General features: G+C 32.4%; 11 protein-coding genes and 1 pseudogene across 31 annotated transcripts; 3 read left to right on the top strand and 9 right to left on the bottom strand.

Moving 5' to 3' along the window:
* The first annotated feature begins 8,491 nt into the window (after positions 1-8,491).
* Positions 8,492-15,768, top strand: LOC111285953 (putative axial regulator YABBY 2). 3 transcript variants are annotated; one of them, XM_089761976.1, is made up of 6 exons: positions 8,492-11,104; positions 11,247-11,366; positions 11,876-11,999; positions 13,033-13,081; positions 13,183-13,258; positions 15,311-15,768. In XM_089761976.1, the coding sequence occupies exons 2-6, from the start codon at positions 11,325-11,327 to the stop codon at positions 15,422-15,424; spliced, it is 405 nt and encodes a 134-aa protein (XP_089618102.1). In that variant the 5' UTR covers positions 8,492-11,104; positions 11,247-11,324; the 3' UTR covers positions 15,425-15,768. The 3 variants fall into 3 exon arrangements, with proteins under 3 accessions (XP_089618102.1, XP_022731414.1, XP_022731413.2); XM_022875679.2 differs by having other exon boundaries at positions 8,986-9,186; XM_022875678.2 differs by having other exon boundaries at positions 9,977-10,099.
* A 6,743-nt stretch (positions 15,769-22,511) lies between these two features.
* LOC111286124 (ubiquitin carboxyl-terminal hydrolase 8-like) lies at positions 22,512-33,342 on the bottom strand. Of its 2 annotated transcripts, XM_089761977.1 has the most exons (14): positions 33,038-33,246; positions 32,383-32,634; positions 31,122-31,263; positions 30,403-30,462; positions 30,231-30,326; positions 29,077-29,147; positions 28,797-28,962; positions 28,533-28,673; positions 28,245-28,415; positions 27,394-27,651; positions 27,139-27,287; positions 25,451-26,005; positions 24,492-24,765; positions 22,512-23,077 (listed from the first exon to the last, which is right to left on the bottom strand). In XM_089761977.1, the coding sequence occupies exons 1-14, from the start codon at positions 33,130-33,132 to the stop codon at positions 22,964-22,966; spliced, it is 2,544 nt and encodes an 847-aa protein (XP_089618103.1). In that variant the 5' UTR covers positions 33,133-33,246; the 3' UTR covers positions 22,512-22,963. The 2 variants fall into 2 exon arrangements, with proteins under 2 accessions (XP_089618103.1, XP_022731661.1); XM_022875926.2 differs by having other exon boundaries at positions 28,797-29,147; positions 33,038-33,342.
* A 3,054-nt stretch (positions 33,343-36,396) lies between these two features.
* LOC111285447 (uncharacterized) lies at positions 36,397-39,109 on the bottom strand. Its single transcript, XM_022874916.2, has 3 exons — positions 38,872-39,109; positions 37,277-37,521; positions 36,397-36,951 (listed from the first exon to the last, which is right to left on the bottom strand). The coding sequence occupies exons 1-3, from the start codon at positions 39,107-39,109 to the stop codon at positions 36,577-36,579; spliced, it is 858 nt and encodes a 285-aa protein (XP_022730651.1). The 3' UTR covers positions 36,397-36,576.
* LOC111285446 (ubiquitin C-terminal hydrolase 13-like) lies at positions 39,005-54,529 on the bottom strand. Of its 2 annotated transcripts, none has more exons than XM_022874915.2 (32): positions 54,323-54,529; positions 54,140-54,206; positions 53,842-53,992; positions 53,572-53,729; positions 52,502-52,767; positions 52,202-52,420; positions 52,007-52,115; positions 51,809-51,924; positions 51,290-51,388; positions 50,614-50,723; positions 49,214-49,288; positions 48,618-48,696; positions 48,350-48,496; positions 47,840-47,920; positions 47,640-47,759; positions 47,210-47,332; positions 46,788-46,865; positions 46,257-46,345; positions 46,062-46,170; positions 45,568-45,636; positions 45,377-45,487; positions 43,563-43,618; positions 43,220-43,397; positions 43,023-43,124; positions 42,865-42,936; positions 42,690-42,755; positions 42,251-42,316; positions 41,893-41,979; positions 41,655-41,771; positions 41,280-41,354; positions 41,105-41,191; positions 39,005-39,143 (listed from the first exon to the last, which is right to left on the bottom strand). In XM_022874915.2, the coding sequence occupies exons 1-32, from the start codon at positions 54,350-54,352 to the stop codon at positions 39,132-39,134; spliced, it is 3,324 nt and encodes a 1,107-aa protein (XP_022730650.2). In that variant the 5' UTR covers positions 54,353-54,529; the 3' UTR covers positions 39,005-39,131. The 2 variants fall into 2 exon arrangements, with proteins under 2 accessions (XP_022730650.2, XP_022730647.2); XM_022874912.2 differs by lacking the exon at positions 39,005-39,143 and adding an exon at positions 40,364-40,922.
* A 734-nt stretch (positions 54,530-55,263) lies between these two features.
* Positions 55,264-61,053, bottom strand: LOC111285723 (general transcription and DNA repair factor IIH subunit TFB1-1-like). 6 transcript variants are annotated; one of them, XR_016342750.1, is made up of 16 exons: positions 60,976-61,053; positions 60,790-60,885; positions 60,567-60,611; positions 60,331-60,387; positions 60,017-60,172; positions 59,817-59,882; positions 59,418-59,541; positions 59,178-59,234; positions 58,973-59,100; positions 58,705-58,896; positions 58,499-58,612; positions 58,195-58,272; positions 57,825-57,892; positions 57,689-57,736; positions 56,135-56,203; positions 55,482-55,710 (listed from the first exon to the last, which is right to left on the bottom strand). XR_016342750.1 is itself a non-coding variant. In XM_022875299.2 (15 exons), the coding sequence occupies exons 2-15, from the start codon at positions 60,823-60,825 to the stop codon at positions 55,444-55,446; spliced, it is 1,437 nt and encodes a 478-aa protein (XP_022731034.2). In that variant the 5' UTR covers positions 60,826-60,885; positions 60,976-61,053; the 3' UTR covers positions 55,264-55,443. The 6 variants fall into 6 exon arrangements, 5 of the variants coding, with proteins under 5 accessions (XP_022731034.2, XP_089618104.1, XP_089618105.1 ...); XM_022875299.2 differs by lacking the exon at positions 57,825-57,892 and having other exon boundaries at positions 55,264-55,710; XM_089761978.1 differs by lacking the exon at positions 57,825-57,892 and having other exon boundaries at positions 55,264-55,710; positions 60,795-60,885; positions 60,976-61,024.
* Positions 61,054-61,115: 62 nt separating this feature from the next.
* On the bottom strand, positions 61,116-63,975 carry LOC149518384 (general transcription and DNA repair factor IIH subunit TFB1-1-like). 2 transcript variants are annotated; one of them, XM_089761982.1, is made up of 5 exons: positions 63,702-63,975; positions 63,184-63,262; positions 63,022-63,083; positions 62,793-62,856; positions 61,116-61,180 (listed from the first exon to the last, which is right to left on the bottom strand). In XM_089761982.1, exons 1-5 carry the CDS (start codon positions 63,780-63,782, stop codon positions 61,140-61,142), a joined length of 327 nt encoding a protein of 108 aa, XP_089618108.1. In that variant the 5' UTR covers positions 63,783-63,975; the 3' UTR covers positions 61,116-61,139. The 2 variants fall into 2 exon arrangements, with proteins under 2 accessions (XP_089618108.1, XP_089618109.1); XM_089761983.1 differs by lacking the exon at positions 61,116-61,180 and adding an exon at positions 62,181-62,295 and having other exon boundaries at positions 62,719-62,856.
* A 3,512-nt stretch (positions 63,976-67,487) lies between these two features.
* Positions 67,488-81,210, top strand: LOC111284636 (serine/threonine-protein kinase TOUSLED-like). Of its 5 annotated transcripts, XM_022873419.2 has the most exons (17): positions 67,494-68,085; positions 68,629-68,718; positions 68,932-69,138; positions 69,824-69,874; positions 70,105-70,212; positions 70,314-70,358; positions 70,907-71,019; positions 71,963-72,029; positions 72,214-72,280; positions 72,697-72,794; positions 72,910-73,089; positions 73,254-73,464; positions 73,634-73,898; positions 74,601-74,655; positions 74,914-75,075; positions 80,677-80,888; positions 80,986-81,210. In XM_022873419.2, the coding sequence occupies exons 1-17, from the start codon at positions 67,810-67,812 to the stop codon at positions 81,086-81,088; spliced, it is 2,310 nt and encodes a 769-aa protein (XP_022729154.2). In that variant the 5' UTR covers positions 67,494-67,809; the 3' UTR covers positions 81,089-81,210. The 5 variants fall into 5 exon arrangements, with proteins under 5 accessions (XP_022729158.2, XP_022729154.2, XP_022729156.2 ...); XM_022873423.2 differs by lacking the exons at positions 80,677-80,888; positions 80,986-81,210 and adding an exon at positions 80,122-80,489 and having other exon boundaries at positions 67,488-68,085; XM_022873421.2 differs by lacking the exon at positions 69,824-69,874.
* A 481-nt stretch (positions 81,211-81,691) lies between these two features.
* LOC149518385 (structural maintenance of chromosomes protein 3-like) lies at positions 81,692-107,476 on the top strand. Of its 6 annotated transcripts, none has more exons than XR_016342751.1 (6): positions 81,692-82,175; positions 82,273-82,348; positions 82,995-83,033; positions 84,221-84,414; positions 84,531-84,653; positions 85,350-85,484. XR_016342751.1 is itself a non-coding variant. In XM_089761985.1 (4 exons), exons 1-4 carry the CDS (start codon positions 82,161-82,163, stop codon positions 106,250-106,252), a joined length of 231 nt encoding a protein of 76 aa, XP_089618111.1. In that variant the 5' UTR covers positions 81,692-82,160; the 3' UTR covers positions 106,253-106,435. The 6 variants fall into 6 exon arrangements, 1 of the variants encoding a protein (XP_089618111.1); XR_016342752.1 differs by having other exon boundaries at positions 84,539-84,653; XR_016342753.1 differs by lacking the exons at positions 84,221-84,414; positions 84,531-84,653; positions 85,350-85,484 and adding exons at positions 106,152-106,346; positions 106,464-106,586; positions 107,336-107,476 and having other exon boundaries at positions 81,703-82,175; positions 82,273-82,377.
* On the bottom strand, positions 85,330-88,178 carry LOC111285011 (uncharacterized). Its single transcript, XM_022874220.2, has 8 exons — positions 87,552-88,178; positions 87,365-87,455; positions 87,100-87,245; positions 86,738-86,981; positions 86,539-86,643; positions 86,213-86,395; positions 85,922-86,126; positions 85,330-85,820 (listed from the first exon to the last, which is right to left on the bottom strand). Exons 1-8 carry the CDS (start codon positions 87,980-87,982, stop codon positions 85,330-85,332), a joined length of 1,896 nt encoding a protein of 631 aa, XP_022729955.2. The 5' UTR covers positions 87,983-88,178.
* Positions 89,098-96,042, bottom strand: LOC111285850 (uncharacterized; annotated as a pseudogene). Its single transcript, XR_016342602.1, has 10 exons — positions 95,970-96,042; positions 95,821-95,879; positions 95,502-95,740; positions 92,660-92,750; positions 92,409-92,554; positions 91,488-91,731; positions 91,292-91,396; positions 90,544-90,726; positions 90,223-90,427; positions 89,098-89,732 (listed from the first exon to the last, which is right to left on the bottom strand). The product of XR_016342602.1 is annotated as an uncharacterized LOC111285850 (transcript).
* LOC111284954 (uncharacterized) lies at positions 106,576-110,171 on the bottom strand. The gene is made up of 8 exons (XM_089761986.1): positions 109,538-110,171; positions 109,351-109,441; positions 109,086-109,231; positions 108,724-108,967; positions 108,525-108,629; positions 108,199-108,381; positions 107,908-108,112; positions 106,576-107,806 (listed from the first exon to the last, which is right to left on the bottom strand). Exons 1-8 carry the CDS (start codon positions 109,966-109,968, stop codon positions 107,316-107,318), a joined length of 1,896 nt encoding a protein of 631 aa, XP_089618112.1. The 5' UTR covers positions 109,969-110,171; the 3' UTR covers positions 106,576-107,315.
* A 719-nt stretch (positions 110,172-110,890) lies between these two features.
* LOC111285895 (uncharacterized) lies at positions 110,891-116,583 on the bottom strand. Its single transcript, XM_022875545.2, has 10 exons — positions 116,467-116,583; positions 115,842-116,089; positions 115,233-115,437; positions 114,627-114,717; positions 114,376-114,521; positions 113,455-113,698; positions 113,259-113,363; positions 112,511-112,693; positions 112,190-112,394; positions 110,891-111,699 (listed from the first exon to the last, which is right to left on the bottom strand). The coding sequence occupies exons 2-10, from the start codon at positions 116,059-116,061 to the stop codon at positions 111,212-111,214; spliced, it is 1,887 nt and encodes a 628-aa protein (XP_022731280.2). The 5' UTR covers positions 116,062-116,089; positions 116,467-116,583; the 3' UTR covers positions 110,891-111,211.
* Positions 116,584-142,898: the final 26,315 nt, after the last annotated feature.

Here is a 142,898-nt window from a genome sequence, read left to right on the forward strand (position 1 = left end):
AAAAATTTTTTAATATATAGTGAGCTGTTTTAAACATGAAATCTTAAAAATAAAACGTTTTACATTTACACCCAAAAATTTGGAACGATTGGTTTATTATGTGGTTAAAATATAGGGCATATTTTCAAGCATCAAACCTATCATGTGAACACCAAATAATATTGATATTTAAAAATGCTCATTTCATTTTTTTTAAAGAAGTATTCTTTGCAATCTGTGGATTAGTTTCATATAATTTCAAGGCATATGATAAATGGTGTTCATGAATTGATTGTTTTTAGTACTTGGATTGAGTATGGACAGTTGACCCAGACATTGCGTCTGGATTCTAGCTATGTTAGAGAAGGAACTTCTTCCATGCACGACAACTGAGATATGTGAAAGGTTGCACAAAGAAAAGATAAAATTTGCAAAACGTTTTTTTTTAAACAAAATTTGGTGCAATGAAAAACATATGGTGTTTATCAAAAGATAATATTAGTTCATGTCAAAATGTTTAGGTGTTTTAGATATTCTAAAATTAAATTTACAATTTATAATTAATTATTATTTACTTTATTAATAAAATATTAGACTTTTAATTTCAACCATGATCATAATTTAATCCTTGATCTTGATGATTTCAAATATTAAAAAAATAATGTCTGCATTCCTTCGCCAGCAGAGGGGATCAATGAAAGTATTTCCCCTAATCTTGCAATGTACTTTCTAATGATGTTTTGGCCAAATTCAATAACTATTAATGCTATTTCTTTTTCTTAATAGGTGAAGGAGGATTCAAATCTATATAATTTTTTTTTTAAATTATAAATACAATAGTCGAATATTACATTCATATATAAGAAATTATTGAATGATAAAATATATATAATTAAACAAATTCAGTATAAAATCGAATCAAACCCACATACAATAAAATTTAAACTTAAAATCTTAGACTTTTAATGTCTTCTTGTCAAATATATATTACTCTTTAAATAGAAGGATATGTGTAGTTTAGTACCATTAAATCAAATATTCATATGCATATAAATACAAAATTTAGCTAAAAAACTTAGTTTATTCAAATTTGAAAATTAAATGGCTTTCAATCTTCAAGTTGTAATTATTATTGCAACATGCGAGTCCCTAAACCTGACCACAGGACGTAAAATTTTGTAAATAAAAAAAAATAAAGTTGTCATCAATTTTTTTGGTTAGATGTAATTGATTATCTAAAAATTTATTTTTATAATAAAACCAAATTTGAATTTAAGATTTATCAAAAAGACATTTTGATCTTTAAAAATAGAGCTGAATTTGAGAATACAGTTATACGTAGATAAAGATTAGCATCCCTACAATACTTATTAAAAAATAATATTAATTAATCATGTGCTATATTGGTGTTGGATAAAAATGATTTTAATTTAAAATTTAATAATAATTCCCTTCACTTTTTAAAAAAATCAATTTTATTAAAAAATTTTATTTAAAAATATTATAGAAACTTTAAGTTAAAGATTATCTTAAAATTTTTAACATTTAGGTAGGATTTAAAGATGACTTTTTCTGTCTAAGATTCACTACAACATTCCTTAAAAATGAAAATAATAAACTTTGCATATGATAATTGTTAGTGACTTTTCATCATCTAGGTAAAGTATAAAAAATTATTTTCCTTGAAATGTTATTTTAATTTTATTTTCAAATCCATATTTTTTTAATAACATTTTCCATGAAAAAATATTTTTATACAAAAAATAATGATGTTATAATTAACCAAGAAACAATAGTAATAATTAAAAAACATAAACAAGTGAAATAAATGCAAACAATAATCTAAAGATAAATATGTGTAAATGAATTTTATGCATGATGATGAGATATGATTTTTAAAATCGAGTCCTTAAATATAAAGAAACAACCTAAACTCCTCAACTTTTAGGCAGAGTTTAAATAAGAATATTTATATTTAAGATCTTGTTTTTATTTCTTTTTTTGTTTAATCTTATTATTATTTTTGTCAAGAAATCATATGAAAAAATTTAATGAAATGAAATTTCCTAAGTACCTTTTCATTTAAATTGCATTCGGGAATATCTTACTTAATATGAGGTTTTTAAACAATTTTTTTTATTTTTAAGGTAGCTTTGGGTATTGACAGGGGTTCAATTTTTTCAAATTTGACTAGTTTTAAGGTCCAGATAATTAATTTAAGACTTGGGGTTAGATTTATAGTTTGGATCATATTCAAGGTTAAGGGATAAATTTTGGGTTTAGGGTTTAAGGTAAGGTTGGGGTTTGGTTTAGGATAGATTTAGGGTTTAAGGTAAGTTTAGGGTTTCAATTAGGGTTAAGAGGTTGACTTTGGGTTTTAAGGTTTGACTTTTGAGTTTAGGGTTTGTCTTTAAGGTTTAGGATTTAACATTGGGGTTTAGGGTTTGAATTTTGGGGTTTAAGGTTTGACTTTGGGGGTTTAGGAGTTGACTTTAGATTTTAGTGTTTGACTTTGGGTTTAGGGTTAAGTTTTGAGGTTTAGGGTTAGAGGGGGATGTTTTAGTTTGACCAAGTTTAGGGTTTATGTTAGGGTTTGGTTTTAGGGTTTAATTTTTTACTTTAGGTTTTACAATGATTTTTGTGAATTTTCATAAAAATCTTCAACATCTAAGCGAAATTTCGAAACAAGCAAAAAAATTATGGTTATGCAAATTCTACATGAATAATACATATGACAATTAATGAAAATGCTAATGATGTATGAAACTAGATTACTATGCCATTATATGACCAATACAATTTCACAAACACTTGAAAAACATGGTAAAAAATCACATTTCTATTTCATCAAACTCTTAGGAAGCATATTCAAAAAAACTATTTTTATATCAAGAACATTTATCAAACATATATCAAACTACTGAAATAACTAATGGAAGAAAATTATTTTTTAAAATCACAAAACATGTAGCTAAAAAATCACAAGGCAAGGAAACAAATAATATCATAAGATTGCATTATCAAAAACTCATTAAAACACATAATGGCATAAAACAAACCATTAAATAAATGAAAAAATTACATGGATAAAGATGTGAATGGTATGAAAAATAAAAGAAAATGTGAGAAAATGGCTACCTTACAAAGTTTTTTGAAATTTTTTTTTTTTGGTTTTTTTCCCCCACTTCTAGCTATCTCCTTTTTTTTTCCAACCCTAGATGACAAGTTTAAAGATCAAGACCTTTTTCCTTAATCTTTGGATCAATTTCATCTAAGGGTTGTAATTATTTTGTTATTTTCCCTAAACTTGGTGAATGTAAATCTTTTAAAATCAATGGCTCTAAAAAAATACAGCATCCATCTTGGCCTATAGTGCAACTATCATACTAAGAAAAAATCATTTTGCCCTTATTAGTGTTTTTTAGCTTTTTTCATGATTTTCTTAAAATCCTATGGTCTAATATTTATTTTCATGATTTTGATTGATCAAAATTCATAAAATAATATTTAATTATTATATGAAACTTTTCATGAAAAATCGACTTTGAAAAGATCAAATTACAAAAATACCCTTAAAAAGTATTTTAGTAATTTCACCCTTTTTGAGGTGCAATCATGGTTTTTAATGTATTAAAATTCATGGAGTAATATTAAAACATGATTTGGAGTTTTTTGCGAAAAACTGATATCAAGAAGGTCAAATTATAAAAATACCCTTAAGGCTATTTTGATAATTTCAATCTTTCTAAGTTGCAATCGAGGTTTTCAATGCATAAGAATTGATGGAATAATATTAAGACATGATATGGAGCCTTTCACAAAAAATTGACTTTGAGAAAATTAAATTACGAAAATGCCCCTAAAACACATTTCGGTAATGTCAAAATTTTTAAGGTGCAATCAAGGTTTTCAATACATCAAAATTCATGGAATAATATTAAAATATGATCTATTGTTTTTCACAAAAAATAAATCTCAAAAAGGTAAAATTATGAAAATACCTTCTAAAAGATATTTTAATAATTTCACCTTTATGAAGTGCTATCAAGATTTGTAAGAATCCAAATAATAGTTTTATTAATCTCAAGTCTTAATAGTCCTATTCAATTGTGAATTTCAAAAGTTGACCTAAGTTCGACCAAGTTTAACTATTTGTTTACCATGTTTGACCACATTTGACCATATTTGACCATGGGATATTTTGGTCATTTAACTTAAAAATTCAATCTTAAAGAAATATTTATATGAATTAGACTCGACTTTAAAAGCACCACAACTAGCTAAAATATGTTTGAATAAAATTAAATGTTTACAATTACCATACACCACTTACTTTCTTCTATGTCAGTCTTTCACACTTTTCATTAAAAATGTCTTAATAGGAAAATTTTAGGAAAAATTTTGGAGATTTTTATTGATTAAGATGATTTTTAGTCTTCATTGGATTTAAGTTTTCATTTTAATTTTAATTGAAAAAAGTTCTCTTTTTTAATTTTTTAATACTGAAATGATACAATACTATGCACATATAAAAAAAAAGTCATTTTAGCATCATTTTAATAGGAAAGCCAAAAAAAAAATCATATAAACAAAATCAACATCGTATCATTTAAGTCAACAATAAAGTCATCATATTTAATAGAATCAAGTTAACAGAGTTATCAATTAGATTGAAATTATTAAATCGAGACAATAAGAAAACTCAATTTGCATGAATTATATATATTAAAGGACTAAATCTCAAATATTGGATGAACATATGATTAATTGCATAATTTTACCTTTTAAGAATATGAGCAGTGGCGTAGTCACGTTTAAAAACAGGGGTCAATTGACCCAACTGTATTCTAAAAAACTTAATTTAGCTTAGCTATTTTAGTAAGTTTTTGTGTATTTTATTTATATTGACTCACTAAAATTAATAAAAATTTAAAAAAAGAGTAGAAATTTTTCTTAAAAAATCTTATATAGATATATTATATGATTATAAATTTTTTATACGATATAATTTAATTATTAATAAAAATATTTGATTAAAATATGAAATATAATATATTTTCAATATATTATCACATAGTTTAATCTTTGAATTTTACTTATTTGAAAATATTATTTACTTACTAATGAAATCTTGTTTTAATTAATAAAGATGTCAAATTTACTCATATTTCGTACCCCAATTTTTTAATGGAAATAGATATTAAATTTTAGGATAAGCATGGATATAATTTTAAATTTTTTATCGTATACAAGGACGAAGATTGATAATATAGCACTCATCTCATACCCATATCCATGCCCTATATATATATTTAGTAAATCGATTTTTCATTAAACAATATAAAATTTTATTTTAGATTAATTAGAATTAATATATTTTTATTTAAAAATATATATTAATATATTTATAAAAGATTACATAAATGTGTAAAATAAAAATTAAAAAAAACTAATTTTTTATTTTATTTTTTAAAAAAGCTAGGATACGAGAATTATCCATACCCATTAAATATCTAAAAAGATGTGAATGAAAATAAATTTGAAATACATATTGGATATGGGAAGGAAATTAATATAATATAAAAATCTGAAAGATATGGAATACTTTACTTGCCACATACTATATCTATTTACATCTCTACAAATTAGTAAGGAAACCTTCAAACCTTTAAGTTTTTAGGTTCAAGTTCGAGTTATCTCGAAAATTACATTACACATTGATTGGTTATTAATTTGGTTTTTTAATTAGTTTCTCCTCTTGATATATATTAAAAATTATTTAATTTTGATTATTATTATTTGCAATACATATAATTTCATTAAAAAAATGTTTATCTTTATATCTAAACACATAATTTGTTTTATTTTAGAAGAAAAAAATAAATAATAAAAACACATAATTTGTCTTCTTTTAGAAGAAAAAGATAAAATAATAATACTAAGAATGAAATGAAACCCAACTTAACTTATAAATTTCATGGATGATCAAATCATATACCTAAAATAATATCTCAGTTTTAATAAAGTAACGAGATAATATATTTTATAGTTTTAAAAGCTTAAAACTTTCATATTTAATATAGATTTTTTTTCAATAATATAATATATATTAGATCATGTTTACATAGTGAAAGTAAAAATATGACCCTCTAAAAGTTTTTCTGGCTACGCCCCTAAATATGAGCATACCAATGTCAAGTTGTTGGGGAAGCTATATGGTATCTAAATCTTAATGGAGTGATATATAAGTGACCCACCAGGCACTAGTATGCAAACATAGAATTAAGATCTCCTTATTTGTGTCTTAAGCAAAATTTATTATGCTGCTCAAATGAAAGATTTGCAAACAATCTTTCCTTATGAACTTAGCTGGTACAAACATTTTTTTAGCTAGAGGGAAAGAAAAGGAGGTCATTCATTGAGCCATTCACTCTTAAGGTTAATTTTCTAGGTGTAGGTCGATCACTAATTGAATCTTTGGACCACTAGATCCAAGCAGAGGCGTATCTAGATGTAAAGTTAGGACATCCAATAAATTAAAAAAACAAAAGAATTTGAAAGAAAATTCTTTCATGAATATTCTTAAAAAATTTCCTTAAACACCATATCATCGATAAAATTAATAAATTTATCAATAATTTTTTTATATATTATAATTGAATATCTCTTAAAAAAATTCTAGATCCGCCATTGGGTTGAAGGGGTTCAATATAAAGTCAATATTGAATCACCAAATGGATCTCCACATTTTGGTTGAATAATTGCACACAATGTTAGGTTGGGTTTATATATATCAGCTAGGGATTATTTTAACTCTAATTCTTAATTAGGAATTAGGATTTAGCTAGCTAGGGAGAGGTTTCAATTAGATAAATTATAATGAAAATCCCATAATGCATAATTAATTATTGTCCTTTAACACAATCTACGTCTAATTGTCTATTATTTAGAAGTTTCCCATATAAATGTCAAATAATGTAATAGCGACTGAATCTATTATAGGCAATAATAAAGGTATCAAAATCTCTTATTTATTTATATCTATATTAATATTATAAAATTCTTAACTTTAACTCAATTGAAGAATTCAAGTAAAAACCAAATATTTTAATAATTACAAAAGGAAAATTAAAGATATATATATTTTTTATTATAATTTTTTATACAAACACATTCATTAAAACATCCATTTCTTTTAAAAAACTACTTTTTAAACTATTTTTTTACTTAAATTTTGATTGGCTTATGTAAAATCGATTTATAATTGTTCTTATGTAAGTTTAATAAAATAAAATCTAAAAAATCGAGTGTTTTTAGAAGATTCTTTTCAACTTTTTTGTTAGAACATGAATTTAGTTTAACACTGACTCTAAGATGAACTTTCATTTAAGTATAAAAAGGCTCTTCAATAAAAATTAAATAATTATCCAAATCTCTATTATTTTATTATAATCAATTTAATTTTTAAATATTTATTTTCATCCAATTAAGCTGTTAAATATTTATTTTATCCAAATTGAATTCTTAAACATATATTTTCACCTAATTGAATCCATATATATTTATTTTTATCCTAATTGAGCCATCGATTGGATGAAAATGGGTATCGTCGAATGACGACTAACCAATTTTCATCGAATGAAAGTTTAATCGATGAAAATAAATGTTTAAAAATTTAATTAATTATAATAAAACGATAAGGGCTTGAATAATTATTTAATTTTAGTTTAGAAATTCTTTTATATTTATGTCATCAATTTTAGAGTTTGAATCAAACCTAAAATAAAAAAGATGAATGTAAAATTTATCATTATATTATGATTTAATATTAAATTTTTGTCATAGCATCAACAAAATATTAGATTTTGTCATAATATTTTCAATTTTATTTATTTTTAGACAAATATGTCTGGACTAGAATATTTCACCAAATACTCAATTAATGAAAATAACAATTTTTATCAAATTTTTTATTTTCATCTAAAAATTAATAAAATTAAAATATAGTAACAAAATTTAATAAAATTGAAACACAAAGATAAAATTCAATATTTATTAAATCAAAGAAATTTCATTGATTCAACATCTCTCGAGGGATCGATAAATAAAAAACCTAAACCAAGTATGTCAAATTTGGCCTTCAGACCAGACAATAAATTTTGATTGCAATTCACAAACTAAATAACTAATGAAGTAATAATTAAATGATAAAATTAAGGGAGTGCATACTTAAAACCTCAATGTGACTTTAGAGTGTTAAGATGTTCTAATTAATTAGCAAAGAGTTTAAGATTATTATTCAATTATATAATGATACTTTATTAATGTGTAAAACAAAAAATAATAACGAATGAGATTATTATACAACTTATTAATATTTATTTTTAAAGATTTGATTATTTTTTATGATGCAACTTAAAAAGTTGAGACCCAGTGAAAAATGATAAAGCTAATTAGCTTAACTAGAGAAGACATCAACAAGTTTAATTGCCACTTTAAACCTTACACTTTTGAGTCTTTTCATATCTCAAAACAAACCCCTGTTTCCCTTTCTTTCCTTGTTTATCTCACATCCCTAAAACATTCCAAAGCAGTAACATGTCGCCCCCTTCGTCCGCTACAGAAAGGCAGGAGGGTTAGGAGATAGGTGACTCCCACACCAGTCATTCCCTCAATCATAACACCTCCCTCCCCCACCCCCCAACCCCTTTCTCCCTTTCCTTTCCTTTCCTTTCTCTCATAAATCCAATACCCACATTTTACAAAAGAAAAAAAAATACCAATAATAATAATAAAAAAAAAAACCCCACTTCCCTTCCCACTCTCTCCTCCACCCCACTTCACTTCTCTCTTTATCTCTCTCCCGACCAGACTAGTCCAATCAAATTTTTGTACACTTCTCAAATCTGTCTCTTTTTAAATTAATTCGCATAAAATTGAAAAAAAAAAACGAAATAATTTTCTTGTAAATTGTCGTCCTAGCTAGATCTCTTTGTTAGTATTATTACTACTGCTTCTCTTCATCAATTCTTCTACCTTGAGCCACACTATTTGTATTTCCTTTCCTTTCCTTTGTTCTAGGCAAATATAGTTACAAAACTATTTAAAAGAGAGAGAAAAAAAGTTGGAAAAAAAAAAATGTCACTGGACTTGGCATCTGAACGTGTTTGTTATGTTCACTGCAACTTCTGTAACACCATTTTAGCGGTACAGCACTGAATTCCATTATTTTTTTTCTCTATTTATGTAGCTTCTTCTTTTTTTTTTTTTTTTCATGTCCTTTGAAAAAAAGAGCTGAATTAGCCATGACTGGCTTGTTTTCAGTGCTACCCTTTTGTTAGCTGAAATCCTTTGGTTCTTTTTTTTGAAGAACAAAGCCGGAATTCACCTGAGAAGAGTTAGCACATATGGTCTTCTAACCCAACTTACAAAATATCCTTTTTCTGGAAAAAAAATTTTACTTTACCTATCATGGTTCATGGATCATGAGATTTGCTTCATTTAAGCTAAAAGTTCTGTTTCTTATGTCATATTTTATGAGAAATTTTAGCCTGTTTTTGTCTCAAAGTCTCCAAGATGACCCAGAATTCCCATCTAAAACAAGCACAAGTATTTTATATGTATTTGGAGGACAGGACACTGTGAAAACATTTTGGAAAGCCAAGGGGATTTCATAACTGGGAATTTGATGATTTGGAAACCCTTCAAAAGATTGATCTCTCACAAACGATCAAATGAAGCTTGGCCAAGTGACTTTCAACAGTTCAAAAGAGAAGCAAATACCCCAAAGGCTTCTTCTGATGATAAAGCCTTTCAAGATAGCTATGACTAGGGCAACAAGTAGGCATTATTTAGGGTTCTTCCAGGTCATGGTGCAAGTAAAAAATGAAGGAGCTTTCTCCTTTCATACCTTTCAAGGTCATATTCATGGTTATTTCATGTCTGATGATAAAGCCTACCCCTTGCTTTAGTTTTCCACTTGGAATCCTCATAGTTACCAGTAACTTGGTCTTCTTCATTTTATCAGCTACATTTGTCTACTACAGCTGCTGCATCTGATGAAAATAGAAATCATTTTTTTAAGGTCTTTTCTGTTCAGGAGGTGGAGGTAGAGGTGGAGGTAGGTGCTTCTCCAAGCCAGTACTGAAAGAGGGCATATCATCTTTTTTTGTGATCAACATAAATTTGATACAATATCAAGTTCTTTTATTTTTACTGTTATTATTATTATGATTTGTTGCATAGTTTCAGTTTTGTTTGGCCTTTAAGTACAAACAAGAGTGTTTCTCTTTCTTTGTACAAAGAAATTATGGAGAGAGAGCTGGCAAAGAGAAATCATGGCTATAGCAAGCCATAAACCCAAGTGCTTTTCCTCTCTTTTTTCAGTCTCCTTTCATCATAACATGCCTCTGTTAAGCAACCCCTTTTGAAACCAATCTCTCTCTATATATCTTCTCTCCTACCCTAACCTATCTCTTCCATTTTTTTTTCTTTTCCTCTCCTCTCTCAAACAAACAAAGCCACATTTAAAATACAAGATCCTAGACACTGTACAAAGATCAGTAAATCAATCACCATTCATGATTTTATCTTTTCTTTGTTCAACGACCATTGATAGCTGTGGTTATTGGTCATGGCCTTTACGGTTTCCGTTCCAGTCACGTCCTTTTCATCTCTCTCTTTGTCTCTCACTCTGGGTCTGGCCTTTTTTTTTCTATCTTTTTTTTTTTGTTAGGCAGAAAAGTCAGGCGCACCGAAAGGAGAACAAGGGTTGGGAGAGACGAAGAGACAAGTCCTTTGTAGTTATAGTTATTGCTCATGTGAGCTGTACGGGTTAACCGAGGTCACAAGTCTTAACATAACTTGGCACCTGCTCGTTTCTATCTCTTCCTTGATTCTCCTCTTCGCCATATAAAAAGGACCCTCAAAGAAAATTGAAAGCGATATATACATAGTTTTGCAGCTTATTCTTCTCCTTCTCCTTCTTCTTTGAAAATTGTTTTTGGTACTGGCAAGTGTGTTGGATATTCTGAATATGGCAGATCTGGGGACTATAAAAGGAAAATGTCAGGATCTCAAAGGATATTAGGCTTGGGACTTTAATTTCCTCTTACTGTTTGATATTGTATGAAGCAAACCATTCTTCAATTTTTTTTCTGATTATCAAATCTCAGCAGCTTCAACTCTTTCTATGACCAGTAGAGAAAGATGGTGGCTGCACATAAAAATTAATCTCAAAATCTTGAGAATTTTGGTAACATTTGCAGGTTAGTGTTCCATACAACAGTTTGTTCAACATTGTGACTGTTAGATGTGGGCATTGCGCGAATCTGCTGTCTGTAAATATGGGAACTTCATTTCAAACATTTCCCATTCAAGATGCTCAGGTATGTTTTCGGGTTCACTTTGGCTCCCCTTTTTTCTGGGACATTCTTATGACTTCTTGAATATTAAATTCAATACTACAATAATATATATATATATATATATAGTTTAGTAAAAAATGGCAAGTAATTAAGACAAGGAATACCTTTTTTTCAGTGACCAAAGATTCCAAAGAATATATACTATATTATTTTATGGGTTCCTAAGCCTTTTAGCTGATGATAAGACACTCTGGTGTTTTCAAAATACAATATGAAACAATTATTGTTGTTTCAGTTGATTTGACCTCTTTCCTCCTCCTATTTCTCCAACTTTTTGTTTCTTTTATAGGGCCTTTTTGCTAAATATATGCACCTTGGTCTTGGGATGGATGTGCTATTTAAATCAAGGACAAATTTAGATTCAATGCTCTTCTACTTTAAAAAAAAAATGCTATTAAAAGCTTTGTGGGGAAAAGAAAAGGATTGTTTGGATGATTTACTTGTTTGTTTTGTTTTGAGAGGAGTTGCAGAAACAGCAGATAAACACTGATCAGGATCATTCAAATAAGGAATGTGGGTCGTCTTCCAAATGCAACAAGTTTCCTGCATTTGATTGTGCAGAGTATGAAGCACCTAGAATGCCTCCTATTCCCCGTTAGTCTCTCCCTCTCCCTCTCCTTCTCTCTCAGAGAAATATATATATATATATATATATTACGTACAAATGCATTATATAAGCTATGTACCCTTCAGTAAATATTATACATGTATAGCTGATACCAAAGGGTTAAATGCAGAACCAACTACCTAGGCATTTTTATGATGGATATGGAAAAATCTGAATAAAAAAGTGTCTCCCTTACAGCTGGCAAAAGTAAATAATCAAGTAGAATTGATCACCACATTGTCAATAGTACCACTTAAGAGCCTTCGCTTTTCAGAAACACCTTAAGCAACTCATCTGATCTCTCCTCTCCAGTCAAGGCACCTCCAAGACGGTGACCTTACACAACAAGTTTAACTCATTAATTATTAACAGTTCCCTATACCATCCTAAACCATAAGAAAGTTGCCCCTAGAGGATATGTTAAATGATCATATTGCAGTTTGATATTTACTATTTTCTTTATCAGAAAGAATTCAAAGTAATATTATTTGCCATTTTGGTTGCTTGCATGAAAATGGACCACTATTGAGCACCCAGGCTGCAAGCCTATACTTGCCTATGCTGATTGCCTATGAAGATAGAAAGTTTTCTAACCATTTTGGATTGAGAAACAGTCTCTAGAGTTTGAAGAACAGGAAACTGCTACACCTTTTCAATTGTATGGTTTAGCATCTATTTGCACATGTCTATGATTACACAAAAATATGATTATATTTAGATCAGAAAGTTTTAACCCTAAGAACAGTGGGACCACTGTTTATATTGAAATCTGGAATGTTACAGCCTTACTTGTTTGGATTTTATGGGTGATTTACGTGACCAGTCCCGGCCGGTATCACCTAGAGATTCAAATCAAGCTGCTATTATTTTTAGTGCCAATACATATTCTGAACAGAATAAAAAAGCATTGCAGAGAGATATTAAGCCTTGATCAATAGACTGATGAGAATAGATGATCTAAATCTAGTGTTTTGTTTAATTAAGCTTGCTTATTAATGAACTATATGATCAATAATGCAGCCCCTGAGAAGAGACAACGTGTTCCTTCTGCATATAATAGGTTCATTAAGTAAGTTTAACCAAAATTTCATGGCTACTTGATTATTTAAGGATTATAACCCCTCTCTCTTTCTCTCTAACTTTCCATTTCTGGGCTCTTACTATTTTTAGGGAGGAAATTCAAAGGATCAAGGCTAGTAATCCAGATATCAGTCACAGGGAAGCTTTCAGCACAGCAGCAAAAAATGTAAGTTTTTTTCGGTTCTGCAAATGTATAGATAGAATATACTCACTGCTTATCTAATTCAATTAAGCATAACTCCATTATAAGAAATTAACCATTATTCCATTTAATATGGGTAGGCCATAAATCCCACCCCCCCTCCCCATTCAATTTAGTTCTTTTTTTTTTTTTTGTTTTGAAAGTTGAAGAGATTTTATTAAGACAAAAGCATACATGCACTTACAACCAGACTACTAAGTCAGAGTTTCGAAAGACACCCGACTTAGGTAGAGAGAGGCAGTAGTAAAATATTGACAAACAGTAGTATTCTAACACATATAGGAAAAATGGGAAATATGGTCAGAGAGTGATTTCAATACATTAGACTACCTATCATTAACTGTATCACTTGATCTCTTTTAGGTGAGAGAAACCCATGGGCTGCAGTAAAACATTTTTGCCAAAATGATCATAAGTTTGTGTCAGAACTCTTTTGCACGATTTGATATTTCATGGTAGAAAAGGCTGTCAAACTCTTAAAATTTCAATATTTTAAAGATATGATTGGGTCTAGTAATTGGAAGATAAAGCCTCCAATCATGAATATTTTCAAATGGATGAATGATTTCCCTAAAGAACTCAATATTACTGTCCATTATATGCATACTCCTCCAAGGGTAAAACACTAAAGCGTGTATGGTGCATATTCATTTTTTGAGGAAAAAAGTCTCAATAAATGGTTGGTAATTAATGTTAATAGTGCATTACAGATATTTTCATATTTTGCCAGATAAAGAATCTTAACAGGAAATTTTTAACCCAGGGTTTCAGGATTTGGTTTCTATTCATGACATAAACTCTTTTTCTATCAATAAAATCCATATTTGCTTTTCAAAAAATAAATAAATAAACTATTTCTAAGGTGATAGCTCTTGAAATTGTTGGTAAGTACAGTACCCATCTGCAAGAGTTGTTCATGAATGATATATAGCTAACTTACCAAACCTATGAAAGGGAGAACTGAATGATTAAAACAAACCTTTGACAATTAGCTCATGAATGCTTCTAGACTGTAGAGTCGTTGGCCCTTGGTCGTTTATCACAGTCAGATGACTGAAAAGGAAAAGCTTCTTATTCAACACCACAGGTTTAAGAATGTACATAATTATTGAATTTAATCTCAGAAGTATGATGAGACCTTTATATATGGAGATTATACTGTTTTAGAGAAACGTTATGTGGTGTGCTTCCTTCTTTCCTTCCTTGTGCTTTTAAGGAAATGAATTGTCAAGATCATTAATAACCTGCATGCCTCCATCAAATTACCTCCCTAATTCCATTCAGTCTCACCTGCTTCAAGTGTGTGAGTTAGAAATCATTAACTGGGTTAGAAGGTCTAAGAGTGTTTTCGTTCACATTTTACCTTTATATTAAATACTATTAACTGTATATATATGCTTTTTTCAATTTTTTGGATGTATTAAAACCCAATTCTTTGAACAAAAGAAACATGGGCTTGTCTATCAAGAGCTAAAATTATAATGCACTCAAGGTGCTGTGTTCTATGCCTTATTGAAGATTCGTACTTAAATTTTCCTAATTGATCAATGATTCTCTCCATTACTCCTAAATTGATATTTAGGGTGTTTATCATAGCTACATATCCATTTTTCATATCCTTCAAATGTTTTTGTTTTCTCTTGGGAACAATGTCTTTCAGAAATTCATATGCTCATGATACTTTTTTTTCCTCTAGCCAAAAGAGAAAAATCATAGGAATGTAGAGGCTATTGCTTGCTTCCTGTTTAATTATGTACAACACTGTATCGCCAATAAGACGGCACGCATATTTATTACTACGATGCTATTACACTTGGCACCAAAAAAGAAAAAACAAGTGAGGATTTTGTCTATGCCTTAAAAACGTATCTTCAACTTCTTTCCTTTTTCAATATTGGCATATAGTTAAGACCACGAGGCTAATTTAATCAACCAACTTATGGATATCCTTGTACTAATCCTTTCCCAAGTCATTATATATAATGTAATTAACAACATTAATATTGTTTTTTGCAGTGGGCACATTTTCCTCACATTCACTTTGGGCTAAAGCTAGATGGAAACAAGCAAGCAAAACTGGACCAGGCATTTGCAGATCAGGGTGCTCAAAAGTCTAATGGGTACTACTGAAACACATTGGCAAACTGTGAGTAGAAGCCAGTCATCATCATCATCATCATATATCTATATATATTATTATATGTTTAATTACTAAAGGAATTGAGGTTTTGATGAAGTCCCCTAAACTAGATTGCTAGGAAGGCCCTCCTGAAAAACCTTTCCAGCTTCCTATTATGTGTGTTGCCGTTTTCACCTCTTCTCCATCAGAATTAATTTCTTTCTATTCTAGTGATTGCTTTTATGTTGAATTCAGATCTTATTTTCAAGTAAACAAATATTCCCAGGGAATAATGTGTTGCAATTTCTTTTGGTAACAACCATGGCAGATTCTTTAATTAATCTCTCTCTTTGCTCTTGTTTTCTCTCGTTATCTCTCTCTTTCTCTTTCTCAATTCTTCAGAGTGGGCAGCCACCTCTGTCCACTGAATCTAGCTTGCTAGAGAGGACCACTTAACCAATATGTGACATTTCATTGACTTACTGCTCTGCACAAGGACCATGAGCTCATCCCATTTGAAGCTGTGGTTTTATTATAATGCCTGCTTTAGGCTTCTGTTTGAGCCTAACTCACTAGTCATTAGCATCTTGGAGAGAAAGAGAGATGAGAAAATTCATAAGAAATAAAGATGTTAGGTTTAGCCAATAGCAATAGTAATAGCATGGACAGATGACAGAACGATACAGTTCTTTCGCATGTGTTCACCTGTCATGTTCAGTGCTCAAATCAAATCGTTAAAAATTTGATCAGATGACCAAAAATAATTGTATTTTATAGTACTTGTTGTTGTTGTTGTTGTTTTACTTTTCACCGAATTTGATGGCACAAAAGTCATGCAGAAAGATTTACAATACACGACAGACAAACACACACCACCTTGGGATACACAAACAAACTTTTATAATGCTTTTTGGATTGGCCAACCAAACCATACAAATATTCTTCAAAGGACTACTGACTACATACTCTTCCTTCGATTGCATCTTAAATTTTCCTTTTTCTTTCCCTGAACAACCTCAGTAACCTTTAAATGAAAACCCTACATTTTTACTTGATTTTGTCACCCTTTTTCTTCTGGGGTTAAGCTTCAAATTGCGTACAAAACTTTCATTTTTTAATGTATGAGAAATATTTTTACATATATAATAACAATTATTACATACACCAACTCTCTTTGACTTTATTAGTTTTTCTGTCATTTTTATCAATTATGAATAATTATTTCGAATTGTAGTCTTATATATTGATAATCATTTGTTGCCATTAATCTTAAATGCGAGATCCTTTTAGGGTACTTATAATTTATCTTATATATATATATATATATATATATATATAAAAGAAGGTCAAAATGTAAAAGAAATTTACTAGTGTTGTAGATAAAACTCTTAACTTTACAAGAATTTCTTTTTTAAATGAGATGGATGAACCATTTAGATTAAGTTCCTCAAGTTCATATTTTGTTTTTACTTGGAGAGGAATTTATTTTTAGATTAATGGTTGTCTCTTATTTATTTTTTGGGTTAAACTAATTAAACTTTGATCATTATTTTTAATAAAATTATAAAACTAAAAAAAATTTAAAATAAGATTTGCAAATTTTGAGTTTCAAAATTCTAAAAACATATATTTTTTAAAATTTTAATTAAATATAATATTGTAAAAAAAGAAATGTCAAAATTAAATTCGTTACACTAAAAAAAAATCAAACAAGAACAAATAAAATAAAATAGTGATAGTAATAAAGAACTATTGACTAAATACACTCGTATCTGTTTAAATTTTATGACAAGCAAACTCTTCAAAACAAGCTCCAAATTAGTCTACAGCTTGTGTCACACTAGCCCTTTTGCAAGGGCATAAAAAAACCCTAGATGTCTTGTCACCAAGGCTATTAGTGAGGGACACTGGCCGTTATGAATGGTGCAGATTACTTGAAACGTCAGTCACTAAAACAATCAAAGTTAATTATAATCTTTTCACTTTCATAGTCCCTACTTCAATCGTCGTCTTTCTCTATCTCTATCTGTCTCTCCATCTCAAGTTTCTCAGGCAAAATTTTTTGCACTGTTCCTATTTTATTTTATAGCCCAAATCAAGCAGTAAAAACCTTAGATATATGCTTCTGTCACGCTGAAGTCATGAAAACCCTAGCATCAACAAGCTGTGATATAGTAAACGAAGCATGACCATTGTACATTGTTGATTCCCTTGAAGAAAAAATAATCTAAAAAGAAGGTTGAAAAGTGGGGGTCCCTTTGCCTGGTGCGATCCCCACTAGAGCACAGTGACTTGATGCCCATCTCCATCCCTCAAATGGCCAAATCGAGCCATGACAAAGTGGGGCTGTGACTTCACCACCAAACGTGCATGGCATTGGCATGTGTTGATATATATAATAGCATAGCATCACTTCTCTACACTACAATTGTACTAATGGAATTTGTAGTTTGCCAAAAGCAAAAGAAAAAGGCCCAGAGAAAAGATCAAGATTAAGAAGCGGTAAGGTGATGGTGTGTAAATGAAACTGGGGTTCGTTTGTCTGTTGGGATAGGAGCTAATAGTACAGAATCTGTAATGTCAAATCATGTAGTTGGTATCTTGGAAGTGTATATTATTTATTTTTTGATAAACTAGTATTTTAATACTATAGTATATAAAAGAAAATGTGTGGGTATTGGGCTGTCAATGTCATGTCACATACAATGAGTGCTAAGCTTACTGTTTCTATCTCTCTCTTGGGATTGGATGGATTAGAAACAGGAAACGGAGGGAATGGAAAGGGCTGCTGCTGCTGCTGCTGCCGCCTTCTGTGCAAGCAGGCAGGAGCAGCAGCAAAAAGCGAGAGGTGAGTGAGTCAGTTGTGACATAACCTTTTTTTTCTCGTTGCCAACATCAATACTGGGAAGATACTTTTGAGATTTCCCACTTTCATGTCTTGTCTGGAATTCTGATATGATATGATAAATAAACCCCTTTTCTTTTAATTTACCCCACACGTCCTCAACTCTCTTCTGCTCTTCTTTATTTCCTCACATTATTTTAGCACCATCATCACTTCACCATGTATCTCATTCCCTCTCTCTCTCTCTCTCTCTCTCTCTCTCTCTCTCTCTCATTCTTTTCTTGGTCAAAATCTCAATAATTAGCTATTCATCTTTGCAATTTGAAACTAAATTTTTAATAATTAAAAAAGGCTAAAGGCTAAATGCGTAATATATCTTTTCAACCTGAACTTGTCTATATTTGCTCTCTGAATACCACCCCAATCAGAAAATTTTCATAGGATTGCTTTCAAAAATAATAATTTAACTGGTTTTGAAAACTTGGAGTTGAAATTCCAAGAACGAAGAGGTAAGAGAGATTTTGTAAAAATTTCATTCAAAAATGAAAAAAAAAAGTGTAAAATATATTTGATAGTTGTGTAGAAGTGGAGCTTTCAGTTGGTAGTGTTGAGTTGTATCTTATCTGTTTTTGAGGTTTTCACTTATCTGGTGTTGACGGTTTTGAAACCTCTTATCTTTGGACCACTTGGAAGCTCAATGTGTTGCACCTGTTTGACAGATATTCATGTCCATTTGAACACATCATATTGACTAATTAATATTCTTAAATACAAGAATATCTTAAATACAAGTATGTTGTATATAAGTTCTTGAATTAAGGCTCTCCCTTTATAATGCTTAATTTTGCTTTAACAAGACACTATTTTTTTTAAGAATTTATATTTGATACACTGTTAGTGTATAAATTTTTTATATTATTAATAAATCAGATGATGCCATATTATCAATGAATAAATATTAACTTTCAAAATAAATTTTTAAAATAAATATACAAAAATTTATTTATTAATGAGGTGACATCATTTGATTCACTAACAATATATCAAATATAAATAATTTTTTAAATAATATATATATTTGCTATCTGATTTTCTTTGAAAAGCTTTTGCATTTGATATGAAAAGTAAAATGGTAAAATACACTTACCCCATTTAATTTGAAAAATGCCCTCTTACCTCTCTTAGGCTTGGTGAAAAATACACTAACCCTCTTATTGTTTATTAAGTTTTAAAAAAAAGTACCCGTTCTTAATTATTAATTATTAATTTCTTTATTTTTTTTTATTTTCATTCTTTCTTTCACCCATTATTTTTTTAAACTAAAAAAAAAGAGAATTTAATTAGTTTTAAAATTAACTTTAATTACTATCAAATTAAATTCTAATTAAATTATATTATAATTCAAGTACATGCTAAAAATTTTAAATTTACATTAATTCAATGTATTATTATTAAAAATAAATTAATTACCATTATTTAAAAAAAAGTATAGTGATAAATAAATTGATTAAAACAAAAAAAAATAATAAAATGATAAAAAAAAAAAGGGAAACAATGAACAAAACTAGGGTTTTTTTAATATTTAAAGTAAAATTTGAACAAATATTAGTTTGATTAATGAAATCCTAATTAACATTAGTTACTATGTGTGCATGAAAGAGATGTTACAATAGTCTAGTCTTTGTAATGCTTTCGTCAATTACATATCGATAGAAATTGTTTTTCCCATTCAAGAAAAATAAAATTAAATTCGTATGGTGGCTGTTTGTTCATCTTATTATTGCGAAAGCGATGCCAAAACTCAAAACCAAATTTCACCAACTTAATTAAATGATGACTCATCACATTTGTTTTTATCTAATTCTCCCACATGACAATGTTACAAAATTGGACCACTCCATTGTTAGCTGCTATTTCTGTAGCGTAAACTTGTCTGGACATTAAGACAAATAAATATATGAATTAATTGGCTTACGAAAATTCATGACATATAGGTCGAGAAATTGATTTAAGAAACGGGTTTTTCACTTCAATATATTCATGACTTATAAGTCAAGAACCAATTTTATAAATGATAATTTTACTTCAATATATGTGTTTTTTATTTAAATCATATTACACGCATAAATTTTTTCGAACTCATAATCTCCAAATGCGAACTGATCTAAAGAACAATCGACTTCTTATATTTTTAAAAAGGAAAAAAATGAAATAAAAATGATCGTGGTCCTAGATATAGTCCCGAGTCAGTGTCCTCCAAAATAATAATGCTGGATGTACAAACTCACTTGTATAAATTCTCTACCGTATAAGCTGTCCTCTCGTTCGGACAATTTACTTTCACTTCTTTTGACCACCTTGCTTCTTACGTTAAACCCCTTCAATTTATGTGTAAAAGCGATAATGAAAGCTTAATTTTTCTTTATACGTAAGATTATCGAAATTCAACTTTTGTTTTTACAATTAAGAGTTCAGTGTCCTATCAATAAAGATTATGCGATTGTTGGCAAAAGCGTGATTGATTAAATATAGGATAAGATTTTTCAAAAAATTTTTGTTACTAATCGATAGCTTATTTTTAAGTTGGCTAATAAAAATGGGCTAGTCATCATTTATCATAATCTATTCGATTAACCAGTAACCTTAAAGAATTTATTTGATTGAGTTTGATGTTTAGCTCAAATTATTCATTCACTTTCATTGGAGTTGGATTCTAATAAAGTTGATGTTTGATCCTAACACTTGTAAATTCACTTACTCCAATTCCCCTTTGGGCTTTGGTCTCTTATGTATAAAAAAATTCTCTAAATATAAAAAATTTAAATTTACATATAAAATTTAATTGTTCTATAATATCAAAACTATAGATTATAATCAAATTTTAATTAACATTTTTTACAAAAGAGGCTAAAGCTTAAAGAGAATTAGGGGAAAAAAAATTTACAAGTGCTAAAAATCGAATTTCAACATTATAAGAATCCACCTCTTGAAGAAAGTGGACGTACCATTTGAATTAAACTCAGGGCTAAAAAATTTTAATTAACATAATATCAAAGACTTGATTTGCAAAGGAGAAAGATGTCATCTGACTATTTCGACTGGAGCTCGGCTTTAATATTAGAGAACCTGTTAATTTGTCTATACTTTTGTAAGAAAATAATTTTTCACGTACGTAGCAAGTTGAAGTTGAAGGACCTTTTGGATCTAATATGTGAATTGCCAGGTGATTTTGATTTTTTTTTGGGTACAAAATCGAAATGGGAAGCAATCTTTGTATTCCTTTTCTTTTGGATTTTCCCCTGCATGAATTATTTTTGGTAATTTGATAACCACTAATATCAGATCATGATTGTTCCATGCGTACAAATTTACCACCCTTAAGATATCCATAAAATGCGTTTGTTTTGTATTGAGATTTCTCAACAAATTGAAATTGAATTGTCAAGAAAGCGGATCAATCTCAGGGCACAAAAAAAAAAAAAAAGCAAATTAATCAAAGCAATAGAACCTTGAACCAGTCCAAGCACATGCAATTCTTTTATCCCAACTGTCATCTGTCAATTATTAAGATATATTCATGGGGTGATTCCAAAACATGCAACATGGTTTGCAAATTGAACCCAAATTCTCAACACTGACACTTTTATGAGGGAAACCATTCACATGATTAAGTTGAACATTTTTTTTTCTTTTTTGAGTTAAAAATTGAAATTTCTTTTTCACATTTCAAATACCATAAATTCAAGTACTTTCCCTTTTATACCCCCCACATGCAAGATCATACCATGGGCTGAAGTGAATGAGAAATGAGAACCACAGGGACCTGAGCAAAACGTGAACCATGGGATAGTGGTCCTGGGGTAAACTGGGCTCATGGACATGGTGTCGTGGTACTAAAATTATCAAGAGAGTCAGGTCACATCTTGCACTAAAAGGGAAAGAGAGGAGATGTGGTCCATCATTGAGATAAAATTCAGTGAGAAAAAGAGATGACATATATCTTCCATCTTATCCTACAAATGGATAAAAATAATCTTCTGTCCTTTCTCCCCGTTTTTTCCTGAGAATCTACTTGATTCTATCTCTTCAAATGACATCAAAATGCTAGGCATTCCCAAAGCAAATCTGAATTAAAGTATGCATGCAGGCATGAAGAAGTAATTTGGATTCCACCACAGTCACATTTTTAGAAAAATGATAAGTCCAAAAGTGCAGTGGCAACAAGTTATGAAATTACATTGGACATTGGCATGTTGAAACTGGTTAACTCATGAATTAGCTATCAATCAATTAATTCAGTGTTCAATCATCACTTGTACGACAACAGTAAACAAAAATTACACTTTCATGGGCCAAAGCAACAACCTTTGGTCAAACTTTCACAATGTGAAAAAAAAAATGCTGGACACTTCCTTTCGCAAATGGTTATAGGTATAAAAGTAAAAAAATCCCCTTCAGTCTCTCTCACCTGTCACTTCTTAAATTGCTACTATGTTACAGCCATCACTGACATCTACTCTAAGTTTATAATGTCCCTTCCTCTGTAATACCAGATACTATCAACTTAGACTAGACAATGCCAATGATGAAAGAATGCTATTCTTTTGAAATTGATAATTGTAAGGCAGCAAAAATTTTCATATATTCACCAACAAATAATACCTAGCTTGAAATGGTTTAATTGGTAAGTGATGACTCAGATGCTTTATTCCACAACTCTTCTGTAGAAGAGAAGATAAGCAGCAGATGTCTTTATCTTCTCCAGGGTGATGGGATAAACATGGCTATCATCAAACTCATACCAACGTCCACCCCCATGCTACATCAGAGAAACAAAAATTATTCTAGCTGTACCAACATGCAATCAAGTAAACGTGCAATCAATTTTCACAAATTATTAGAATGAAAAGGGGGAAATTTTTATACTTCGTGCTAAACAAATTAATAAGTATCACCATTATAATCTATAGTCTTTTACATATGTGCATCCTCTTCTGAAATAAGCCTGATCCTAAAATGATTTTGGACACCTTTTTTTTTTGGGGGGGGGGGTTAGGGGTAGGGAGGGTCCGGGGCTTGAGAAGTGTGGAAAAGCACATTCTGAAGGTTGAAAGTTGCTGTAATTGGGATTATTTTAGAAACAAAGTCCTCCATTAACATATGCAGAACTAGGGATGGCAAATCTACCTAAACTGACAGGTTCTGACCTGATCTTATAAGGTTTTTTTTTTTTTTTTGAAATAGGATTTTGGGTCCAGTCAGATTTTTTTCTAAAATAAGGATCCAATTTTTGGTAAACCCACCTCAACCTGATATAAAAAAAGGGACAGCCCGGTGCATAAAGCTCCCGCCATATGCTAGTTTGAGGAAGGGTCTATCGAAAGCAGTCTTTCCTTAAATTTTTGCAAAAGAGTGTTTTCACAACTCGAACCCATGACCATCAACTCACATGACAACAACCTTACCGAATGCATCAAGACTCAAACCATATATATACATATATATATATATATATTTAAGATATTAATTTAATAAAAATATTATATTTATATATAATTAAAATATAATTTATATTAAAAAATATTTTATAAATATTATAATAAATTAAAATTATTAAATTAATTTTGAATTGGGTTGGATTAATTGAGATTTTATACATATGCGATTCGGGTCGGGTATGAAAAATGATGTTGTGATATTGGGTCAAAATTGGATGTAAATTTTATGAAATCAGTTCAAAGTTGGGGCAGGCAGGTAACTAACAAGAATTAAATAAGCTAGCTAATAAATGCTAAAATTTGTTTAACCATCCAACTAAAAATTTGCAAATTATCAGATAAGGTAACACACTGAGAAGGCTCTGAGCCTGAGCTATAGAGCCGGATCCTTGCATTCTTTCAAAAGGTTCATGTACCCTAATCAATGTTCCAACAAGGGGACTGATCACCAAAGGTTTCAATTTACCAAGACAAGTTTGATGTATACAGCAACCCTAAGGGTGTATGAGTTAGTGTCTACGTGTTTTGTTCTTTCCACTTGAACAAACCTACAGCATATAATGCCACATGCTACACACACATAACGGTAATATGCTATCCTCTTATCTTTTTATCTCAATTATGACTAATATGAAATAAATTTCTTTTTAATTAAAAAAAAAAGAAAATAAAAAGCACTTTGCATTAATTTTCTCTATATAACCAAAATAAAACCATGGTTAGTTCTTCACTTACATGGACAAATGCAGTGTAATGACCACTTCCCATGCTTCCATAGTGGTTACTAACTGCATAAAGCATGTAACGGTTAGATGACTCGCCATTCCTATAGCCAATATGATTTGACAAATCAAGATTTTCAATGGGGAAGTCAACATATGTCTCCAGCTTGTTTTTCAAGAATCGATTATATGAGAATCTTTTTAAATGAATAACCAGAATCTCTGGCAGTCTCCAAAGATCCAACTTTTTACTGGCTTGACGGTGCTCTTTGCAACCTGGACAGTACCTAAAATTACATTAAAAAAGACGAGACATTAGAAAGACAATGACAAGAAGCAACATATCCACAAGAAAAGTTGGATAGCTGAAAAAAGGGCTATTGCTTGAGTTTATTAGCTATACATACATATATACATGCATATACAAATAACCTAATGTTTCAAGAACTCATATAAACAACTTATTTGAGGATGTTTGGAGGGATTAGTGGCGAATTTAGAAAACAAATAGACTTAAAAATGATAATTATCTCTCACACACATTAAAAACAAAATGGCAGATCTTTTTTCTTTTAATCTGCAAAAAATGCAGTGACATAGAGCCAAAGCGTCAGAAGGTTAGCAGGCCTGCAAAAAGTCTATGGCTCTGAAAAACTTATGCAGAACATAGAGTATGAGCAGATATACATTCAATGTAACATCAAGGGAACCTTTTAATATAAAGAATAATGATGAGCTATTAGTTCATAGAAAGGGCATTGCACCCTCCAATAGGAAACACCTGCATGCAAGGTTTCCTATCAGAAGGCAAAGCAAAAACAAGGAAACATTGCAAGGATCAAAATAATCAGCAAAATAAGATTTAACTCACTGATAAAAGTTAATCCTCCCAAATGAGCAAAACAAATTCTAATTATTTAAGAGGCAAAATATTTCTTAAGCAAAGTTATGAGCAAAAATGTAGACACTGACCACATGTCTTCTGGTCCAAGTGGCTCCTCCATCAAGAATGCTTGAAGACAATTATAAAGAGAAACAGATTCCTGAGGTCTCTTCACCAAGCAAGACTTAAAAATTTGCGGTAAAGAGCTAAGAAGCTGTATATCATACTGTTTAACATACTTTTCTGGCCAGGATGCAAGCACATGTAACCTCCCGGGCCCTCTAGCAGCTGGTATCGCTTCATCCATAATTATCTGGGATTCCTTGACTATTCCCTTTTCATCTGTTCCGTAAAATTGCAATTCAGCCTCTGAGGGTGAGACAACCCCATTTGCATCAGGGGGCTTTCCAACCCCATTTGAAACTGGAGATGACGCATGCTCTTTCTGAGAAATGTCTGCAACTGCAGTGGTCTCAGAGGTATCACGGTCATCTAAGACCTCTTCAGCCTGTGTCTGAAATGGATTTAGTAATTTCAGATACAGACCATGGATGTCAGATCCATTGACAACATTAGAAAGCCTTGCTACAAGAGGTATTCCGAATGTCTTCCAACTTGAAGTCAGTTTCCCATGGATGTACTTCCTGTACATATGAAATGTCAAATAGCATAGGTTATAAGAGATACCAACCAAAACTAACAGATATTCTCCAAATAAATTCAAAGTATTTGTTGTGCAGCTGTAGGTGGGTGGACAACAAAGATAATTTTTGAGTAATAATATATATGCAGCCAATCATAGGGGTTATCTACAAGTAGAGACAGGAAAAGGAAATGAGTGTTTTATGTCTTTGGAAGGTAAAACACCAAATAACATGCAGTTGCCTTTAAGGATCAACATATTAGACTTTTTTAACGACCAAGTGAATCTACCATCTTTCTTTCCCTGCTAATGTTGACAGGTAAATATGGGAAAACACTTATTTACAGCTGGTTGTAATCTTGTAATCTGTATATTTATATTTGTATCTCTAGAATTAACTATTTGCATCCCTAGAATTAAGGGCACAAAATTAGGACAAAAAATCCCTCAATTATTGGATCAGTTTTAGGAAGATTTAGTTTCTTAGTTTACCCGCTAGTTAGTTATATATAAACCTAAAGTGCTCGTATAAGCAGTTTTTCAATATACATTCAGTTTTACTCTTAGTTTTTCATACAGTTTTATTTCTTAGTTTTTCCACAGTAAACTAGAATTGACAAAAAAACTATCATCATTTTCTGCAATTAAGTTCAAGTATGGATCATCTTCAACCTTAGTTGTCTTACCTATAGGACCCATAAAGGAATCCCAAAGTGTGTGTCCTTATGAAGCAAGCAGCAATGTTTAGATTACATGAAATGAATCGTATTCTATCAAATGTACAACAAATGATTCGTAAACAACTTTAGACAGCTGTTGCACTTGATAATACCATAAGGAGATGCAATAATTCCAAGTGGCCATACAAAGATGCAACTATAAGATGACATACATATTTTGCCTCAAACATGTGTCTTCAGTAAGAAGCACTTGTAAATATAAATTATATACTAGGAATAGCAAAATTTGGCAGTCACATGTAACCCAAATTACTTATTTTCAATTTGCATGAACTTAAAGAATATTCTTTTAACAAGAGGTAAAATAAGACACGCAAACATATGAAAATCAAATCCAAATCATGAAGAGGAAGCGATGCTGAGTGCTGTCATGCTAGGAATTAAACAAACTTACTCCTCCATCTGCTGATGCATAAATACAACTAAAGGAGCTTTTTTGGTGTCTTTATTTAACCGATAAGCAACCAGTCTGTCATCATCTCTAATCAGGGATAAAGAATCAGCAGGTTCTTCAAGATAACGTATAATTCGGTTGTTGTATATCTGCAATATAAGTTAATGCTTACAGATTTATGAAACATTTATAAGCATAACAACAATATTAGTAACTACTCTAACAGATGCAGATGTTGTAAAGAATGCAATAAACCTCTGCCACCAGAAGGGTCTCATCAGCCCCTAAAGAACACGCAACACTAAGAGCCTGGATAAGGTCTTCAAATTTCCCACTCTTCGGGACAGTAATTGTAAATGGAGATGGTTGAGAAGTTCCATTAGTACTGATGACAGCTACAGTCATTGTTCGCAATGTTGTTGATGGTAGAGGTAGTGACAGGTACATGAATGGATCAAATGTTATAGAGACCTTTTTGCATTCTGGACAAACTAATGTTGATTTAAATTGACCCTGCAATGAAGATAATCAAGACCCATTAAGTGGAAAAATATACCTGTGAACAAATACAAGCAAACACCAACTACCTTTATACTGAAATACAAAATGTTATTAAAGACAGTAAACAAATTAGATCCAGCTTGCCTTAGGTATTTCACAACAGGAAATTCTGGAAGCATTCTAATATTTTATTCCATTAACTAAACAAAATCACCCATCCCATAAACCAATAATTGAATAATTGATTCAATCTATGAGCCACAATTCTATCATTCTACAAGAACACAGTAAAACACAAATGAATATTGAATCTTCCAAAATGTATGCTATCACCATCTCCACCACCGTACAAAAGAAAAGAAATTTGATGCTATCTACTACTTTATTTTTTGTACTAATGCTATGTACTACTTTTATATGTCAAATTGTAAACTTAAATCTCACAATTTTTTTCCTAGAATCAATATCTTTAAAAGTTTAAAAGAATGGAAGTTAACAAACCACCAATGGCATATGACTGTGATTGCCATGTGAACCATACAAGTCAACTAAAACTTTCAATTTGAGTCCTCAGAACCAAATCAAATTCGACGAAATAAATTTACCTGGCACACATCAACAATGATAGAATCATTGCGAGCAAGGTGATTTTGCCAATATTCATCGGCTACTTCTTCATCTTGTCGACCCTCGCCATCCTTCACTTCAACATATGGCTTACTTTTCACACGATTGAGATCCTCATGAAGTCCATCCAACAAAAAGGCAAGAAGTTCCTAAGATAAAAGACATTTCAAATTAATAACGAAAAACGAGAAATACGATCACATTACAATCACTCACTAAAGGAAAAACAAAACTCAATTATTGAGAGCAAGAAAAAGTTCACTGACTTGAGAATCATGCTGATTGAAGCCACTAAACTGAGGAGCAAAACGGGAAAGCTTTGACTTAAATGTTCTTGGTGCCACAGGGGTTGCTCCAGGGGCCCATAACTTCCTCAATAGATCCCCAAAGGCTGAAGCAATCTCACCCTGAATAAAAGTGCATGCTTTAAAGGATACATACAACTAAGAACAGTTCTAACTTCACACTATTCGGAAAACTATATTAAATAAAATCATGAAAGCAGAGGGACTAAAGCAAATATAGCGTACATTCATGCCCAAAGGATTGTCATGATTTATTTCTCTACTATAATCCCCAAGAAAATAGTCAACCATCTTTGGTGTATGAGCCAAGCACTGAATGGCACTGTTCATGAAACAAGTGTTTCCTAGATTTTGTAATCCAGTCAATCCCAAAGAACCAGCTTCTCCAGATCTTTCACAGAATGTTGAGGAATTAGTATAGATGAAATTGGAGTTTCCAGTGCCATTGCAACCATTTATCAAAGTTGAAGCACCAGAAGAGCAATTTGCAGGATTTTGAACTGACATTTCATCTTTTTTTCCTTCTCTACGTTTCATGGAATCTGACAACCCATAGACTTGCAACTCCAGGAGAATCTACAGATAAACAAAAGTAACAAAACATTACTGGCATACATCAAAATTACAACTATTGATTTGTAAGACCAAATAATTTATATGATATTTCAATTAAGCCCAACAAGAAAGCAGCAAGAGAGCAGTATATTAACATAGAGGGGAAAAATCAATTTGCCCCTTGCTTTAAGATTGGTTCACACTATGCCACACTGTCCTTCCTAATCACAGCTGGCATCATCTTAAGATTCATTCCCTTATCTTTCCATTAACACAAATCTGCTTTTAAGGGAAAAATTTTGAGTCACAGTAAAAGTGCCTCAGGTATATAAAATTCCCTTTCAAGGTTATATGTGATGATTTATAATGCCACAGAATTTTATCTTGGTTGGGGGCTCAAATTTGACAAGGCATAACTTCTAGAGATTTTAGCAAAATAATGCAATCAAATAAAAATAATAGTATATGGTCGGATTAGCTAATGCATGACAAGTGGCTTAAATTGTACCATAAAAATGAATCAATCAAATGGGAAAAGGGATGCAGAACAAATGGTGGAACTAGAACATCCCTTATAAGCGTAAAGAAACATGGAACTCTCCAAAAGGAAAATCAAATGTCAAGATCTTGTCTCAAAACTAAAATTAATCTTGTGCAATTTTAATCATCTAATAAAGGATTCTTACAATATTCTTTTTCGGATATGTCCCATATGATGGAAACCAGGTGGTTTAGCTGAACATTGGAGTATATAACATATGATGGAAAGCAATTTTTGTGAACTGGATCTATTTGTAACAATCATATGGAAAGTGAATTTCAGCAAAATATTATACTGAAGAATAAAACGTGAAGATAGTATATTTAGTCAAAGATTATATAAGCTTGAGTGGTTAGGCAAGCACAACCAATGTCTTGAATGTTGAACTTCTTTTTAAGAAGCAAGACATGCAGACAAACCCAATAGTTAAAAAAGTGTGTTTCAAAAACCTAAGAATGACATCTTAGAGGGAGATTGGACAGAATCAAAAAATGCATAGATGTAAACCAATATCTCATTTAAAAAGAAAAAAAAAAAAAAAAGAAAGAAAAGCTACCTCTTACCTCCCAATCTGATTGGCGTTGACAGTCTTTGAGAAATCTATTTCTCTCATTCACAAAATATAGAGTTGTCTGCCCAGAAAAGTCCCAAATGTGTAACTGTGAAATAAAGAAACTTAGATTGCTATCCCATTTCAGTAAATAAAAAATCCTCCCCAACGATATGGAAAATTACCTGCTCAGAGTCTACACTAAAGATTTTGCAGGCTCTTCTGAAAAGTTCCGCTGCATTGTCCTGTAAAAAGTGAAACATAATATAGGCACACAGAACCAAGGCAATCTCATATTATGAAGTAGGGTTAATGATTCAGATATGTACGAGCATGAGAAATTTAACCAAATAAAAAATTAATGCAAAATGCATCTCATGAGTACAGGAGAGAAAACTACAAACTATAGCATGACCTTAAAATGCTCTAATTGTAAGAAGATCTAAAATTCCAAGATGTAATCAAATCTCAAGAACTATGCATATATGGAGTCAATTCATAAAGTTTTATACTAAGTCGTTTTATTTCAACATAGGACTCAAATTAGAAATCGCATTTAGTCCAGTTAATGGATAGATGATAAAAATAGCACTGGTTCAAATGACTAATTATTTTTGAAACTATGGCTTTATAACAAAAATGGAACAAATATGCTTAGCTGCTTTCCAGAGTGAAAAATGAACACATACACCTTTAATATTATGCTATCATGCTCTATTTCCATTTTACAAATAACATATTGATTGTTGGAAACTCTAATATTAAAAATTAAAAACACATCAGAATGAGAGAATGTCTAGGCATTCTATTCTGGCTAGTTAGACATTATAAAATCTATGGCCATCCTAGTGTGATACATCCTCACAGACCAAAAGCGGAATAATGGTTAATTGAATGAACTTACCTTTTTGCTAATTTTTACTCCCAATGAATTTGTTTCCCGTGGAATAGATAGTCTTAGCTGCAACGGATATACATCTGCCATGTCATCTTCAGCAGCAGAAAAGCTTTTTCCACCTTTTGCTACAACTTTAGCATCACTATGCCTACATGGAACAGCACAAAGTAGAACTTGAGAGATATTAAAAAGATCTGTTTAGTTTCTAAGGCCACATTTTTGTAACTCAAACAAACTCAGATTTCATTGTAAAATTCATACAATCGAGGAAAATGCCAGGTGTATAAAAAGCAAAGTGGATATGGAAGAATAAGCCATGCAAATATCCCCAAACTAAAGGAACCGGAAAAAAAAAAAAGAAGGGGAAATTATGCATAAAGGCTGATTATAAATTTTCAATCTTTTCTGATCACTAAGAAAAATTTCAGTATAAAATTGACTGCACATTTATTGCAGATATATTAAACAGTTCACTCTTGCTAAAGGGGGGGCATGCTCTTCTAAAACTGAGACTGACAAGTTTAATTTTGATAAAAATGTAGAAGCAATCTTAGAATCTAAAAGATTGGGAATATGCACAGTTATAGTTTTCAACATGAATTGCAGACTTGTCAGAAATTTTTAAGTCCATATTAGCAGGCTCCCTAATTCATGTAGATTGTAGATGATGCAAAAGTTCAGAAAGCAGATCTTAAGCTAAATTCGTTTTAAAAGGTCCCACATAGTGCCACAAACGTTACTGAGAGCAGGAATTGTACTTAAATATATCAAGGTGTGGTGCAAAGATCCTTAAGTAGGATAATACCATGTCAAGAATTGTTGACCTAGTTTTTCATGAACTTATTCTGCTGTTGTTTCTAGGAGCAATGGAGACTCCTAACCATATCAAATTGGAACAAAATAGTTCACATAATGCGGGAAGTATACTTTGACAGAGAAATTAAGGTTCTTTTCAAAGCTAGACTTGGATCAAAAACTAGAATATGCTAAAATTATCACTTTATCTAATCCAGACGATTGGAGCAAAATCAAACTTCACGTAAATTCACTTGTCTCGTACAAATTTTATCACTTCTTCTTCCCTCCCATAAATTCTATTAACATCCATAGCATAAACTCTTAAATGCAATGCACCCTGGCACGAAATCTAAAGGCATTCAAAGAACAAGGGATAAGTAGAACTAACTAGTCAAAGTTCAAACTATTTAAAATCAAGGAAACCAGTGCCTGATCAGATCAAGTAAAAACCAATCATAAAAACACTTGCCATTTAAGAGCCTGCAACCAGATTTCCCCAGGAACCAATGCATAGTCCCGTCCTGAAACACCAACCTCACCATTTTTACCGTTGTGCAGAGAATCCTCCTCCTTCCTTAAATTAAAAACAAGATCCGAGTTGAATATGTTGTTGATTAACTTCATGGGACAACCATACGACGTTCCTGGTGTTGCGGTATACAAAATCCCCCTCTTCGCATCAGATTCGCCTAAAGTTGAATCCTGTGCATCTTTCCACCACCTTTAAAAGAAATGTATTAATAAATATGAATCAACTCTTCACCAATGTAGACATTATCAAATATAAAAAAATCAAATTTTTAAAAATAAACCACTGAAAATTTCAAAATTTTGATATCTCACTTCAGGACCTATTCTCTAAAAAAATCCAAGCAAATGCTTACAATTTTTTTTTTTAAATCCAATTGAAACATTGAAAATGTTATCTTTATGGTTACTTAGAAAGTTATCCGTTAAAGAACAGCATAAAAATTAAATGTTTATTAAGATTTCAAATCACATTACCGAGATCGACTACTCCATTAAACCCAACTCCAAAAAAAAAAAAAATTTTTTTCTTTTTTTGTGATTGGATAAATTTTAAGTTGGGTTATTTTAGATTTGGTGAAATATTTGAAATTGACCTGAAGGGGACAAAGTAAACTCGCTGGTCGTTGTTGTTGTCTGAGTCGACTCGGTGAGTGGAATCGGAGGAACCCTCGGAAGGGAGACCGACCATTTTCGGAAGAGAAAGAAAAAAATAATAAGAGAGAGAAAAAAGGGAGAGAGAGAGAGAGAGAGCTTAAAAACGAACAAAGAAAATGGTTGTCATCACTTTTTTCTTTTCTCTAAAAATTTTGAGAGAAGAGAGAGGAAAAAGCAATGCCAGATTTTGCTAAAAGAGAACGAACAAACAAACAAAACAAGTGGAGTTCACTTTTTTTCTGGCGAAGAGGATTCAAGGAGGGAAAATAATATATTAAATATTTTAATAAATTATTTATTTTTAAATACTACATGTTTTGGGGTTGATTTTGGAAATTAAAGTTTTGGGACAAAATAAGCGACAAATGTTCGTAAGTTACAAGGGGAGAAAATCGATGCTGGGAACTTTCCCGTTTTATTCGTTTGAATTTAAAAATTCGTTTAAAATTTTAAAAAATTTGAATAAAAATAAAGATTTGTTAAATGAATTTAGATTTGAATTATTCAAAAATAGATTAACTTTTAGACGTGATTTAGATCTGTTTCGAATGAACTTTTTGATTCGAACTTAAATTAAAAATTCGATTAAAAACAATACCTAGTTTGGTTTGATATTATATATAGTGTACATAGGGTAGGTATAGTTCATTGGCAAAGAAAGAAAGTCTTTGTTTGAAATCAAAATTTTTATGATCTTTTAAGAGCTATTCAGACACTAGATTAAAGAGTTGAGGACATATATTTTATATTTATAATTATGTTATATGAAAATAAGTAATTAATTAAATAATGTATGTATATACATTAGTATTTTATGCTTACATTATTCAATTTTATCCAAACATTAAATTAAATTAACAAATCCATTTTTTAGGTTTTGTTTTGTTAGTTACTTAGTGTGTCATAGTTAATATTTATTAGATAATGTTTTGTTTTTAGTTGAAAATTTTGAAATTTGTGTGAGTCTAAATATCTTATTTTTATTTACATCGTATTTGAATAGAGAGTAAGAAAAAAAATAAAAAAATATAATTTTTAAAGGGAAGAAAAATGATATGTGTATATTTTGTTTAGATAGTTAAAATTAATAATAATAAAAAAAGTAAACATTGTTTATTTAAAAGTGAAAAGGAAAATAAATTATTCATAATAATATTTTTTCAATTATACCCTTAAATATTTTATTTTTCATGTGAATAATTTAAAAATTATTTGTTCAAATTAAAAAAAAGAAAAAATTAAATAAAAGAGATTAATTTTTATTAATTTATAAAATAATGTATGGTTGAAATTAATTCTATAAAACTATTTTTTTTCAGAATTAATTTCAATGAAAAAATTCAGGAATTTAAATTTGTTTTAACAAAATAAAATTAATTATAAACTCGTATTAATATATTTTTTATAAATTTAACAACCTTCATTAATATATGAATAATTTTGCCAATTGTACGTATTTTTTAATGTATACATGTTTTTTTTATTTTTTCCAAATTTATGAATAATAATAAAAAATATAAAAAATTATTTAAGACCCAACATTAATTTCAAAATAATTTATATGATTATTTTTCTTTGTGGATATGATAAGTTATCTAAACCAAAATAAAGAAAATATGCTAAAAAAAAAAAAAAAACATACAAAAAAGTCTATAAAAATTTTGAAGACAATAATATAAAAAGTTGATGAAAATTACAAAAAAGCAAAATAAGTAAGGATATGGAGTTGGGTTTGATAAATATATATATATATATATATTAATATTTATTGTAAAGCTTGTAATATATTTTTTGAAAATTGAAGAAAATAATAAAGGATATATATGTTATTTCATATTTAACAAGTTTTTACTCTATTATTTTCTTTAGCTTTTTCCCCCAATTTAAAGGAAGTAAAAAATGAGACTTTTGAAAAGGATGGGTGTTCAGCCTCCTTTCCTTCTTTTTTATTTTATTTTTTATTTTAAAATGAAAACCAAATAAGAAAATGTTTTTTTGTTTCCCTTGCTTTCTCTAACCTCCTTTCAATCTAAACACAAGTTTAAGGTAGGATTTAAGCAGCAAACAAGATTTGTATTATCAAGTTGGGTCAGCTCGAACAAATATAAAAGTTATTAATATTTTATTTGCGTTTTATTCAATTCATGAACAAATTTAATCACAAAATTTAATTATTTTTTTAAAAATTTTTTATTTAAGTTATTCCTTTATAAGAGAAATAGTTTGCAAATTGCAAATTAAGCTTACTATTTGTGTAATCTTTACCACTTAACTAAATTTCATAAATAAGATTCAAATTTAAATAATTGTTTATTCGCTTTTTTCAAGCTTGTGAAAGAGTTGTTGACAAAAAAAAAAAGAAAAGATTTTTGAAGAATAATAATAAATCTTTAAAATTGATTCTCATTTTCCATTAGTATAAATAAATGTATGACAAAAAAAATTTGTTTAATTTTTATATAATAATTTGTACTTGATACTTGAATTTTTCTTAGTATCGGGGTCTTTGGGACTGCAGGTATAAGGTGAGGAAACCAAGGCATAATTTTTTTGTTATTAAGTATTTCAATAGTGAGATAGCTCCATGCACTAATTTGATAAACCTTAAAGTTGTGGATGTTACTCTTTTTTTAAAGCAAAATTGAATATGTTATGTTATTTTATAGAGAAATTTTGGAGTTTTTAGACTCCAAAAAAAAAAAATCAATAGGATGATACGTACTTTTTAAAATAAAATAAAATAAAATTAAAATTAAAATACTTGATAATTTTTTAATTTTGTTTATAAAATTAAAAATTTTCATTGTCAAAATTTATTTTAAAAAGAGCTTTGCATGATTTTTTTTATGTCAAATGATTGATAATGGCATTGATAGATTAGAGTGATTAATTGTTTGGTAGATAAAACGAAAATTAAGATTAGTAACATTAGTGAGGAAAGAGAGGAGAGACTGATGCAATATTTGAAACGGGCTAAGAAGGTAGAAACAGAGAAAAAAAATTGAAGAAAACAAAACAAAACAGAATAAGGATTCATCTGCAGTTTTTGTACAGTGAAGCGGCCAGAAACATAAAAAGAGGGGGTTTGTGTACTTTTAAAACATCCAGCATAGCCTTTTTCTACATTGATCCAAGCAAGTTTATTTACATCAAATTTATGGAATTCATAAAAAAAATTATCCTCTTACAACAAACAACAAAGAAAAAAACTCTTTTTAGCCGTTTTAAGAAAGAGAATGGGGATCCATAATTCTTAAAACTTTCAAAACTATAACCTTAATAATATTAATAACAGAAATGAGCTGAGAAAAATGAATATTGGCTTTTTCAAACATGAATCATAACAAGATACCAGCATGTTGCAGAGAACTGCATAAAATAAAACATAAACTTCGGGATAGCATGTCAGTATATATGTGGGCTAATCATCAGAACTATACCTGGAGGATGTGGCTAAGGAAAGTTAATCTAAGCAATTTCAGTAGTAACGTGAACCAGTATCATACACACGGCCCCCGGGGTATGAACCTCTAGGTTCAAAACCCTGATCTCTGTCACCCCCAAGAAATCGAGCCCTCTCTCTGTAGGAGTCAAAATTATTAGAGTTATAGCCTCGATGGCCATCTCCAACAGCAGCTGAACCTGCAACGCCACTGTAACTACGAGGATTACCAGTCAGCATCGTATCGGCTGGAGCCATGCTGCTATGAGGATAATGGTCCATTGTTGCCTGCTGGTATTGTTGTTGACGTACAAGAGATTCTTGTTGCAGGAACTCATCCCTACGATTAGCATGCCGAGCTCGAAGCGCTGCTAGCTGTTCCTGATACTGAGCATTGATTGCATTTATTTTCTGAAATTTAAAAACAAAAAATATTACCACTATGCAAGTCCATGCAACATTCTTGAACAGCAAGTGCAGACAATAAAGTCTCATATTCTCATATCTATAACGACCCAGGCAAAGAAGAAAGTAGTGACTCAAGACCATTGGGATGCAACAATATTCTGGGAAGAACTTTAGCTTTTAGAACTCTGCTTCTGTTTGCTTAGGAAAAAACCAGGTAAAATTTTATGGAAGAAGTCCCTTGTTGGGTAGAAACCGATCATGCAAATAACACAAAGATATAGAAACAGCTAATATTGAGAATATGAAGCAAAATGAACTATACACTAACCTCCCTATGTCTAATATTTTCTGCATCCTCAGCATCATTCTGTTCTTTGGCAAGCTTCATTATGTCATCAACGAATTTCTTCTCAAGACCTTCCAAAGTTTGTGATAAAAGATTTTGCTCATAGCCAACTTCCATATTTTCTTCACAGGGTTGAGATCTGAGATCAACATTTTGCTTTTCTAAAGATAGGTTGGGATCTGGCCTCTGGCCCTGGAAATAAGTTCTTGATCCATCAGTCCCTTGGCCTATGTCACATTAAACATCTCCACTAAGAACAGTGGTCCAATACAAATTTTATATGTAAATTAAAAAGCTATTTTCAAGCATGAAAAAGGAAAAAAAGAGACATCAAACATTTACAAATAAAGATGAAGCAATTCATAGTTAATTTTACCATTATAATTAAACCATCTCACAGAAGCCCTAGTATCTAATGAAGCAAAGGCATTCAGTCTCGTGTCTGTTTTACCACTTCTTTGAGAATATAAATAGAGAGATCTTGGAGAAGCATACTAAAATGACCCCAATCAATCACAGCACTTGTCCGGAAAGCTAGGACTAAAATGAAAGAGTTCCAAGAAGTTCAATTCTCTCCCAAACTGAACTAAAGAACTCCCTAGCTTTATTTATTAATTTCTGCTCTTCCTCTCACTCACTTAGAATGCTTATTAAAATAATAAACAAAGGGCTATGATTTAGGAGGAGAAACACACAGTATAGGAAACATAAACAAAGATTAGAATGACAACACACTACAAGTCAATGAGTCTGAAATAGCAAATACCTACACTCCAAAAGGTCACATAACCTGGTTACAGGCTCTAAAAGCACACATTAAACCTCAAGTTCCCCATTCTGAGACACTTGCAAAATTTGTCCAAGAACGTTGCAGGATGCTTCTTGAAAAGAAATGCACTAAACCAGAAAGCAAACTAGTGAAAGGAACAATACAAACATTTATCTATTAAACATGAATGCTTTAACTTCTTAAGGGATAAATTATCTTTCATTTTAATAAGTATGATCTAAACCTCTTTTTCTCAAGGAGAAGATGAAGCAACTACCATAACATTTAATTTTATCTATGGTTAGCAGGCCATTAGACTGGCCAGAGTTGCACTCAAATGTATATCTCTACTCACCAGAAGTACACCACACAATTCTAAACCTACGCAAAAACATCAAAACAAGAAGCAAAGAAACTGGAACCGCTTTCTAAATATAACAAGGCGTAACCTCTCAGTTTTGGAGTAAACACAAATAAAAAAGATATTCTTGATCTATTCTAATTACGATTTTAGAATGCATCCTTGACAAGATATTTAAGACAATATGCCAAAGTACAAATTGCAGAAGTGCACAAGCAATAACCCATATCCAATAGTGATACTACAACTAGAATGTCCTTTTTCATAATTTAAGCTCGATGATGGGTTCTTTATATCTTTTTTTTATTTTTTTTAATTTTATTTATTTTTATAAAATAGACAACAAACAGATAACAAGATTAACGAGCATGCACATTGATGTATGGTACCCCTAGTTAAGATAAACACATGCAGAGAGAGGGAGAATGTCCAAGAAAAAGATTTTGCCTTCATTGAACATTTTTGCTGCCATTGGATTTGACACTTTCGATCCATCTCTTTCCCATCTCCACTGTCCATCTGATTTTGGAGTTTCATAAGGCTGATCCCTCTCAGGAGTAAATGCTTCTAGTTGTCCTTGAAAAGGACCAGAGTTGTGTTCCATCCTCTGCGAGGGCATATGCTGCATTTGAGCAGAGACATATGTATTGCCACCAGAGTCGGTATATTGACCCTGCCGTCTCATCACTGTTACTTAGGAATCAGCTTCAATGTTGAACCTAACAAAGCATGACAGCAATCACAATCAAAATCTCGTGACTTATAAGTTCACAAGTAATTCTACCATAAAACAGTAATAAGTTGAAGTCAAATTAGTAGAAAGGGTTCCCTATCCACTTATCCAACTATCTGAAAGATCGAAACTTCATACTGAAATCTGTGAGCATCTATTACAAATTTTAAGTTTCCAGCAACGAAGCAATGCATAAGAGTCACATTCTAATACTATTAACTACAGAAACAATAGAAATAGAAAAGATTTAAAAAATTAAAAAAAAAAAACAGGTAAATAGTTAATGAGAAATCAACAATATAATAACCCAAATCCAAAAACACGACACTCCAAGATGAACTTGACCTAAATCCAAATCAATTACCGAACTAATGGTTTTTCAAAGGTTGAATTATTTCCTAATGAATCAAAACATCAGCTAAGAATGCCAAAAGAAGGGGGGACAACAGAAGAGAAAACTTTGTGCCATCCAGTTAAATTTTTTTCTAAGAAAAAAGGTTCAAGTGGCTGGAAAACCTAATTTTCAAACAAAGTAAATCAGCATAAGATTCCAATTGCTTAATCGCACAAAAATACAATCCGTTATTAATAAAGTTTTAAAATTAATAATCCCCAAGCTATATACTCTCTCTCGAAATACACACCAGAGATCTTACCGTTGATTTGATCTTTTTCTCTTTTTCTTTTTTCGTTTTACAAATTACAACCGGTAATTGAGGCGGAGAAGACCAGCGCCCTCCGAGGACCCTTTTCAAGACTCAAATCCAGGAACCTTTTCACGAACAATGGGCCGAGTTGGCCAGTAATACTATAAGCGCAGAAAAGGATGGGCCTGCTTTAGGCACAGATCCTCACGAACTCGAAACTTTCAATGATGATATTACTTTATTTTATATGTTTATTATTATTTTTTTACGATTATTTTATACTTCGTCTAATAATTTTAGTGTGTTGCAATTGGTGGGGGGGGGGGGGGGAGGGGGGAAGGAGAATAGATTATTAAAATTACATCATGCAAGTAGTGTTTTGCAGATGGTAAAAAAGCAACCTTGTAATTCATATTAATTTTTATTTTTCTCTGATTTTTTTGGTGGGTTGGGGGAGGGGTGGGGGGGTGAGCTTTGTGCTTAGCTGTTGAGATTAGAAGAATCCCAGTTTTGAGAGTTTTGAAAAGAAATGAAGGCAATATGCGGGGAGAAACAAAAATAGCAAAATAGCAAAAGTTTAGGATTGCAGAGTCTGGCAAATTTCGTATATGAGAATGTAGACATAAGGCCATAGGCATCAAAAGAATGGCAATCAACCATTACACAGCCCCCCATTTTGCTAAATGCATCATACAAAATCAGGAAACAAACAAGAGGGAGAAAATGACAACGTCCTCCCCAACTATACTCTCTATACTAATCCAAAATCTTGTTTATGTACTGTCAAATTACACAGGCAACTTACCCCATTACTCCAGACGGAGCCAACCTCCATTCAAAGACAGAAGTAGCAGAAGCTCAGTGGATCGATAATTGACACTTGATTAGATATCACACTAGCAAAAGAATCACGTATCCAACAAATCAACAAGCAAATGTCGCAGCAGATGCCATCTGAATGCTAACTTGTTGCCTCACATTTTCATTTGCTTTAAGTGTTCTCCCCACTCGTATAATCCATGTAGAGAGCCACCCTTTTGTGCAATGTTATCAAGGGAGGTAATTTAAAATGGTCCCTAATTGTAGATTTTAACTGGCTTCTCAAAAGTGTGCCGGTTCTGCAAAGAACCATGACGATATCAATGCAGAGTCAACTATCTTGGCTTCTTGAAGGCTATTCGTTTTCATGGATAAATCATAGCCTCAGAGAAAAAGCAAACTCAACCAAAGAATATCCTTATTCCTAATGCTACCCAGATGTCTCATTAACTGAAACGAATATTTTTAATAAAATGTTTACCTGATTAGCTGCATGAGCTCTTTTCGGAGCATTGTCAAAGTGCTCCAATCCAAGGTACTGCTCCCAAGCACCATAAACATCTCGTCTCTGAGTATAAGTAAGAGCAAAATTAGGGGTAAACTCCAAACAGAACTAAAAAAATTCCAAATATCTATACATAAACTAATGCACGCACCTGAAAACGACAAGATACAATATCAGAATCTAGAAGGTACTCTGGCCGGCCAAGTGAGAGGAATGCAAACTTCCACTGAAAAAAATAGGTTTCAAATAAATTTAACAAAAAAGAAAGAAAGTAAGGAAATAGAAAAACAAACTTGAAAAGGAAAATGGCTACTTAAAAATAGGTTTCAAATAAATTTAACAAAAAAGAAAGAAAGTAAGGAAATAGAAAAACAAACTTGAAAAGGAAAAATGGCTACTTAAAAATAACAGAGAATATGTAGCCACTGAAGTTCCTAGCATGCATCAATCCATAACTGATTTACCCAGCCAGAAAAAGAAGAGGAAAACACAGGAAGAATTAGTGTAAATCTGTGAGCAAACAAACCTTAGCAAACTCCTCATCTGGAACTTGCAGCTTCTTCTGTATTCGAACTTTTATTTCAGCCAATGTCTCACCTTCACGAATAACCAAGAAAAAGGGTTCTCCAAAATTCAGAATTTGCTGTCAAAACAAGAGGTAATTAAAGTGGTCAGGAAAACATAATAGTGATCAGAAAACAATCTCGGCATAGCAAAAAGGCAACAGAAAATAAGATAATGTGAAACTATATCGAGCTTGTTACCATTTGGTTCTGAGCTGTCTCCTTAGTAAAGTGGTAAACATGAATTAGGCGATCATTTGGACCAAGATTTTTCTCTTCTTCTGGGATCTGTAGCGTTGAAGAAAAAAAATATCAAAACCAGCAATCCATAACTTAAAAGAAAGCTAGTAGCTAAAAAATTATATTGGAAAAAGAAACCAACAAAATATAAGGAAAAAAATGATTCTTTAGATCACAGCAGGATGGAGACAGCACCAAGAGCATTTCTTACATTTCTATGGATGTGAGTGCATGCCCGGATGAGCAAGGCAGAGAGAGAAGAGGGAGGATAGGGAAAGGGGGAATGGGGAATGAGGGGGTGAGCGAAGGAGCAACTGACCTCTTCTGCCCGTAGTGTCCAGTATTGGTCATTTATATTTTCAATCTTCTCACTAAGTGGGAAAATCTGCAGACACATGATAGAAACATACGACATTATGAAACCAAAGGGAAGGAAAAACGAACAACAGGTGACAAAGGAAGCCCAAATTAGTAATCAAGGAAGTGTGAAAAATAAGACATATAAAGGGCATAAGCAATTCAATAAACTAAACAATGAAACTGTCTTTTCAACAAGCAATTTTTCAAGTTTTAAACTGATAAGAACCTGAAGCCATTAGAGGATTATGAAAGAACTATGATATTTGATAATACATCAACTAGGCATCCAGATCAAATCAAATCAAATAAACATGTAAAAAAGTTTATTTTGCACATTTCACATTTTCGGTAAACACTGAGATGAGCAAAAAGTAACCATGAAAAGATGGCGTTCACACCTTGTAGATCTTGTGATAGAAAACTTCAAGCAACCTCAGTTCTGCATCAGGATGAGACAACTCCACCTGTTTCAAAATAATGATTCACAAACTTTACTCTCTATTAAGAAATGATCCACCAAACCATACATGCCCTCAACATGATCATTAACCCATGAAATGAAAGAAAACCTACCCTTGTCTTAAGATCATTAATCACATCACCCACAGTGCTCTGTTTTGGAAGCCTAATAGTATGGATAACAACCTGTCATCAGATAGAACTGAATTTTATTGCATTTAAACAAAATATTAACATTCACTGAAACTCTTACATATGATCCACATACTCACTTCATCCTTAATAGCATGATGAAATGCTACCTTCAGGGTTTTCAAACATTGTAATTCTGGCAGAGGTATGTCTAATACTTCATAGTACAAAATATCAGAAGTCTGCCAAAGAAACAAAGTTCAACTGGTTGGTTAGCTTTTAGACCTTTCATCCTTTTGGCTTCTCAACGTGCATACTAAGGCCATTTAATTATTACCTGATTGTAGTGGACCAGCATGTCAGACAAATGATCCACTCCACGGTACTTAATAGGCTGAGGTTTGGGTTGCTGAGAGTAACAGTTGTGCGAAGTTAGCCTGATTTTTGATGGATCATCCAAACCAAGTTTCTGAGCTACTCTTTCAACAACATCATCATAAGCATAAAGCCTCGACCTAAACATACAAGAGAGAAAAGGGGGAAAAAGCTTTGATATTCAGATTCTTATAAAAAAATAGCACAAAATACAACACAATGAATTACTATTTACCAGCTAGTTAATAAAGATATGACAATAGCAAAAGTAAAGGAAGGCAACTTCAACTAAAATTTGAACTTACATCTCCAAACAAAAATCATCTTCCTTGGGTTTTTCCAAAGACCGAAAGTGCACAACCTACCATAAAGAAATAAAAAAAAAAATTTATTTAGCCTATGAAGCAAAAAAGCTTATTAGAGCAGACATGACTGAAGGCTTACATTCCAAAACCAATGTAATACTAAGACAACATTTTTCCAATCAAAACATCAGTGCAAAGGGAATTTGACCAGTTGACTGCTACCCTTAAAGAGATGATAAATCAAATGAAAGGAACACCACACATCCTAAAAGAATCCTTTTGGTTACATAATTCTTATGATTATTAAAAATGCTACATAGAAATATTGTAGAAGATTCCAGTCTAAGAATCACATGTTTCATCGAGGATTAAGAACACATACTAAATTCAATTAAGATGACTCCAATTTATTTACTAAAATCATAATTAAGCTCCTTTTTAATAGATAAATCAATAAAAAAATTTATTCAAACCAACAAAGTAAGAAGAATATGCATGTTTTCTCCTTTCATTTTTAAAACAAAATAGAAAATAGAAAAGATTGTTTCAGTGCTGTCAAGTAAAATTAAAATTAAAAAAAAAAACTTGTAATGAAAGCATTGATACCAGTATCAATCCACAGAACCAATTCATGATAGAGACTCAAATGCTGTAAAAAATCAGAAGCACTTAACCAAACAGGCAGAACCTAATTTAATGACAATGTGCTTTTAAAAACATGTCCTCATAGATAGGCAAACGGCCAAACATGCAAAGGCATGGATATCATTTAAAAGTGAGCTAAAATAGTTTAAAGACTAAAAGGGTAAAAGCTGTATCATTATTACTTGCAAAATAGAACCATATACCTTATTTATACTTAAAAAAGGGTACCATGTAGTTGGCAAGGATTATAATGATTTTTCAATTTTGGGTGGAGTGAAGATTAATAAAAGGGATAATAAAGACATACAAATGAAAAAGAGATACATTCATCATTCAACCAAACAGGTGAGATTTCTATTAGCAGTTTTTGTATAGTAGTACCGTGCACTTTTATGTTTAACATAAACATATCGAAATTAATTACATTTTTATAGATAATTTTTATAGTTTGCTTTAAATAGAAAATACAGATAACAAATGTGTTTTTACTATTTTCACTCACCAAATGTATTTTTCAAATAGTAGAAAGAATTGTTTCCAAATTAGGAAAATGAACATAGAAATAGATGGTGTTTTCTGGGACCAAACTCTCCTATTAATACTTTTAAATTTCATGATCTCATCAATCAAAATGCAAGGCATATTGAGACAACGCAACTTATGCCAACACCATTAAAAAGTTAATTCACTTTTGCTTTAATCTATCTGCAATGTTTATCATACTTTAGTATATTTAACCACTATCCTAAAATGGTAGATCAGAAACTGATCATGGAATTCATGAAATGTGCCTAAAGAAACATATCAATAATCTCCATCTTATCTAACTAATCATTGAAGGAGAAAAAGAAGTGCGCAATAAATTGCACTGTAGCCCCTGAATCTCATGAGCGAAAATCTACCCTTATTTTATGGGTCCAAACATTTCCAGAAACTCAGAACCCAGGCATCAGATTGGACCAAAAAGAAGCAAGAGCAATCTACCTACATCAAATCATTCATTGCAAGCAGAATATTAGGAAGGCAATCATATAAAAAGCAGCAATAAGACAGACAGGTCAACCTTCACACTTCTCATCCATCAAGACTTGAGATGAAAAAGCAATGAAAAAAATAGAATAAACTCACTGACAAGAAAACTATAGATATAATGGATGGAGAGAATGTACCTGACGATTATGCACATATTCCAAAAATGAAGGAACATCTGGATAGCGGTATTGTTCAGTACTTTCAACAGGGAGAGACTTTTGAAAGCAAACTATGTCACCATCCTCAAGCTGCAGTGAAAATGATAGATAAATAAAAGACTTAAAAGAAGACAAAAACAAGTAATTATTCCAAGAAATACAATGCATACCTGGCTAGCTCGGAATATGATTTTCTTGTCAATTGGTTCACACATAACACTGGGCTCAAACTTAATTTCCTGGACGTTAAAGCAGAATCAAGGTATTATACCTCATAGGAATGCCAACATAAATGTTTGGACAAATTAAACAGACGGCAAATAATAACCATTTCTTAGTCAAACCTACAAAAATACTGTTATACAGAGTACTATTAAACAAGTTAACTATCAACAGTTCAAGTAAAAACAGTTTAGAACTAGCCTGATTAACCCCAACTAAAACCATCGTAAAGGAAAAAAAAGTCACATCTAGACCATATAGTAGTTTCATCTACCAGCATAACTAGTACAATTATCTGAAACAACAAAAGGAGAAAGAGTAAAAAACCCTCTGCAGACAACTATCTCTCCTCAAATGCATGCAAAAGAAAGGGAAATTACTGGCAAGAGTTTACTGAGAACTGAAATCGCACTACTGTGAAAGGATATTACTGGAAGCAAACCTCATAAAGATCGATCTCTTCATCAGGAGCATACCCTGCCATTTTGTTTAATTTGGACAAAATTTCTATTGGCTTGCCTGCACTTTTCACAAACAGCCTTCCAACAAAGCTGATACAACAGAATGATAACCCCATATAAGATTTCAAATAATTTCTCAGAAAACAGGGGGAAACACACAACATGAGACAACTTACCGAAGCTCTTCTTTCTCAGGATCATAGTGCTTGAAGAACAGTAAAATATCTTCCTTTGTCTTATCTGGTGGAGCAATTGGGCGTAAATCCTGAACAATAATGTTTAAGATCGTGATGCAAATACAAGAAGACCCAAAACTCATCAAGGGGAAAAGGAACAAAGCTAGAACAAAAGCTCATATGGCTTTGGTAAGATTCATAACTAGGACTTGCCTAAGGAATTTAGTAAAATGCAGTCAGTTTCAAATCTTATTAACATGTATTGTCAAGGGTAATTCTACTTTCAAGTGTGAAGCTCAAAACCTCACAGTCTGATGCCTAACTTCTATTTCTTTCTATTCTCACAAGAGCCAACTTTTTGCACTCGAAAGTTTTGGGATCCCAAATTAGACCTATCTTTTTGCATCTATTAATTTTAGTTTTGGAGAGGTGAGAATGAAAATCCTGAATGAGATCAATACCATCACCAGACAGAAAGTTTTAAGCATCAAAGAAGAAAGATGCTGCTTGAGAAAAAGAAAACCAGATTACCAGCCCAAGCTCAACTTCCAGGAACAACTTTAGTTCTGCATTGTGAACCTTATTTGATACCTCCCTCAATGTTCCAACCTACAGTGAGGGAAGACACAATTAGCATTAGATCCTTATCAAACAAAAAGAAAAAAAAAAAAGATAACTTCAGCACATTTTCCTAGATTTTTTTGTATTTCTTTTAAACAAAACTTACTGATATATAAATATAAAAATATGTATATATTCATTCAACACAGAGGAAGAGAGAGAGGCATGCAAGTTGCAACAATATGCATGCAAAGGCTAGCAGGATGAATGAAGACAGCCAGTTAAAGCCAAAACTATGCTGAACAAGAACTGAAGCTAAAACTATACACAAATACTACTGAAACAAGACTTTTGAACCATGGTCTATAAGAATTGATGGTGAGGAATATTACAGATTGTGTTTCCTCCAAAGGTGTCAATGGTCGATTTGGACGGTATGTATGGTTTTGACGCTTGGCCCACAACCAGAAACGCTGAAATTGCACTGGTATGCCAAACTCTTTAGCAATCTCTTCCTGCATGTACCAAAATGGTAAATCATGAACAAAATCATGAAGAAATTGCCAAAAACGAACATGAACCACCAAATACAACAGCAATTCATCGTAGAGAAGAAGAGAAGACGAAGGGTATAACTTAGAGATTTCACATAACTTTCGACTTGAAATAATTAATGAAAAACCATCAAAAAGGTTGTAATCAAGAGGAAGACAGGAAAAAGTGTACCAATTTGGTGAAGAAACAAATAATCCCACCAAAATACTATAACCATAAGCGCCAATTAACACAGGAAAGGAAAACATTTTTGTCTATTTGCCATACCTTAAACACATTGAAAGTCATCTGCTTCTGAATACGGAAACTCCTTACTTTATCATGATTCACAAGATCAAAATATATATCCTTCCCAATCTGCTCAGCAAGATCATCATCTTGTGCAACCTAGAACAATCATATAGCTGTAAGAAAATACACTTAATAATGCTCAAACAAGTCACTAAATTAATGACTCAAACAACAACCTTTATAATAGTGTAAAGGTGTGCCTCTGCCTTCTCTTTCTTTTTATGCTCCTTTTCTTCTTGTTCTTTCTTCAACCTCTCCTGCGAAAAATTATAAAAAATGTTTTATATTAGATAGTGCGGAAGGGATCTGAAATAATGAAAGTGAGATACAAGTGTAACTCTTAAGACAAAATATACTACTCAAAACTCAGCTTGAAATCAGCTTGGTAAGAGGCTCATTTGTGATTGCTCTTGATAAAGCAACCCAAGATACAATAAAATTGAAGCTTGTTGATTTCTTCAAACCAAGCTTGAGAAAATACCATTCTATTCAATACAGTGATCTACTCCTAGTTGACAAACTACTTGAAATCAGTTTACTCAATGTCCTTTAGTATCATTGGTGCGATAAACCCTAGCTCAATTCTAATTAGGAGCTTCTTAATTTTTCAAGCCTAGCTCCCCGCCTACCACATTTTTTGACTCACCTTATTTGCAGCTCTAAATATATTAACAATAGCATCTTACCCTAAGATGTTCAGCGATATCCTTCTCATCAACATTACATATTATCTTGTCTTTGTCACTTTCACGGATATACACCAGCATGTATGCATTTGAATATTTGGTAAATTTGAAAGGAGTATTATTGAATCCCGGATTCATCTGTGGTAACTGTCAAATCATAAGGAAAATTTGTTAAAATCATAATCCTGAAGATACATAAAGTCAAAAGCAGAAAAGCTGAATACAAAAAAAAAAAATCCTAAAAAAGAAAGTGCTCAAAAAACAGTACCTCTTCTTCACCACCATATTGCTCCTCTAATGCCCTTTTCATATCTTCTTTGGTCACTCTTTCATCATCAAATTTGTACCTGAGAAGCACACAATTTGAATATGTAACTCTGTGAAAGAAGTAATACTTAACCACTCCAAACTCCCACACATAGCTTGCATATGGAAGCTGTAAACACAGTACCTTACATACAATCAGCATTGGCTAATTTAATAATCATGCAGCAGCCTAAGAATTTAACATTCCATTCTTTTTTCACCAATAATTAATTAAATAACTATTTTCACATATCTTTTTTCTCAGGAGAAACTTTAAGAATCAATTTGACTGAAGCAACTTGATAAAACTTCTAAGTGATTCACACTAGAATGTTTTACTGCCAACACCAGATCTGTCAATTGTTGTCCGCAAAAAAGACCTAGAAACATCATTAAAAAATGGCCAAATGTAGACTCTGCCCATCAAGGCCACATGGACATTTGTAGTCATTTCAAAAGCTTCAAAAAGTGAAATCTCTGCTAAGAAAAGCTTAAAAACTATCCATGAACACCTATACAAACACATCCCATTGAGATAGTTCACAGGATGATCCATACCATTGATCAGAAAGAGTCGGCCTGATAAATGCATAATAATGTCCACCATGCACTCCACCACTGTGAACAAGGACACTACAAACAAACTCAAACATGTAAGCACCAGACATTATTATAAGCATCAAAGAACCATTAAGTAGCATGTCCTGTCCATAAAAACTGTGCATCAGCACAACTTCAACTGGTATGTATATACCATCTTTCTTAGTATCATTAGGAAACCCAAGTACAAGGTTTGTTTCTAAACTTGTCATTTATTTTTCCTCACCATCATAAAGTAGGCAATTGTAAAAATAACCAAGTCCAATTGTTGAGAACAGTTGACGGAAATGTAACAATCAGCATTTCTCTTGCCTCTATGTCAGGAACATAAGATGCCTCTATTCGAAATATAAAAATGTTAGCACACAAAGGCTTGATTCTATTCTATCATCCTCTTTGGAATGGATTCTTCATTAAAAAAGAAAACTATGTTGATCCAAGATCTCCTAGATAGTTAATATGACATTAGAAAAGTAATTTTTCAACCTTAAATTTTTGGTGTCCAGAGGAATATTGCTAATTATCTGTTACGTAGGATTGGACCTTAAGTTACTGTCCATTAATTTTGCATTTAGTTTAGTTATTAGGGCTTTAAAGCAGTCTTTAGTTATATTAGTTGGGTTTTGTTACTTAGTCTAATCGCTCAAAGAACCCTAATCCAAGTGGAAAAAATAAGTATTTGCCTATCTATACTGTTTATATTGACCAAACTAAGCAGCGTTGAATTTCATTAAGGATATGAATCATTTTGTGTTCTTTGAGAATGTTGTGATTTAGTAATAATAATTCTTGTCCTTCTTTTCTCTTGCTATTCAAACAGCAGCTATAATTTGCTCTTTTCAAATTTTAATGCTAAAAGAAAATTCTAGGAACACTTCCATGACCTTCCACCTTCCAGCCCTCTTTCAGATTAAATCTCGACTAAATCAAACCCTAATTGATTTCCAATCCTCACCCCAATTCCTACCATTGCCATAATGTCAGAAAATATCCATTTCTACCAAATGCGTCCTAAAAAGTAATCAAAGTACACAATTTTTCTTACAATGAAGCCTGTACAAGATTCTAACAATAAAAATTGTAATCATTATAGCATTTAATCCTCATGAGTTGTTGGTTTAAAAGGTTCACTTCGTTGTTGTATTACTAATGAAAGAAGTTAAAGATACATCTAGAAAGTATTCCCACCATAAAGATCATTAAAAAAAATAAAAAAATAAAAGAAAATGGGAAGGCATATCTGAATTTGATTAACCTTCAACTATCCATCAAGTGCGACCTATTCTAGCTATGGATTGCCAGCACATGGAAAGGAAAGAACACAACTGAGACAGGATAATGCTTAAGGTTATAGGTACCTGTGAAGCGTGTAAAGATTGCGAACACTCCTATCAGATTCTGGTGATAAGTATTTTCCATCATCTCGGTCAAGGTCAAGTTGCAAAGGGAATTCATAGCGGTCATTAATCTACAAAATGAGCGGAAAGTATTAGATTTCACCATTTGAATCCAGGATAAAGACAAAACACTTAACGATTGTCCACACAAATCAATAAAAGTATGCACGAGAATCATCTAATACGAATATCCAGACAAAAAACTGATGTTCGTCAGACGACAGAACTTGGAACAATTTCTCATTGAGATCAGGAATGTCATTATATGTTGAATGAGAAATCTAGCTGTCATGATGGTGCCTACTTTCAGTATGAATAAATAGCACCCACAGTATTTTAAAAAAAAGGAGCAAACTAGTTATCACATACCTATTTCCTAAACAAAATGAAGAGAGACTATGGAAGTCTATGAAGCACAGAACATGACAAACAATTTTAGAGCTCAAGATATTGATTATTATTCACAACAATCAGTTGAGTATGGTTAAAGTTAAAACAACATAGAACTAATGGTTTCTATGCTTCTATAAAAAGGAAATGATTGAAATTTATTAAGCACTAACAATGAGGCCCTGGACTGTACATGCAGCATAGATTAAAAAGAACCACATAAAGCTAAGATATTATAACTGCTGACCTTGACCATAGTGTCCCGCATAAAATCATATTCAAATCGTTTAAGCTGAAGTTGAAGGACCGGAGGGAAGTCAATGAACAACACACCCTTCTTTGCATCCTGAAATAACATCATCCAAAATTCAAAATGCAGTCATTTAACTGGGAAAAGATGTAACAAATAATCAGATATAATGCACTCTGTCAAAAGAAAACTGCCAAAGCCATTCAGTTCTAGCTACAGCAAAACACGACATTTTGTTACATCAACAGCACAAACAGCCATAAATTTTGTTAGTGCTGGCCAAAATAGCAGCCTCTTATGCAGCTCTTTAACTAATGAACAATGGTCTACCTAAAGACAAAATACAAGTGATCAAGTGATTTGTACTGTATGCACAGACCATCCTATCGGTATTCTCTTAGAAGCTTGAAATTTTTGATTGATGAAATTCTAGATCAACTTTAGTCATGCCCATCTTGGACATCATTAAGAATCAAGTCAGACATTTGCATTTCAAAAAATACAATAGAAGCTTACCTGCAATCCATATTGTTCAGCATGATATTTATTATCACCTTCAAGACGTTCAACTTCAACATACTTTTCAAAAGAAGCATATACATCAGGACAGCCTTTAACATCGAGCTGTAGGTCTGGTATAAGCAAAAAATATATTCGCATCACAAGGTGAACAAGACTCATAAAACCCCAACCAGTCGTTTCAGAAACAGATACCATAAAATGACTCCTTCCTTGTAGATTTGTAATCCACATTAATGCACTCAATATAGTTCATATGGTGCCCTTCAAACAACTGCTGTATGGTGCCCTCCACAACAGTTCCCTGGTGGCATAACAGAAGTAATCAAAATTTTGACTTGGCTTCATATTAGAATAAACTCGTAATGAAAATTCATTGAAGCTTTCCACCTTCATTTTATCTTCAAGCTTTTCACACAGAACCCTATTAAGTTCTTGAACATCATGCTGCATGAAAGAATCATATGTGTCCCATCCAAAAGATTTGGTCAGCTCTTTTGTTGCAACACTGCTGTCACTGTACTGGAGTTTGTAAAATAAACTCTGTAGAGCAAGAGGGATGCTTCCAGATGGCATATCATTCTCAGTTGTAGGCATATGATACACAGCCTGAAATGTAACATCTGAAGGATTAGCGATACTAAAATAAAAACATGTCAGTTCATCAAAATATGGAGCATCAGTACTTACCTTCCTGAAGTAAGGAATGTGATACAGAGTTTGGAGCAGAGAGTTCATGTAACATGTTGCTCCTTGATTCTTAAGTCCAACATAACCAGTTTCCTTCTTTGAGTCATATGTCCAGTAATCCACAATTCTGCGGACAACAACCTCTGCTTCAATGATCAAAGCGTCATTCACAAGATACCCTCTGCAAGGATCATATAACTCGCCAAGGGGCATAAAGGATGTAAAACCCCAATCACTTTCTCGTGAATTAAACTGATGCTGTGTGTCTGCAAAATTGAAGTCAAATAAGTGAAAATTTAATAAGAACAACATTATTCCAACCAATGTTATGATAAATTCCTCACCAAGTTACCAAAAGAAAAATTGTGAAAATTAAGCAAGGCTATAACATGTTACCAACACGTACACCCAGTGAACCACTTACAGATTTTTTTTGGTACATAGGATGGGCATAACCCATGGGGTAGGGGGAAGGAAGTCTTGGTTTGAAACCAAGACCTCTATGTCCTCCAAAGAGCTCCTTAGCCACTAGGCCAAGGAGTTGATGACAGCTACTTATAGATTTTAAAATAAAAAAAAGAACTAAACATAGTCAGAAATTATACATGCAAGGAGAGTATTATAATCACAAGGAAAAAAAGGGCATTTTACCAAAGATCAAGATTCGAGTACACAATGCTGAGATTATCTTCTAAAATTCAAAAATCTTATTATCGGCCAAAAGTAGTCATGTTTCTTTCCATCTGACAAGAAATCAGAGATGACCTACCTTTCATTGCATCAAGTACATATTAAACTGCCCACCAAAGGGTAACAAAAGCATAACTCTTTGACATTATGGAACAACATCACCAATGAGTGGTGTTCTTGTATTGATTACAACAAAACAAAACTGATTCAACTTCCTATACAAGACTAAATCAACATTTTCCCCAACTACGTTACAAGCTATCTAAACCCAGCAACGAACTTTATTGATATTATAACTTATAACACCCAAGAAAAAAAAGAAATTAAAAAAAAAAACCTTAAACAGTTTGTGGATAGACAGTCTGCTAAAAGGGTAATACCTTTTCTGATGGAATATTTATTATGAATTTGATTAACTACCGCCAAACTGAACTGCGCATATCTACTCCACCCATAGGGTAAACTTGCTGAGTCAGCAACATCCAAATACATAGACAAATGATCCACATTGTTTCCCTTTGGAAATATCAGTATTCGCCTAAGTAATTCAAACCAAAAGTATCAATCCTCAACTGCTATCACCAAAAATAGAAAAGGAAAAAAAAAAAAGAACAATTGTACCATCAACAAGAAGGGAATGAGAAATATACCATTTATAACCGCCGACAACAAAGACTTCAGAATAATGCTTCCTAGTGTTTAACCTGGAGAAGTTATCAATCCTCCAAGTGAATCTTGATGAAGAAGGATCCTCCACTGGTTGATTTTCCACAGTATTCCCAGTCTCGGGTTGCGCCACAACTAACAATTAAGACATAAATCACAAGGATCATAATCAAATTAAACCCCCAAAAAGAACAGAAATATTTGCGAACTTGCATACAGTAAGCGATTCAAAGAAGTAAATTTCTCAAAAGAATTACTTAAAAAGAAAAAAAAAAAGAGTACCTTCCATGGGCTGGTGATTGTCGGTCAAATCAGAATGCGGGACGAGCATTTCCTCATCTTCTTGCTGCTGAAAAAATCAACAAATATAATTGAATCAGAAGAAGTCGGATCCATAAAGAAATCAAAATTGAAGAAAAAGAACCCTAAAAAATAAAAATAAAAAGATAGAGATAGAGAGAGTACATCGATGGGGGCAGGGGTCATGATAGTCATGGCTATGAAATTGAGAGGTAAAAATTTTTAAGCTTATCAAAATAAGAGAAAAAAGAAAGGAAGACAGATTTTTCCTTTTTTATTTTGGTTTAATTTTTATTGACTGATTTTATCACAGTGAAGAGAAACGAGGAGAGCAAGGGAGAAGAGATAGAGAGAGATCACCAGACGGTTGTCGAGAAGAAGAAAGAAAGCCAAGGTCTTTCGATGGCCTTTATTCGGGAAATGGGTATTTTCGGGATTTCAAATATTTCCCTTACTTTCTATTGGTTTGTTCTTTTTTTTTTTTTTCCTAGGAGATGGATATGGTAAAATAGATGTACCATAATTTTCCTACCACGATATTTATTTGTTTATATTTTGTAGAAATAGACAATAACAAGGGTAAACTTCGATTTTAATGCCCGTACTATATTCTAACCTTCGATTGGATCCCTTTCATTTTTTTCTTATTAATCAAATATATTTTTAATGGACTTTATAAACTTTATCTGTTTTCTATTTTCATTACTTTATTTCTTTTTTGGATAGTTTCTTTATTCTTTAATCATCTTATGAAAATTCGTTCATTTATAAAAACATAAATTAATTTAGTCAAATACATTTTCCTTTTTTCTTTTTCAAAAAAAAAATTTACCATGCCGAGTCAAACTCCAAAAAGGTCAAGCACTTAAAACACTTCAATTAGACAAAAAAATTTTAAATGTAACAGGAAACAAAAAAAAAAAGCAAACAAAAAAAAAAATTCACACACTCACAGAAATTATACAATTTAAAATTTTGATAAAAACCACATATGAATTTAACAAATAAAAAATGTTTTTTATGCTTTCCGTGCCAACAAGATAATTTTCTTGTTTTATACAAAACAATCATAACATGAATTCATTGACAAATAAACACATCATGAATACCAAAAATAAAATTAGCTCAATCAAGCTCCATTGAAAGCATACAAGATCATTTATAGCTGTCTATTTTGTTGACAAGATATAATATACTAAACGATAATTACATAAATGTTGCAATACAATTTCTTTTATGGGAAACAAACACCAGAAGAGCAAAATCAAATGCATTGACAAGAGCATTTAACAGATCAGGGGTGCACACGGCTCCTCGCCTCTAATGATTTCAGAAAAATGTTGCATTTGCAAGTGCGAAGTTGTTTTGACATCAATGGGACAAAAATAAGATCCCCTCCACAGCAAAATTGATCTAATGTACAGGGTGTATGTTAGAATGAGGCAGGCATATAACAACTGTATAGTTCCCCCTAGACGAATCCATTTGGTCTCTCTCCGTGTGGATCTCTTCTGCATGTCTGCTTCATAATGTTGAATAGCAGCATCTAGAGCCTGACATTCGACAAGAGTGAAGTTCAGAAAATAACTAAACCTAATAAAACCAACTTCGACCAATAATGCCATAATAGACATTGCCCACTGGCTTCCAACCGGAGAGTTAATTTCATGCCATAGGACGTGAGTTGTCACTGCACCTGCATGTGCTGTTATTACCATCTGCCCATGAGGCCGATGGAAGATCTTTCTCTTTTATTTATTATGAACAAGAATGAACCATGTCCAAGTTTCAACTAAAGCCCAAAGCCAACACATGGGAAAACACCCAAGCAGATAGTATAATTTTCGAAACCCAATTTCACGAGAACATGTCAAACTACTGTCTAGCTTTTTAATTCTTATATTTCATCTCCAATCTCCCTTTCATTTTTTGATACATGACCTTTCACTTGAACTAAGAATTGAGAAAAGTTCTCACCTGATGCATTGGACGAACAAGGAGGGAAACCTGATGTCGAAGGTCTGATGGGACAGATCCCTTAATCTCCTGGAATTTTATGGCAGGGTTAGAAATGGTACTGCTAAACTGGTAAAGCTAAAGCATCTTTGACCAATCAGCCAAACAGATGATGCTTTGGCATCACTGAAGCCAAGAAGATAAAGGAAATGAGAGGATAAGACGGGCACTGGTGGTTAATTAGACAACATAACTGTAGAAATAGCAAAAGTCAAAACAGAACTGAGCTTACAAAATGGCCTAAATGTTCAATTTAGAATCTATCCTTTGGGGTAATTCTCAATGATGATCATGCGTTTTATTTGGCAGAAATCAGGACCAAACGATTTAGTTGGATGGTATGAACTGCATGAATAATACGAGCTGTTAAAAAGCCTGATTGCAGATGTGTCAGGTTTCTACTCATGTGGCATGATAGTTGGCCATATGTGTAATTTAAAAATAAATTAAATTAAATCTAAAGAACTTTTCATTTTTTTTAACGAAAAGAGAGGAAATTCAATTTTTTCTTACAATAAAATCTGACTTTTTTCGTTATCTTTTATCATCTTATATTTAGGGTTGAAATCGAATCTAAGAAAATTAAATAAAATGTTTAAAAATAAAAATTATTGAATGAGGCAAAGAAATTTTATTTTTTCTCCTTCCTCTAAATCTCTTTCTTTTCTTTAATTCCTTTAAACATAGAAACACATTCCAAATTTTTATCATTTAATCTACTTCCATATCCAATCCATTCTAAAACCCATCAATCCTCCTATATCAAAGACAAAGAAAGCCCTGATATTTAGATCCAAAGCCCCCTCACACCACTGTCACTAGGTTTTGTCAGCTTCCATTACATTTTTTATAAAGGTGAAAATGGAGGAACTTGAAAAAGGAATCAGAGATCAGGTCATTATAGGCAAGGTAAGGGTTGAGTTATGCAAAGGAAGCTTGAGACAAGAAAGATAGCAGCGGTGGTGGATGGTCATGGTGTCAAGGAAGTGACATCAACCCAACAACTTCAAAAATGCCGGTGGCAGAATATACAAATTTGGGGGTTTTTTTTTGGCCAAAGAAATTTGGGTTTGTTTAGCAATTGTCAGATTGTGATAATTAGGATGAAGAATCATGAATGTGATTTTGGTGGTAACATGTCATGCACATAGTTCATTGGCTTTTTAACGGTGGTGGTTAATAGAACGTTTAAAGCCTGAAGCCATTTGGGAAAAAGTTGACACATCATAAGTAATTTCAATGTTTCAGGCTTTTTTAACAGTACAAGTTATGCACACAATTCATTCCATCCAAAATTATCCTTATTTGTTACAACTCAAAAACATTTGATCCTAATTTGAACCAAATAAACCTTTTGATCCTTATTTAACAATCACCCCAAAGATTAGATCTTAACTTGAGTTTTTAGCCTACAAAATGCTAATTAAAAAAATAATAGCATCAATTCAGAACTACAAGGACTATACTGTTATTAGCTATAGACATAAACAAGCGTGAAGCGAAGAAGAAAGTTACCTCTAGCTGTGGATAGATATTTGACATGGCATCCTTCGGTCTGTTTACCTGTATACAGTTACTAAATGAACAACAATTCGGAATGATAAATTCTAAAAAATAAAAAATTCTATAAATTTATTTTTAAGAATGCTACCTTAGAATGCAATGTCTTCATATTCTCATTTTAGCCATCATTTGCTTCCATGAAAATGTTCCTAACAACTGAATACATAGTTTTCCCTTGTAAAATACTCCTTAAAAACGGTTTTGTTTTTAGTTTGAATAAAAAAGTTTCTTTCTAACACAACTCTTTCTTTCTTTGTGACTTTGTGTGGGTGTGTTGGATGATTAAATGCAGGATGGAGGGAAGGAGGCGAGGACTACAAAAACATTTTGAAAATTTGTTTAAAACTTGAATCTTCATCCATTGACAGGAAACATTACCAACCTTCAATTAATGGCATATTTCTACCAGTTCTTAGTTTTTGATAACTTAAACATGCAAATACAGCTGCAGCATTTACCTTGGTATAGAGGTAAGTTGTGGTGATAGGATATGATGCCCAAAAATGTTTAAGCAGTTCAAGGATTGATGTCCAATGCTGGCAACATTGAGAGTTTTTTATAAGCAAAATATTGCAGGACACAAACCAAAATCTGTAAATAAAATTATCTAATTAAGTAAAAATAAAGTTTAAATAAAATTATACAGCCTTAAGGGTTAAGGCAGAACAGATAATGCTCAAGCAATTATCGAGTAAGCAATGGTTCCTGATTTCCACAGTATAAAAAGTGGCTGTATCAATTAAACTAACAAAGAAATCTCACATGCAATAGTTCCACTTTAGTTTTCTTCAGCAATCTGTCCAGAACACTCTTGTGAGGATTTTTCCCGATATGATATTTGGTGGTTGAGATACTATTGGTCAAAGCATCAAAAACCTGCATCATAAAGTTTCACTGTTAGTTATTACTCCACCACTTTCCATTATGGGCCAGAATATTAACAAGCACCATGAAGAAGTTGTTGTTACTTGATGAGCAACTTCGGGCTTGACTATAGGATCCTTCAACCCCGTAGCCTTGATTTGAGAGATGGACTCTCTCAAAGAACCATACACCTCCTGGGTGCTCAAACTGCATTTTATTTGTTCCGTTCCACCAAATGCATCTCCAGAAGTTCTAAGTGCATTCGCTTGTTGAGAGTCAAAATAGTCTCGAGGATCCTGGTTTTGGGCACAAACAAATAGAACATCTACAGAAAAATGATATACTAGAACCACATGATCACAAGAAAGTCACCTTAATGCAAAGTGGTGCTAGTGGAAGATTATTTGGTCCCTGAAGATCTTCTATTTCAGTCATCCTTGATACCCTATCTAACCTCTCCCAGCTTGCATCCCCATCAGATTCTCCCTTAGTTGATAATTCTGATACAAAGATAGAACATAAATTATACAGCATAAAACCAAAGTGGTTAATTGAATTAGAATAAAACCATGCTTACCCTGTTTTGACCTAGCAAGCGCTTCTGCTACAGCCCTTGCGTCTTCCAACTCCACATCTAAATTCAAATTCATAGAACAGGTGCAATTTAATGAGACATATGTTTTAAGAAATGAAAAATGTACACCATGTTCCCAGAAAACAAGCCATAACCAATTAAATAAATATATAAGAAAGAAGAAAAAAAAAAAAACTAAATTGCATAGTGGTAGATAACATAAATTTAAGGGGAAGCCTTTACCTACAGCTCTTCCCTCAAGAACAACTGCAGCATGCCGGTTGAAGTCTTGGGATAGAGTTCTTCGGTATAGCTCATTTTGTGATTCAGTCATTTCCTTACTACCATCACGAAAGATTCCACGATCCTGAAAATTAAGAAACATAAACAGATATGATGGATGCACAAGGGGAAAAAAAAGGAAAACTGAGAAAATGACAATTAAAATTAGATAATTTGCCTATAGTTGAGACTATGGAACTCATCCACAACAAACAGACAGAAAAAATATATATGAGCCAAGGGTAAAACTTAAATTTAATCCAAAAAGATTCAATTTTATCTTCTAATTATCCAAAGGCAAACCTCCAAAAAGCAGCAACAAAACGAATAAATTTACTTAAGTGATGGCATCCAACATACTGGAAGATGTGTATAATCATCCCCCTCATCAGCCTCCATGTTCAGAGTTGGGTCAACCCGCCTAACCTGCAAAAAGAACACATCTACAAAAAGGTAAAGACAATCATGAGTCATAGTATTATTCACAGGAAAGAATGTAGAATCCTTTCAATTTAAGGATATCCCAATAAAGAAGCATCTAATTTTCAAAGAAAGAGCACCTTCCACCGAGCCTCACTTGCCAATATGTCATCCTGCTTGAGAAAAACAGCAAGTTCCTCATCTTCAGCAGCCTCTGCTGCAGCAGCAATACTATTTTTTGTACCATGTAGGTATTCTGCTCTAAAATATTTCGTCCAGAAATCCCTTTCTGACATCTATAATTAAAAAATAAAAAGAAAAAAAATGGTAGGATATATAGAAGCATGCCAAATGAACCATTACTTAATAGTCATCTTCAAAGAGACAATATAATAAGATCATCATTGACAGGCCAACTGCCAGAAGAACAAAATTGTTTCAATGCTCCAAGTACCTTGTTAGGAACATAACTTAAGAATGCACGGTGAACAGCTGGCTTCTCAGAAAAAATCTGTCACAAATCATTGAGCATCAGTTATGCCAGTCTGACAGCCAAAGACTAATGCTTAAAACTAGTATTTCACATTTGCACATATAGTAGAAATAAAAATTACGAAACAAGATAAGTTTAAATAGGTTTTTGGCACTAACTATATAAAATGAAAGAAAGAAAAAGAAAATATGCCATACTTGAAGAATGATCTCTGGAGTCAAATTAAATGTGACTTTGTTTGTCTGCACGAAAAACAGAACAAAAGTCATATAAACTTTTGGTAGCCAACTTAATCGGAAAAGGACATTAAATAAACTAATATGTGGTATTCAATTCTGTGGGTGAAGACATAGACAAATGGGATGGGGAAAGATGTAAGCATGGGTAAATAAGAGTGCAAGAGAAAGAGAAAGGTTGTACTCGACCATCAGTTGATGGTCTGATGTCAGAAATCATTGCACTTTTAAAACCTAGTCGCTGTTTTGTCCTTTTGTTGGCCTCTCTATCCAGCAACTTCTGCAATTGGTGGAGAGGAAGATTTCAATATTCATTCCAAAATAAGTCTCCACAGGAGAAAACACAGGCCTAAATGTGCAGTTAACCTACCGTGCTGCCCAAAATTCAGCTTCTGTCAGGACATCACTAAGCACAAATTGCTTGTGAAGTTTCTGCAGTTCACTGAGAAGAAGAAAGAACAATTTAACAATTACTTATCAGCTCAAGAAGTTGCATCCAGTAGCAAAGAATCCAGCAGGCGGCAGCAGTAACTTTTAAACTTCTTGCCCAAGATGTAAAGGGTAAGATTTATTATCTGTTCAATTCAAGCATTTACAGAATTTAGGACAGCACAAAAGATGTGCTGATTTACCAGTAAGCTTTACGCAGGACTTCTAAGCTCACCATTTACATCTTTAAAAATGTAGATTATTGGGTTCCACAATAATCCATCATAGTCGCAAATAGTCACAAAATCCAGCTCATATAAAACAAAATGCAAACAAGCATAAGCAAAGCCAACAACACAAAATAAGCAAACATACACAAGACATAGTCAGTTAAGACTTTTATTTTTACATGTCAAATCTGCTATTGTGGCAACTCGACTCAAATGATCATACCTTATTTATCCTATTTCACTTAAAAGAGGTACATATACATATAAAATAACTATCATGTTCTACATCCTATGTCCATTTCAAACTTACATATATTAAGTTCCACTCATCATATATAAGAACTAAGGAAAATTTTACCGTCTGAAATGTTTACATCCACAAAGAGATGTCCAATCAAATTACTTATACCTCTAGAAAGACACAAAGAGATGATTTCAGAACAAACTTACCATCACCACTGTGTGGATTGTTTTTAATTTCATGTTAGAGATTTATGGTTTACAAATTATTCAATATCAACATGAGTTTTATATTTTACAAACCACAGTTCGACTCCTATATTTCCTTATCAATCTGAAATTCTTTCATGCATAAACCATAATAAGCGAATGCATGGGTGCAATAAAATATAATAAAACCTAATCATGTAAACCATAACACTGTTAATTACTTCACTTTGCAGCAGGTTGCTTTCCTATTTTCCATCCCACCTTTAAATTTTTTCTTAAATTTGCTGGAAGTAAGCATCTTGAATCCCTCACCCCACCCCAGTTGGAATTCACAATACAATTACAAACCGGCATGCCACCAAATAGGTAGTGATGGAAGTTGATTTCTAATCAATTATGTTTTTCTTGTTATTCTTTTTAACAAATTTGCTTCTGAATCATGTAAAAGATGAAAAGTTAAATTCACCTATCTTCCTGTAATAACTTAATTCGGAGCTCCATTTCTGCTGCACTGAGTTGTTCATCAGGATATGTAACAGTAGATTTTTCAGAAAATTCTGCACTCTTTGCAAGAACTTTTCCTATTCATGATAAATGAAAATCACATCTTGAAACAAGTGAACTAAAACTTCATATGATGCAGCATAACATGCAAGGCATAGAACAGCAAAATTAAAAGGGAAACAAAGAGGGGGATGTATTGACTTTGAATCAAATAATTCTTGATAAATAAGCATGTATACAGTAAACCTCAGGCCCATAACCATAGAAATTAAACAGAATTATACACTTGTTAAGAGAGAAGCAAAAAATTAATAAAAATAAAATAAAAAACCAAAAACCAAAAACCAAGAACAAGAACAAGTTAACACCATTGATAAGCTATTCAATATATCAATGTCAACAAGGAGAGATAGAAAACTAAAAAGCCTTCTTCAGCAATTTATCAGAAAAGAAAAAATATCCAAAAGCATGCATGGCGACTGCTAAGAACAATGACAAACCTGTAAGTAAATCCTTAATGAAATCCGAGAATCATATTGTGGCAAAACTCATTCAACTGAAACTTGAAACTTACCCACAAAATCTCGACAATCTTGGAGATCGGAATAATTTTCAAACTCAAAGATGAAACTCCTATTCTGAAAGCAACACATAAAGAAAACTTTGAACACTTCATGTTTCAATCAAAACCACAGAAAAGCATTGAGATTCAATCTAAATAAATACTAAAACAAATCAATAACCAAAACCATTGTTATCTGTCCCTAAACAAAAATGAAGTCAATGGACATAAACAATGATACCTGATTATTAGTAAGATTAAGCCATGGCAGCTTGTTTGATCCCTCTTTCGTATGCTTTTGACCTGCACATTTCAGCATTTAAGCAACATTGTTTATACAATATGATAAGTGTTGCCGTGCAAATGTACATTCCGAACTACACACAGCATTGCAGCAATTTACCTTTAATGTATCGAAATTCGACATCAAGCTTTCCAGCAGACTTAGGATTATAAGGCACAAATAAAATTTTCTCAATTGTCTGTACAAAGCAAAGTTACTTACATCATTATTTCCTTCAATCACTCGATGACACATTATTAAAATACTCACCACAAAAATATTTATCAATACAATAAAACACATCACAAACTTAAATCATTTTCCTAAAGTAAAGCTTTCTCATCTGCAATAACTCTCTTTTTAGCACCTATCCAAAACCACATTTTATTACTATAAAATAAAATAAATAAAAACAGATGATTATTTAAACAAAATAATAATATAATACAAACTTTTAAAAAATGAAAAATAGCTAGCTCTAAATATAATGCATTCAAATCTTCAAATTTCATAAAAACAAAAAAAAAAAGATGAATTATTTAAACATTAGTTCATTATTCTTTTTCTACACCGATCAAATTTAAATGAAAAAAATAAATCATAAAAAATTAAATTAAATAAATAAATCAAATGAGTACCATTCTAAGAGTACCGGGAGTTCCAGGGTCCTTGATTGTGGTTTTATACTTAGCTCGCTTAGTCAAGTGACCGCTCGCCATCTTCGATTAATAAGGAAAATAGTTTATAAATTAATAATTATTTGATAAAAAAAATCATAAAATTGAGCTTTACAGTTTTGTTTATATCGTAGGTAGAGAAATGGAGATAGGATCGGTGAGGGAAAGACAAAGTTGCTGAGAAAGTGATGGAGAGAAGACTGAACGGAAAAGCCCGATCAACCCAGAAATCGACGAAATAATCATCGGAAGAGTGGATTGTTTTGTGGGGAGAAAAATTATGATTGGGCTGGACTGTTTAAGTTTCAGGCCCAAAATACGATTTCAAATTAGGCTTCTTTTAAACCGTTGGGCCCTGCGATCGACAAACGCTGCGTTAGAATTTGGTTCTAAATTGACCCGCCCATGGAACTAAACTCTGTATAGAATAAAGGAAAGATGTGAAAAATCTTTTTGAACAATGAAATAATTTTTTATTAAAATTTGAAATTAATTTTTATTTTATTATAATTTTAAATTTTAAAATAAAATTAGTTTTACAAACAATAAATAGTTTTTATACATTAAATTAAAATTCTAACTTTCCATTTAAATTAATTTTTATTAATTATAATTTTTAATTTTAATAATAATGTTATTATTATTAATTTTATAGATAAAAAAGTTTTTAAACTATATTGAATTATTATGGTTATGATAGAAATTTCTTAGATAATTTTAACTGGTTAAATTTTATCAAAGAGTGCATGAGTAATTAGATCTTATGCCATTATAATATGGGCAACTTTGATTTCATTATCAATTTTAAATTTTAATAACAATATTTTGATTTTATAAATATAAAATAGATTTAGTTATATTGAATTATTGTAATTGAAGTTTTTGAATAATAATTCTTGAAAAAAGTCTAAATTTCATCAAACAAAACTAAAGTTGAAGTTTTAATGAGAAATTAAAATCGTTTGTCATTATATATATATAGTTTGTCATTTATTAATTTTCATAGAGTTTAAGAAAAAATTTTAATTTTAACGTATTTCATATTAAAATTAAAATCTATGTTAAAAAGTAAAAAATATCATAAAATATAATTTTAAAATAAAAAATAAAAATTTTATATATTCAAATATATATATATATATATAATTTTAGGATATCCCAAAAAAATACATAAATATTTAAATGTTGACACAATGCATATAAATCAAAATGAAAAGAGATACAACTGCCTTCCTCTTTCGAATTATAATAGAAACAATTGGTGTGGACATAATACCTTCCCTACAATGCATATTCCGTGTTTAATTTCCATCACAAAAACTCAACATTCTATGAACAATTTTTGAGAATGTGAAAAAGCATTTTAAAAGTTTATTTGCAACACAAATAGTACTTAGATTAAATATTTTGGGCAAACCCAAAAGCAATGCTCCATCAACCTTTTTTCTTTCCTAAAGGATTATTATAGTCTTTGAAGAAATTAATAGATTGCATTAGACTTCTCTATAGAAAGTATATCAACAAATTAAAGCTTTAAGTAATCAAAACTTTTATCTCATCGCCCATCAACTGAGAGTCAGGGATAATTGTCATTTAGATTAGTAAATATAGCATATGGGGAAAACCACTAAATGGCATATAAAGTTAGTATTGTAAATGAAAGAGTAATGCACCATCATTCATTTAGTTTATTTTTTAATCAAATTTAACATGGAAAACATAACTGGGCCAATATTTATATAATCATGAAAATAACAATTGGTTAATAGATTTATTAATACCTAAACCATCAAAGCTAGGATGACAAAATCAAACATTTTCAGTTTATTGTTCTTCCCACGAACAATGGTGACACTAATGAACCTTTTCTAGACTCTTTTCGTTTCCTTTTTTTTTTTTTTCAATTAGATATCCTTAACAAATAATAAATCCCTTTTCAATCCATATTAAGCTTAGATGGCATAAAATGAATAATTAATTGGGTAAAATAAATAGCAAATTTGCTAATTTGGCTAAAATTTGGAGTCAATTGGAGCATGAAAATTGTTTTTATATATATATGTATAGATTTTAGTTGTTAGATAAAAAATTTACAAAAACTCAACTAGATTTAAGCCCTATTTGGATAATGTGGCATGGTTAGAGCCATAGTTCACACTTTAACTTCCCATTTTTCAATCTTCTCTCTCAGTTTCTCCCATGTCACCTGACCCATCACCTCATTGCTCGTTTCCTTTTTTATTATATTTTTTTTACAATCCCATAGGTAGTACATGTGTTTTTCATATAATAAATGAATATAATATAAAAAATATATAAAAATAATTCAATTTAAAATTTTAATAATAATTATATATAAGTTTAATAAAATAATAAAAATATACTTTATATTTTTCAATACAAATTATAACATATAATATTTTATATAAAACATTATAATAATTAACAAATTTTAATACTTTACATAATATAAATACAAATATAATTGATCATTCAATTATAGATAGAGAGGGACTGTTTACATCTCTATTTCTTCTATTCACCCTCCACTACTATTAATACCAATACCTTATTCTCTTTACACCTCAAATTAAAACTTTAGTTTCCTAAAAAACCAAACACCCCACACCCTATTTATTTTTCTTCATTGAAACCCTAAACTCTTTTGGAGCTTTAAATCAAGCCCAAATTTTGATTTTGATGTTAGATTACTTAGAATCATAGGTAAATCATTTTTTTTTTTTGTTTTTTTCATTTGATTTTGTGTTTCATTTCCAAATATTTAAAATTTCAAGTTTATGGGTGTCATTTGGGACAGCAATTCGAGCCATTTGAAAATAAATTTTCAAAATACATTAAAAGTTTATGGAAATAGATGTTTGGAAACTTTTTTAACATATTAAAAATTCATTTTTGAAAATCTAATTCTAAAAACCTTTGAAAAATTTTGAAAGTGTTTTTCTAGAATTTCTTAATAGTTTATGGATATTCATTTACGAAATCATTTAAAAACTTTTAGAAATAAATTTCAGGTACACAATAACCTTTGACCACTAATAGAGATTAGATAACTTTTTAATACATAAAAATTAACCTTATTATGTCATTAGTAGACTGACAACTCCATCAATAGAGATCTCTAATATTTTGGTCATCAGATATTATATGTTCAATAATATTTGTAACATTTTACAATTTTAATAAACGTGCATCTGGGATGAATCACTTAATGTGAAAAAGTATGTGTGCAAATTAACTGTTGTACCATTTGTGATAAAGTGTGACTGTTTCATTGCACATGGTGTAGTAGTCACTTGCACGAGTATTTTTCATACTAAGTAATTTTTTTCAAATGCATATTTGTTAAAATTAATAAATGTTTCGAACGTTAGTTAACGGATAATGTTGAGTCAAAAGATTAAAGGTTTTACTATTAGAATTAAACATTATATATGTCGGATAAATCATTACAGATCAATTTAAAAATCATAACAAAAAATTAAAGTAAAAAATTACTTCCAAAAATAATTTATAAATAATTGTAATACTTTTTAAAAATGTATTTTTGATATAGGTAAGAAGTTTTCACAACTATATTTTCGATCCATTGAAGAGGTTTTCAAAAATTAATTTTCAATTAAAAATCGAAAAAAGTGTAAAAAAAAAAAAAAAAAAGGTATTTAAATAAATTTTTATTTGATTAATTTTGTAAGGTGTATTAGTGGTTACTGGGGTGCAAATAATCCCACCCTTGTGGACGCCGAGACCAAATCAAACCCTCTTTTTTCTCCCAAGAAAATCAAACCCATCAAAAAAATCACTTATTCGTTTTCCCTTGCTCAAAATTCAAAACTTAAAATCCAAAAGGTTAAAAATAAAAGAAAATCTCCCAAAGCCTCTTTCCTTTGTCCTTCTTCCGTCTCTCTTGGTTCTCTACTCCCTCTTTACTACGAAATTCAAACCCTAAATTCTTAAAAAGGAAACACAGTTTTCCACTTTTGTCCTCTTTTTGTTGTCCTTAATGATCTAAGCAGTCGTTTTCGTTTTTTACCATCGAGTTTGGTCCACAATGTCGGACGATATGTTATTACATTTCTCTTCAAATTCCTCAAACCAATCGGACCAATCTTTGCCCACCAAGATTGCAAAGCTAGAAGCTCGCTTGGTAGGCAAGGCCTCTTTAGCAACTGCTTCTCAGCAACCGCCGCAACCGCAACAACTACAACAGCAGCAGCAGCAGCAGCAGCAGCAACAACCGACTTGGTCTTCTCTGTCGTCGGCTTCCAAATTTGGTTCCTCTGAGGACTTGCCTGAGGCTTCTAGTTCAAGTGATTCTGATGACGAGGTAAAAAGCCCTTACCATCCTTTCGACATTTGTTTTTTTTTTTTTTTTAATACTTTCCAAATACGGATTAATAGAAAAATAACTGTAAGTTTTGAAGCACATTTCATTGCTACATTTTATTTTAGATGGAACAATTACGACTTGGATGTATTACGTTTATTGTTTATTGATTTGAAAACTACTGGTTCAGCGCGGCATTGGCTTACTTTGCGTTGCAATACAACATGCCTGATAGGAACGATTGGTTTAAATGATTAGGACTTTCGATTTATTACGATGGATCATTGACATGGATAGAATGTTAGGGTTAATAACTGTGTTTTCGTGCTTGAAGTTGCTAAAGTTTGGGGATAAATTTTGTACCATTTGACCAAAGGAATAATCATATCTATGATATGTTTGGCAGTTTCACCTTCTCCATTTATATACGCTATTTGGATTATGTGACCCACAGTCCCCCTTGTTCAAGTATTGTTGAATTCGTGATATCATTCAAGTTTTAAAACTTGGATTAACGTATTTTTATATGTCTAATTATGCTAGAATGGAGGTGAGTTTTTAATACAAGCCAATACTCTGAAGCGCCAGAAAGTTCAAGGAGATGATACCTCACCAGTTTTTGAACATGTGGAGGTAGGTTTATGGTTCATGAGCTAATCCTTTTGGAGGTTTGAAATAATCTCTTTGCTTTTGAGCTCTTCAAGGTAATTTGATGACATTTTTAGTGAATCAATTTGTTTGATGGCTTCACTGTCTCTATTTATTTATCTGGGGACTGTAAGCTTTACTTTTTCGATCTCCAGAAAAGGATTACATAAATTTATCTTTGTTTGAAAAATGAATCAGGCAGTTGCTGAAGGGAGGCAAAAGATTGTGGAAGCCATGGAGTCGAAGGCAAGTTCCAATGGGAATAGGAGAAAACAGGGCCGTGGAAGGGGCCATTCTGTTTCAAGCAGAGGCCGTGGTTCTAGAGCTAATGATCAGACAAGACAACATATATCTAGTTCCATGGTAACGCTTTCAAATGGTCAGCTTGAGAACTCATTTCATAAGGTGCTCTTCACTGCCACAGGATGTTTTGTTTTTTATTTCCTCTCTGATTATGATTAAAAGTCATCAATGCCAAAAATGCTCTTTTAGGTTGTTCTCTAGTAACCTTTTTGGCATATTGGACAATTCACTTGAGTGCTGTTGTACTTGCTTTGCTTAAGTGGCAGCAAAGGTGGGTGAAGCTTGGGCATGTCAAGGTCAAACTTATAAAGTTTAAAAATTGGAGATGAAACCAAAGGAAAATAAAATAATCTTGAGGACATGACTCACATTTTCTTCTCTTTCAATATTTAAGCTTATTTTCTATGAGTCCTTTGTATTCTACACTTTACATGGTTCAAGAGGAAGGAGAGTTATAAAGGAAAATAAAGAAAAGTGAGGTTTCTTTTGATAAGAGAAAAAGTTTATTCTTTAAAAGTGGAGCAAAAACCTGTGTGACACTGGTGCCCAAGTGTCTATCATTTTCTCCTGCCACTTTTAAGCTGCTTATTGAGAAAGAAAATTTAAGAACGTTTCCTTTATTAAATTTTGAAACAAATAGGGGAAAACCGGGGGAAAGAAAATTTTTATTCTGTTCCTTTATGGCATACCAGACTAGTTAGCTAAATTTCATAATTATTATACCAGATTAGTTGTATAAGTCAAATCATAAACAATTACGGCATTTTGTTATATATTCTTCTATCAGGATAGTAGGCCTAAAGAGCAGTTCTGGACTGATGACCACACTTCACTAGAGGTATGTACTTTGATAAAGTTTGCCTTCGTTTTAACAATTCAAATTTCTTCGTCATTTCTTTTGGCAACTAAATTTCTTTTTAGTCCAGAAAAAGTGGAGGAAAGATGAATACTAATTGCTTTTGCATGTTAGCTTTCTTCTAAAATACATTTTTGGGTCATCTTTCTTGGGTTGCAGCAAAATTTTTGTAACTCACAGTTCTTATCCTTTTGTTTGGCAACTTAACTTAGGAAGAGGTGACATCTTTACGTGCCAAAGTTGCAGCATTGGAGGATGACCTTCATAAATGTCGTCAAGAAGCCTCTGATTATCAAAATCTATGTCGGCAACTAGAAAAGGTTTTTAAGTGCATCTGCTATGTGACCTTTTTTTTTAATCTGGTACATAGTTCTTTATGTACTTACTACTTACCTTTTCGTGTTTATTGTGTTTTTGACAGGAATTGAAAGATATTAAAGATTATGATCAGCAAATGAAGCCAAAGGTGTTTATTACACTTTATTGATGGATCTCAATATAATACAAGTTCTAACTTTATTCAGCCATAGATTTGACCTATATCACATCTCTACAACATTTATATTCTAGCCATAGATATCAAATTGTCTTTGAACGCAATGTTAGAAAAAAAATGCTTTTCTTCATTTGACGCATTTATGCTGGAAACTTAGGAGTTATGCAATATTGGAATCTAGTGCACCTGGATTCTTGTTATTTGCTATAATAGGGGGCTTGTTCTTTGCATCAGTCTGATATATAAAGTTTGTTTTAATATTTCGATTCACCTCTGCATCTTCTCAAGACTGTTTCTGTAATATTCTTGTGAACTGTTATTTTTATGTGCATAGTTGAAATTCTAAAAAGTGTTGTTTGTTACACAAGATAGAAAATCAAACTCTATAAAAATGTTCGCTCATACTGGAAATAGAAAAGAAAAATAACTAGAAAAAGAAAGTATTTTTACTAAGTGTGCTTGTTAGTAATTTATAGTGTCAGCTTTAATTCTGGGCCTCTTATCTGATTGTGATTTAGAGAACAAAAATGATATCTGATCTGCTGATAGCTGTTTCAAAAGCTGAGAGACAGGAAGCTAGGATGAAAGTAAGGCAGGATTCCTTGAGACTCGGGAATGTGGGTGTAATCAGGTATATAAAAAGCTTTACAAATTTAGTGAATGTTCTTGGAACAGATTTTTATGCTTGACATGGTGCGTAGTCTGAATGAGAGAAAAAGCAAAATTTTAAAATTTTGATAAAGAATGTCGAAATATTTCATACAACGAAAAGCAAAAAAATGACAACTACATTAAGTATCTAAAAGTGTTAAATAAAAGCAAAAGAATGACAACTAGGATGGTTGTGTGCTACAAAATCCTTGAGTCTTGGCAATTTAGGTGTAATTGGGTTTATAACAATTTTTAGCTTTAGATAACATGCTACTATGAACTCTTCATAGTTGGTATGGTTCTTGGTCAGAGCGAGAGAAAAGCAAAATGAAAAAAAAAATGAATGTTGTTATATTTGATTGCATAATCAAAAGCGAAGAAATGGTGACTATGCTAAGTATTTAAAAATATTCAATCTGGGAATGTATTGATATAGATGGACTCACAAAGTAGCTACATGTTGTTTGGGAACATTATAATGCAACTCATTATGAATATCACAATCTATGGTGCTAAATAATGCATGAATAGTGTGATTCCTCATAGAGAGTTTTTTCTTGTAGAAAAAAACTGTATTGCACATTATAAATTGAAAGGCAGTCTTCACTGTTGATAATAATACGCCACCATATTTTCCACAATTCCCAGAGATTAGTAAAGCATGAGATCGTATGTTAAACTTAAGTGGGAGGAAAAAAGTGATTTGGTGAATTATGCAATGTAATATGTCTTAATTCTTATAATTCTGTGTATGTGCTGCTGGAGTTATATGGTTTAAGTATCCAAGAATGCTGCTTCGTTTAATATTTTTCTTTCTTTCTCTATCATGTGCCTCATTAATGTAGTGTGTAACCACGTTGTTAGTGTTACTCCTCCTTGCATCTCTTGATTAATGAGTTGGCCTGACATTCTTTTGCCTTCAGAGCTGGAACAGTCATATCTGAAACGTGGGAGGATGGGCAAGCACTGAAAGATCTAAATGCTCATCTTGTATGTTCTTCTTCTTCTCTCTCTCTCATTCTCTCTCTCACACATATATATATAAATTAGCAATAAAAGAAAAAGTTAATTGATGTAATGATAAGGATGAGGATTCTCTGTTTTTTAGTGTGTTAGCATGATGATTTATATATAGTTTTTAAATGTGTTTCCCTTTCATTTTCTTTTCTTTTAGAGACAATTGTTGGAAGCTAAGGAGGCTGTTGAACGACATAGGAAACAATTGAAGAAGCGACAATCTGGTAAAGCCTAATTTCTGCGGTTCCGGTGTTTAAGAATTCATACTGTCTGTAGTAATCCAAGTTCTGGAACTATATGGGAATAGATTTCTGTTCAGTCTGTTTTAAGTGTTATGGGATTATAAACAGGATAACTTAAGGATGTCGGTTCATGTGTTTGCATTCATAAAACCAGCTGGCATTGTTGACATCTGACATTTACATGCTTCTAACTTTTACTTGAAGACTTTACTCTTGGTGTATGTGCACCTAACATGTTGATACGCACACACACAAATAAATATACTCGTTGATATGGAACATAAACAAATATTTAGCATAGACACACACACACACACACACAGCACTAACTCTGCAAATAGAAATAACATGTAAAAGGGTATAAATCTGAAAGAAGAGCAACTTTCTCTTGCTTGAAGACAAAGGTGATGCGACTGATGCAGAACCAGGTGCACAAGAAGAAGATATTCTCATCCAGGATGAGATATACAAATCACGTTTAGCAAGTATTAAACGTGTAAGTTTATCTCCACATATGATTGTTCCTTAGTTTTTCTGATATTATTGAGGGCACAAAGGTTTTGTTGATTTTTTCCTTGCACATTCGTGATTGAGTTGTGGATGTTCTGTAGGAGGAGGAGAGTATTCTCCGTGAAAGAGATCGCTATGAACTAGATAAAGGAAGGCTTATACGTGAAATGAAGCGCATCCGAGATGAGGATGGTTCCCGTTTTAACAATTTTCAAATTCTGAATAATAGATATGCCCTTTTAAATCTTCTTGGCAAAGGAGGATTCAGTGAGGTTTATAAGGTCAGAACTTTGGCAAGCTTCTATCTTTGATATTCAAATGTTTTGCTGAGCATGTTTGACTAAGGCCCATTTGCTATGTCAAAAGTCTAGAATTCGTTTGCCAAAATTGGCAATTGTGAAAACATATCTTTTTGCAGTGATTTGAAGTAAGAAATTTCCGGCAGGCTTATGACTTGGTAGAGCATAGATACGTTGCATGTAAACTTCATGGTCTGAATGCTCAGTGGAGTGAGGATAAGAAGCAAAGTTACATCCGGCACGCAATTCGAGAGTACAATATTCACAAGACATTGGTGCACCATCACATTGTTAGGCTTTGGGACATTTTTGAGATTGACCATAATACGTTCTGCACTGTCTTAGAGTACTGCAGCGGTAAACTCTCTCAAGTCTCAACCACATTATTTGTCTGGGAGTCTTATTTTATTTAGTTTGGTTGGTAGAGAAGTCCTGCAAATCTTGTCTAGATGATGGCTTTATAAATCTGCCTTGCATGCTTAACTTTCATTTCTTTTTGTCTTCTGTTTTCTTTTATTGGTTTCAGGTAAAGATCTTGATGCTGTTTTGAAGGCAACGCCAGTGTTGCCTGAGAAAGAAGCTAGGATTATCATAGTTCAAATATTCCAAGGCCTTGTATACTTGAATAAAAGAGCGCAGAAGATTATCCATTATGATCTGAAGCCTGGGAATGTTCTCTTTGATGAGTTAGGTGTAGCAAAAGTGACTGATTTTGGTCTTAGCAAAATAGTAGAGGATGATGTTGGATCCCAGGGGATGGAACTTACATCCCAGGGAGCTGGGACATATTGGTGAGTAATGCAGTTTGATGTCCTTCCTTGAACCTTTAACTCTTGAAATGCCTGCCTTTTCTGCTTTTTCTTCTCATTTCTGCTGCAATTGTTTTCATAACTTATACCAATTATATGCTAAATGTAGCACTTTTACAACTTGAATGTATAATGAATGCTCTGTTGAATATTATCTGGCCTTTGAGAAGGGTTTGTGTAAAGAAAACTCATACCTATTTGTGCTGCATATGTTGAATTTGTTGCTGTAGAAATGACCATATAATTTTGAAATATTACTGAAAGCAAGAGTGCTGATGTTACATATGTAATTATGGATGTCATGAGCACAAATATTGTAAATTTCTTTATGGGGATAAATTATTGGAAAGAAAATTCTCTCTTTGTGGTTCTGATTTTTCGTGCTACGTGTTTTATGGTGAAAACAATAGTGCATTCTACTCTATGTCCTTGAAAGCTGCTGTCATAACAGGCTCCCTTTCCATAAGGGTGGACTTGTTAATCTACTTTAATGATTATATGGTGGCTTCTCTTATCATTTTCCTCCTTTTCTCTGTATTGCTTTTTAATGAGTTGGTGATTCTAGTTTCCTATGTTTGGATAAAACCTCTTCTTTTTTATTTGTGCTTATTCTATAGTATGTGGTCATCTTCTCTATATCTTTTCATGAGCTAGAGTTTGTTGTTTTTTGTTTTATAATGTCAGGTACTTGCCCCCAGAATGCTTTGAGCTCAGCAAGACACCTCTGATTTCATCAAAGGTCAGTGACTTTATTCCCAATCTCTTCTTTCTCTCTCTGTTTTCCTTTCTAAGTGAGGGTGAGGCCATGTATGTGGAACATGATAAGTGGACGGTTTCATTAACATATAGAGTTTAACTTTTTTGCCCTTATGAATTTTTGTTCTAGTTCATCAGATTTAGAATGCCTGAATAGTTATCTGATCCTATGCACCATTATTAGTTATGATTTGGTATTTGGGTTTTCAGCTTTTTTGATTTGATATTCCTTTTGAAACAGGTGGATGTTTGGTCTGCTGGTGTTCTACTTTACCAAATGCTTTTTGGTAGACGCCCATTTGGGCATGACCAGACTCAAGAACGAATATTGCGTGAAGACACAATTATCAAAGCACGCAAGGTTGAATTCCCATCAAGACCTACCATCTCCAATGAGGCAAAGGTTAGTTCTCTCTATCTTAGGTAATTGCTGCTGCATGTTTTTGTCTTGATGGATGAAACAACTTCTGTACATAAGCATCAAAAGTGGAGTTATTGAAGAAATCTCTAGAATAAAACTATTTCATTCTTCTATATTTTTCTTATTACAATGCTAGAATTGCATGAAAATATATAGGCTAAAGACTGAATATTCTCAGCCTTAAAATTCAAGATTTTCATACATTAAAACAGCTAATCAAAAGAGTTATTTACTCTCTACACATAATAGGAAAATATCTATCGGATTTGGTGTAATTACCCAAATCACTCCTTATTCTAAAAATAAGAGACTTAACTAAAATAGACAAAGTCAACTAATCAAGTAATAATGAAGATTAGATTTCCACACTCCCCCTTAAGTTGGGTGGTAGATGTCAATCATGCTCAGCTTGGACTTCAGATTCTCGAAGTTGTTTCGAGAGAGAGCCTTAGTGAGTATGTCTGCAGTTTGGAGGCATGTGGGAGTATAAACTAATCTAACAATTCCTTCCTTTATCCTCTTTTTGATGAAGTGATGATCAATCTCTACACATTTAGTCCTATCATTATGAGCAGGATTCTTTGCTATACTTATGGCAGCTTTGTTGTTGTAGAATATCTTCATGGATTTTTTTGCAGAGACCTTTAACTTCCTTAGCAATCTTTTTAGCCAAATTTCCTCATATATGCCATGAGACATAACTCTAAACTCGGCTTCCGCGCTACTTCTATCCACCACAGATTGCTTCTTGTTTCGCCAAGTAACCAAAATTTCCCACACATAGGTACAAAAACCAGTAGTTGATCTTTAGTCAATAACAGATCCAGTCCAATCAACATCAGTGTAAATTTCAACATGTCAGTTAGGGGTGTAAATGATATATTAGTATTCGCAAGTTACTTGGGTTCAATTCGAATAAAACTCGAATTCGGCTCGATTATTATCGAGTCGAGCTCAAGTTCGAGTAGCTCGACTTATCGATCGAGCTGAATTCGAGCATTCTTATACTCAGCTCAAGTAGTTCGCGAGCCTAATCGATCTTTTATATTTTAATATATTTTAATTATTTTAATTAATAAACTATCTCGCACTCGAGCTTGAGCTCGAGCACAAACAATCGAACTTTTGTCAAATATAAGAATCGAGCTTATTTTCACATGTTAATCAAGCCTAATCGAACGAGCTCGAGTAGCTCGATTTTTATATTGAGTCGAGCTTGAGCTAAAAAAATAAAACTCAATCGAGTGCGAGCCGAGTTTCGAGCCTCGAATTTCGAATCAAGCTCGAGCTTAATATTATATCAGCTCGAACTCAATCGATTACACTTCCGATTTCGGTGTGATGTCTTCTTAAAAAATAACCCTTTTTTAGGTAATGTAAGATTCGATACACAGCGCTTAAGTGTTTTTTGGTGGGGTTGTTGATGAATCTGCTTATTGTGTTAATTGAAAAACTGATATTTGGTCATGTATGAGAGAGGTAGATGAGTTTCCCAATAAGTTTTTAATATTTGCCCTTATCTGTTGGTGGACTTCCTTCTTCCATTTCTACCTTATTCATTGTGTCCATAGGGGTGTTAGCAAGTTTGCATCCAAGCATTCCAGTTTCTTTTAGCAAGTCTAGGACATACTTACGCTGTGAAACAGAGATGCTATTCCTTGAGCGAGCTACCTCTATGCCAAGAAAATATTTGAGGTGTTCCAAATCTTTGATTTCAAATTCTTTGGCTAGGAGGTTCTTTAGGTTGCTAATTTCTTCCACATGGTCTCCAGTAAGAATAATATAATTCACATAGGCATAAGAATGGCCATTTTTCCTTCAAGTGAATGTTTGACAAATATTGGTGTGATCGATCTGGCATTGTGAAAAACCATACTTTTTTACCACTTTTGTTAGTATATTAAACAATGCACATGGGGATTGTTTGAGACCATATAAAGACTTTTGAAGCTTATATACCTTGCTAGAATTGTCCTGGTTTTTGAATCCTAGAGGGATTTTCATTTAAACTTCTTCTAGGTCACCTTTAAGAAATGCATTTTTGACATCTAGTTGGTGGATTGGCCAATCTAGATTTGTTGCCAATGATAATAACACCCGGATTGAATTAAGTTTAGCAATCGGAGCAGATGTCTCCTTATGGTTAAAGCTATAAGATTGAGTAAATCTTTTTGCAACAAGTTGAGCTTTGAATCTGTTAATACTTGCATATGCATTGTGCTTGACAGTAAAAATCCATTTGCACCCAACTGGATTTTTCCTTTTAGGTAGTTCTGAAATCTCCCATGTTTTGTTCTTTTCTAGGGCCTTGATTTCTTCCAAAACAACTATCTTCCATTTTGGTTGCATGAGTGCTTCATAAATATTATTGAGAATCTGCATATCGTTTAGTGTGGTAACAAAAGCCCTATAACTGGGTGATAAACCTTCATAAGAAACCACATTACAGATTGGGTGTTGGGTACATGATCTCACACCTTTTCTTAGAGCAATCGATTGATCAAAATGATCAAAAGATTAAATTGAATTAGATTCAGTAAGAGTGTTACCTATGTTGGTTTCAAGTATCTCTGAAATTGGTTCAGATTCTTGGTTTTGTTTTGAAGTTGTACATTCTCCTAGATCCTTTTGAGTTTTATGTCTTTGTGAATAGACAATCAATTCTTTGTTTGTTTTCCCTTGTGTGGACTTTGGGCTTGGAGGATCTGGTTGGATGTTTTGGACTTGAAAGGGTGTTGGAGGATCTGGTTGGATATTTTGAACATGAAAGGGTGTTGGAGGATCTGGTTGGATATTTTGAACGTGAAAGGGAGTTTGAGAAGTGTTTGGTGGTTCGGTAATTAGACATTCCCAAAGTAGATATTCCTGTGTGATTGGATTCTTCCCCTGAATGGTAGTTTTGAGAAAGCAAGTTTGATTTTCAAAAAAGGTAACATTCATGGAATGGTAGAATTTCTTGGTTATTGGTGACTAACACTTGTATCCTTTTTGATTCGGGGAGTATCTAAGAAATATGCATTTGATGGATTTGGGATCTAATTTGCTTTGGTTTTGTTGGCTGGTAAAAACAAATACAATGCATCCGAACACTTTAATGGGAATAGACAAGATGATTTGAAGGTGAGGATAGGAATTGAGAAGGGATTGGCAAGGGCTTTGAAATTTCAGGACTTGAGAAGGTATTTTGTTTATAAGATATGTAGCGGTGAGAACAATCTCATCTTAAAAATGCTTAGGTATATGGGCAGTGATCATGAGGGATCTTGCAACTTCCAACAAATGTCGATTCTTTCTTTTAGCAACGCCATTCTGCTGAGGAGTGTCGACACATGAGTTTTGATGAATTATACCATGCTTTATTAGATATGATCGAAGAATTAAATTGTAGTATTCTCTCCCATTGTCGGTTCTCCACACTTGGATTTTGGTTTTGAATTGAGTTTGGATCATGTTGTTGAAGTTTTGGAATAGTTGGCCCATTTTTTATTTTTCCTTTATAAGGAATACGCAAATAACCCTGGTGTGATCATCAATAAATGTAACAAACCATCTGGAGCTAGTAATGTTATTAATTCTGGAGGGACTCCAAATATCATTGTGTATCATTGAAAAAGGATGGGATGATTTGTAAGGGTGATTAGGATATGTGGTACAAGTATATTTAAATAGTTGGCTGACTTCACATTGAAAGTTATTAGGATTTTGATTGAATAATGAGGAAACAACTTTTTGAAATACAAAAAATTTGGATGACTTAACCGATAGTGCCACAACATGATAGTATTATCTTTATTATTACTGGAGAATGAAGCCACACAAGAAGTCTTTTGATATTGTCTTTTAGAATCGTTAGCTTTGAAGATATAGAGTCCTGCACACATCTTAGCATTGCCAATCATCTTCCCTGAGTCCAAATCCTAAAATTCACACATAGTTGGAAAAACTTTAGTAACATACTTAAGGTCTCTTGTAAATTTGCATATAGAAAGTAGATTGCAACTTAGATTTGGGACAAACAAAATAGAATCAAGTGTTATCTCTTTGGAAATAATAATAGAACTTGTATCGGTTACTTTTGAAAGTGACTCATCAGCAATTCGAATGGTGAAGTTTTCATGACATGGGTTGTATTTACTAAATATAGATGCATCTCCAATCATATGTTTTGAAGCTTCTAAATTCACAATTCATGAATTTAATTTCTCTAGTTTTACACTTAAAACACTTAGAAAATTACTTTTTTGTGCTAAAGAACTTGTTCGAATAAGAGTAGTAATGTTCTATAGTGATTGGGAAACGCTAGCTCCGGGGTTAGAAGTAATCGCCGACGTCGGGCTCTCTTTTCTGTTGGCCATACCGGACTTCGAGTGAAAATTTTCAATGGTTCAGATCGTGTTCTGGTACCATGAAAAAATATGTAGAATAAAACTATTTTATTCTTCTATATTTTTCTTATTACAATGTTAGTATTGCATGAAAATATATAGGCTAAAAACTAAACATTTTCAACCTTAAAACCCAAGATTTTCATGCATTAAAACAGCTAATCAAAGGAGTAATTTACTCTCTATACAGGAAAATATATAATAGATTTAGTGTAATTAACCAAATCCTTCCTTATTCTAAAAATAAGAGATTTAACTTAAATAGATAAAGTCAACTAATCAAGTAATAATGAAGATTAGATTTTCACAGTTATATATCATGGTTATTGCAGTATGGCAGTTTGACTTTGACTTGATGTTCAATCATTTATTGTAGATAATCTCTTTTTCAGATAATACTTCCTCTCAATGGTGATGCCATAGCTGCAGAGTTTAGTTATTCTCCTTTCCCGTCCTAAGCACAAAATTTTTATTGATGCCTGCACAATAAGGGCATTTGTTATCTGTTTCTATGTACATGCCGCAGATTTGCTGAAATTATATTTCAGGAGTTTAGACTTTCAGTTGCTTGACTATCATGAAATGTGAATATATGGGGAGAACTTTTGGTTACTTAATGATAATTATAATTTTAACCGTGCAGGATTTTATTCGCCGATGTCTAACATATAACCAAGCAGAAAGGTCGGATGTTTTGACAATATCACAGGATCCATATCTTACATATTTAAAGAAGTAAAAATGTGAACATACGCAGCCAAAAGGTTCCAAAAAGAGCAGGGTCATAAAGGATATGCTTTGAATTCTTTTGAAATATCCGCATGGAATTTTGTATAGATTGTAAAGGTTTTGTAATTATATCCTGCTTGTTTGACCTGACAAATTTACTGTATTTTTTGGTTTTTCTTTCAAGTTCGATACATTTTTTTTTTTCTGTTATGTATGTTGTGCAAATGATAATTCATTTTTCTTCGTAACTGGATACAGAAAAGATGGCTTTAGCTTTTATTAAATTGACTGAACGCTTCGTCTATCTTTTTATTTTTATTTAAAAAAAGACTCAAACTTGTATAAATACAAATAAACACATTCCCTCTAGCTGAAGCCACAAAAACATCGTCTCATATCTCATGCACTCTCTGTGTCTTCTACTTCAACATTACCGTGCTCAAATTCTCACGGCAATCAAATCTTACAGCTCAGCAGCTCGACCGGGTATCGAGTTCGAAACCAAGGCCTGCTTCTAAGGTGTGAATCATCTTCAGCAGAAGGGTTGCCAGCAAGAAGCTCAAGGCTTGAAGTAGGGTCTCGCATAATTGTGGTTGAAGCACCCAAAATGATAAAGACGGCAGCATCAGTTCCATGCCTCAGAGTTAATTCTGGCTTGGTCAAGCCTGGAGATTTAGGAAGGTTTGAGCCAAATCTTTTTATAGTAGCTACTAATAATGAAATACTTGCTCTCTGGGCTTGGAATAATATGAGTGAATGACTTCCTTCTCCTTTGCAGAATTGTTTCAAGACGGCCCCAGGATGTGCGGGCTGTTCGTTTGGCAATTGGCAACTATCTTTCAGATGGGAAATACTTCAAAGCTTTGGAATTTGATGAATGATTGAGAATACAAGAGAAGCTCCATAGTCTATACATTTTGCATTTTATTTAATTTTAATTTTAATAAAAATTTTTCTTTGAATGTAATTGCTCTTATTTTATTGAAATAAAAAGTTTGCGATCATTTGAAAGGGAATTTTTTTGGCCAAGGTTTTTTATTCTTTTAATGAAAAATTACGTAATCGATATTAGGAAAAATAATAATAATAGAGATTTAATGGGATTATAACCATTTATAATTTATTTTAAATATGTTCTATGTATTTGTGACATTTCATGATATTCATACCATTTATAATTTATAAAATCAGCTTTATAATATAATGGACTTGAATAGTAAAATTTTTTCGTTTATGGAAAATCGAAAAGTGCATAAAAATCTTTATTTATGCATAGATGTATATAATAAAAAATAAAAAATAATAACAAGAGATATATTTAAAAAAAATAAGTTGATCTGAATCTTATGCAAATATCAGAATAAAAAAAAAAGAAGTTGAATTTGTTCCATGCTGCCATTTTAATTTGTAAAATCAACTTATAATAGAGATGAAAAAATTGACTTAAATAGCCATAGTATCTATATTTAAACACGTTCCTCTCTTGTTAGAAATTTATATTATGAATTTTTTATCAGATATTAAGCATTTTGTTAATCTTTTAATATATTAAAATTAATAAAAATATAGTCATAGTTGGCCAAGACTAAAAAATCATGTTGAAAAGAAAAAAAACATGCTCTTCATTGTAAAACGTTTTAGTCAATTGTGCCCTTTTTTTTTTTTTTTTCCCTATATCAAAATTTTGTATGCGCGCGCCCCTTAACCTGCGCACCGCACACCCTCCTGTAAAAGCTGAGCAACCAAATAAACGAGAAAGAAAAAAAAAAAAATCAACCGCCTTCAATCCTCCATTTTCCACTGCAAGTCAAATTCCTTTCTTTCCATTTTCCTCTTTGAAGCACATGAACTCAAATTATAGTAATGTATCACTATCTATTATTTTTGCTAATTGTTACTGACCCTCTTTTCTTCCTAATTCTCTTACAGAGGTAGCTACTTTGGTAGTTCATCATGTTCATAAAACAGGTAATCCCTATTTTTTGGTACATTTGGCTTATTAACTTTGAAATTCCTGCATTCAGTTCATTTTTTGAAGATTTTATTATTATTATTATTATTATAGGTCATCATAGAAGGTTTCAAAAGCTACAGGGAGCAGATTGCGACTGAGCCGTTCAGTCCAAAAGTTAATTGTGTTGGTAATGTTGTATTTACTTAAAGTTACCAGGTGATTTTTTTTCTTTGCTTGTTGAAGGCAACTATAGAGGATGATCTGATTTAGTTGTTTCATATTTTTGTGATTTTAAAGGTATGCTGATTTAGTTGTATGAGAAGTGATCAACATATTTTTTACAAATAATATTCTTTGGACTCTGAAAAATATTAAATAATCAGATAGTTACATGAATTTTATATTGGTGGTAATTTTGGTTTAGAATCTGCATGGGCATCATTTTTCTTCCGCATTCGGTTGGAAGAATGTCCTTAATTTATCGTGTGTGTGTGGAAAATTCCCCCATTATTAAAGAAAATAAACTTTATATTGTAATTATAGCATGAAGATCGTGGAGAACATTTTGATCTTTATTTGCGACCAAGGTTACCCATGTGGTTTTTAAGGTGGTCTTATTACACTTTGAAGTAAATAAATAATTGCACTTTGCTTTTATGGACATGTACATATTCTTTTCTTTTGCGTGTGTCTCTCTGTGTCCAGTAAAATCTTTTGGTCTGTCTTCCTTGATGTCTGAGTTATAATCTGTTATCATTTTTGACTTTGCACTATTTAAATTAGTTAATATCATATCTAACATTTGGTATTTATTTAAATGATGGCTTCTGCAGTTGGTGCAAATGGTTCTGGCAAAACGAACTTTTTCCATGGTAATTGCACTTTTCATTATATTACTTCACATCTATTTGTTGACTGGTGTTTCTTGAATCCAAGTGACATTGAACTTGCTCTTTGGGCTTTTATTTTAGCAATCCGTTTTGTTTTGAGTGACCTCTTCCAGAATCTGTGAAGTGAAGATGGGCATGCATTACTACGTACACGCATGTTTCAGAATACATATCTTCATTTTAAACTGTTTTGATGTGGATCTTTCATTCTTTAATTTTAATATATGTCAAAATCAAAGAGAGAGGTGCAGGACACCAGGTTTTATCTGCCTTTGTGGAGATTGTTTTTGATAATTCATGACCATCCTAGAACCCAGAATGAGGAACTTGAATCATACAGTTGTCTTGTTAAGGGATACACAATTTAGCCCAAAAGATGTTGCACCTTTTCTTGAGCATCGATTGCTGCAATATAAACCTTTTGCTCTTTGCAGTTCCATCCATAAAGTACCTTCCATGATTGATTAACTAGTACTGGAAGCTGTCTCCATGAGGAGTTGAACCAAACTGCTGTTTGGAGTAAAAGTGGCAATTTGGCAGGTTGGGTTCGGTTTCAGTTTTGTTTGCATCAATAAATGTTTAGGTTGCTTGCGTATTTTCTTTAAATGGGTAAAGTTAGTCAAATTGAATAAAGGCAATTCAGGTATAGGTCAAGTCAGGTCAATTGGATCAATGCATTTGTGACTGCAGTGTGCATTGCTGTGGAAGTGTGTCCTTCTCGTTTCTTTTAGTAATTAAACAAAAGAAATTAGTATTATACACAGTAGACTGCATGGTTTTTATTTTTTGCTGCTCAAACTTTATGCCATGGTAAGGAAGAATACACGAGGAAAAAAAGCCTGCAGAATTCATTTGTTTCATAGTGTTTAGAAATGTCTTTAAACAGAATGTGTTCCCTTGGCATGTTGATTTGTCTTTACAGTATTAGCTGATTAAGTAGCTGTTATTAATTTTTCATTTTCTACAGTTCCTTTCATTTACGTTCACCTAATCTCGATTTGTTTTGATAGCATTTGGTTTGTCTCGTTTTGTTTTGTTAGCATTTGGTTTGTCTTGTATAAATCTTGTATATGTGAACTATGCCCCCCATGTCTTTTCTTTGTTTCTAAATGCAAGTCGAGATGAATAATTTTGACTTGCTGCTGGATCCTTAATTACTTGTTGTGTAGATATGATTCAACGTCTAGCAGACATGGCAAATATACAATTCATAACCACCACCACATTTCTGCCAGAGCTTATCAAAGTTGCAGATCAGATTTATGGTTAGACACATAAAAACGGGTGAGCCTTGTTAATGTTGTCTCCAAGGAAGATGCATTAGATTTTATTGAGCACGGTCAGTCTCACAATACTGATAAAGGTTGGAAGCTATTCTTGTTATTTGTACGTTTACTAGTAGGCAAGCGTGAGTTTTTTTTTTTTTTTAACGATACTCCCACCTTTAAATTTGTACCGTCTCTTTACCCTTTTTTTCAGTTCTCCAGGTTGACTGTTGATCGTTGGCATGTATAGAAAAATTCCGAAAACAATCTGTTGGGATGCCGTCCAAAGAATAGATGCTATACGGACTGGAGAGATGTCCTGTGAAATCTTAGGGCTGTACGTTACTCAATAATTTTTACCCTTACTAGAATGTGAATGATTAAATATGTTATATGTTGCCTTAGGGGCGCCAAGCTTTGTTAGCATTGAAATTGGCAGCATTGAAATTGCTTAGTGGTTGGAACATATCATTTATAATTATTGCATTATAATAATTAATCATAATTTAAAATTTTATGTCATAACAATTGTGAACGGTAGATTCTTGCATAAACAATTGATGATATGATAGATTGAGTGGCTATTGTTAAATGAAGTTTCTTTATCTTTTAAAATTAATTCATTTTCGTTTTGTCTTAAAAAATTTACAGCAGTTACTTTTCAATTCTGGTTGTGGGCTTCTGTCAATATTTTCTTTGAGGCACAACATATATGGCTTTTTGCTTGTATTTTTGGTTCTTAAAATAAGTCATTGTTTCTTAATTTTTTTTTTTTATATTTTCAAACTTTTCCTAAAAATAAAAAATGTGCAGTAGATAAATATAAAAAATTATTTATAAATAGGATGCCTTCTAATACTACAATTATATTCCATAACAATAGCAAACTAAACCTCTTTCATTGTAATAATGGCATTAACTGGTAGTTATTGAGAAAAGGATTCGGAAAAGAGAAAGTCCAAAAACAAAACTGTTAACTATAGACTACGACCATTGAGACAAGAAACCTGAGACTAGTTTGTTGACTTGACAGGTTCGGTGGTCAGGCCAAAACCAAATGGGTACAGAGGGTCATAACGAGGATCACCAACATTCATTGGGAGCTGTTCTACAGTCTTGAACCAGGTACGAGGCAGTTTCCCAGTGAATCCGTAGTCTCCAAAAAGAACATCAGCGACTCCTTGGCCTTCCGACCCTGGCAGCCATGCAGCAACAAGTGCATCTACTTGTTCAAGATGGGGCATTACCACCAGAGGTCTTCCGGAAATTAGAACAACCACACACTTGATGTTGGCGCACGCATTGTACATAGTATATTGACCTTGGTCTGGGATTGTCAAGTTCAAATTGTCCCCATATCCCTCAGCATAAGGAGGCTCACCAATAACGACAATGGCATAGGAGAAGTTGTTAGATTTGACAAAATCAGCGGTAGGGTTCTCTTTATAGACAATTTCTGTGCTCGGATCAACAGCCGCTTTAATTCCTTTGAGAATGGTAGTTCCTGTTGATTAAGGACATTAACACTTTTGTTGAAAACTAAATTACTTGTTTGGTAATGTTGCCATCTTCTAGTATTGAAAGCTAAGAGAGAATAACGGTTACCAGCAGTGAGGTTGTTTACGCCAAGTCCTTGCCAAGAGATAGTCCAACCACCACATTGATTGCCCAAATTATCGGCATGGCTTCCAGCAACCAGGATCCTAGATGACTTCTTGGGAAGAGGTAGCATAGGATTATCAGCATTTTCTCCGTTCTTCAACAAAACAAGCGACTTTCTGACAGCTTCCCTTGCCAAATCTCTATGAGCCTGTAACAGAAAACACATAAATCTTGCTACCTGTAAGCTTGTCTTATTGTTAATTGAATCGCAGGAAAAACATATTGGATAATAACCTGGCTTCCAAGATGACCAACATAGCTTTCATCAGCCATGGGATTTTCGAATAAACCAAGTTTGAATTTGACTCTCAAAATCCTCCTAACAGCATCATCAATACGGCTCATTGGAATGAAATTGTTTTTAACAAGTCTGATCAAAGTATCAATGAACTCGGTATGATTGAAGGGAATAATAACCTGAAAAACAGGCAAAACAACACTTTCAAACTAAAATTTGCATTGATAACATTAGGCATAATTGACAAGTTTATTCTTAAGTAAGAAGAAAAACAAAAATATAAATAAATAAAATAAAATTCAAACTGGTCAGAGCCACTCACCATGTCAATGCCAGCTTGGACTCCAGCTAGAACTGAATGTGTATAGTTTGAATGGGAAGGATCTGTAATCCTATCAATACCCTGCCAATCAGAGATGACAAAGCCCTGCAATTTGCACATAAAAAAAGATCAAAAGCAATGTTTTACTCCAGTTTTATTAATTTGTGATCTAACTTAACTAGAGTCCAGTAAAATTTACCCTGAATCTAAGGGTGCCCTTGAGGAAATTGGTGACAAGATCACGGTGAGCGTGCATTTTCTCTCCATTCCAGCTGGAGTAGGAAACCATAACTGTTGCCACTCCCTTAATGATGGAATCATAATAAGCTGGCATGTGAATGCTAAGCAAACCATGCCTATCAATCACAGTGTTGTTTTCATTGATCCCCTTGGTTGTACCACCATCTCCCACAAAGTGCTTGGCACAAGCCACAACCTTGTCCCTTTTCCAAAACACAATAGAAAAATGGTTTCAGTTAGATGAAATTAATGAAAGAGCAAAGCGAACTGTATCAACCACCTTCTCAGAATTTGATATATGTATTTTGCCTGTTAACTTACTTTCCGCCAATGTGAGGAACACCCTTGGGTGAATTCTTAGGAAGTTCCCCTTGCAATCCATCTATAATTTCTGTCATTTCCTTGACGATCTTTGGATCTTCACTGTAACTTTCATAACATCTACCCCATCTAGGATCTCGACAAACCTATCATTCAAGAAGATTAACAAATCAACAACCCTTCAATTTTGTAAAAATTGAAGAAGTTGGAATGTATTTCTCTTGATAGAAAACCATGCAGAACTGATGGTCAATCATCCTTTTACCGCAATGCAGGGTGCAAATACATAATTTATGCCGGTAGCTCTAACTTCAAGAGCTGTTGCAGCACCAATCCTCTTTACAAGCTCAGGATCCCTATATACAAGAAATATCATGTTGTAACCACAAAATATAGAATCATCTATGAAAAGTTTTGACAGAAACTTAACTGAAAATATGGGAAGGTCTTACCTTGTTGCACCAAGGCCAACGTTATGAGGGAATATAGTGGCCTTATAAACATTGTTATGTCCATGAACAGCATCAATGCCATAAATCATTGGGATCCCAAGCCTGGTTGAAAGTGAACCATTTTGGTAAGCATTAACCATATTGATCCAATCCTGTGGGGTGGCCTGAGGGCCTGGCACGCTTCCTCCTCCACTTAGGACACTGCCAATTCCATAGTCCTTCATGATCTTTGGAGTGGCTTGAGTACGGTCAAGTTGTGCCATCTGACCAACTTTTTCTTCAACAGTCATTCGTTGCATGAGGTCCTGAGTCCGCTTGTTAATGGGTTGCTTAGGGTCCTTGTACTTCATGTATCCAGTTCCTGCTTGTACCGTGATTGTCAAGAAACTGAATAGGAGAAATCCCACTAAGGGTACTGATATTTTTGCCATTTTTTTGCTTTATGATCTCGTTGGCTCTGTAACAATTGAATTTATATTCAGATCAATCTTTACAGATTCAATGTCTAAAACAAGAGGAAAACAAAAAGTGAATGTAAATTATTAATGAAACTTGAGCCTCTTATATTCAAAATAAACAACAAACTTCAATTGCTAAACTATTGAATTGAAAAGATATCGAAAAGAATGTAAAATTTTGTTTCCAAAAACAAAATCAAATGACCCTTTAAGAAAAACTGCTGAATAATTTAAGCTGCAACATCAATTATATTCAAAACTTGCTATGAAAATGTTTACAATAAGGGAAAAAAAAAGGGAAAATCAACCTTAAATTGATAGTTAATAGATAGCTGAAAAATCCTGATGGAGTCTGTTTAAGCTTTTATAGTTCAATAAAAGAAATAGAAGTGAAGCGGGATTCATGGTGATAATGTTGTTATGGAATAAGGATATTGGAAGTTCAAATTTTAGATAAACACAAACAGATAGTAATTTGAACTTTTGGATAATAGAAAATTATATAGGTTACCTAGAATTTTTGATCTGTTTAGATTTGTTTTGATGGATAATGCACCAACTACTAATCAAATATTCTGACGATGTTAATTACGGATAGATTTGGAGAGGTTTTTTTTTTTTTTTTTTTTTCCTTAAAATGAATACATGTTTCTTTTAACCCAAGTCCAACAGCAAATTTAAATATTGGTAAAACTCTCGTTGATTTTTTGATTATGTGATATGATCTAAAAAAACTATATGTGGGATGATTTAAGAGATAGAGAAATGCTAAAATTGTTTTTCAATGGACTACTCATAATAGATAAATGTTTATAGATTTGTTGGTTATTATAATTCCATACTACTTGTGAATCAATGAGTAATCTGCGCTAAAAAAAACTAACATTTATTTTTAGGAAAATTTGTGATGAGATACTCCAACTTATTTGATTGTTTCTGATAAGGGCGGCAGAAATCAACACATCTGCCCTTTGGAGGGTAATAAAAAGGGAAAAATACAAGTTTACGTAAATCATTTGATACAACCGAGACGGTTTTGAACCATGAATTTCAATAAGAGAAAGTTTGAAAAAAAAATTGTCGCCCCTGTTAGATGTTTCTCGACAACTTGATAGAAAGATTAATAAGTAGAAATTGTTAACTCCTTCAATGATGAGGGGAAATAATCAGAGTTCCTACCATGTAAAAATAGGAAAAAATCATACAAAGCAGCAAGCTCAAGCTCTCAAGTGATTTTAGTTGTGCTTGGTAGGTTCAGTAGTCAAACCAAATCCAAATGGAAAGAGAGGGTCGTAATGTGGATCGCCAACATTCATGGGGAGCTGGTCGACAGTCTTGGACCATGTCCTTGCAAGCTTGCCGGTGAACCCATAGTCACCAAACAGAACATCAGCAACACCTTGGCCCTCAGTCCCTGGAAGCCAAGCAGCTACAAGTGCATCAATTGATGAGAGGTAGGGCTACATGACAACTGGCCGGCCAGAGATGACCACAACAACACATTTCACAGCCCCACAAACATTGTATATAGTGCTTGGACCAGGTTCGGATATTGTAAGATTCAGGCTGCCACCATTTGTTTCTGCATAAGAGGGTTCTCCCACAACAACAATGGCATAAGAGAATTTGTTGGACTTGACAAAGTCTGCATCAGGGTTCTTACTGTAGGCAACTTGAGTGGTTGGATCAACCGTATTTTTAATAGCCTGGAGGATAGTGGTACCTGTTCATGCAGATTGTATTCTGTCAAATCATTCTAAGTTAACATCATGGAGAAATTTTCCATTAACCCTAGCTGTTAACAATTAGTCTGCATCTTTCTGACAGATTGTTTCTTCCATGATACCCGAGACCATAAGACAAAGTAAATATGGGCTTCAACAATGATTAAACTCAACTCAGCCGAAGTGAATCCATTTCAATTTTAGCTAACCCTTGAGATAGAGTTGTTAATAACACTGGCAAATTCTCACAATAGTTCAAATGACAGTTACCACTTGGATTGATTTCAGATGGTGAAATCAGTGCTTGACATCTTTATAATTGATCAAATGGCTCTCATATCCTGTTCTATCAAGTTCCAAGCATGTCACCATGTTTAACAGAGGCAACAATAAAACTGAAATGTTTTTCTGGATCAATTTATTCCTCAAAACCTTTGGGCCAACAAGACCGATATGTTTTAGTTGTTTAATTGTAAATTTAGAACGTACCACTCGTGAGATCATTGCCACTAAGACCCTGCCATGTAATGGTCCAGCCTCCACATTGATAGCCCAAGTTATCAGCATGACTTCCAGAAACTAATATCTTAGTTGCTTTCTTGGGAAGGGGTAACAATGGCTTATCAGCAGACTCACCATTCTTCAATAGGACAAGACTTTTCCTCACAGCTTCCCTTGCTAACTCTCTGTGTTCCTGTTCAAAACACATTATCATTTAGTAAAGTCTATTTGATTCCTTCTTCATCCATAAATGATGATAAATGAAGAGCATCCAAGTCCATTTATAACAATAGAATAGATTCCATTTACCTGACTCCCAAGTTGGTTAGCCAGGCTGTCATCAGCCATTGGATTCTCAAAGAGACCCATGACAAATTTTACCCTCAAGATCCTCTGTACGGCATCATCAATCCTGCTCATGGGAATGATATTGTGCTTAACTTGATAGGTTAGGTCATCAATGAACTCTGTGAAGTTAAAAGGAACCATGACCTGCACAAAACCCAAGATTGCATTATTTAACAAAAGCGAGAAAGGTGAATATAAGAATCTTATATGCTTCAAGGTTTCGTGGTTTTGTCTCACAAATATGGGATTGAGTCTTTATATATATATTACAATCTCTACCCATTAAAGTTTAATGTCCTCGTCAAACCCTATACATTACACATCAAATCATGATCACACTAAGTATTGAGAATCTAGAGGTGGCTCTCACTGTGTAACATTTAGCTCTCACTCTCTAAGATTCTAGAGGTGGCTCCCACATTTTTACTGGTAACTACATTGATATTAATCGTGGAGACTTGTATCAAACCTGCAAGGTATTGTTCGTTTTGAGTCGAAGGTCTTACGATTTTATCTCACAAAAGAAACCTCAGAACTGTTATATTAAATCTATATACCATAGTAGATCTTCATATTTTCTAATGTAGATCGGAGGAATTACACAAAATCCAACTTGAAAATTACCATATGTTAAATAAAAATTGGTACAATGGTCGCATCAAATTTTTTAATTGAATGACATAGAAAATAATACTAAATTTTGACTGACCATATCAATCCCAGCACCAACTCCAACTTCTACAGAATAAGAGTAGTTAGCATGTGGAGGAGAGGTAATCCTATCAAGACCCTGCCAATCTGTTATAACAAAACCCTGAAATACACCCAAAGAAATGTGTCAAATCAAATGCTTTATACTGATTTTAGTGAGCAGGGACAAATTTAGTTCAAGTCGATTTTGTTACCCTGAACTTAAGCTTGTTTTTCAGGAACCCGGTCACAAGATCACGATTAGCATGCATCTTTTTCCCATTCCAGCTAGAATAGGATACCATAATTGTTGCAACACCCTTTCTAATAGAGTTAAGATATGCAGGCATGTGGATGCTGAGTAATCCTTTCAAGCTAATCACCGTATTGTTCTCATTTATGCCCTTTGTCGTACCTCCATCCCCCAAATAGTGCTTAGCACAGGCTGCCACCTTTTTCCTAGATAAAGAAATTAAATTGATTGGGGGAAATTCTTACTTGCAAAGTTAAAAATTTAAACTTAATCCGACCAATTTGATCAATGACTTCATGCCTAATTTTAAAATGTACATTAGGGGAACCAATAAATCTTCATGACTATTTTAACATGATACCCTTCTTCGCAGCAGCAGACTTCAGCAGCTATCCATATGCTAAATCAGGTAAAGCAGTAAATAGAATTTTCTATGTTGTACTAAACTGGAGTTTGTGCTACCAAATGTAATGCAGAACCAAAGAAAAAAAAAAGGAAATAAATGTACAAAAATAGCAAAATACATAAAGCTTGAATATAGAAGCTATGGCTAACATTTTGCTTGAGTTTTACCCTGCCTTCTACATAAAGCACTAGATAGCTAACCAATATAGCAAGACGTAACCTCATCTAACTAACAAGTTATGATATTGAAGAGTTTGGTGGAAATAGCACTTTGCTATAGTTATTCAAGTCATGTTTTATATTTAGATGACTAAATGGTGGACAATGAAAGCTTGCCATGTGATTACACCTAAAGATGTCCAAAAAGTTTAAGACAAATATGGCACACTTGTCATTTGGGAAATTGCCATCAAAAGTAATATTTCCCTAAGTAGGGACACTAGAATTATAAGTGGCCGTTTATGGTAAAGACTCTTACTTTCCAGCAACAAAGGGAACACCCTCTTTAGAATCGTAAGGGAGGTCTCCTTGTAAACCGGGTATAATCTCAGTCATTAATTGAACAATCTTATGATCCTCACTGTAGCTTTCATAGCATCGACCCCACCGGGGATACCTGCAAACCTGTGAAAGATTGACAACAGAAGTAAAAAAAAACCAACAATTAGTACACATGATGTAGGCTTTTCACAATATTCAGTATTCAAGCATGTTCCCGTGTTTAATTACCGCAATGCATGGAGCAAAAACATAGGGGATTCCTGTTGCTCTAACTTCGAGAGCAGTTGCATCTCCAATCTTCTTGATAAATTGAGGATCCCTGCAGATTAAATAAAAGTGACTAAATGATTCCAACAAAGAATCATAGAACTATGGATTTGACTTTAGTAGACAGGCAAAGCAGAAAGAAAGCACCCCTAGGCATTCCATTCAAACTTCAGCAATATGTCCACCTGTTTGATTGATAGGGTATGAAAACTCAAATGTCACTTTAAACTTTCTCATTATTCTTCATTCTGGAAATTCACAGAATGTTGCCCATCTTCTTGATATTTCAAAAAGCAGAGTAATGTAGAATACCAAATTTATGGGAACATCATTTGATTATTTTAAGGACAATGCAATTTGAAATTGCTCAAAATTTCATCCTCCAAATTTAATACCATTCCGGTCAATGCAGGTCAAGCGATTTGAATCTCAAAGACACTGTCACGCCCCGAGATCAAGACGTAATACGGTCATATTACCTTGAAAAAAATCTCAAAGTAATAAGAAGTCTTCTTTCTTAAACATTCTAAAATTCTTCAATAAAATAATCTACCAAATAAAATACATATCTTTAATCCAACTGGTAATACATCTTTATATATCCAAATACAAACCGTATGAAATACAAAACTATCTCTTAAGATCTCATTGGCCAACATATTCTCCAACGACTAAGTAATCTTTCTCATTTCATCTTTTAGTTTCACACAAGACTAACCAAACTTATCACTTAGTCATCTGTAAAGAAAAAGTAAAAAGGGAATGAGCAAACCACAACTCCGTAAATATAGGCTCATACACCTTACCAGATCAAGCATCGTTTTCTTACACATCATATAGATCATTCAAAACATTCATCAAATCATAATATCAAAACATTTTCAAGATCATTGTTTTGTCAAATATTTTATAAATTCATAAATTAATATCAAAATATGTCACTTCATAAATTATTACAAAATATGCTATCATTCAAATATCATAATCAAACCAAATCATGTATCAATCATTAAAATCATCATAAATCATCATTATCATTCATTTATCGTTAGCTACGGTCACTGCTATAACTCGTGATATTGGCCATATCGACAATTTCATTCTCATGATCATTGCTAACTATTATAACCCGTTAGCCAGGGCTTACACTAACTACTATTACCTGTTAGCCAGGGTCGTATGATTATGTCTTTGCTAACTACTATTACCCGTTAGCGAGGGTCGTAAAACTAGTTCTGGTGTCGATGATCTCACTTCCCAAGGATATAAAAACGTAGCTATCATAAAATCATTCTTTAAACATAAATCATTTTCTCATTTCATTCATAAGTATAATCCATCGTTTATATAAAGAAACATAAAATAATCATATGCTTGATCCTATTTTCATACATTGAAAATAATGAAATAAAATATTCATTCAATTAGAAACATACATATATACATAGTTTCGAAAACAAGCAAAGTGTGTGAGATTTTACTTACCTCCATTCGATTTCACCACTTAGTTTTTCCCCCAAAATAATTAATGGCCTATCCAAGATCATTTCAACATATCAGAATTTAATCAACCCTTTTTAAGACCATTTATACAAAAATCAACTAAGTTCCACCAAGGGTTAACTTAACTAATTAATACTGACAGTCTAACATCTTTTCATTAAAACAGTCATATCTCAATATATCCAAATCGGAATTATGATCTCTTTAATGCGTTAGAAACTAGACTTAAAAAGCTTTTGAACCATATATGGCACACCTCGTAATTCCTTGTAGATTAATTATAACAATTTTTGAAATCCACGTCATATACTACTGTCAAACAGACTGTGTACCTTCTAATAAAAATTATATATTTATTCAAAAGAAACTCCAAATTCAATTCCGCTTGTTTCAATGGAAAGTAGACTCAATAAGCTTTCCAAACATATATGGCTTAATCTGTAAATCCTTAAATACAAATTAAGAAGAATTTCGTAATTCAACCCTGATGCTATTGTCTTACAACCTGCATATCCTTAAGTTAAAATTAGACAACTCTTCATAAGAAATTCGGATTTGACTTTCGTTTGTTTCATTAGAAACTAGATTCAACATGCTTTCCAATGATATATAATAATCACAGCAATAATCTATCCATTAATGCAAAATTTTATTTTAATTCATTATTACAGATCACAATATCTCATCTAAAAATAGAATTTCTCCTACAATCTTTAAAAACTCAAATCCTTACTTTCAGCCTTCAAACTCCATTCAATAATCATCAATAAATCTTAAGAACATGAAATAAACAAAGACTAGTAATTTACCCAAATAGATCATCAAGATTAATGAAGGATTTCATAATTTTTTCTCTCAAAACTTCAACTCCAAATAATAGCAATCAATTTGATATTTCTTTTCAAATAAAAAGAGAGCATGTACTCACCTTTAAAGGATTAACTTGATTGTAGCATGTGATTGTGAATCTCCAACTTAATTTTTCATATTCTCTAACCTTAAGGAAGATAAGGAAGAAGAACTCTATTTCTTTTCTGTTTCACGATAGGTAGGTTTTTTTTCATCTAATACTTCAGCTTTTTTTTTTTTTTACTAAATAATGTCTTAATAAATTGATGGGCTTTAATATTAATTTAGCCCAATTATTATTTGGGCTGAGGTATTACAGACACTTAACACAAGATTGGATAAAAGCCTTTTATATGGCAAATTAAAATTAAAAGTCCATACCTCAAGCAAAATGTACAACCTTGAATGATAAAAAAATTTGAACATGTTTGGCTCAAGATATATAACTTGCCTGGTCACTCCAAGACCAATGTTATGAGGAAAAATAGTGGCCTTATATACATTGTTGTGGCCGTGAACTGCATCAATCCCATATATCATGGGAATCCCAAGACGGGTGGATAAAGACCCCTCTTGCATTGAGTTCACCATCTTAATCCAAGTCTCAGGAGTAGCTTTTGGGGCAGGTACACTCCCTCCACCACTTATAACACACCCACACAAACCATACAACCTCCGTTTACAACACAACTCAATTTCATAAAAAACAGCGTAAGCAAGACAACAATTTAGATAAATATAAGCAAATAAAAGCTTATTGTCTTACACACCGATTGCAAGTTTAAAAATTTTATAAGTGGATTTATTTGCTCATAACAGATCCGTTTAACTATAAATAAGAAATGAAAAAGTTAACATATTCAATTAAACGTATATTTGGCAAATGTATAAATCCACGGGTAAAAGGAAACAATTGAACAAATCATATTGGATTTCCAACGAATAGAAAAACAAGGAATGTAATCATAGAACAAATGAGATGCATAAACCATTTGAAAAAAATGTGAAAATTAAAATGAGGACATACTAAAGATTGTTAAAAGATGATTTGGTTTATACCAATAAACCAATAATCTTTTAACAATAATAAAAGATGTCAATTAATATTTTTTAATCTAAAACAATAATCTCAAATTAAAAGTCATTTAATTATTTGAATTAATTATTATAAGATTTTGATGAGTGTCTTAAGAACACTGTTATCATATTAGTATAAAAATTACAAATTTTAATCATAAAATTATTTTAAATTCAAATTATATATTTTTGCTAAACAAATTTGAATTATATTTTAATAAAAAATTATAAATTCAAATTAATTTAACTAATAAAAAATTATTAGATCTTATTCGTGATAACAATTATCTTTACTTATAATCTTTTAACATATTAAATATAAAATAAGATAATATAATTTAATCAAATCATATTATTTATCTTATTATGTTCATCATTTATACATTAAATATGCATTTAAACCTCCTAATTTGTTACCTTAAAACACAAACATTTGGCTTGGTCAAGCTGGGTTGACTTATGTATTTTATTTAGGAGACAACTCACAAGAGCTAGCCTACGTTTATTTCTATAATTTTAATAAAATTTAAAAAAGGTATGAGGTGGAAGATTGGGAACGGTAGGACGGTGAGGATATGGAGGGATAACTGGATCCCGTTGATGGACAACTTTCAGCCAACTTCACAGAGGAGTGATTGGGATGTGGAGGAGACTGTGGATGTGTTGGTTGATGCACGAACAAAATGGTGGGACTAGAATGCTATAAGAGAGAGGTTTTCTGAAGCAGAAGCAAAGGCTATATGTGCAATGCCACTCAGTCAAATCGGTCTCCCTGACAAGTTAATATGGCATTATAATCATTCAGGGGAATTTACTGTCAAGAGTGCATATAGGTCATTGTATGGACATGAAGGAAACGTGGAAGGGAACCAGCAGGAAAGCATATGGAGAAGTATATGGGCGATCTAAGTTCCAACCAAAATCAAGAAGAAATCAAGATCTTCTTGTGGAAAGTGGCCTAAGAAATATTACCGGTTAATTAGAACTTATATCAAAGGAAGTTCATTGCCAACCCAGAATATCGTAGGTGTGGGCTAGCGGGTGCAACAGTGTCACATGCAGTTAAAGATTGTACCTGCGCTAAGGAGGTATGGAATGGCTTAGGATATCAATGGGACGAGGAACACGAGCCACAAGAAGGAATGAAAAGTTGGCTGGAAAAAACGATAGACATGCTGAATCAAGACAAAAGGCAGTTACTAGTGATAGGTGCATGGACGGCATGGAACGACAGAAATAATGAGCTACATGGAGAAATGAGAAGAAATCCAAGTATATCTAGCTGGTGGGCAATGAATTATCAACAGGAAATCAAAAATGTCCAAGAGAAAATGGAGAAGGAACAGGGACCAAATCAGCAAGGATGGAAACCTCCACCTGCAGGGTTCTACAAGGTGAATTTTGATGGTGCGGTAAACATGGAAGGAAGGGTAGGGGGTAATGGGGGAATAGTAGTGATAATTAGAGACTCTGAGAGGAATGGTTATTGGAACATATATCTCAAAGTGGCCAGGGATAACCGAACCACTTACTATTGAGACACTGGCAACCCTGAGAGAATTAGAAGTAGCAAGAGATATGGGGTTTGCTGAAATAATATTAGAAGGCGATAATCTGACCTTGATTAACAAACTCCATAGGACAGCACCAGACAACTCTCAAACTGGTATATTACTTGAAGAAATCAAAATTCTCGCTAGACAGTTTAAATACTGTACAGCAGTACATACAAGAAAGGGAGGGAATGGGGCTGCCCACAATTTAACGAAACTCGGGTTACATGCTCATGAAGATTCATACAGTATCGAGGAATATCCAGACTGTATCCAGGTCATTGTAAATCCTGAAATGTTTTCTAATGAATGAAGTTACAGGTTTCTCCAAAAAAAAAAAAAATAGAAGCTCGTTTAAAAATAGATCGGGCCTTAACTTTTTTTTTTTTTTTGAAATTTTAAGGTAGATAAGTATTTAATCCTCGTCATATTTAACAATATTCAAATTCTAAATCTCTTCATCGAAAATGATAAATTTTAATCAATTAAATCAATTATTAATAAACCAGCTTTTAACTTAATAATTCAAGCTCCATGTCCAATTCGACTTGATTTTTCAATATAAAATATTTTAATTTTATATTATTTTATATATTATGTAATTTATATTATATAAAGAATAATTGCGTGACGACACAATTATCAAAGCACGCAAGGTTGAATTCCCATCAAGACCTACCATCTCCAATGAGGCAAAGGTTAGTTCTCTCTATCTTAGGTAATTGCTGCTGCATGTTTTTGTCTTGATGGATGAAACGACTTCTGTACATAAGCATCAAAAGTGGAGTTATCGAAGAAATCTCTAAAATAAAACTATTTCATTCTTCTATATTTTTTTTATTATAATACTAAAATTACATGAAAATATATAAGTTAAAGATTGAATATTCTCAACCTTAAAATCCAAGATTTTTATACATTAAAACAGCTAATCAAATGAGTAATTTACTCTTTACACATAATAGAAAAATATCTAATGGATTTAGTGTAATTACCCAAATCACTCCTTATTCTCAAAATAAAAGACTTAACTAAAATAGACAAAGTCAACTAATCAAGTAATAATGAAAATTAGGTTTCCACACTCCCTCTTGAGCTGGGGGGTAGATGTCAATCATGCTTAGCTTAGACTTCAGATTCTTGAAGTTATTTCGAGAGAAAGCCTTGGTGAGTATGTCTGCAGTTTGGAGGCATGTGGGAGTATAAACTAATCTAACAATTCTTTCATTTATCCTCTTTTTTATGAAGTGATGATCAATCTCCACACATTTAGTCCTATCATTATGAACAAGATTCTTTGCTATACTTATGACAGCTTTGTTGTTGTAGAATATTTTTATGAATTTTTCTGCAGAGACTTTTAACTTCCTTAACAATCTTTTTAGCCAAATTTTCTCATATATGCCATGAGACATAACTCGAAACTCGGCTTCCGCGCTACTTCTAGCCACCACAGATTGCTTCTTGTTTCGCTAAGTAACCAAAATTTCCCACACATAGGTACAAAAACCAGTAGTTGATCTTTAGTCAATAACGGATCTAGTCCAATCAACATCAATGTAAATTTCAACATGTTAGTTAGAGGTGTAAATGATACATTAGTACTCGCAAGCTACTCGGGTTCAATTCGAATAAAACTCGAATTCGGCTCGATTATTATTGAGTCGAGCTCAAGTTCGAGTAGCTCGACTTATCGATCGAGCTGAATTCGAGCATTCTTATACTCGACTCGAATAGCTTGTGAGCCTAATCGATCTTTTATATTTTAATATATTTTAATTATTTTAATTAATAAACTATCTCGTACTCGAGCTTGAGCTCGAGCATAAACAATCGAACTTTTATCGAATATAAGAATCGAGCTTATTTTCACATGCTAATCAAGCCTAATCAAACGAGCTTGAGTAGCTCGATTTTTATATCGAGTCGAGCTTGAGCTAAAAAAATAAAACTCAATCGAGTTTGAGTCGAGTTTCGAGCCTCAAATTTCGAATCAAGATCAAGCTTGAGCTTAATACTATATCAGCTCGAACTCAATCGATTGCACCCTTAATTTTGGTGTGATGTCTTCTTAAAAAATAACCCTTTGTTAGGTAATGTAAGATTAGATACACAGCCCTTAAGTGTTCTTTGGTTAGGTTGTTGATGAATCTGCTTATTGTGTTAATTGAAAAACTGATATTTTGTCATGTATGAGAGAGGTAGATGAGTTTTTCAGTAAGTTTTTAATATTTTTTCTTATCTGTTGGTGGACTTCCTTCTTCCATTCCTACCTTATTCATTGTGTCCATAGGGGTGTTACCAAGTTTGCATCCAAGCATTCCAGTTTCTTTTAGTAAGTCTAGGACATACTTACGCTGTGAAACAGAGATGTTATTCCTTGAGCGAGCTACCTCCATGCCAAGAAAATATTTGAGGTGTTTCAAATCTTTGATTTCAAATTCTTTGGCTAGGAGGTTCTTTAAGTTGCTAATTTCTTCCACATTGTCTCCGGTAAGAATAATATCATTCACATAAGCAATAAAAATGGCCATTTTTCCTTCAGGTGAATGTTTGACAAATATTGGTGTGATTGATCTGGCACTGTGAAAAGCCATACTTTTTTACCACTTTTGTTAGTATATCAAACAATGCACATGGGGATTGTTTGAGATCATATAAAGACTTTTGAAGCTCATATACCTTGCTAAAATTGTGTTGGTTTTTGAATCCTGGAGGGATTTTCATTTAAACTTCTTCTAGGTCACCATTAAGAAATTCATTTTTGACATCTAGTTGGTGGATTGGCCAATCTAGATTTATTGCCAATGATAATAACACCCGGATTGAATTAAGTTTAGCAATCGGAGCAAATGTCTCATTACGGTTAAAGTTATAAGATTGAGTAAATCTTTTTGCAACAAGGTGAGCTTTGAATCTATTAATACTTGCATTCGCATTGTGCATGACAGTAAAAATCCATTTGCACCAAACTGGATTTTTCTTTTTAGTTAGTTCTGAAATCTATCATGTTGTGTTCTTTTCTAGGGCCTTGATTTATTCCAAAACAACTATCTTCCATTTTGGTTGCATGAGTGCTTCATAAATATTATTGAGAATTTGCATATTGTTTAGTGTGGTAACGAAAGCCCTATAACTGGGTGAAAAACCTTCATAAGAAACCACATTACAGATTGGGTGTTGGGTACATGATCTCACACCTTTTCTTAGAGTAATCGATTGATCGAAATCATCAAAAGATTAAATTGAATTAGATTCAGTAAGAGTGTTACCTATGTAGGTTTCAAGTATCTCTGAAATTGGTTTAGATTCTTGGTTTTGTTTTGAATGTGTACATTCTCTTAGATCCTTTTGAGTTTTAAATCTTTGTGAATAGACAATAAATTCTTTGTTTGTTTTCCTTTGTGTGGACTTTGGGCTTGGAGGATCTGGTTGGATGTTTTGGACTTGAAAGGGAGTTGGAGGATCTGGTTGGATATTTTGAACGTGAAAGGGAGTTTGAGAAGTGTTTGGTGGTTCAGTAATAAGACCTTCCCAAAGTAGATATTCCTGTGTGATCGGATTCTTTCCCTGAATGGTAGTTTTGAGAAAGCAAGTTTGATTTTCAAAAAAGATAACATTCATGGAATGGTAGAATTTCTTTGTTATTGGTGACTAACACTTGTATCTTTTTTGATTCGGGGAGTATTTGAGAAATATGCATTTGATGGATTTGGGATCTAATTTGCTTTGGTTTTGTTGGCTGGTAAGAGCAAATACAGTGCATCTAAACACTTTAATGGGAATAGACAAGATGATTTGAAAGTGAGGATAGGAATTGAGAAGGGATTGACAAGGGCTTTGAAATTTTAAGACTTAAGAAGGTATTTTGTTTATAAGATATGTAGCGGTGAGAACAATGTCACCTTAAAAATGCTTAGGTATATGGGCAGTCATCATGAGGGATCTTGCAACTTCCAACAAATGTCGATTCTTTCTTTTAGCAATGCCATTCTGTTGAGGAGTGTCGACACATGAGTTTCGATGAATTATACCATGCTTCATTAGATATGATCCAAGAATTAAATTGTAGTATTCTCTCCCATTGTCGGTTCTCCACACTTGAATTTTGGTTTTGAATTGAGTTTGGATCATGTTGTTGAAGTTTTAGAATAGTTGGCCCATTTTTGATTTTTCCTTTATAAGGAATACGCAAATAACCCTGGTGTGATCGTCAATAAATGTAACAAATCATCTTAAGCTAGTAATGTTATTAATTCTGGAGGGACCCCGAATATCACTGTGTATCATTGAAAAATGATAGGATGATTTGTAAGGTTGATTAGGATATGTGGTACAAGTATGTTTAAATAGTTGGCTGACTTCACATTGAAAGTTATTAGGATTTTGATTGAATAATGGGGAAACAACTTTTTGAGATACAAAATTTGGATGACTTAATCGATAGTGCCACAACATGATAGTATTATTTTTATCATTACTGGAGGATGAAGCCACACAAGAAGTATTTTGATATTGTCTTTTAGAATTATTAGCTTTGAAGATATAGAGTCCTGCACACATCTTAGCATTGCCAATCATCTTCCCTGAGTCCAAATCCTAAAATTCACACATATTTGAAAGAATTTTAGTAACACACTTAAGGTCTTTTATAAATTTGCATATAGAAAGTAGATTGCAACTTAGATTTGAGACAAACAAAATAGAATCAAGTGTTATCTTTTTGGAAATAATAATAGAACTTGTATCGGTTACTTTTGAAAATGACTCATCAGCAATTCGAACGGTGAAGTTTTCATGACATGGGTTGTATTTACTAAATATAGATGCATCTGCAATCATATGTTTTGAAGCTTCTAAATTCACAATTCATGAATTTAATTTCTCTAGTTTTACACTTAAAACATTTAGAAAATTACTTTTTTGTGCTAAAGAACTTGTTCGAATAAGAGTAGTAATGTTCTGTAGTGATTAGGAAACGCTAGCTCCGGGGTTAGAAGTAACCCTCGACGTCGGGCTCTCTTTTCTGTTGGCCATACCGGACTTTGAGTGAAAATTTTCAAAGGTTCAGATTGTGTTCTGATATCATGAAAAAAATATGTAGAATAAAACTATTTTATTCTTCTATATTTTTCTTATTACAATGTTAGTATTGCATGAAAATATATAGGCTAAAAACTAAATATTTTCAACCTTAAAGTCCAAGATTTTCATCCATTAAAATAGCTAATCAAATGAGTAATTTACTCTCTACGTAGAAAAATATCTAATAGATTTAGTGTAATTAACCAAATCACTTCTTATTCTAAAAATAAAATATTTAACTTAAATAAATAAAGTCTATTAATCAAGTAATAATAAAGATTAGATTTTCACAGTTATATATCATGGTTATTGCAGTATGGTAGTTTGACTTTGACTTGATGTTCAATCATTTATTGTAGATAATCTCTTTTTCAGATAATACTTCCTCTCAATGGTGATACCATAGCTGCAGAGTTTAGTTATTCTCCTTTCCCGTCCTAAGCACAAAATTTTTATTGATGCCTGCTCAATAAGGGCTTTTATTTTAGCAATCCGTTTTGTTTTGAGTGAACTCTTCCAGAATCTGTGAAGTGAAGATGGGCATGCATTACTACGTACACGCATTTTTCAGAATACATATCTTCATTTTAAACTGTTTTGATGTGGATCTTTCATTCTTTAATTTTAATATATGTCAAAATCAAAGAGAGAGGTGCAGGACACCAGGTTTTATCTGCCTTTGTGGAGATTGTTTTTGATAATTCATGACCATCCTAGAACCCAGAATGAGGAACTTGAATCATACAGTTGTCTTGTTAAGGGATACACAATTTAGCCCAAAAGATGTTGCACCTTTTCTTGAGCATCGATTGCTGCAATATGAACCTTTTGCTCTTTGCAGTTCCATCCATAAACTACCTTCCATGATTGATTAACGAATACTGGAAGCTGTCTCCATGAGGAGTTGAACCAAACTGCTGTTTGGAGTAAAAGTGGCAATTTGGCAGGTTGGGTTCGGTTTCAGTTTTGTTTGCATCAATAAATGTTTAGGTTGCTTGTGTATTTTCTTTAAATGGGTAAAGTTAGTCAAATTGAATCAAGGCAATTCAGGTATAGGTCAAGTCAGGTCAATTGGATTAATGCATTTGTGACTGCAGTGTGCATTGCTGTGGATGTTGGGAATATTGACTCAAATCCCATAAGAGATTTGTTTAAGATTTGTTAGAGATTTGTTTGAGATTTTTCAGATATTGCTTGATGGACAAGAAGACTTGCAAAAGAAGAATTCTAAGAGAAAGAAGATTCTTAATAGGTAAGTTTGACTTGCAAGAGAAGAATTCTAAAAGGAAAGGGATTCTTAATAGGCAAGTTTGACTTACAGGAGAAGAATTCTAAGAGGAGAGGAATTCTTAATGGGCAAGTTTGTATGTTTATAAATAGGTGAAGTCTTTACAGGGTTAGGTATAAGAAAAAGATGTAAGAGAGTTGTAGGGTTTTGTGAGATAGACACCCCATAAGAGTATTGGGGCTTTACGTCTTATGGGTGTGTATGTTTGTTTATGAGTGGACTAGAGGAGATTGAGAGGGTCCACATAGGTATGATGTATGGGAACATATGGGTATGTGTTTGGTTATGTTGAAAAGGTGCACAAGAGTTTGGGTTTGTGTTTGTTTGGGTAGAGAATACTTCATAGGACTAAAAGATATTGAGAGTGTCTTATGAGTATTAATTGTTGAGTGGGGTTGATGATATGATGTATGTTTGTAATTTTCTACAACTAGTGGATCTTGTTTCTCATCCGTGGATGTAGGTCAGTTGGACCGAACCACGTTAAATTATTGTCTCTTGTGTGTTTGATTTATTGTTTGATTTCACTTCCGCTGGTGTGATTGGATTGGAGGCTTTTAGCCCAACAAATGGTATCAGAGCTGTAGTGTTCCCCAACAAATGGTATCAGAGTTGTGGTGTTCCCCAATTAGTGGTATCAGAGCTGAAGGTTCGAAACGTGAGAAGAGTTGAAGATTCAAGATGTGGGAAGAGCCGATGGTTCGAGACATGGGAAGAGTTGACAGTTCGAGATATGAGAAGAGCTTGATTTAAGACATGGGAAGAAATAAGCTTAGAGGAACTCAATTCAAGAGTTTGAGTTAAAGTTTTGAAGATTGAGGATTAGTTTGTATGAAGCGTGAAGACACAAGAGAAGAGAAGATGATTGTGAGACTTTCATTGCAGGTGGAGCCAAGCATGTCTAGCATGAAGATAGATGATTGATGGAATTTGAGTCAAGGTGGAGATTGTTGGGAATATTGACTCAAATCCATAAGAGATTTGTTTAAGATTTGTTAGAGATTTGTTTGAGATTTTTCAGATATTGCTTGATGGACAAGAAGACTTGCAAAAAAAGAATTCTAAGAGAAAGAGGATTCTTAATAGGTAAGTTTGACTTGCAAGAGAAGAATTCTAAGAGGAGAGGGATTCTTAATGGGCAAGTTTGTATGGTTATAAATAGGTGAAGTCTTTACAGGGTTAGGTATGATAAAAAGATCTAAGAGAGTTGTAGGGTTTTGTGAGATAGACACCCCATAGGAGTATTGGGGCTTTACGTCTTATGGGTGTGCATGTTTGTTTGTAAGTGGACTAGAAGAGATTGAGAGGGTCCATATATGTATGATGTATGGGAACATATGGGTATGTGTTTGGTTATGTTGAAAAGGTGCACAAGAGTTTGGGTTTGTGTTTGTGTTTGTTTGGGTAGAGAATACTTCATAGGACTAGAAGATATTGAGAGTGTCTTATGAGTATTAATTGTTGAGTGGGGTTGATGATATGATGTATGTTTGTAATTCTCTACAACTAGTGGATCTTGTTTCTCATCCGTGGATGTAGGTCAGTTGGACCGAACCACGTTAAATTATTGTCTCTTGTGTGTTTGATTTCACTTCTGCTGGTGTGATTGGATTGGAGGCTTTTAGCCCAACAATGGAAGTGTCCTTCTCGTTTCTTTTAGTAATTAAACAAAAGAAATTAGTATTATACACAGTAGACTGCATGGTTTTTATTTTTTGCTGCTCAAACTTTATGCCATGGTAAGGAAGAATACACGAGGAAAAAAAGCCTGCAGAATTCATTTGTTTCATAGTGGTTAGAAATGTCTTTAAGCAGAATGTGTTCCCTTGGCATGTTGATTTGTCTTTACAGTATTAGCTGATTAAGTAGCTGTTATTAATTTTTCATTTTCTACAGTTCCTTTCATTTACGTTCACCTAATCTCGATTTGTTTTGATAGCATTTGGTTTGTCTCGTTTTGTTTTGTTAGCATTTGGTTTGTCTTGTATAAATCTTGTATATGTGAACTATGCCCCCCATGTCTTTTCTTTGTTTCTAAATGCAAGTAGAGATGAATAATTTTGACTTGCTGCTGGATCCTTAATTACTTGTTGTGTAGATATGATTCAACGTCTAGCAGACATGGCAAATACACAATTCATAACCACCACCACATTTCTGCCAGAGCTTGTCAAAGTTGCTGATCAGATTTATGGTTAGACACATAAAAACGGGGTGAGCCTTGTTAATGTTGTCTCCAAGGAAGATGCATTAGATTTTATTGAGCACGGTCAGTCTCACAATGCTGATAAAGGTTGGAAGCTATTCTTGTTATTTATACGTTTACTAGTAGGCAAGCGTGAGTTTTTTTTTTTTTTTTAACGATACTCCCACCTTTAAATTTGTACCGTCTCTTTACCCTTTTTTTCAGTTCTCCAGGTTGACTGTTGATCGTTGGCATGTATAGAAAAATTCTGAAAACAATCTGTTGGGATGCCGTGCAAAGAATAGATGCTATAAGGACTGGAGAGATGTCCTGTGAAATCTTAGGGCTGTACGTTACTCAATAATTTTTACCCTTACTAGAATGTGAATGATTAAATATGTTATATGTTGCCTTAGGGGCGCCAAGCTTTGGTAGCATTGAAATTGGCAGCATTGAAATTGCTTAGTGGTTGGAACATATCATTTATAATTATTGTGTTATAATAATTAATCATAATTTAAAATTTTATGTCATAACAATTGTGAACGGTGGATTCTTGCATAAACAATTGATGATTTTATGTCATAACAATTGTGAACGGTGAATTCTTGCATAAACAATTGATGATACGATAGATTGAGTGGCCGTTGTTAAATGAAGTTTCTTTATCTTTTAAAATTAATTTATTTTCGTTTTGTCTTAGAAAATTTACAGCAGTTACTTTTCAATTCTGGTTATGGGCTTCTGCCAATATTTTCTTTGAGGCACAACATATAAGGCTTTTTGCTTGTATTTTTGGTTCTTAAAATAAGTCATTGTTTCTTAATTTTTTTTTTTATATTTTCAAACTTTTCTTAAAAATAAAAACTGTGCAGTAGATAAATATAAAAAATTATTTATAAGTAGGATGCCTTCTAATACTACAATTATATTCCATAACAATAGCAAACTAAACCTCTTTCATTGTAATAATGGCATTAACTGGTAGTTATTGAGAAAAGGATTGGGAAAGGAGAAAGTCCAAAAACAAAACTGTTAACTATATAGACTACGACCATTGAGACAAGACACCTGAGACTAGTTTGTTGACTTGACAGGTTCGGTGGTCAGGCCAAAACCAAATGGGTACAGGGGGTCATAACGAGGATCACCAACATTCATTGGGAGCTGTTCTACAGTCTTGAACCAGGTACGAGGTAGTTTCCCAGTGAATCCGTAGTCTCCAAAAAGAACATCAGCGACTCCTTGGCCTTCCGACCCTGGCAGCCATGCAGCAACAAGTGCATCTACCTGTTCAAGATGGGGCATTACCACCAGAGGTCTTCCGGAAATTAGAACAACCACACACTTGATGTTGGCGCACGCATTGTACATAGTATATTGACCTTGGTCTGGGATTGTCAAGTTCAAATTGTCCCCATATCCCTCAGCATAAGGAGGCTCACCAATAACGACAATGGCATAGGAGAAGTTGTTAGATTTGACAAAATCAGCGGTAGGGTTCTCTTTATAGACAATTTCTGTGCTCGGATCAACAGCCGCTTTAATTCCTTTGAGAATGGTAGTTCCTGTTGATTAAGGACATTAATACTTTTGTTGAAAACTAAATTACTTGTTTGCTAATGTTGCCATCTTCTAGTATTGAAAGCTAAGAGAGAATAACGGTTACCAGCAGTGAGGTTGTTTACGCCAAGTCCTTGCCAAGATATAGTCCAACCACCACATTGATTACCCAAATTATCGGCATGGCTTCCAGCAACCAGGATCCTAGATGACTTCTTGGGAAGAGGTAGCATAGGATTATCAGCATTTTCTCCGTTCTTCAACAAAACAAGCGACTTTCTGACAGCTTCCCGTGCCAAATCTCTGTGAGCCTGTAACAGAAAACACATAAATCTTGCTACCTGTAAGCTTGTCTTATTGTTAATTGAATCGCAGGAAAAACATATTGGATAATAACCTGGCTTCCAAGATGACCAACATAGCTTTCATCAGCCATGGGATTTTCGAATAAACCAAGTTTGAATTTGACTCTCAAAATCCTCCTAACAGCATCATCAATACGGCTCATTGGAATGAAATTGTTTTTGACAAGTCTGATCAAAGTATCAAGAAATTCGGTATGGTTGAAGGGAATAATAACCTGAAAAACAGGCAAGACAACACTTTCAAATTAAAATTTGCATTGATAACATTAGGCACAATTGATAAGTTTATTCTTAAGTAAGAAGAAAAACAAAAATATAAATAAATAAAATAAAATTCAAACTGGTCAGAGCCACTCACCATGTCAATGCCAGCTTGGACTCCAGCTAGAACTGAATGTGTATAGTTTGAATGGGAAGGATCTGTAATCCTATCAATACCCTGCCAATCAGAGATGACAAAGCCCTGCAATTTGCACATAAGAAAAGATCAAAAGCAATGTTTTACTCCAGTTTTATTAATTTGTGATCTAACTTAACTAGAGTCCAGTAAAATTTACCCTGAATCTAAGGGTGCCCTTGAGGAAATTGGTGACAAGATCACGGTGAGCGTGCATTTTCTCTCCATTCCAGCTGGAGTAGGAAACCATAACTGTTGCCACTCCCTTAATGATGGAATCATAATAAGCTGGCATGTGAATGCTAAGCAAACCATGCCTATCAATCACAGTGTTGTTTTCATTGATCCCCTTGGTTGTGCCACCATCTCCCACAAAGTGCTTGGCACAAGCCACAACCTTGTCCCTTTTCCAAAACACAATAGAAAAATGGTTTCAGTTAGATGAAATTAATGAAAGAGCAAAGCGAACTGTATCAACCACCTTCTCAGAATTTGATATATGTATTTTGCCTGTTAACTTACTTTCCGCCAATATGAGGAACACCCTTGGGTGAATTCTTAGGAAGTTCCCCTTGCAATCCATCTATAATTTCTGTCATTTCCTTGACGATCTTTGGATCTTCACTGTAACTTTCATAACATCTACCCCATCTAGGATCTCGACAAACCTATCATTCAAGAAGATTAATAAATCAACAACCCTTCAATTTTGTAAAAATTGGAGAAGTTGGAATGTATTTCTCTTGATAAAAAACCATGCAGAACTGATGGTCAATCATCCTTTTACCGCAATGCAGGGTGCAAATACATAATTTATGCCGGTAGCTCTAACTTCAAGAGCTGTTGCAGCACCAATCCTCTTTACAAGCTCAGGATCCCTATATACAAGAAATATCATGTTGTAACCACAAAATATAGAATCATCTATGAAAATTTTTGACAGAAACTCAACTGAAAATATGGGAAGGTCTTACCTTGTTGCACCAAGGCCAACGTTATGAGGGAATATAGTGGCCTTATAAACATTGTTATGTCCATGAACAGCATCAATGCCATAAATCATTGGGATCCCAAGCCTGGTTGAAAGTGAACCATTTTGGTAAGCATTAACCATATTGATCCAATCCTGTGGGGTGGCCTGAGGGCCTGGCACGCTTCCTCCTCCACTTAGGACACTGCCAATTCCATAGTCCTTCATGATCTTTGGAGTGGCTTGAGTACGGTCAAGTTGTGCCATCTGACCAACTTTTTCTTCAACAGTCATTCGTTGCATGAGGTCCTGAGTCCGCTTGTTAATGGGTTGCTTAGGGTCCTTGTACTTCATGTATCCAGTTCCTGCTTGTACCGTGATTGTCAAGAAACTGAATAGGAGAAACCCCAGTAAGGGTACTGATATTTTTGCCATTTTTTTGCTTTATGATCTCGTTGGCTCTATAACAATTGAACTTATATTCAGATCAATCTCTGCAGATTCAATGTCTAAAACAAGAGGAAAACAAAAAATGAATGTAAATTATTAATGAAACTTGAGCCTCTTATATTCAAAATAAACAACAAACTTCCATTACTAAACTATTGAATTGAAGAGATATCGAAAAGAAAGTAAAATTTTGTTTCCAAAAACAAAATCAAATGACCCTTCAAGAAAAACTGCTGAATAATTTAAGCTGCAACATCAATCATATTCAAAACTTGCTATGAAAATGGTTACAACCAGGGAAAAAAAAAAGGAAAATCAACCTTAAATTGATAGTTAATAGATAGCTGAAAAACCCTGATGGAGTCTGTTTAAACTTTTATAGTTTCATAAAAGAAATGGAAGCGAAGCAGGATTCATGGTGATACTGTTGTTATAGAATAAGGATATTGGAAGTTGAAATTTTAAATAAACACAAACAGATATTAATTTGAACTTTTGGATAATAGAAAATTATATCGGTTACCTAGAATTTTTGGTCTGTTTAGATTTGTTTTGATGGATAATGCACCAACTACTAATCAAATATTTTGACGATGTTCATTACCGTTAAATTTGCAGAGCTTTTTTTTTTTTTTTTTCCTTCAAATGAATACTTGTTTCTTTTAACTCGAGTCCAATAACAAATTTAAAAATTAATAAAACTCTCGTTGATTTTTTGGTTATGTGATATGATCTAAATATGTGAGATGATTTAAGAGATAGAGAAATGCTAAAATTATTTTTCAATGGACTACTCATAACAGATAAAGTTTATAGATTTGTTGGTTATCCATACTACTTGTGAATCAATGAGTAATCTGCGCTAGAAAAAACTAACATTTATTTTTAAGAAAATTTGTGATAAGATACTCCAACTTATTTGATTGTTTCTGATAAGGGTGGCAGAAATCAACACATCTGCCCTTTGGAGGGTAATAAAAAGGGACAAATACAAGTTTAAGTAAATCATTTGATACACCCGAGACAGTTTTGAACCATGAATCTCAATAAGAGAAAGTTTGAAAAAAAAATTGTCGCCCCTCTTAGATGTTTCTCGACAACTTGATAGAAAGATTAATAAGTAGAAATTGTTAACTCCTTCAATGATGAGGGGAAATAATCAGAGTTCCTACCATGTAAAAATAGGAAAAAATCATACAAAGCAGCAAGCTCAAGCTCTCAAGTGATTTTAGTTGTGCTTGGTAGGTTCAGTAGTCAAACCAAATCCAAATGGAAAGAGAGCGTCGTAATGTGGATCACCAACATTCATAGGGAGCTGGTCGACAGTCTTGAACCATGTCCTTGCAAGCTTGCCGGTGAACCCATAGTCACCAAACAGAACATCAGCAACACCTTGGCCCTCAGTCCCTGGAAGCCAAGCAGCTACAAGTGCATCAATTGATGAGAGGTAGGGCTGCATGACAACTGGCCGGCCAGAGATGACCACAACAACACATTTCACAGCCCCACAAACATTGTAAATAGTGCTTGGACCAGGTTCGGATATTGTAAGATTCAGGCTGTCACCATTTGTTTCTGCATAAGAGGGTTCTCCCACAACAACAATGGCATAAGAGAATTTGTTGGACTTGACAAAGTCTGCATCAGGGTTCTCACTGTAGGCAACTTGAGTGGTTGGATCAACCGTATTTTTAATAGCCTGGAGGATAGTGGTACCTGTTCATGCAGATTGTATTCTGTCAAATCATTCTAAGTTAACATCATGGAGAAATTTTCCATTAACCCTAGCTATTAACAATTGGTCTGCATCTTTCTGACAGATTGTTTCTTCCATGATACCCGAGACCATAAGACAAGGTAAATATGGGCTTCAACAATGATTAAACTCAACTCAGCCGAAGTGAATCCATTTCAATTTTAGCTAACCCTTGAGATAGAGTTGTTAATAACACTGGCAAATTCTCACAATAGTTCAAATGACAGTTACCACTTGGATTGATTTCAGATGGTGAAATCAGTGCTTGACATCTTTATAATTGATCAAATGGCTCTCATATCCTGTTCTATCAAGTTCCAAGCATGTCACCATGTTTAACAGAGGCAACAATAAAACTTAAATGTTTTTCTGGATCAATTTATTCGTCAAAACCTTTGGGCCAACAAGACCTATATGTTTTAGTTGTTTAATTGTAAATTTAGAACGTACCACTTGTGAGATCATTGCCACTAAGACCCTGCCATGTAATGGTCCAGCCTCCACATTGATAGCCCAAGTTATCAGCATGACTTCCAGCAACTAATATCTTAGTTGCTTTCTTGGGAAGGGGTAACAATGGCTTATCAGCAGACTCACCATTCTTCAATAGGACAAGACTTTTCCTCACAGCTTCCCTTGCTAACTCTCTGTGTTCCTGTTCAAAACACATTATCATTTAGTAAAGTCTATTTGATTCCTTCCTCACCCATAAATGATGATAAATGAAGAGCATCCAAGTCCATTTATAACAATAGAATAGATTCAATTTACCTGACTCCCAAGTTGGTTAGCCAGGCTGTCATCAGCCATTGGATTCTCAAAGAGACCCATGACAAATTTAACCCTCAAGATCCTCTGTACGGCATCATCAATCCTGCTCATGGGAATGATATTGTGCTTAACTTGATAGGTTAGGTCATCAATGAACTCTGTGAAGTTATAAGGAACCATGACCTGCACAAAACCCAAGATTGCATTATTTAACAAAAGGGAGAAAGGTGAATATAAGAATCTTATATGCTTCAAGGTTTCGTGGTTTTGTCTCACAAGTATGGGATTGAGTCTCTATATATATATTACAATCTCTACCCATTAAAGTTTAATGTCCCCGTCAAACCCTATACATTACACATCAAACCATGAACACACTAAGCATTGAGAATCTAGAGGTGGCTCCCACTGTGTAACACTTAGCTCTCACTCTCTAGGATTCTAGAGGTGGCTCCCACATTTTTACTAGTAACTACATTGATACCAATCGTGGAGACTTGTATCCAACCTGCAAGGTATTGTCCATTTTGATCCGAAGGTCTTACAATTTTGTCTCACAAAAAGTGCCTCACAAGTAATATATTAAATCTATATACCATAGTGGATCTTCACATTTTCTAATGTAGATTGGAGGAATTACACAAAATCCAACTTGAAAATTACCATATGTTAAATAAAAATTGGTACAATGGTCGCATCAAATTTTTTAATTGAATGACATAGAAAATAATACTAAATTTTGACTGACCATATCAATCCCAGCACCAACTCCAACTTCTACAGAATAAGAGTAGTTAGCATGTGGAGGAGAGGTAATCCTATCAAGACCCTGCCAATCTGTTATAACAAAACCCTGAAATACACCCAAAGAAATGTGTCAAACCAAATGCTTTATATTGATTTTAGTGAGCGGGGACAAATTTAGTTCAAGTTGATTTTGTTACCCTGAACTTAAGCTTGTTTTTCAGGAACCCAGTCACAAGATCACGATTAGCATGCATCTTTTTCCCATTCCAGCTAGAATAGGATACCATAATTGTTGCAACACCCTTTCTAATAGAGTTAAGATATGCAGGCATGTGGATGCTGAGTAATCCATTCAAGCTAATCACCGTATTGTTCTCATTTATGCCCTTTGTCGTACCTCCATCCCCCAAATAGTGCTTAGCACAGGCTGCCACCTTTTTCCTAGATAAAGAAATTAAATTGATTGGGGGAAATTCTTACTTTCAAAGTTAAAAATTTAAACTTAATCCGACCAATTTGATCAATGACTTCATGCCTAATTTTAAAATGTACATTAGGGGAACCTATAAATCTTCATGACTATTTTAACATGATACTCTTCTTCGCAGCAGCAGACTTCAGCAGCTATCCATATGCTAAATCAGGTAAAGCAGTAAATGGAATTTTCTATTTTGTACTAAACTGGAGTTTGTGCTACCAAATGTAATGCAGAACCAAAGAAAAAAAAAAGGAAATAAAGATGCAAAAATAGCAAAATACATAAAGCTTGAATATAGAAGCTATGGCTAACATTTTGCTTGAGTTTTACCCTGCCTTCCACATAAAGCACTAGATAGCTAACCAATATAGCTAGACGTAACCTCATCTAAGTAACAAGTTATGATATTGAAGAGTTTGGTGGAAATAGCACTTTGCTATAGTTATTCAAGTCATGTTTTATATTTAGATGACTAAATGGTGGACAATGAAAGCTTGCCATGTGATTACACCTAAAGATGTCCAAAAAGTTTAAGACAAATATGGGACACTTGTCATTTGGGAAATTGCCATCAAAAGTAATATTTCCCTAAGTAGGGACACTAGAATTATAAGTGGCCGTTTATAGTAAAGACTCTTACTTTCCAGCAACAAAGGGAACACCCTCTTTAGAATCGTAAGGGAGGTCTCCTTGTAAACCGGGTATAATCTCAGTCATTAATTGAACAATCTTATGATCCTCACTGTAGCTTTCATAGCATCGACCCCACCTGGGATCCCTGCAAACCTGTGAAAGATTGACAACAGAAGTAAAAAAAAAACAACAATTAGTACACATGATGTAGGCTTTTCACAATATTCAGTATTCAAGCATGTTCCTGTGTTTAATTACCGCAATGCATGGAGCAAAAACATAGGGGATTCCTGTTGCTCTAACTTCGAGAGCAGTTGCATCTCCAATCTTCTTGATAAGTTGAGGATCCCTGCAGATTAAATAAAAGTGAATAAATGATTCCAACAAAGAATCATAGAACTATGGATTTGACTTTAGTAGACAGGCAAAGCAGAAAGAAAGCACCCCTAGGCATTCCATTCAAACTTCAGCAATATGTCCACCTGTTTGATTGATAGGGTATGAAAACTCAAATGTCACTTTAAACTTTCTCATTATTCTTCATTCCGGAAATTCACAGAATGTTGCCCATCTTCTTGATATTTCAAAAAGCAGAGTAATGTAGAATACCAAATTTATGGGAACATCATTTGATTATTTTAAGGACAACGCAATTTGAAATTGCTCAAAATTTCATCCTCTAAATTTAATACCATTCCGGTCAATGCAGGTCAAGTGATTTGAATCTCAAAGACACTTAGAACAAGATTGGATAAAAGCCTTCTATATGACAAATTAAAATTAAAAGTCCATACCTCAAGCAAAATGTACAACCTTGAATGATAAAAAAATTCGAACATGTTTGGCTCAAGATATATAACTTGCCTGGTCACTCCAAGACCAATGTTATGAGGAAAAATAGTGGCCTTATATACATTGTTGTGGCCGTGAACTGCATCAATCCCATATATCATGGGAATCCCAAGACGGGTGGATAAAGACCCCTCTTGCATTGAGTTCACCATCTTAATCCAAGTCTCAGGAGTAGCTTTTGGGGCAGGTACACTCCCTCCACCACTTAAAACACTCCCTACACAAACCATACAACCTCCGTTTACAACACAACTCAATTTCATAAAAAACAGCGTAAGCAAGACAACAATTTAGATAACTATAAGCAAATAAAAGCTTATTGTCTTACACACTGATTGCAAGTTAAAAAATTTTATAAGTGGATTTATTTGCTCATAACAGATCCGTTTAACTATAAATAAGCAATGAAAAAGTTAGCATATTCAATTAAACGTATATTTGGCAAATGTATAAATCCACAGGTAAAAGGAAACAATTGAACGAATCATATTGGATTTCCAACGAATAGAAAAACAAGGAATGTAATCATAGAACAAATGAGATGCATAAACCATTTGAAAAAAATGTGAAAAATAAAATGAGGACATACTAAAGATTGTTAAAAGATGATTTGGTTTATACCAATAAAATACTTCTTCATCACATCTGGGGTAGCAACAGTGCGCTCGATCTGAGTCATTTGGCCAATCTTTTCAGCCAAGGTCATCCTACTCATTAAGTCTTTGATTCTAACACCCACTGGCCGTTTTGGGTCTTTGTACTTCACATATGTTGCTTCTGTAACAGCTGCTAAGCAGCATAACAGTAGAAATCCCAACTTGGGTATTGAAAATCTACCCATTTTTGGGTTCCCAGATCAACCTTTTGCTCTGAAAATATGAAGATATAAAGATACTTAGAATGGTGGTAAGCAAGCTAAAAAATGAATCTTTAGCATGAAGATAGATAAATCATTAAATGGAATGAAACAGTGAAGATTAAGATCTTAAAAATGGCAGAAAACTAAAAATCAAATGTGAAAGCAATCTCCTTGTAAGCTAAAAATCAAATGCTTCAGATAAAAAGCAAATGACTGACACAAAAAAGAGCAAAAAAAAAAAAAGAAAGAAACCCAAAAGGAAAAGATTTTGAAAAAGAAGAATGAAGTATAAATGAAGTATAACAGTAGCAGGAGAATGAAGAACAATGCAAATGTTATATTGGTAGAAGCTGTAAACGAAAAAATAGATTTGGACTTTGAACTTACTGGGTTGAACGCTGAAACTATAGAAAGGGAAAAAGAGAGAGAGAGATGGAAGATGTTTGTACTCTCAATGAGACTGCAAGTGACAATGCTGAAAGCGTGAGAAAGTGGCATCCATTTATAGAAATCAGACCAGATCATGTTCCCATTATAATTATTATTTTATATTTATATTTGTATGACTTTTCTTATTCATCTGCGTGTCCTGTGTCCTGTTGTGTTTGTAATTGTCTCGTTTGGAGTTCGAACCTTAAAGTGTTTTTTGTTTTTTAACAACGTTTACTTAGTTTGGCTGTTTTTGGGCTTATTTATTTTATTTCCTTTAGATTTATAATATATGATGTTCAATTTCAATGACAAGCATAACAAGAATTACTTTAACTTTATCATGTCCGTGTCTTTACCCTTAACAACTACTATAAAAGTTGGTCACTCAAAAACATTAAAAAAAAAAAAAGGATTTTTGCAATGGTTTTCGAAAATTATTAGATAGGTTTTTTTATGACAATCGTAAGTTTTAATAAATCATGGAGGGAAATGTAATTAAAATTTGTGAAAAGCTATTGTCCATTTTAATTTAAAAATATGTTTTATTTTACAAACAAAATATTTTCATTAATATAAATTTAAATTTTCACATATATATATTATTATAAAAATCTTTATAAATATACAACAATAAATTATCACAATATCTCGATAAGAGATTCACTAGAAAAAAATCAGATAATAGTAATACATGCACATCAACCTCTCACCATTGTTTGTGGCCGGTTTTTTTTTTTTTTAAATGATCTCATTTAAATGACTACTATTTTCTTGATAAAGAAAAAGAAGCAAACTCTCGATTGTGTGTTTAAATGTCAAACCTTAGGGATAAAATTCTATGGATATCAACATAACATTACTATATATATTTTTTGAAGCCGTCCAAAATTGAATTTTGTAATCTAAAAAAATTTCATTGTTTTGAATTAGAATAATTTTTTAATAGAAAAAATAAAACTTGGTAAAGTCGAGTCCTCTAGTTGGCCTTTGCTATTGGACTCTACTTATTACCCTTTCTAATAATATTATTATTATAATTATCAATTCATCATTATGTACTTAAATTTTTGTTAGGACTGTATAATTTAGGTTTTAAGTTTGAATTAAAGGTCGACGTGGGGCCTTTATATATATATATATATATATATATATAGTAACCATTTTATTGGATATTGCAACGGCGAACAAACGTACAGAACGGAATTATTAAAGCAGTTTAAAATAAAGCGAAAGAAAATATAACCGTTGTGGAATCCAATCAACAGCCCAGCTGGCTTAACGGGTCAAATGTATCGAGTCGGAATACTATTATTGTTATTACATTATTATTTAAGTTTTTAATTTATCTAAATTTTTATTAAACTATTTACTTGTTAAAAAAAATGTTATATGTATTAATTTTTTTGAACTCGTTAATTTTAAAAACATGTTAACTGATACAAGTGTCAATTAATATTTTTTAATCTAAAACAATAATCTCAAATGAAAAGTCGTTTAATTATTTGAATTAATTATTATAAGATTTTGATGAGTATCTTAAGAACACTGTTATCATATTAGTATAAAAATTACAAATTTTAATCATAAAATTATTTTAAATTCAAATTATATATTTTTGTTAAACAAATTTGAATTATATTTTAATAAAAAATTATAAATTCAAATTAATTTAACTAATAAAAAATTATTAGATCTTATTCGTGATAACAATTATCTTTACTTATAATCTTTCAACATATTAAATATAAAATAAGATAATATAATTTAATCAAATCATATTATTTATCTTATTATGTTCATCATTTATACATTAAATATGCATTTAAACCTCCTAATTTGTTATCTTAAAACACAAACATTTGGCTTGGTCAAGCTGGGTTGACTTATGTATTTTATTTAGGAGACAACTCACAAGAGCTAGCCTACGTTTATTTCTATAATTTTAATAAAATTTAAAAAAGGTATGAGGTGGAAGATTGGGAACGGTAGGACGGTGAGGATATGGAGGGATAACTGGATCCCGTTGATGGACAACTTTCAGCCAACTTCACAGAGGAGTGATTGGGATGTGGAGGAGACTGTGGATGTGTTGGTTGATGCACGAACAAAATGGTGGGACTAGAATGCTATAAGAAAGAGGTTTTCTGAAGCAGGAGCAAAGGCTATATGTGCAATGCCACTCAGTCAAATCGGTCTCCCTGACAAGTTAATATGGCATTATAATCATTCAGGGGAATTTACTGTCAAGAGTGCATATAGGTCATTGTATGGACATGAAGGAAACGTGGAAGGGAACCAGCAGGAAAGCATATGGAGAAGTATATGGGCGATCTAAGTTCCAGCCAAAATCAAGAAGAAATCAAGATCTTCTTATGGAAAGTGGCCTAAGAAATATTACCAACCCAGAATATCATAGGTGTGGGCTAGCGGGTGCAACAGTGTCACATGCAGTTAAAGATTGTACCTGGGCTAAGAAGGTTTCAGCAACCACTCAATTTCCAACTCTTTTTTCGGTTGCAATTCAGTTTCCTACTTTAACCATACAATACTAAAGTTGTAAAATGCCTTAAATATAAAAATGGTTATATAATATATATATATATTTATCAATTTGACACTTAGAAAATAAAATTATTAATTTGATATTTTAATTTTCTTTTGTTCACCCATTTTGATACTTTAGACTAACGTTATTAGTCAATTTGTTTATTTAATACGAATATATGAAATTTGAAAAATTCAAAAAAATTATGAAATTTGAAAAATTCAAAAAAATCTTTAAATTTTAATAAAAATCTAAAAAATTATAGAAAAATTCTAAAAAAACGAAAAAAATGAAATTTTCATAAAAATAAAATTTTATTAAAATTAAAAAAATCACAAAACTTAAAAACAGAAAACTAAAAAATCTAAAATTGTTGAAAAATTTTGAAAATTAACAAATCTAAAAATTTTTGAAAAATTATTAAAAATTTTAAAAAATTCAGAAAAATTTTTAAAAATATGAAAAATTAAAAATTTCAAAAATCTTAAACATTTTAAAACATTATTAAAAATTAAAAAAGTTTCTAAAAAATAAAAATTTTTAAAAATATATAAAAATGTAAGATAAGAAAATGAAAAATTTTCAGAAAATTAAAAAAAACTTTTACTATTTTTTTAAAAAATTTTATATTTTTAAATTTTTTTTATATTTTTAAAAATAATTTAGTTTTTTAATTTTCAAAATTTTAAGTTTTCTATTTTTTATGAATTTTAAGAAAAATTTATTTTTATTATAATTTTTACTTTTTAAAATTTTTTTTGGATTTTTTGTTTAAATTTTGAGAATTTTTTTTGAATTTTTTTTTATGTTTTTATAATTTTTTAATTTTTAAAAATACTTCACTTTTTAATTTTTTGTAATTTTTAAAAATATTTCAGATTTTTTATTTTTTTTTTGAAATTTTCTTTTAATGCTAATATGACAATTAATTATGTAATGTTAATCAAAATTTTTTTACACATGTCAATATCTTATTAGATATTTATACTACATCAGTAAGTTGATTGATGGTGTTAATTTCAATTATCAAAATAAAATGACGAAATGAAAATTTGAATACCAAATTGATAATTTTATGTTTTAGGTATCAAATTAATAAAAAGTATATAATATATGAATAATTTTTATATTTAACCATTATAAAATTAGATATAATCCATTTTTTTTTAATTTTGCTATATATGTAAAATTTTAAATCGTTTTATATTATATTATTATATGGTGTTAAAAATTACACATAAAATATGAAAATGATAATTGTTAAATAGGAATGTAAGGAAATTATTTTAATTGAGTATGTATAGATCTAAAGCAAGGTAATAAGCAGGCCAACTCTTTCTAAATAATACTACCAATCTTTTTATGGGTCAATTGTTCAGAGGGAGATTAGCAGCCAAACTTTACAGTGCGGAAAAACTTATAATCCTAGCAGCCAAACATTTGATTTTCAACGAAACGCAAGATTCATCAACCAGAGTTAAGACGGCAATAAAGCTGAAAATGCGAGAGAGGAAAAGAAAAGAATTTAGGATATTGGGAGCATCATTTATAATCTAGAAGAAGAAAATGCATCCACGACTCAAAGAAAAACTTATCCACATTGGGACCATAAGAACAGTTTTAAAGATGTAATCAGAGGTAACAATTGGCCAAAGTGTTCAAGTTGGATCTTTAACTACAGATTTTCTTTTGCACACTTACATTGCAATTTGCAAGAATTAAATTGTTTCTTTAAGTTAGCTTGGGATTATCCGATTATGGGTTCAGCGGTTCAGGTCAGGATTTCTGTTATGAATCTTTTAATTTTTTTCCTTCAGTTTCAGGCTAGCTCCATCCATGGGAGAGTTGGGTCAGGTTATGTTAACCTTATCTTCATTTATGTTCAATCAAATATTCCCCGAGTCTTAGCATAGACGAACACGTGATAACATAATTTGACATCAGTTTCAGAAACGAGTCCATGACCATCATTGCTCAAAAAAAAAAAAAAAAACGGACCTTCACCACAGCCGAGCTTGACACTCTTGAAAGGAGTCTGAGAACGCAAGAACTCTAGCAAAGTAGTAGAAGGGTCTACATCAGATAGCTCAAACCTCTGTCCATTAACAGCAAAAACCAGGCTCTGCTCTCTTGTTCCTGCAGCTACCTCCCCCATTGTCCAAACTCGTTGGAACTGATGAAAAACTACTTTACTATCACTAACAATCTTCTAATCTACCATATAGAACTGGAGTTGCCAACTATAAAGGCAAATGAGGGACACAAAAAGAAAAAAAAAATCTTTTCCTCTCAAATGATGTCAGAAGGACAAATGTTATTCGAACTTTTACGCACTATTTTATCAGGGCGTAACTAGGGGCAGACGCGTTCATGGCCCGAAAAAATTTTAACATATGATATGTATAGTCTTTTTTGAATAAAATTTATTATTTAATTTTTTTCTATTGAATTTAATATCTGATTCCTTTTCACTACATGCCTCTGTACCTCATATATTGCATCTAGGCTTGTTTTGTTTTCATAAAAAAGATTCTGGGGAGGAAAAGTCAATAACAAATTTTGAACAGGCTTGTTTGTTTATGATAGGGGAAATTTGAAAAGGCCGCGGTCTGTTAATTTTTTATTATTTGATACAGATAAATAAAATAAATAATAAAAAGGAAATATTATTATAAAATTTTATAAAAAAAGAAATTACTTTTACGTTTTTAACCTTAATCATTTGTGAGTGTTTTAACAAAAGAGAAAACATAGATTTGCTTATCTCTGTAAATCATAGTTAAGCATGAAGTAACAAGGCGGTCTCCCAATTTATCAAAATTGATAAAATGTGTTTTTATTTCGTTTCCACTTAGCTAGAAAAGTGACTCTCAAATAAAGGAATTGCAGTGAACCATGATGTGATGTTGAAGGTGGGTTTGGGTTTACTTTGGTCTGCGTTTGTTCGGATTCATAGTGGGTTCACCTTTGTTCTGGCATTTCATGGAAGGTTTAGTAGCCGTCAGCCACACTTCCAACACTTGCCCACCTTGCCTTTGCGATTGCTTTTTCCAGCCTGTTCTCACAACCCCAAAGGAATTTCAAGATCTGGGCTACGTCTCACCTCTGCTTTTCCATTTTTTTAATTCATTTTTATATCTTGATTTGATCAATTTTTCATCTATGTTAATTGTTTGATTGTGTCTTTAATTCATATGGGACTGAAACAATGCTTGCTTTTCAGGTCAGTTTCCAATTTCTATATCATGGATTTATTTATTGAAATATGGAGCTAAGTAACTAATTCAAAGAAAATATTGGAGGTAAAAGCATAGCATGGTCATTATAAGCGCTTGTAGTTTTAGGAGAATAACAATTTCTGTTCATATTAGTTTTTATGCAATTCAGTTTGCTTCAACCCTGATCTTATGCTATTTGTCCCTTTCCTTTCTCTTTCTTTAAAAAAAAATAAAATTGGGAAAGGTAATATGGGCTTAATCCATAATAAGAAATTATGGATAGCAAAATTTGAGTTGTACTTTGACAGCCGCCAGTTGTAAACTTTAGCATATTAATTGATTGTTGAGACAAATGGTTTGGTCCTTTTAAGACTAGTGCTACTAGATGTTCATGGTCGAACTGCTTTGTGACATTTGCACCATGAGGATGACATCTATGGCATCTCTTTCTATTGGAAGGTGATTTTGCTGCATTTCTTGTCTGTGCTTTACCATGGACAGTTTAGGACAATGGCTTCTTTTTATCTCTGCTTTCCTTACTACATCGTTTATTCACAGCTTACTTTTGTTTGCAAATAAATGCTGCCATATGGATTTATAACTATGATGGTTTACCTATTTTTTTTCAACCTACACGTAATGTCTACCTAAACAAAGTTTTATATATATATTTTGAGATGTCAACAATCATTTATTTTTGGTGATAGATTATTAAATTTTAGTTTTGATAATTAAAATTTAAATTTTGACAATTTTTTTTAAGGTAAGATTAAAGCTATATGGTAGGTGGATGCAAATTTTCATACAGTAAAAATAAAAATTCGTGCATGAAACATTTATTTTGATTTAATTCAAGAAGTAAAGGTGTGAAAAATTTAAGTATTGATAAATGTTTTGAATTTGACTATTAATACTAGCTAATATTTTCTCTTGTGAAAAAAAAGAAAGTTAATAAAACAAATTTAAAATAATTTAATATATATAGATTTATTATGAAAATTAAGAGGTTTAGTATGCACAAAAACATTGATATATTATGTTAAAAACAAGATGTTCATATAATGTGTCTACAAATGATAATTTTTTTTTTATGGGGAGACAAAAGTATGATTTTTTATGGTAATTATTATTTTCTCTAATAACTTTCTTAGAAAAATTAGACGTTCGGTTAGGGGCAACTGCATCCACTCCTTTATGTAGATCAGTCATTGGGCTTACGTCCTTGGAAATTTCCTTTTTTATTTTTTAAATAGTGATCATGCAACTGGGAAAGGACCGAATGAGTTTTCTAACGTAATCAATATGCAGGCGGCCGCAAATTTAGAACCAAATAGTGCGAGCCCATCTCTCCTTTAGGCAAAATGGAACTAGGGTAATATCTTTTGTCAAAAAAAAAATGAAACCATAAATTTTTAGGAAGGGGATAATAAAAACATGATCGAATTAATATGATATTAAATATATCAAATTAATTTGACATATCAGATCGATATGAATGTCAGAATTATCTTTAACTATTTATTAAAAGATTTTAATAAATTTTTTTTTTAATTATCAAATACCTCTAACATTTTATCCTCCCATCAAATAATTTGAATATCAAGCTGTTTGCTGTGTGGTCAATACATTCCGTGCAGGCTAGATAAGCAAATGGGGATGATGTTAAATTTAATTCTTTGCAGTTAATGTCACAATGGAGGAAGGCATTGGGAGATAATTAGCTTTAAGTGGTGGTATGACCTTGTGAGGGTCTACTCTCGTGCGTATCTTTTCGGTTGAGTGCATAGTTAGCTTGAAAGTTGTCGAGATATCAATTATTCGAGATGATTTGAGCTTAATGTTGGAGTTCATTTGGTCGATGTGGGACTTATGTTTTATTTCAAGAGTTTGGATTCGAATATTTATTTTGAACTCTGAAGATGAATTGGGAGTTCGGTTTGTCTTAAAAAATCATTTGGTCTAGTTGGTCTGACTTAGGATCCATTTGATTTGACCTGTTTGACGACATTAAATGAGGAGAGAGTTAGTTTGAGTAGAAAAATCTAAAAAGGGAAGATGAAAAGATGTCTTCCCATCTTTGTTTTGACACATGGCATAGTTTGTGCCATTCATTTGATCTGAGGTGCGACTATATAAAAGGCCATTGGGCCTTTCATTTTTCACCTTTATGCTTTCTTTGCTCTTCATCCGATCTAAATTTTTTGACTTTAAAAACTTTTTTGCCTTAAAGTTGTTTTTCTTATCACTTGTTTTCTTTGCTTTCTTCAATATGTACTTTCAATTATGTCTTTTAGTTTTAGTTCTGAAGAGGTTGGGAGTTTCAAGTTAGAACCTAGGGGAGGTCAACTCGAACAGGACGATGATGACATGATACTACCAGTCATTGGAGGTTATGATTGTCAGAAAATGGCATTCTGGTTCAACCCGATGTCTAAACAAAGGCAGTAATAAAACAATGACAATGCTCGGGTGATAGGAGAATAAGTCCTAAACTCAGAGGAACTGTGTGCTCATATAGATTTTGAGCTATAGAATCCATCGTCTTTGTCCATCTCTTAGGTAGGTTCGTATTTTATGGTCGACCTTTCTTCATTTTTAGTTGTTTCCCTTTTTGGGGTCTTGTCTCATCAGTTTTCTTCTATTCTGCTCTTTTACCTATAGATGCTCTCGTTGTCACTTCTATTCCTCCTCGATCAACTCTCGTTGAGATTACTTCTTTTTTTAAGGGCTTTATTTTACCCTTCTTCCTTTGAGGTCATGTTACTCTTAGCCACGGTTTAATCTTGGAATCCTACTCTTGTTTAAAAGTTAGAGTTTTCTAGTGGTGAAGATTTCGATGATGAGGAATAAAAAGAAAGGAATACCCTGGCTGAGAAAAATGAAGGTGAGAATAAGGGTCTTACGGAGCAAGATGAGTTGACCGAGGTTCTTATATATACTCATAGTAACCTCGATATGATTCTCAAGGATAAACTAAAGGGTAGGGCTAATCCCAAAGTTTGTCCTAACATGTGTTTAGTTCATCACGTTCGTACTCTGATGACGACCTTCTTTTTCCCAGAGAGGAGTAAAGCATATTAATGCCAAACTTTTTAGATTGAGTCACCAATAAACTCTAGCCACATTGGCTCCATGTATATTGAGAGTCATTCGTGACTAAGGGTGTAAATGATATATTAGTACTCACAAGCTACTCAGATTCGATTCGAAGAAAACTCGAATTCGATTCGAAGAAAACTCGAATTCGATTCGATTATTATCGAGTCGAGCTCGAGCTCAAGTAGTTTGACTTATCGATCGAGTCGAATTAGAGTATTCTTATATCCGGCTTGAGTAGCTAGCGAGCCTAATCGAGCTTTTATATTTAAATATATTTTTATTATTTTAATTAATAAAATATTTCGAGTCCGAGTTCAAATATAAATAATCAAACTTTTGTCAAGTATACGAATCAAACTTATTTTTACATATTAATCGAGCTTAATCGAACGAGTTTGAGTAGCTCGAATTCGATCACGAATCGAGCTCGAGCTTGAAAAATAAAACTCGATCGAGTTTGAGCCGAGTGTCAAGCCCCGAGTTGTGAGTCGAGCTCAAGCTCGAGTTTCTCATTGTATCGACTCGACTTGGCTCGATTACACCCCTATTCGTAACTGGTCTTTAGTTTCCATTTCATTTTTTATTTTTTTCAATTTTTAATTCTTTTAGTTTAACTATCATTTAGCTCACTTCCAATTCTATACGGTATATAATAGGCTTTATCATTCTTTGTCAACATCTAAATATTCTTTCTACTCTCCTTCTATTTAAGAAATTTTTTTTTATTAAAAAGTACCTTAACGATGGGAGGTGGTATTATATAATAGCTCGATCCAATAAAAAATTATTTGATGATTGCTTGAGCTTTATAAAAAATTAGAGTTGCTCTTTTTTTTTTGCTTTAAAAAAAATGAATAAAGATGTTGAGATCGAGGTCAAGGTTGTTATTGAGTTTAAGGCATGGGAGATAATAAATAGGCCCAGCATTTTTATGGATGCATCAATAGCTCTTTCTATCTTAAATCTATCAAATTAAGACAAAAAATGTAGTACACCCGTAGGAGGAGCTCGTTATTGATGCTTATGGGTTGACCTCCCTCGAAGTAATAAATGAGATAAAATACTGGAATAGGTGTAAGGTAACCTCATAGATTTTATTTTATCTTGGTTTTTATCTAATTGCTAGCTCCATTTTGTAAATATGTATATTAATAACGATTGCAACTTTTCCTTGTTTCAATACATCTCTAGGTTTAAAAGCACCCAAAGTAAAAAAATTTAGCTCAGGGCCCTCTCTCACAAAGGGAACAAGGTTTTCAACCCTTCAGTGGGTCGACTATCAGGCACTTTGGCCTAGCATTACCCTGCCATCCTAAAGATAAAGTCTACAACTTATCAAAAGCTTTCTTTTGTAGCAACTCCTTTTGCCAAGAAATTGAGCATCGAAGTCTCTTTTTCTACCTTGAAGAATCTCGAGACAAAGGTGTTAAAGCCCAACTCGAAGAGGATTTACATAAGGTTAGAGTATAATCCCATCGACAATCCCATGGAAAACCTTAATGTGGCAAGAAAGTTTTGCAAGGTCACAGTCCTTCTCGCAATCCTTCTTCTTGGTAAGCACGACTTAACTTTATCTTAGCTTTTTCATTGTTCTTTATTTTTGTTTTACTTAAGCCTGAGCTTGTTTCATGCATTCTAATAAAAACTCCTACTTCAGCCCTTAGATAACACCAGCTAGGCCCTTTACCATGCTTACCTTGCTATGGCTCACTTGCTTAAAGTTGAAAAAGATATGGTTGCCTTGAGTGAGGAGCACAAGAAAAGCTCAGATGCTCTAGGCAATGTCAGATCCAACTTTAGTGCACTCATAAGAAGAAGGCTGAGCAAAAGAGTTGACAACAAAGTTGAAAATCATCATGATTGAGAAAACCTTGACTAATTCTATGAGGGAACAAGCCAAGTTCAAGCTTAATGATGCTTAGGATAAGATAGGGCATGGGTCTAAGTTAGAGGCTGGGGAGAAGGAAATAGAAGAACTGAAAAAGAAAGTTGTTGAAGACTTCAAGGCCTCCTGCAAATTTCTGCAACTCCAAGTGGAGTTCTCCAGGGAAAATGTGCACGATGTCTTCGATCTAGCCAAGGATGAGGTGTAATTCAAATTTACTGACCTTAGCCTTTATTTCTCTAATACTAATATCAATAATATCAAATTGAGGCCTCCTACAAGTTAGCTCGAGGAGGAGAAAAAGAAAGAATAAGAAGATGATGATGGGGCCATGGATGCCAAACTCGAGATAGCTCTGGGGGTCGAGCACAAGGTGAATGAGGTTGGAGAGGTGAATGAGGTTGGAGAGGCTGAGGTCATTGATGCTATTTTTACTGATGAGGGTGCTACTATTATTGCTATTGTTGTTGATGTTGCTAACACATAATTCTTTTTTTTTAGCTTTTTGTAAATTTTTTGTTTTAGAAATGCTGACGTATGGGATCGATTTTTGTAGTGACCTCAAATAGGAATATTTTGCTGACAACCCTTTGGCTGACAATTTTTGTATCGATCATACTAATAAGAAATATATATTTTGTTCATTTTGTTCAAGTTTCAGTTCTATTATTATTATTTTTTTATTCGTATAAGTTTAAGCTCAGTTAATCATGGTAATACGAATTTTATGGATTTATGGTTGCAGACACCCTACTTTTATCATTACTCTGAAAATAAATAAAAGATAAAATAAACTTAAAAAAGAGATAAAACAAGTGATAAGATTTAATGGATTAATTTTTTAAAATTCGATTGCTTCTTGAAATTAAAATTCAGATTAAAAAGGATAAGATGCTCAATTTTTAAACTGAGATCCTATTTTAATCATCCTTATTTAATTTGTTGAGCAGACCACCAAAAGAGAGAAAAAAAAGAGATTACATAAATATCAGAGAATGGATCCTAGAAAGACCACGATCTTCACCCATTTTTGCCTTTTTTGCCATTGCCATCACCCCATAGCTTTATTAGTAAACTACATTGCCATCACTAGCCATAGCCCTGTGTGAAACCACAAACACCATTGACAAATCGAAAACTACCCTTCACATCACACTGTTGCTATCGATCAATCCAACGCCACCACCAATTCAGTTAGGTTCCACCAGCAATCATGTAAACAATTTCACAATCATCCAACCATCTAAAGCCATAATTCTAAAAATAATATCACAATCACCCAACTTGCTTTCACCCATTGTCCAATCCACCTTAGAACACATCCAATCAACTTTTCCACCGCCAATCCCCCATTGTTGTCCATACCACTAACAACCACAAAAAAGCTCAACACTAATTCCACTGCAAGAACCTTTGCCCCGATTGAAACCATTATTTCCAGAAACCTACCTTCATCAACACCATACACAGTACTCAATAAACCACAAACTTGTAGATAGAATCAGTAACCACTCATAATTCACCATTACCATAAAAACCTCAATAGCAATCCTGCCAAGCTGTACCAATAATCGAGCAATCTTCAAGACCAAAAATACACCACGATCATCATTGCCGATAAACAAAAAAAATTACGGCTGGAATTAAAACTCAAGAATCATAAATCCAACCCTTAACCACACAAAGTTGATAATCCACAATAAAAAAAAAAATAAAGAGAACTATAAGAGGAAACTAGGCATCAAACTTGCGCTGACGGTGGAAGCACCAATCTTTACCAACGGTCGATCCTATCTTTATCATCAGCCTCTCACCAAATAGCTATCTTTTGTAAAAGAAAAAAAGAGAGTAAAAAACAAAAGCCAACATAAAAGATCAAAGCAGATCATAAACAGAAAATAAGAATGCAACCAGGAGTGGAAATGAAATTTTTCTTGGTTTTGATTTAAACCCTTTTCTAGGGATTTTAGGTTTTTAAACATAGTGAAAATATAGCAGCCAATAGCAAAGTGAAGAACATATCTGGGGACGGCAATAATGGGAGAGACAGATTAGAAGATCTTAGGGTTTTGAATTTACGATTTTTAAGACCTAATCTACAGAGTTAGAGGCGTTTTCATGAAAAACTAATAGCATCATGAGAAAGAGGAAGCCAAGAGGAAACAACTGGTGTAATTTAAGCCTTAACGATGGTGGGCTGATAGTGAAAGATGGTAGTGTGTGGCGATGCTGGCACTGAAACCAATCAATTCCTGAGTAAAAACATTTAAGGAGAGAAAGGCAGAAAGGAAATGTTAGAGAGAGAGTGAAGAACCAAAAAATGGAAAGAAAGGCTTGAAATGAGGCTTTTATAGTCTCTCAAAATGGTGCCGTTTTGGTATTAAAAGAAACCTTTTCCTCCAACTTACCTAGTATATCTGTGTGTTGACCTACAGGCAAGCCGATCTAGTCACGACCTACTTCGTAAATCTATATCTTCTAAGCTACTAGGCCAAGCCACTTTTGCATCAAGCCGAGTTCATTCCTGTAGCCAAGCCCCTCTTTAAGCAAAGTTTTGTGTTATTTTATTTATTTAATGTTTTTGGGTGAAATTTTTAAACATTAATAAAAAAATTTTCAAAGAATGATGATAATTTTAGAATACCAATAAAAAATTATTATGAAAGGGTTTTAAAGAAAAGTTGAAAATATCAAATTTTTTTTAAAATAAAAATTTCAAAAAATTATTTTTTGAGGAAAAGTTGAAAGTATTAATTTTTTTTGAAAATAAAATTTTCAAAAGATATTTTTTGAGGAAATGTTAAGAGTATTAATTTTTCTTAAAAATAAGAACTTAAAAAAATGCTATTTGAGGAAAAGTTAAAAATATCAATTTTTTTAAAAATAAAAATTAAAAAAAAATATTTTTTAAGGAAAAGTTAAAATTATCTGTTTTTCTTGAATAAAAGCATTAATCTTTAAAAAAAAAAGAAAAAAAATCTTAGGAAAAATTGAAATATTAATTTTTCCTTAGAAATTTTTTAAATGTTAAATAATTTTACGATGGAGCCCCTTCAAGAGAAACAATAGTTTTCTTATATACTCTTAAGGTGAGAATTTTTTTAATTTTTTATCAAAAGTATTAGAGTCAATTAAGAATAATTTTTAATAATTAATTATTTGGTAAGATTTTAAATCTCAAAAGATAATACGAAATCAAGCTAGTACCATCTTTTGATGGGTGTTTTAGGAGTGCTATAACTTTTTTCACACGTAACCATACTTTCAGATCTAGTTCTTGTTTCATAGACATTGAATCTATCTTTAAAGATACCTAAATCAAATTTAGAATTTCTCTTTAAAAATGGACAGATTCAATTAGGTGACCAATCGCACATAAATAAAAATGATTTATGGTAACTTTTTAAGTTAATGTCTAGCAATATGTTCACCTACCTATACGTTATAATAGTTTGGTGACTCCCCTGAGGATATTCTGAGAGTCGGGTTAGCAAATAAATTTGTGTTATCCAAAAGCCTAATAAAATTTATTTTTTAAAAAGATTTTTGTTTATTTATTTATTTATTTTATTTATTATGTCATTTACATGCATGTGCATAACATAAGCTCTATACTCGAGCTTTGTCCTTCTACGAGGGAGTAAAATACCTATGCTTTTGTGAAGTTTTAATGCCTCCATAATGGCTAATGAAATAATCCCATTCAAATTGAACCCTTTATGCTTGTAGCATGTAATGGGCAAGAATTGAAGTTCTTCACTAGTCTATAATGGACAAGGATGTGAGAAACAATTTGAAAACCTTTAGGCTATCAACCTTAGGCCACATATAGTGACCATAAGGAACCTAACATGTAGTTAGAGACTTACTTTCCCCTTTTGTAGAAAAAACCAATAGTTAAGTTACATTCTTGCAATAATTGATTTTTCTTGTATGGGAATTAACTTTTGTATATGTTATGTTGCATGAATTATCATGATAAAGAGCATGATAGTTGAATTTTTTTTTCATCTATTTTCTTTTTGTTTAAAACAAGATAACATTAGGCTGGATATATTTTTTACATTCATTTCACATAGGTTAACTTGAAATCTTGGTGGTTGTATATTAAGATTATTTTTACAATCCTTCATTCATTACATGAACATGTAGTAATGCAAGCATCTTAATTTATGATAATCAAAGGTTCAAGGATAACTAAACCATTGAAGACTCCTTAATTGCGAACAAAACAAATGGAACATGAGCAAAATAGTTGTATGAATAAGATTGAAAGAGCCCAAAAGTGATAAAAAGGGAGTTGGCAAAGATGATGGAGGTGCTAATGAAATTAGATAAAGGTAAAACAATAAAAGAAACCCCTATTCAATTGAAAAATAGGATATTGTGAATCCTTTACACCTTTTCAGGTTTGGCCCAAATCAAGGCCAATTTTTTCAAAATACACAAGCTTCACGGATGCCATTTTCTGAGGCATATCTTGAAGTGCCATTTCATAGTTACACTAACCATACCTTTGGGGAAAAAGCATATGATCTAATTGAGGTTCCTGATTTTGATGATCTTAAAGAGAAAGAGAGATTGAAGATGAAAACTTATAAGGTGATGAAAGATTCAAGCACGCAACAAATGAACCTTTTAGAAGAGGGAGTGCGAGCTATTGAAAGAGTAGATTATTTTAACGCTATAGATGCAGTTGAACTGTGCTTAGTTCTAAATATGGTTCTCCCACCAAAATTTAAAGTCCCTAAATTTAAAAAATATGATGGGATAAAATGTCCAGTAACTCATGTTACCATGTACTATAGCAAAATAGTAGCTCATATTCATGATGAGAAATTACTGATGCATGTATTTCCAGATAGTCTTATTGGCTTAGTCGTGAGGTGGTATGTCCAGTTAGACTTAGCCTGTATCTAGTCTTGGAACGATTTGGCAAAGGCATTCATCGCCCAATAACGACACATTATAAAATTAGCTTAAGATCGTTTATCTTTACAAAGTATAGAAAAAAAACTTTCTGAAAGCTTTAAAAAGTATGCACAAAGGTGCAAAGATGTAGCTGCTCAAGTTCAACCACCTTTTACTAAAAAAGATATGAATATTTTGATTTGTAAATATTTTGAAGCCTTCATATTATGAGAAATAGTTGAGAATGTCACCAAGAGTTTTCTTGATATGATGATCTCTGGAGAAATGATAGAGAATGCCATTAAGAGTGACAAGTTTGAAGAAAAAGAGACCTTTTGTACAAAGAAGAATGGGATGTCCAAAAGAAAAGAAAGTGATGCTCAAGCTGTGAGTTGTGAAGGATAACAGTTTAAAAGTTATGCCCAATACCCACAGCCAATATAGCCTGCCTATTATCCAACCATTAATCATGTTGTACCAATTTTTTACCATCCTATTTCACAGCCAACTTACCGACCAACTTTTCAAACACCCACATATAGGCCTAGTCATATTACTACACCAATTTCAATGCCTAATAACCAAGCATGTGGTTTGAAGAGATCTCGAAACAACCAAAAAAGAGCCTACATCGATCTTATCCTCATGACTTACACTGAATTATTCTTAGAACTGATTAAAAATAACTTCGTATCTCCAGTTATTATAGAACCATTAAAGCCACCCTCTCCCTAATGGTATGATGCTAATACCACATGTGATTACCATAATAAAAATGTGGGTCATTCTATAGAAACTTACCCTACTTTCATGCATAAAGTGTAAAGTTTGATCTGAAAAACTTTGGTGAGCTTTGACGAATCAAAAAAATTAGATGTCAGTAAAAACCCTTCACCTGATTAGACATGAGCACAATTTTGAAAAAGACAAAGATATTAATGCTGGTTGAACGTTGCTTGGATTTCTTTTAGAGTAATGTTAAGATTTCTTTTATGTAATAAAATTTCATTTTTTATCATTTTAATAAAAGATAAGTTGATGCATTTTATTACACTTTCTCTTCATCCAAATCATTATTTTTTGTTGCTTTTCATATCCATTTTATTCCCATTCTCAAATTCTAATGGTGAATGTTGGGACAATGATAAACAATAATTCTTGGATTTAATTTTAAAAAACTCATTCATATTGATCTGTGAAAACTATTTGAGTAGAAAAGTAATCTGTGAGTAGATATCATTCATGTAAAAATAAACTATGTCTTGAATGCATCTAATCAGTTTGTTTTTGTTCAAAATATAGCCTTCAAAAAAAGTATTTGCATTTGAGATGAAAAATGGTCATCTTTTTTTTACCATTCATAAAAATGAAATCATCCATTGCCACATCTTTTGGGCCTGTTATGATTTTTTTTCTAAAGAACCTTAACCAATGATCACTTTCCAACTAGGGGTAAATTTTGGAAAAAAAACCTACTTGAAAAAGAGAAAAAAAATAAAAGATTATAAAAGATTTCAAAGATAGGGAGTGAAAAGAAAAAAGAACCCTTTATACAAAAAAAATAAAAAATAAAAAAATGAATGCCACAAATGATTTAGGGTAAAATAATGAAAAGCCTTTTATGAGAATAAGATGAATGAAAAAGAAAAAAGTAATGAAATGAGTGGAATGGGGCAAAATGCCAAGTTGCATCACATGTTGGAAAATGATAATTTGGTTTGAACCTTTTAAACATATGTTTTGAGCTTATTTTATCCATTTTTTTCATGACCCCTCACCATAACCTAAATTACAACCTTTAAAAGTTTATTTTGATTGAATGTGAATGCTCGAATTGAACGATCATATGTTGGACTAGGGCATGCTTGTGATGGAGCATGGTAATTATGCTATGTTCTTGTGTTTTAGAGATTGATGTGTGAGAGATACTAATAATGGATGAAGTAGAAAAAATGGAAAAAGCAAAAATAAAATAAAAAAATGAGAAATGTGAAAAATAAAAAAAAAGAAAAAAAAGACTTAAATTGAAAATCTAAAAGGGTGATTTGGATTAAAAAAACATTTGAGCTAAAAACTAGAAGGACAATTAAATATATAAAAGATCAATGTCATCTGAAGATACTCCAAAATTGAGAGAAAGTTTGATGAGCTTAAAATGATTTTAAAAGTCAATGAAATGAGTTTTTGAAAAAGAATATTGGATTAATGTTAAAATTGTCTGATATTCATTATTTGGACACTGTCATACAATACTTATCCTAGTTACATGCTTTGAATTTGTTCCTTTGCCTATTTGGCTTTATATCAGGCTTGTTCTTATATCGATTACCTTTTTGCTCAAATCATCTTATCTTCTTTCATTTTTTGCATCCCCAAAATAAATCAAGAAAATATATGATTGCATTGTGTTTGTCATGAATTGAAATGATACTAAATAAATGACAATGTTTATAAAAGATTCATGCATTCCTTTGAAAAGAAATTCAGGATGATAAGGGCAAAACAAAATGAAAAAAATGTAAAAAGGTGGAGAAAATGATTTGAAAAGGCAAATGTGGTACCGAAATGGTGAATATGGTGATGGATCAACCAATATGATATGTGAATTGTGACTAAATGATAGAAATAATATGGATCAGTTGACGAAATTGGTGAATTGATTCTAAAATTGTTAGTGCAGGGAAGTTGAAAAAGAAATGTGAGATGCAGTCTTGAAAACCTTATTATCACAATCAATTAGAATTTCACAGTATTGATTTTAGTGACATGTGCATTACATTGTTGTTTGAATAATACATGTACATAATTTGGTGAATATTTGAATCTTTATTTTGCTAATTGCATTTGCATCATGGTTTAGGCATGTATTTGCATCATGTAGTGAACATGTGAATCATGGTTTAGAGTATGGCATCTACATTATTGTGAGAATTTGGGTTGTTGTATTTGCATAATTAAGAAAGCATTTGCATCATTATCATACAAAATTTTGACTTTGGTAGGAAAAGAAAAATTCTTCATGATAAGATTTTTGATGAGGAAAACATTCCAAATTTTAAAATTATGAAACCTTTTGAAGAAGCATTTTCAATGTTGAGGATGATTTGTAAGACCTTCGAGCATGATTTTTAATAATTTTCAAAGTTTTAAATGAAAATCTTAAAAAAATTTTGATGTGAATTCCCAAAATTTTTGAATCAGAATCTTTGAAATATTAAATGTGAAATGCTAAAGGATTTTGAATGTGAATCTTTAAAATTTTGGTTGTGAATCTTTAGAAGTTTTCGAATGCAAATCTTTGAATTTTGTGAATCTTCAATTCTTGTGAACTGAAAAATCTTGCAAAATTGAAAATTTTGAGAACTAAAAATTTTTATGAATCTTTAATTTATGCGAATCTAAATTTTGTGAATCTCTAAGTTTAATGAATCTGAAATTCTAACGAATCTCTAATTCTTATGAATATAAAAATCTTACAAATCTTCAATTTTTATGCATTTGAAATTCTTGTGAATCTAAAAATCTTGCAAATCTTCAATTTTTGTGAATCTTCAATTCTTATTAATCTATTTTCTTGCGAATATGAAATTCTTGCAAATTTTTGAATCTTACGAATCTTTGAATTGCAAATATTTGAATCCCAAATTTGTGATTTTTTTAACTTAAATTATGAATCTTTGAGTTTCAACTTGTATTGTGAATTTTTTATTATGAAATTTTTGAATGCTTCAACTTGTGAACCTTTGAAGTTTTAAAATTTTGCAATTGTTGTGAAGTCAAACCTGAATATTTTGAGTGTCTATGTCCTTGTGCAATTTTTGTTTAATAGAAACAACGCAAAAAAAGACAACTATAGTACCCTACTTTTATCATTTCTCTAAAAATAAATAAAAAGATAAATAAATTAAAAAATGATAAGATTTGGTGGATAAATTTTTTAAAATTTAATTGCTTCTTAAAATTAAAATTCAGATTGAAAGGGATAGGATGCTCAGTTTTTAAACTGAGATCTTATCTTCATCATACTTATTTAATATGTTGAGCAGACCACCAAAGGAGAGCAAAAAAAAAAAAAAAAAAAAACAAAGATATTACATAAAATATTAGAAAAGGGATCCTAGAAAAGCCATAATCTTCACCCATCTTTGCCTTTTCTACCATTGCCATCATTGCATAGCTTTATTACTAAACTACATTGCCATCACCAGCCATAGCCTTGTGTGAAACCGTAAACACCATTGACAAATCGAAAACCACTCTTCACATCACATTGATGCCGTCGATTAATGTAGCCTTACCACCAATTCAATTAGGCTCTACTAGTAATCTTGTAAACAATTTCACAATCACCTAACCATCTAAAGCTACAATTCTGAAAACAATATCACAATCACCCAACTTGCCTTCACCTATCATCTAATCCACCTTAGAACACATCCAATCAACTTTTCCACCGCCAATCCCCTACTGTTGTCCATACCACAAGCAACTACTTAAAAGCTCAACACCAATTCCACTACAAGAACCTTTGCCCCAATTGAAACCATTATTTCCAAAAACCTACCTTCATCAACACTATACATATTACTTAAGAAACCATAAACCTGCAAACAAAATTAGTAACCACCAATAATTCACTATTAACACAGAAACCTCAATAGTAATCTCGCTGAGCCACACCAACAGTCAAGCAATCTTTAAGCCTAAAACTACACCACGATCATCATTGCCCATAAACAGAAAAAGATTATGGCAGAATTGAAACTCAGGAATCATAAATCCAACATTTAACCACACAAAGCTAATAATCCGTAATAAAAAAAATGAAAAAAGCTATAAGAGAAAACTAGGCATCAACTTATACGCTGATGGTGGAAGCACCAATCCTTATCGATGATTGATCTTATCTTCATCATCAGCCTCTAGCCAAACAGCCATCTCTTGTGAAAAAAAAGAGTAAAAAATAAAAGCCAACATAAGGAAATCAAAGCAGATCATAAATAAAAAATAAGAATACAACCAGGAGTGGAAATGAGATTTTTCTTGGTTTCAGTTTAAACCCTCTTCTAGGGATTTTGGGTTTTTAAACAGTGAAAATATAGCCAATAGCAAGGTGAAGAACATATCTATGATGGTAACAATAGGAGCAACATAATAAAAGATCTTAGGGTTTTGAATTCATGATTTTCAAGACTTAATCTACAGAGTTAAAGGTGTTTCATGAAAAACTAATAGCATCACAAGAAAAAAGAAGCCAAGAGAAAACAATTGGTGTAATTTGAGCCTTAACAGTGAAATATGGTGGTATGCAATGACATTGGCACTGAAGTTTGGCAACCAATCAATTCTTGGGTAAAAACATTTAAAGAGAGAGAGGTAGAAAAAAAATGTTAGAGAGAGAGTGAAGAACCTAAAAATGGAAAAAAAGGCTTGAAAAAAAAGTTTTTATAGTCTCTTAAAATGGTGCCATTTTGGCATTAAAAGAAACTTTTTCCTCCAACTTGCCTAATATATCCGCGTGTCGACCCACGGGTAAGTTGACCCAGTCACAACCTGCTCCACAAATCTACATCCTCTGAGCTGCCAAGCCAAGCCGCTTCTGCACCATGTTGAGTTCATTCCTATAGCCAAGCCCCTTCCTAAGCAAAGTTGAACCAGATTTTTTTGGGTAATATTTTATGTTATTTTATTTATTTAATGTTTCTAGGTGAAATTTTTAAAGATAAATAAAAAAATTTTCAAAGAATGATGATAATTTTAGAATAGCAATAAATAAATATTTAAAAAAATGAAAAGGTTTTAAGGAAAAGCTAAAAGTGTCAATTTTTCTTAAAAATAAAAATTTCAAAAAAAATATTTTATAAGAAAAAGTTGAAAGTATCAATTTTTCTTAAAGATAAAATTTTCAAAAGATATTTTTTGAGAAAATGTTGAGAGTATTAGTTTTCCTTAAAAATGGAAACTTCAAAAAAGGCTATTTGAGAAAAAGTTAAAAATATTAATTTTACTTAAAAATAAAATTTTCAAAAAAAATATTTTTGGAGGAAAAGTTGAAAGTATCAATTTTTCTTGAAGATAAATTTTTCAAAAGATATTTTTTAAGGAAAAGTTGAGAGTATCAATTTTTTTTAAAAATAAAAATTTCAAAAAATATTTTTTGAGGAAAAGTTGAAAGTATCAATTTTTTTAAAATAAAAGCATTAATTCTTTAAAAAAATAAGAAAAGAAACCTTAGGAAAAAATTGAAATATTTATTTTTCCTTACAAATTTTTTAAATGTTAAATAATCCTACGACGGAGCCCCTGCAAGAAAAATAATAGTTTTCTTGTATACTCTTAAGGTAAAAATTTTTTTTTAATTTTTTACCTAAAGTATTTGAGTCAATTAAGAATAATTTTTAATAATTAATTATCTGATAAGATTTTAAGGCTCAATAAATAATATGAAGTCAAGCTAGTACCATTCTTTGATGAGTGTTGTGATGGTGCTATAACATTCCTCACACGTAACCTTCCTCACACGTAACCATACTCCCAGACCTAGTTCTAGTTTCATAGACATTGAATTTACCTTTAAAGATACCTAAGTCCAACTTAAGATTTCTCTTTAAAAAGGGACAGATTCAATTAGATAGTCAATCACACCTAAATAAAAAAGATTGATGGTGACTCTTTGAGTCAATGTCTAGCGATAAGTTCACCAACCTCTACGTTATGACAATGGTTACAAGTTTAAGCTCAGTGTTTGATTTGACTAAAGTTGATTTAATTAAACCCTATTAAGTGGGCTAAGGATTTACTTGGTTGCTTAGGAATATCTCAAATTAATTAACTTGAGAATTCATCTAAGTTTTAGGTTGTATTTTATTAGATCGTTTAGGGTATGAGCTTAATGTAAGCGTAAGCATCATCAGATTGGTGTAATTTGATTTTTATATTCAAGTATAAAGTACAAGTGTGAGTTCGGTTTAGTTCAAGCTATTGGTAATAAACTTTTAAGCTATTTGCACTCAACATCCTTGGGATAATGTTATCATTCATATCATGTAGATTGTTGGTTGCATCATGGACAATTTCTTTGACTACATATGGTTCTTCCTAGGTCAAGGCTAGTTGACCACCTTGATCATTTAGTCCTAAAATTTAACTTTTCTAAGTACCAAGTGGCCTTTCCTAATGTGCTTACATCAAACCATTTTGTTATAATAACTGGATACTTTTTGTTGATAAGCTACTATCCATGTTAGGGTTACATCTTTTTATTCTTCAATAAGGTTTAGGTTGGCCTTATAGCCTCATCATTTTTTTATTCTGACCTTAATTTGACTTTTAAACTTGAACGGCCAATCTCAATTGGTACCATGGCTTTCATTTCAAATGTCAGGTGAATGGGATTTTACTTATTGGTGCCTTAATGGTCATCCTGAAGGCCTATAATACCGCTGGTAGTTCATTAGCCCACTTCTCTTTCACTTTATCTAGTATCTTTTTTAGGATTTCTAGTATTATCTTGTTTGTCACTTTAACCTGTCCATTAGATTGAGGGTGGATGATTGACATAAATCTTAGGTCGATGTGAAGGTTTAAACACCATTTTTTAAACCTCGAGTTTTTGAACTATTTGCCATTATTTGTTATTATGGATTGAGATAAGCTGAATCTATAAACTATATTCTTTCATATAAATTTTTTGACTTAGGCCTCTATTATAGTGACCAAAGCCTCAGCTTCGAACCATTTCATAAAGTAGTCTATTACTACTAAGATAAATTTTCACTAACCAGTGGTTTGGGTGAATAGTTTAAGGACATCAATTTCTCATTGCATGAAAGGCCACAAGTTAAAGATAGGAGTGAGCTTGGTTGAAAGAAGATATTGCTTATGAGCAAACATTTGACATTTATCGCATCTCTTGATTAGTTCAGTCGCATCCCTTTTAATGGTGGACTAATAGTAGCCATACTGAGCACTTTATAAGCTAATGATCGAGGTCTGATATGGTTTCTACATATTCCTTTGTGAATTTTTTACAAGAGATAATCTGCTTCTTCCTCATCAATACATTTTAGAAAAGGCAACCTAAAAGGTTTTTTGTATAATCCCTTAATCATTGTATATCGATGAGCCTTTCTCATTAATGTTTTAGCTCGAATCCTATTTTTGGATATGGTTCCCTTGGTTAGATATATTTTGATCGAGATCATCCAAGTTTATTTTTTAGTGATTTACCCTACGAACTCTTTTTTGATACTATTTGTGTGGCAGTTCTTTTACTAGGACTTAATCTGAGCTTTTTATTATTATTTTTAAAGCCAACTTAGATAAGGAATCTGTCAATGAGTTTTTGGACCTTAGTATCTTTTTTACCTCTATCTTAATGAAATCAACCACCAAAGCCAATGCTTTATCCATATATTTTTGAATTCTTTTTTCTCGAGTTTTGAACTCTCAATTTATTTGATTGACCACTAATTGAGAGTCACTATACACGATTGTATATTGAACATTTAGCTCGGTTGTCAATCTCAAACCAATTATCAATGCCTCATATTCTACTTCATTGTTAAATGCCCTAAACTTAAATATTAAAGCATATAGATATTGTAGTCTTTCAAGGCTAATTAGAATGAGGCTAGCTCCTTCATTGTAGTTTGTGATCGAATCCATCAATAAAAACTTCCAGCTTTTTTGGTTCAGGGTTTCCTCATTTTCCTCGAAGTTATCTTTCTAGCGCTTGAAATTTCAAGGCTGACTTGGTTAGTATGTGCAGGTTGAATTCACTAAGCTTTACTGCCCACCTAATTAAACTTCCTAACTTTTTTAATTTTTGTAAAACCTATCTCAGTGATTGATTAGTCAACATGTGGATCACATGAGCTTGGAAATGTGGAATTTTTTTGCTAAAGTGATAACCATATAAGCTAATTTTTTATACCACTAAAGTTAATTTTTGACCTCGTTAGTACCTTACTCGTAAAATAAAATGGATCTTTATTTTTTTTTTTTCTTAGACTAGGATCGAGCTGATGACTTTGTCTGTGGTGGCCACGTATAAGATTTCACCAAATCTTGGCTTGAACTGGATAAATGGAAAGGATAAAAGCTTTTTAAGTTTTTCAAAAGCTTTTTGGTACTGAAAGGTCCATATGAAGTCAAAAATATTTTTAAAAATTTTAAAAAAAGGCAAACATCATTTTGCTGACCTATACATGAATCGACTTAAGGTGGTTATTCTTTCAATTAACCTTTGTATCTTTTTATTAAGGTCAGTGCTTTGATATTTAGAATTGCCTAAACCTTTTTTGAGTTTGTCGCTATTCTCTTTTTGTTAATCATGTAATTAAAGAACTTACCCAACATGGCCCCAAAAGCACATTTACTCGGGTTAACCCTCATGTTATTATTTTTTAATGTGTTAAAGGTCTTTTTGAGGTCTTTCAAGTGCTTAATCAAGCTTTTACTTTTAACTATCATGTGTTCTATATGTACTTCTATATTGCGATCGACTGATTTTTAAAGACTTTGTTGACAAGCCTTTGATAGGTTACCTCTGCGTTTTTCAATTTGAAAGGCATCACCTTGTAATAGTAAAGGCATTTTTTTGTAATAAAAGCTATTTTTTTATCATCTTTTAGCATTTTGATTTAGTTGTAACCAAAATAAGTATTCATAAAATTGAGAAGATCATGCTCAGCACTATTATCCACTAATCGATTTATGCTAAGGAAAGAAAAATTATCTTTGGGCATACTTTATTCAGGTCGATAAAGTTAACACACATGTTTCATTTTTCATTATGTTTTTTTACCTTAACCATATTGGCTATTTATTTGAGGTAATAAACCTTCTTGATAAAGTATGCTTGTAGTACTCTATCGATCTCCTCTTCAATAGCCCTTTATCTTTTTGGTGTAAAGGTTCTTATTTTTTGCTAAACTGGTTTTACCTTAAGATTAGTATGCAACCTATGGGCCTTTACCTCGGTATCAATGTTGGGTATATCAAATGCTGTCTAGGCGAACAAGTTGGTATTATTTCTTAGAAATTGTATTAACTGATCCTTGTATTGTATTTTAGTTTTGATCTACATGTTTTTTTAGGAACGTTATCCTAAAATGGTATAGTTACAAGTTCCTCAACTGATTCATGTCAATTTTTGTTTGAGTCCAGTCTTTGGCCAATTATCTCTTTTTGTTTGGTTTCGGGATCATTTCCCGTGAAGATAAATCTTGACTTTATGATTAGTATGTTATTGGTAACTTGCTAAAATGTATGGTTAAGTTGGTATGTATTTTAATTTCAAGCTATATTTTGGCTGACGTATTAGCTTGATCCAAATGATATGTAATTATTTACGCCGACATAAAAGCTCAGTCATTTTTAGAGTTACTTCAAAAATTTTAAAAATGGAACAAAAGATATCTTTTTGTTGGAGTTTAAGAGCTCAAAATGGTTTAAAAGTGTACTTTCGTAAGGTCGATTTTATGATGTATATTTTGTTTATAATTTTTTTCTCTTTCTCAATTTTCATTGTTTGCCCTTCCTTAAAGCTCTTTGTTTCGATCGAACTATCAGTTAGCTCTTCAATCTTCCCTTTCATTATTGTGATATAACATTGTCATGCTGTGGACTGATCTCCTCTAACCTCTTTAACCTCCCTAATAGTTGAAAAATTTACTTTTATATGATGAGCTTAGCCTATGAGTCACATAACAAATTAGTTAGGTCA

This window comes from Durio zibethinus, chromosome 6 (genome assembly GCF_047325235.1).
Source record: "Durio zibethinus cultivar Kanyao isolate XHJ-2024 chromosome 6, ASM4732523v1, whole genome shotgun sequence".
Classification (NCBI taxonomy): domain Eukaryota; kingdom Viridiplantae; phylum Streptophyta; class Magnoliopsida; order Malvales; family Malvaceae; genus Durio; species Durio zibethinus.

Coding starts and splice junctions, on each gene's coding strand:
- LOC111285953 (XM_022875679.2), top strand. CDS start 9,118: ATGTCACTGGACTTGGCATCTGAACGTGTTTGTTATGTTCACTGCAAC. Junction 12,000..13,032: donor TAGAATGCCTCCTATTCCCC/GTTAGTCTCTCC, acceptor TCAATAATGCAG/CCCCTGAGAAGAGACAACGT. Junction 13,082..13,182: donor GCATATAATAGGTTCATTAA/GTAAGTTTAACC, acceptor TACTATTTTTAG/GGAGGAAATTCAAAGGATCA.
- LOC111286124 (XM_022875926.2), bottom strand. CDS start 33,132: ATGGTCGGTCTCCCTTCCGAGGGTTCCTCCGATTCCACTCACCGAGTC. Junction 24,766..25,450: donor CTTGGACCAGAAGACATGTG/GTCAGTGTCTAC, acceptor ATGTAATTTTAG/GTACTGTCCAGGTTGCAAAG. Junction 23,078..24,491: donor ATTACACTGCATTTGTCCAT/GTAAGTGAAGAA, acceptor TCTCTGATGTAG/CATGGGGGTGGACGTTGGTA.
- LOC111285447 (XM_022874916.2), bottom strand. CDS start 39,109: ATGAGACGGCAGGGTCAATATACCGACTCTGGTGGCAATACATATGTC. Junction 37,522..38,871: donor AGCAAAAATGTTCAATGAAG/GCAAAATCTTTT, acceptor AATGTGACATAG/GCCAAGGGACTGATGGATCA. Junction 36,952..37,276: donor AAAATATTAGACATAGGGAG/GTTAGTGTATAG, acceptor TTTAAATTTCAG/AAAATAAATGCAATCAATGC.
- LOC111285446 (XM_022874912.2), bottom strand. CDS start 54,352: ATGACTATCATGACCCCTGCCCCCATCGAT. Junction 53,993..54,139: donor CAATCACCAGCCCATGGAAG/GTACTCTTTTTT, acceptor CTTAATTGTTAG/TTGTGGCGCAACCCGAGACT. Junction 46,346..46,787: donor TGGAAGTTGAGCTTGGGCTG/GTAATCTGGTTT, acceptor ATTATTGTTCAG/GATTTACGCCCAATTGCTCC.
- LOC111285723 (XM_022875299.2), bottom strand. CDS start 60,825: ATGATTTCTGACATCAGACCATCAACTGATGGTCGA. Junction 58,897..58,972: donor TAGCACCACTTTGCATTAAG/GTGACTTTCTTG, acceptor GCCCAAAACCAG/GATCCTCGAGACTATTTTGA. Junction 55,711..56,134: donor TTGTTCGTCCAATGCATCAG/GTGAGAACTTTT, acceptor GTCGAATGTCAG/GCTCTAGATGCTGCTATTCA.
- LOC149518384 (XM_089761982.1), bottom strand. CDS start 63,782: ATGGCGAGCGGTCACTTGACTAAGCGAGCTAAGTATAAAACCACAATC. Junction 63,263..63,701: donor CTCCCGGTACTCTTAGAATG/GTACTCATTTGA, acceptor TGCTTTGTACAG/ACAATTGAGAAAATTTTATT. Junction 61,181..62,792: donor AGATTGTCGAGATTTTGTGG/GTAAGTTTCAAG, acceptor TGAATTGAACAG/ATAATAAATCTTACCCTTTA.
- LOC111284636 (XM_022873419.2), top strand. CDS start 67,810: ATGTCGGACGATATGTTATTACATTTCTCTTCAAATTCCTCAAACCAA. Junction 70,359..70,906: donor ATCAGCAAATGAAGCCAAAG/GTGTTTATTACA, acceptor ATTGTGATTTAG/AGAACAAAAATGATATCTGA. Junction 72,030..72,213: donor AAGATCTAAATGCTCATCTT/GTATGTTCTTCT, acceptor CTTTTCTTTTAG/AGACAATTGTTGGAAGCTAA.
- LOC149518385 (XM_089761985.1), top strand. Junction 82,349..82,994: donor TCCAAAAGTTAATTGTGTTG/GTAATGTTGTAT, acceptor TGGCTTCTGCAG/TTGGTGCAAATGGTTCTGGC. Junction 83,034..106,151: donor CAAAACGAACTTTTTCCATG/GTAATTGCACTT, acceptor CTTGTTGTGTAG/ATATGATTCAACGTCTAGCA.
- LOC111285011 (XM_022874220.2), bottom strand. CDS start 87,982: ATGGCAAAAATATCAGTACCCTTAGTGGGATTTCTCCTATTCAGTTTC. Junction 86,644..86,737: donor AGGGCACCCTTAGATTCAGG/GTAAATTTTACT, acceptor TGCAAATTGCAG/GGCTTTGTCATCTCTGATTG. Junction 85,821..85,921: donor CGTAAACAACCTCACTGCTG/GTAACCGTTATT, acceptor CTTAATCAACAG/GAACTACCATTCTCAAAGGA.
- LOC111284954 (XM_089761986.1), bottom strand. CDS start 109,968: ATGGCAAAAATATCAGTACCCTTACTGGGGTTTCTCCTATTCAGTTTC. Junction 109,442..109,537: donor GTTGGCCTTGGTGCAACAAG/GTAAGACCTTCC, acceptor TCTTGTATATAG/GGATCCTGAGCTTGTAAAGA. Junction 108,382..108,524: donor TCCAAGCTGGCATTGACATG/GTGAGTGGCTCT, acceptor CCTGTTTTTCAG/GTTATTATTCCCTTCAACCA.
- LOC111285895 (XM_022875545.2), bottom strand. CDS start 116,061: ATGGGTAGATTTTCAATACCCAAGTTGGGATTTCTACTGTTATGCTGC. Junction 115,438..115,841: donor GATGAAGAAGTATTTTATTG/GTATAAACCAAA, acceptor TGGTTTGTGTAG/GGAGTGTTTTAAGTGGTGGA. Junction 114,718..115,232: donor ATTGGTCTTGGAGTGACCAG/GCAAGTTATATA, acceptor TTTAATCTGCAG/GGATCCTCAACTTATCAAGA.